Below are 144,179 nucleotides of genomic sequence, written 5' to 3' on the forward strand. Positions count from 1 at the left end.
AGAATCCATCGAGAAGGTTCATAACACCCCTTTGTCTGAAGGTTTACTACCCCAGACTGTCCACAGATGTGTCCTGATCCCATGGTTACTTATTCTTAGTCTATTAAGGAAGCATCCTTTTGGACTCAACACGTTCCCCATGTTCGTCCTGTACGAAGATAGTGCATGAGTGCGGCTTGGGTATATCTTCCCCCTCCACAGCCCTGAGAGATGCACTTTTCCAAGGCCTCAAGGTTGGAATCACCTCCTTTAGCCACCGCGCACTTATGTCATCCGCACAGTTAAGTTCCAGGAAACCGGCCTGTATGTACTTTTCAGGAAGCGAACCTGTGGTCCTGTTTCCGGAATTTTGTCATACGCACCCAAGATGGCTATTTCGACTGCCTTAAGCTTGTCTACATCCATCTTGGCTTCCGGGAATCCTGTTAGTACCGCTGCAACCTTAACAGAAGTGGCAGCTTCGCTGAAAGTCACGCCGTCGGTTCTTGACCTTTTCCCTTTGCGTTACCTTTTGGGTGGTGTGCTTCCGTCTGACCTTAGCCTTTTTGGGCCTTCGGTCTTCTGGGTTTGTATTACTTTTGTCATAGCCTCTAATGGCTTTGACGGCATCTTTTTTGCCCTTTCAGGTGCCTTGATGAAATTGGCCTTGATTACAGCCCTTGTGGCTTGAAATTAGTCTTGGTCTTATTTCACCAGCCTACTGATTTTGGCTTTAGAGACGCCAGATAGCTTTGCAGTCCTAATTTCTTCGTCTGTCATGAAATCAACGTCTTCCAACGGTGTTACTCTGACAGCCTCTTTGTTTCCTTGCCTATCAGCTTGGGAGATTTCTTTAGAAATTCCGGGCCTTTCGCCGTTCGGATTTTCTCCAGAAGCTCCCTGCCCTTCGGCTTTAGGAACTCTGATTTTGCTCTGGAGTTCCCTGGCTCTTCGGCATCGGGAACCCTTTGGCCCTGAGTTTTTACTATATCTTTTTTTTTGAGATTCCATATTGGTCCCACGAGTAGCTAGGGAAAGACAGTCAACCCCTCGCAGAGTCCCGCTTTCGAGAGTAAGGTCTAAATACTAAAGGGTGCGACCTGTGCTCCAAAGGAACCATTTGCGACACTGTCGCCCCAGTGCCTTACAGACTTCACCACTTCCCCACGCCAAGCAGTGAGACACCACGGTGTCTCACTGCTTGGCGTGGGGATTGTTGATCGACTATTTAGTCTAGATCCGCTGAGTGTAGTCTCAATAGGGCCACCACGTGAAGGGTGCAATCAAAGATTGATTACACACCTCCAATCATTGATGGGGGTACCCAGCGGTATTGGGATAGTTTAAGGAGGTGCAAAGTCCTAAGACTCTCCGTGCAAAACTCGTCCCCTGAGATTTATTCTTTTCCCGCTCAGCTTTTCCCGAAATCACACTAATGTTTTAATATCTCTTTTGATTATACAATTTGTGGTGACAGGAATAAATTAAATTATGTAAAAAAATTTAATAACGAATAAAAAAAATAATACATGTATATTAATGATTCTTCTGAGATTTCTCCAAAATCCAATAATATTATATAAGTTAGCTTAAACATCTTCAACTTCAGAAAGTTCAAAAATTTCTTCATTTAGCAATTCATCTTCAAAATTGTCTTCATTTTGATCTCTGTCTAGGTTAGAATGTTGCTGTAGATTAGAACAGTTGAATCTTTACAGCCACTTCATTTTATCCATAGGATAAAATAGTACCTAAACCTTCTCTTCCGTACATAAAAAGTTCTGTTACATATATCTGGTTTTAGTATGGAATTTATTATAGAAATTTTCTTCATGGACTGCTCAGTGGACTCTTTAAAAATGGCTTCATTGTATAATCAGAGTCTCCAAGTAATTATTTCTGCATCTCTCCATTTCTATTATCTCAATTTAAACTTCTTATCAAAAATACAGTATTATTTTTATACCTACGTGGTAGGTAGGTACCTACAAAAACATATCCAAGGAGTATCACGAAATTGTCAGAATTTAAAATCAGTATTCCATCTATTCTGTAGAAGATCTGTGCTACACTCTAGATATTTTGTATAATTACTCTTTTTTTTACAGTTTAATGTATTTTAATTTATTTAAATTTCTCAATTATTAAGAGAATCTGACAACCTAGGTACTATCTGAATATTTGTCATTTTCGAATCCTCTACTGCTATTATTTAATCAATAACACCAATATCTCTTTTGTAAAACGTTAAATAATCCATTTTTTTAGTTATCAAGATTATGAAAACATTGAATGCCTAAACTAAGTAAAGAAAAAGAGGTAGAATACCAACTTTTATAATCTTTTAATAACAACTATTTAAAATATATTCTCAGAATATAACTCACTGTCGGTTTACTTAATCATCATCATCATCATCATTCAATCTTCGCTTATCCACTGCTGGACATAGATCTCCCTCATAATTTTCCATCTATTTCGATCTTGTGCCTCTTGCATCCAATTCCTATGACAACGTTTTAGATCGTCAGTCCAACGTGTTGGTGGACGACCTCTGCTTCGGTATGCATCATCTCTTAGTCTCCATTCCAGTATCCGCTTTGTCCATCTATTATCTGTCATTCGAGCCACGTGACCTGCCCAGTTCCATTTCAGTGTTGCTACTCTCTCTACTGCATCAGCCACTCCTGTTCTTTGTCGTAGCTGGCGATTTGGGATCTGGTCTCGTAGTGAAACGCCCAACATAGCACGCTCCATCGCCCTTTGACACACACGGATCTTTTGAACTGTTCTCCTTGTCATGGTCAACGTTTCGGCACCGTAAGTTAACACTGGCAAAACACACTGATTAAACGTTTTTCTTTTAAGGCATATTGGTATATCAGACGATTTGAAAATATGGTTCAGCTTGCCGAAGGCTGCCCAAGTCAGTCTTATACGACGGAGAAGCTCAACGGTTTGGTTATCTTTTCCTATGCGAATCTCATGACCTAGGTATTTATAGGCCATTACCTGGTCTATGGATCTTGTTCCTACGCATATATCTTCGCTGACTTCAAGATTTGTCATCATCTGGGTTTTAGATATATTTATCTTCAATCCCCCTTCTAGCGAGGAAAGGTAGAGCTGATTTAAAAGTTCTTTGGCCTCATCTATCCTATCAGCTATTAGTACAATATCATCTGCAAACCTTAGATGGCTAAGCTTTTCTCCGTTTATGTTTATGCCCTTGTCGGTCAGTTTTGCCCTTTTACATATATATTCCAAAAGCGTAGTGAACAGTTTCGGCGATATGGTGTCCCCCTGGCGTACTCCACGTTGTATCGGGAATTTCTGGGTTTGACGATCACCCACTCTAACACTGGCTGTTGCGTTTTGGTATATATGTTTAATTATATTTATATACCGATAGTCAATTCGGCATTCTGTCAAGGCTTCCAACATTTTTTGTTGATTTACGGTGTCGAATGCCTTTTCATAGTCGACAAATATTAAAGCTAGTGGTTTATTATATTCAGTGCATTTTTCTATAAGATTTTTTATTACCAGTAGGTGATCGTTTGTCGTCGTGATCGTTTGTTCCATAGCCTGTAAACCATTAAGGTTTACTTAATGTAAGCCCCTAAAATGTCTTTATCATTACAAAAATTAAAATGGTCGATTCTGGCTCAAATATTATATTCCCGCACTAAGTGTATAATCATACTCTTCGGTTTCATTAAATCTTTTAATACCGGGTCCATGTCTCTCACCAACAATAAACAACAATATTTAGGTTATATTTTTGATTTCGTCATTTCGTGATAACCTACAATATAATAACAAACTACAATAAACACAATTTATCTTCCAGATAACTTTTTATTCGGTACTATATTTGGCAAATAAATATTTTACATTTGATTTGTCAGATAGTCTGTCAAGTTTATTCATGTCAGTTGGTAGTTCAAATTTCTTTTCTAGGTGTCGCTAGGTGATTAAATCTAAACTAATATAAAGCTTTAAATTATTTTGTTTGTTAAATGTTATCTTAAAATTACAGCAAACAATATTATGGCAATTTTGCGAAAAAATTAATCGTATTATTAATTATATTAATATTTAATTAATATTATTAGTATTATTAATTAAACGTATTGTATCAAGAACAAAATATGATTGAAATGTCAGTTAGTAATTCAGATTTCTTGCCTAGGTGGTGCTATGAGTTATCCTACCTTACAAACAGTGTGAGTTGTCGTCCTAGCATTTAATATAGATAGATGACAAGATTTGTTCAATTAGATTTTTTAATTTTGGAAAATCAAACTCGAAAATATCAGATTAAGTTCAATTATCACGCATATGGGAAATGGGAAATGTGGGAAAAAAGCAATATTTTTGACTACGATAGAAGAGCATTCAGAGTTATTGGATAAATCGGGGTGTAAATTATTTTGTGGTACGTGTTTTGTAGGGTGAAGAAAAATTTCTAAATCCACATGTCACAGAGGCTCACAAGTTGGGATTTAGTACGTTCAAAAGTTATTTGGTTAAAAATAAATAAAAACCATACTGAGAATACGCAATTTTGTTACAGGCTGTAGAAAAGCCACTTTTGACATTACAACAAAAGAAAAATAGAGTAAAATGGGCAAAATAACATAGGACTGAACTTTTAAGCAGAAGAATGGACTGATGACTTTATATTTGAAGAGTGTGTAGGTATGGTATGGTAGATATGTCTGACAAGAAAAATGAAATTTCGTATATCGGTGATGATTTCGGGTAGTATTTACCATTTGAAGATGTAGGAAAACTATATTATTGAAGGAATTTTAGATAAAAAACTAATATTTGGACATTGTAGACTTTTAACGTTTGTGTCGGTGGGCGATTTAGCTTTCTTTAAAGTCATATAAAAGCAGCTATCTTCTATTATCGATCTTAATAGTATACCGGTATACATAATAAGTTTTGCACAGAGTAATTACTGACCTATATCATTTTAAAATGTTTTTTGGACCCTTTCCAATACCTGTAGAACAACAAGTAGTGTTTCTCTTAGACACTAACAGAAATAGATTGGCACATGAATTCTGTGTCAATATAAATATTTCAAAATACATCTATATTAATGGCTTCACGTAGAAATCGAAATAGATTTGAGGAGGAATTATTCCTGGAAGTGGTAAGTTTAAATTATAAAACTGTCGTGTACATTAGAGAGATGTGTTGCTAAAATTATTCAATATTCTTGTCGTGTGTTATTAGTGAACATTTTTGTAAGAACGAAGTTTTGTAGGAAGCAGGAAGTAACATAGTTTAGCAATGTTTTCTAACAACTGTTAAATTTTAATTAATATTAATCATTCAATCATCATAATCATTCAATGTATTTAATCGGAAATTATTCGAAAATAAAGTTTTAGAAATGTGTGTTCAATTACTTGTTAAGATTTAGGACGTCAATGGAATAATTAAGTTAAATTAGATAAAACTGGAAAAACCATACAAAGGATCAAAATTATCATTGCGCCATTGATTTGATAATATATATATATATATATATATATATATATATATATATATATATATATATATATATATATATATATATATATATATATTGTTGTGATCTGCTTTATGATGTTTTATTATTAATTAACACTAATTTAATTAGTCCAATTATTTAATTAATTAATTCACTAATTTATGCAGTCATACAAATCAATTACTATTAAAAATTCTCAGGGTGCCTTCTTAATTTTACTTTAATCAGTTTACTTTATATATCTCTTCTAGTGGGTTCAGTATCTCCTAGTTGCTCATAATCGGGATAGAACAGGAAACGGAACTAACATTAAAACAACATAACGCACCCTTAGTATTAAAAGGGCACATCTCGAAAATCGTTACTTTTGGGAAAACGAGATTAAAGATTAAGCAACTTCATCGTTTTCATTTACTCACCTATAACATTTTAATTTGAAAAGATAGATAAATAAAAATCTAGGTATACAATTTACAGTATTTGTACTCTATAATGGATAATCGAAATATTACAAAAAAAAATAATTTAATTAAAAAAAAACGTTTCAAAAAATCTCTCCCAAGATAGGCCCCTCTCCCACTAAATTTCTTTAAATTTTGAAGGCATCTTACGAATTAAGCCTTTTAATGATTAAATATACACTATGTTTTTAAGTTACAAATCTAAATATGGCTGTGTAATAATAATGTTTAACTACTTTCAATGATAAAAGTGCCTCTTGTAAAGGAATTAATAAAACATTAAATCGTAAAAGATTAACAAAAAATAACTTTATTCTTAAAAACCTTAAAAAGTAATAGGCATTTAGCATACAAATCCAATAACAAAAACTATAACACTCTTTTTAGGGCAGTCATATAAAAAAAACCAGAATTGTCATAACGTTTATAATGTAACACAAAACTAAAATAGTTCTCACAAAAAATTACTGAATTTACTAGACAAAAAAATTAACAAATTTTCTCAACATAAAATCATTCTTCTTTTGTGCGAGCGCTTAAGATCTATCATAATCATTTTTTACAATCAGTCGTGTTTGAATAGAATAGAATAGCTAACGACTAGAATAGTAGCTAAAGAACTATGAAATATAAAATAGCCAGCAGGCTTAAGTTTTAAGTAATAGTCATAAAACATTTCAAAAATAAAACAAAGTATTAAAAATTTACAATTAGAAAACAGTTACATTAACATATTATTATAGTAACAGGCATGATAAGGGTCAATAAGTCTCTTAGAAATTAATTCTTTGAGATCCTGTTTCTTATTTAAACTCAACTCAAATGGCGCACTATAAACTGTTTTGATGGATATTTCTTCATTATCCAACATTTTCTTTCTTTTGTTTCTAACATTTATTTGTTTAAACGCGTCTTTGTATGATGTTTTATATTGAAAAGAGAATGGGTTCCCTTTCGTAAATTTCATAACTTTGATGTGATTCCATACGATGGTATTCTTCTCTTCGTCAACGTTGAAATTATATCCCCACTTGACTTGTAAATCTTTCAAGTCGTAAAAGAAATCATGATTCAAAGTATGAACGATAAAAGGTTTCCCCGTTTTCCTAGCTCTCTGAATTGCGGTGGTGTATTGAAGTGGTGTAAAGATTGGACCAGCTTTTAAATCTCTTGATATTTGTTTCTGTATCAGCATGTGTACATTGTCGGCTTCATTTTGCGTATGACCTTTTATAAGGAATTTGTGAGTTATGCCCTTTAAGTTTTTTATAGTAGTGACTGCAAACATGTATAAAGAAGCTATGTATTTATTTTTGTTTTGGCCACAACAATTATCTGTTACAAATGTTACGTTAACTTCATGTTCACCTGCATCCTCACAAACCTTCTTTAAAAAGTCTAAAACGCAACTTCCAATCTCCACTGCACCTCTTTTTCCTTGGGTCTCATCCCAGAAATAGCAATGCACGTCACCATAGCTTTTAAAATCGTTTTTATTCTCTGGTAATTTATTTAACACAGTCAAAGTAAAGTTGTAGCTATTCAATTTGGATTTATAATAAAACGATGATGTTTCTCCATTGGGACTTTGCATTATCGCTTGAACATCGTAGCAAACGCATAAATTATATTTGTCAAGAGTCATTCTATCATTCTTTTTTTCTGCTCGGCTTAATTCCTTTTCTTCTAGGTGAGTATCATATTTGACTTTGAGAGCAAGCCTTTGATCAGCAGAAGAGTTTTTATACTGTAAACAAAGATCGCATTGATCTTTCTTGGGTTGAAAAAAACCCAAATTAAAATGGGTAGTAAAAATCTCATAAAACAAATGAAACTTTCCAGGATCTCGGGAATTATTCTTCTGTTTTTCTTGAAAGTCTCTAAACAAGTCAGTAATACTTTTCGATCCACTTATGAACTCTCTTGAGGTCGACGCTCTTAAATAATGCGATTCAATTCGTGGTATTAGATTGATAAATCTAATGATATCTTCTTTCAGATTGTCATCCACGCGTCTATGACTATTATGTTTGCCTCTTCTATCTTCTTCAACAGAATTGCAATTGTTAGTCTTATATCTTACTGTGCGAATCATTTTACTTGTTATTCCCAACGTATTGATAAAAAATGTTTTGCAGACTCTGATTTTGGCGTTATCATCGTACAAGTAGAAAGCAGCATTTGGTGCTCTGGGATGTTGAGCGTTTGAATACTTATATTTAGGTTCAACTATAGCCATTCTTGCTTTTATAAACATACGCTGTAACTGCAAATCTCCTAGTGCCCAAAAACATTTAAAATGTTGAAGTCTTTTAGCCTCATCAAAATTTTCGCTGCACTTCAGTCTGCATTTCTGATTGCATGGACTCTTCATTTGACGCGCAGGAACAACGTTTTTAGTCTTAGTAGAAATGTATTGTTCTCCTGCATTTCGTTTTATCTTTTGGTCATTTTGCTTCCATTTAGTAGGATCAGCTTTACGTTTCTTCGATCTCCTGGGCGATGTTGCAACTACTTCAGAAGTACCATCATCAGAGGAACTTGAAGATGAGCTTGGCGAACATTTTCTACCTTGATGTTCATTATAAGTGGGATCATTGTCACTAATATCAGCATCACTCTCTTCTGAATTCATTGGCGATATACGGTAAGGTACAGCTGGAGTTCGTGGTGTTAAAATTACGGATTCTAGTATTGAAGGTGAAGTAGTTCTAGATGATAAAGACTGAGGCTGGGCTTCAATTTCTTTACCTTTTAGGATATGGGAAACAAATCGTCCTTGTTCCAGTGAACAACATCGAGAGGAATAGCTGCTGCTAGAAGATGACGAACTGCTACTGTTGACGCTAGAAGATGAACTGGAACTACTAGATGACAACCTCGACGAACGTTTTGATGTTGTTGCAGTAACAGTGTTAGTCTCAACCAAAGAATTATTTTGTAATGGCAGAGTATTATCGGCTATTTCTTGTTGCTTTAAAAAGTTTTCTGATGAACTTAAAGGGATGTTCTCTTTTTCTTCATTGCTGACCTAAAAATGCAAAATAATATGTAAGTAGTTTATATATGTTAGTAAATTATAAACTTACGTTTGGGTCCTTATCGCAACTGTTTTCCCATTCATCAGGTAGATGTGAAACATTAAGAAGGTTTATAATTCTTCGCGATCGTGATGACATATTTCTTCAATTTTTTTGCAATGTATCTGTAAGAGGTTAAGATATAGTTACCCTCTTATTTAATACTTGTTAGTACATAAAATAATAACAATAATTAAGGCCTTAATACCGAAAAACTTTGTAGTTTATGGACACAACTAAGAAACTCGTTGAAATATTTTAGTATTACAAGGATTTAACTTTCAATGATATTCTAATCAAACAGATATTTTTGTAATAACAAGAATCCTTTAGATATAGTTCCAAAAATCATACAATAATTTTAGTAATATAAAGAACTTTTTTTAAATAAACCCATAAATTTTCGGAAGTTTTAGTAATATACAGCATTTAATCTTAATGTGCCTTTATAAAACAAAAAATATAAAACAACACGTACCTCAAGTTTTGTAATAGAAGGGCTCAACTCGTAATGAGAGCGCTCACTAACACACCTACTACAACAGACATCGGCACCTTACTGAATGGGTCTATCTCGCGGGAAGATGTGTTGGCGGAGAGGGGAGTACGAAAGGGTCACATTATATCAGGACTTGCTTTATATTCTCCGTTTTCAATTTCTGTCGAGGCCAAGTTGTAGTACTAGTAGTTTTATGCCCATTTATGCCAAAAACTCAGAAACCCTAATTTTCGAGATGTGCCCTTTTAATACTAAGGGTGCGATAAATATGCACACAAATTATAATTATTTTCAATAAGCAATACGATGAATATTAATAAATAACTTTTGTGGGCAATTATCTTACCCAACAAACTTCTATACTCTAAATTTAATTTTAATTACAAACTATCTATTGATATGTTTTATAATAATATCTACAAAAAAAAATGACCATATAAAAATATAATTTATTCACAAAAAATTAACTCTTTGAAACTTGGAATCTTAGTTCGCATGCTTATATTTGATTTTATCTTTAGAATATCTTAACGTTTTCTTTTATTCAAATTATTTGACTGACCTTTCTTTTTTTTACACCAATGATGTCTCCTCTCGATCAAACCACAGTTCCTTCCTTGATTGATTATGTCCGGCTACCATCAAATCTTTCCCGTTCTCAGCATCGATCCAAACCGCATACCAGCAAACTACTCCTCCGAAAACACAAGCCCAAGCCTCTTTTGACCGGTACTCTTTATTCACAAATTCTCCTTTCTTTCTCAATTATATCTCGTGGACTATGCAGACTAAAAAGAGGTATTAATCTTCTCGATTTTGATCTGCTCTCAGCTTCCACCTTTTTCACTAACAAACGAAAACACTGGTACTCAGATTGACTACACGAAAACACGTCTTCTCTTCTGGTCTGCCCAGATCTCTCAGATAAATCTTTTCAATCTCCCCAGATAACCTTCTCAACTCTCTCATTCCCCATCATTCCTTTTTAACCAATCATAAGCATTCATCTTTCCCCCTTATTTTTGATTTAGAAAATTTCCAACATAATATTTAAAACAAATAAACTACTTTCACTCAAATTACTTTTCAGAAACCATTAAGAATTTTGCCTTTTTCAACAGAAATAAGTTTCCAAATTCTTGTTATCTCATATCTAAATCTAATTCTTATCTTATAAGAAAGTAATATCTCTAATATTACTTTCGAAAAATGCCCACCGCAAAATACAATTACAAGTTTATTCGTAAATCTATAAAATTATACGGGTTCCATTGTCCTTTCCCTATTCACTCAGTCTTTCAAGGAAAAACTGTTCCGTCACGGAACAATGTCTTCTCTTATTCTAACTATTACAAATAAGTACAGGGTTGTATTTTAACTTATATGCCCGCGGTATATTAAAATAATAAAAAAACCCATTATTCTATTTCTGATTGATAAACTGATCCATAACAATATATATATATATATATATATATATATATATATATATATATATATATATATATATACACCTATATATATACCTATATATAATATATATACATATATATATATATATATATATATATATATATTGATATGATTGGTGTTTAAAGAAAATAATTTATAAGTTATATACTAGATAATTTTAGATATAACAAGTATTTGGTTATTTTAAGAAGTTATATACTAGAGAATTTAATAAAAATATATTTATGTGAGGGCATTTTTAAGAAATTAGCATATAAAAAGTATTTTTTTAGTAATTATGATGTTGTAGATATATTTAAGTGAGCCATGTGACTAGGCAACCAGATATACATACTCTGAAGTGACGTTTAAGAATAATTACAAATTTAAAGTGGGGTTATAATGATAATATGTTGTTTAAAATGTGTAATTTATTAAATTAAAATGTTTAATTTATATAAGTTACTGATTTAAATGTATACTCTGATCTGAAAAGCCTAAATGCCAACAAAATTCTCGATAGATAAGTAAGGAATTCTCTAGATCGCCGGAGATGGCTTTGTTTGCGAAATGGTTTGTTCCAGAAAATTCAGACATGTATTTAATAGAACAAATGGAACATGATTTCTTACCAGATGGTTCTGGAACATCCAAAAAGATATAAATACCCGGTGATTTGGATTCAAAGTCAGTCAGAAAGTTTAAGTCAAGCAGTCAGAAAGTTTAAGTCAAGCAGTCAGAAAGTTTAAGTCAAGCAGTCAGAAAGTTTAGTAAGAAAGTCGATTCAGTTAGTTATGAGTTTTTTAGTATGAAAATTAGTTAGAGGCAGTCAATCAGTTACAATTGTTCAATATAGTGAGTTAAATAAATATTAAGAAACAGTATAAAGAAAATAATATTGAAGATTAAAAATTATGTTATGTATAAATGATGATAATGGAAGAAGTATTAATTGAATATTAAAATTAAATAATATTTTGGTGATTGGATATTGATATATTGAAAAGAAGAATAAAAATAAATGCTGTTGCTGGTTTGCTTGGTGGTTTATAAATGCTGTGAAGAAAAATATCTTAAATTGGTGGAAGCTGATAATTGGAAAAAGTAATTTCACAAAAACAGGGATAACCGAAGCTGAGAAGAAGACATTTGAGTGGTGATTATAATCTATATAGTGGAAAACAGTTCATTTAGGCATTCAGTGACAGAAAGGTACAAAATTTTGTTAATATAATTTAGTTAGTGTCATAACAATTTCAATTTTGAAGATATTTTGTTTAAATTTTACATTGTCTATAGAATTTAATTAGTTTCATAAGAATTTCAATTTAAAGATAGTTTATTTTAAATTTACATTGGCTAGGTTAGATATATATGTGTGTTTCATAATAGATATAATAAAGATAATTTAAAAAAGTACTTACAAACTAATTCTTTGAGAACCGCGATAAAAACCCTATATTATTAAAAAATACTCATTGCTCATCATTCAAACAAACAATACATAATAACAATATATATATATATATATATATATATATATATATATATATATATATATATATATATATATATATATATATATATATATACATTAAAACATTTATACATTCATTTTGATTCTTTCATCTGCTAGTGCATTCGATGAGCATATTATATTGTGGCGATCTTTAGTTTTAATAGTCAAAATTAAGCTATTGCACTCATTTCATACTGCCGAATACTAATATTTTTCTTGACTTATTTTTCATATTTTTCATTGCTTATCTATTGCTTGTTATTCATTTTTGTTGTTGGGTAAATTGCCCGCTTTATCTTCATACATCCGCCCCTTCTATCGTTATATAAGTTATGGTTTCATTGCTTTACGTGACAAGGCACGCTTCGATAGCCTACTGATTCACAATTTATTTAACTACGTTTACAAATTTTACATTTGTTTGTAGCAAGTCAATTATATGTATAAGTAAAAAAGATAATATATAACATACACAAAATACAATAGGAGATGAAAATACATTAATGCACATAACATAAAATAAAACATAAAATATACAAAATAAGACATATACCAACATGGTGAGTACATCCATATTCATGTTACTGCCTTAAAGTGATCAAAGTATTTACTAACAGAGTAAAAAGCAAATCTCAAAAGGTATCTTTTCAGACTTACTTTAAATTTGTAGTCAATTGAGTTTTTTTTTTGTGATTTACTCAAACGATACTTAACTGTTCTGATGTTATTTGCACCTCGTGTGTAAGTCAGAGTGTTTAATTAAAGTATCAGAGTTTTTATCTATTTCTACATTAACGCTGTATAGCCATACTGTTGGCAAGGGCATTATCTTATATTCAATAAACAATGGTTTGCAAGATTCCAAATAGCTAACTTTTGCAATTATTCTTATTGATTTTTTTTGCAATTTAAATATTGTTAGGGCATTGCAAGAGTTTCCCCACAGAATAACACCATAGCTTAAAAATGAATGAAAAAGAGAAAAGTACGTTATTTTCAAGGTATTAACACTTACAACAAATTTTAATTGTCTGAGTAAAAATAAGGTACTAGAAAATTTACCTTTGAGATGGTCAATATGGTTATACCAAGTCAATGTGTTGTCAACTGTTATGCCCAACAATTTGATATTATTTTGAACACTCACATAGAAGGTGGACGAAAAAATTAAATTTTGAGTTTTGTTATTTAGTTTAAGTTTATTTGCTAAGAACCATGATTGTGCATTGGAATTTACATACTCAGACGTGGTTTCTAAAACTGAACGATTTTTATCAGAAAAAACAAAAGTAGTGCCATCTGCAAATAAAACTGTTTTAAATGGAGCCATGAAATTGGGCAAGTCATTAACATAGATTATAAACAATAGAGGACCCAGTACTGATCCTTGTGAAACTCCATGTTTTATCTGCTTAAATACAGAGAGACAATTTCCGTACTTGACTGCTTGGTATCTATCCTTTAGATACGATGAAATTAGTTCCAAAGGAGTACCTCTTATACCGTAAAAATGCTGTTTTTTAGCAAAATATCATGAGAAACAATATGAGAAATAAAGATACTGGTAATTTATCTCGTATGATTCTGACCAATCTTTTCTTTCTTTCTTTTTATACTCATTTATTCTTGTTGTTAATCTTACTGGTTTTTTAGGATCTTATGTCTTTCTTTGTGTATGAGTGGTTTTTTAGCTATTCTACGAAGTACCTTTATTTCTGTTGTTTCCGGTAGTCATTTAGTTTTTGGCGTTTCTGGTCTAATTTTTTCATTATAAGTCATAATCCAGTGAGGTTGACGATAAAAAGGCCTAACTTTGAGTGGCTGGCTGCCCCAAATTTTATTGTTTTAACCTTTAGGGAGTCAATAGGAGTATTAATATTTAAAATCGAGACTGAATCCAACAGTTGCGTTAGCCGCCATCTTGAAAAAAAAAAGAACCGTGTTTGCTCAATAACTCCGCCATTTTCAACTCCTCGACAAAAATGGTAATGACTAAAATTGTTGCAAATAGGATTTCCTACAATTTCTTTTTTCAACTCTGCCTGCAGTTTTGTTGGGTGGTTTGAGTATCTCGACAGAACTTGTGCCGGTCCCAAGCCCGGATAAAGGAGAAGGGGGTCTACAGCCAGGTTAGCATCCTACTGATACACTTTAAAACCATACAGCTTATAGAAACAGGATTATGCCTCGGAACAGGAAATATCATTACTACGACTAATTCGAGAAAGAGGACAACGAATTTATGGAAAACGAGACATAACAAAACTGAACATGTAAATAAAATTTATGTCAATACAATTTTGTGCTCAATTTTTACTATTGAAAAAACTCATTTTTTTTTAAATTTTTATGTCGGTAATAATCGGTGCGTCGAAGAATTCAGGTTTGTATGACCATAACTGCTACTTGTGAACAAGAATCGGCTACACTGTACGGCATCTTGTGGTTACGTCTGCTATAGAGAAGCACAAATAAATGTACTAATTAAACATTCTATGATTTCTAATGAGAAAACGCAAATTAAACATGTAGTTTTCGGGGGCCGCTGATTACATTTAAATTTAAGGACATTCGGCGTTTAAACGATGAAATCACTCTTCCAAATAGTAAAATTTTAATATACATATTTGGTTTTTGTTAAATTTAATAGTCATTCTCCGACTACCGATTACATTGGGAAATATTTCGCTCACTATGTGCAGAGTTTCTTGTCTATCACCGTTCCCCTACTAAAACTAAAACTACGTGGTTTAATTAGATATTCTGAATATTGCGTATGGTACTTTATATGGTCCATATTTTTTAATAAATTAATCAGTTTAATATGATTATGAGTTATTGAGTTATGAGTATAATTTCACACTTTCCAATAGCTTTTTTTTTTAATATTTCAGGACAGACACTATTTTAATTATGATATAGGCACAAATGAAGATCCATTACTAGCGTACGGCGTTTTAAGAGCACTTATAGAAGAAGACTATGATAAAGTCAAATCTTTAGTCAGAAGGGGAAAATCAGTGAATATAAATGATAGTTCTGGAAATACACCCTTACATATAGCTGTTTTAAAAGATAAGTAAGTATAAATTTAAATCTAGGGAATCTTTAATCAACATACAGAGTTAACTTTAAAAATATTTTACCTAGTTTCATCCATAGTGTTCATTGAAGATATATTTGTTTATAAGAGGTACTATATTCTATAAATTATTTAAATGAGCCCCAAGTGTTGACTTTTTAGAGACGTTTTACAAAAGATGCACAAGAAAAAATGTTTCAACAATGTTTTAACAATAAATCTTCAGCAAAGGTTTTCGATTACTTGTCCTCCAGATTTGAACCATATTGCATTCGTTTTAATATCGCTGAACGGATAGATACGGTTAAAATATTCTAAATATTTCTAATATTTTCTGCGTGGTATTCGCAGCTGTCCCCAATGGTTGATGACCAATATGGTTCCCAGCGAAGAGATACAGATCAATAACAACAAGGTAGAATTAATCGATAAATACACATACTTGGGTCATGAAATTAGAATAACCAGAGATAACCAAACCTGCGAGCTAAATAGACGAATCACGTTGGGATGGGCGGCATATGGAAGGATGAGAGACATTTTTAAAACAAATACCCCAATTCACCTGAAAAGGAAGGCATTTAACCAATGCATCTTACCAGTCTTGACCTACGGAGCAGAGACCCTAACTTTAACGAAAGCTACTGCCGAAAAACTGAGGGTAACACAAAGGCGAATGGAGAGATCAATGTTGGGCCTGACCTTGAAAGATCGCGTGAGAAATGAGGAGATACGCCGACGAACTGGCGTAGACGATATTATACTGCGAATCGATAAACAAAAGTGGAGGTGGGCTGGACATGTTGCTAGAATGGAAGACGGAAGATGGACGAAGAGATTATTGGAGTGGAGACCAAGAACCGACAAGCGAAGTCGAGGCAGACCACCCACCCAATGGACCGACGACCTAAGGAGAATAGAAACAAACTGGATTACAGCAGCTAGAGATAGAGAGAACTGGAGACGTTTGGAGGAGGCCAATATCCAACAATGGATGTGAAAATGAGGCTGGATGATGATGATAATGATGATTCGCAGCTTTCAAAAATTCTCGTTCATTTAACACAAAATAATCGGTCTTTTTCCTTACTCGATCTGTTGACCACTTGTAGGTTGAATGGTCAAGTATATTATTTTGTGTACAACAGAATAATACAAGTTTTCAGTTACATGCAATTCTTATTACCATGCATCTCCTGAATGATCCTGAAGATACCATGGACAAACAAAGTCACCAATGAAGGAGTACTACGGAGGATGAACACAATCGCGGATTTGGTTAACATCGTGAAGTGACGTAAGCTGCAGTACTTGGGACATATAAAGTTAAATCAAGGCAGATATGAGCTACTCCAATGCATTTTGAAAGGTAAAGGGCCTCAGGACGAAGAAGAATATCCTGGCTTGCGAGGACTATAGCAAGCAACAAAGTCATCATAGCCAGAATGATCGCCACCGTTCGGAACGGACAGGCACCCTAAGAAGAATGCATCTCATTACCATGCAATTGAAAAGAATTGCCATTAATTCTATCATCCATCCAGCCATTTCTATTTCTGAATCCGACAAAGAGAAAATTAGAGAGAACTTTCCTGTCTTCAAGAAGGTGTTACCGAAATGTTATTTTTCAGTTTCATATGTTCCAAAAAATGTTTTCGGTTTTTGATTTAAAAATCATCTAAATCCTTTTATGCAGTCTTGTGCATATAACGGGTATCCTACTCCTCCTTCACCTGTCCCGTTTCTTTATCTGTTGTATATTTGACCAATCACAGACAGAATAAGCAAGATTATAAATTAAATCAAGAGCACAATTTTTATTGTTTTATAAAATATTTCTATTTATATATTTGACGAATCAGCGTCGAACCAAATAAATCTTTAAACATTATAGATTATAAAAATAAAATGTAGATCGTAAAAAAATTCCAATAGATAATTTTTCAAGGCAAATATTAATAATTGATTTACCAGCAGTCGTATTGTTATAAGATAGCGATATAATTACTATAGCTCCGTTTTAAAAAATGTTTCACGTAGAGGTGACGTTTAGAAATCATATGTGTTGACATTGATTCATCAGTGTTGTAATGACGCAATCGACGATTTTTTTAAATACAAACCGAGGTCACGGGACACCTCTTTTAAAAGGTCTCAAATCTTGCAAAATAAAATGCATTTTTAAATGGCGATGGTGTTGGATATTTTGGAGGAGTGACAAAATAGGTTTTAGCAGAATTTATGAGAGATTAATTTTTCAGAAATCATGAACTATTTTGCGGCATGTAGCTTTGACAGATCGGAATATAGCAACATCAAGCGGCTGCATGATATGTATGTAATTTGGAACAAGTGCTACCAAAACAATTCCATTTGCACGACAAAATTCATCCAATGCCAGAGATATATGGCTAACATGTTCATCCAAAAATAACAGGACAGATCGCTTAATGTTTTTTTCGTCCAACCATTTATTAAAACAGTTTGCGACATACTCATAAAACATTTCTGTATTCATCATCTACTTTCATTATATCCGATATTACAACCTATTGGCATAGTTGGAACTAAATTTTTTGGTAGTCTTGTATAGGGAAACAAAACCATTGGTGGTGGGATACCTCCACTAGAGGATATGGTTGTTAATACCGTCAGACATTCTTTTTCGTTGTTAGCAGTTCTATTATATACAGTTTTAGACCCCCTTTAAACTAACACTTGTTTATAATGTCGAACAATGAAAAAGGCTGTCTTGTTGCAGTTAAATGTATATTCAGGTTGGATCTTTAAACACATCTTTGATGCGGTTTGAACTAAAATAATCATATACTTTTTTAAACCAATTTCTTATCCTTTCCTCTGTAACGAAGGAACGGCTAGCTGCCATATTTAGCGATACACGAGGTCTTACTTCCGGATGCTGGGTTAGGAAATGTTAGTAGCATCTATTTCCAGAAATTCCATTCTTAAATAGATTGGCTCACTTTAGATTTTTAATAAGCACTGCTACGGTGTTAATAAGCTGATTGCGTGTCACGGAACAATCCCCAACAGCCAAAAACAATATCTATTTTACTATTAGTTTTTCCTCATCACTAGTTAAATCTGGTTGTCTTCCAATATTTTCGAGCACGTATTTCTGCATTCTTTTATCTCTCAATCTACTTTTTGGTATATATCTTGATGCTTTATAGGCAGACATGCCAGTGTTCATGTCATTCAAGGTCCGATCCAGTAGATCTTATGAATATTTTTTTCTTTGCATTGGCTTAGGCTTTAGTTCTGACCATGATTCTAGAAAAAATATTTAAATGTGAATAATTGAGTCTTTTTTGTAGATACCATGTCACGCTAAATTTGGTTTAGGCCGAAATTAGAGCACATGCGAAATATAATAAAATCTAATACCACACAGAATAAAATAAAATTATTTTAATGTTTTTTTTTGTAAATGATTAATTGTCAGACTATATAGTTTAACTTGAATAAGTTACAACAAAAATTTTTTTGGGAACACATTTGAGATTTTTTAAATTTTTTTCCAGTAGAAATAACCACCTGACTTTCATAGTTATAAACTTCCTTTTTTACTTTTATAGAAAAAAAAGTATGGAACGGAATTTGATTGTACGTTTTTGTTAATATTTTTTCAAAAGAATACTTACTTACTTACTTACTTAATCAGTAGACCCATTTGTACCTTTCGGTGTTGGGCCGTTTAAAATACAATTCATTACATTACACTATTTGACGGTCTTCTGAGGTGTCCTAGCTCTTAACGAACTTTCTCCATTCCTTCCTATTGGATGCCATCTGTGTTGCTTCCTGCCAAGTCTTACCCTTACTCTGTAGTATCTGCGAGATGTCACTGTTCCATTCTTTAATGGGTCTTCCTCTTCTGTTCTTCCCTATTGGTTTGGCGTCCCACACTCTTTTAACTTGTCTATTATTGTCCATCCGGGTTAGATGTCCGAACCATGCCAATTTTTTCTCTTTGATTGTCTCGAGTATCGGTTTGATTTTGAGTCTTTCTCTTATTTCTTCATTTCTGATTCTATCAGTTCTTTTTACTCCTATCGTTCTTCTGAGGTATTTCATCTCTGCTGCCTGAATTCTGCTCTGATGTCTTTTGTTTAATATCCAATTTTCTGCTCCATATGTCACTGTAGGTCTATATATTGTTTTGTATATTGTCATCTTGGTCTTTGTTGATATTTCTTTGTTATTAAGGAATCCTCTATTTAGTGCTTGGAATAGTTTTCCTGTGTTTTCCATTCTGTTGTTAAGGTCATCCTCGATGTCTCCTTTGTTGTTGATTACTGTTCCTAAGTATTTGTATGAATTTGTCTGTATTATTTTTTGTTGGTCTATCATTACTTCTATTTGATCTTCCGTCCCTTGTTTCCTTGATATTTTCATTATTTGAGTCTTCTCTTTGTTTACGTTTAGGTTGTATTTGCTTGCTTCTAGGTTCCATTTCTCTAAGTTGTATTTCAGTTTTTCTGCAGTTTCCGCAATTAATACTATGTCGTCTGCAAATATATACATCTCAGCATTTATCATTTGCATTCTGTTCCAACCGATGCAGTATTTCTTGAATGTTTTCTTACATTCTTTCACTATCTCATCTATAACATTTATGAATAGTAGTGGGCTGAGACTTCCCCCTTGTCTAACTCCTTGGGTTGTTTCGAATGGTTCTGACTGTATATTTAACATTCTTACTGTATTTGTTGTTTTCATGTATATACTCTTTGTTGCTTCTATCAGTTCTTCACTTACTTGTTTCTTCTTTAGACTTTCCCATATATCTTTTCTTTTGACTGAGTCGAATGCTTTTTCCATGTCTATAAAACTCAGATGTATTTCTTTATTTTTCTTTAAGGCTTTTTCTATTACTTGTTGCATGGTGAATATATGGTCTTGTGTGTTGTGTCCTTTCCTGAATCCACTTTGTACATCCTCTAATTTATGTTCTATTTCTTTTCTAATTTTCCTTTCTATTATGGTTTCGTATACTTTTGCTGCTACACATAGTAGTGATATACCTCTATAGTTCCTACAGTCTCTTGTGTTTCCTTTCTTGTATATAGGTATAATTACTGCATTTGTCCATTCTCTGGGTATTACTTTTCTCTTCCATATTAGGTTATATATGTATAACAATTTTTCTTTTGCTTTTACTCCTATATATTTCATCATTTCTGGTGCTACTTCATCGCTTCCTGGTGCTTTTCCAATCTTTATCTTTCTTATTGCTTTTTCCAGTTCTTCTTTTTCTATAGTTTCTGTATTTTCCGTGTTTTTCATGGATACTCTCCTGTTGTGGCTTTCCTTCTCCATTGTATTCGCTTGATTTCCATTCAGTATCAGCTGAAAATGTTCCCTCCATCTTTCCATTATTGTCTTATCGTCGTTTATTATTGTTCCTTCCTTGTTCATTATTTGTTTCAGTTTCGTTTCTTTGTTGCTTCTTAGGTTTTTCAGTGTTCTGTAAAATAATTTTACGTTTTCTGTGCTGTTTTCTTCCATTTTTCCCCGAATTTTTCCCAACTTTTCTTTTTCTCTTTCTTAACTATCTCTTTAACTTTTGTTCTTTGTCTCTTATAATTTTCATATTTTTGTTGTGTTTTGTCTTGGATGTATTCTTTCCATAATTTCTTCTTTTCTTTTATTTCTCTTTTCACTTCATCGTTCCACCAAGATGTTCGTTTTCCTCTGTTGTTATTTCTTGTGGTTCCACATATTGATTTAGCTGTTTTTATCATCGCATTTTTAAATTTTCCCCATTCTTCTTCTATTGTTTCTGTTATTTCATGTTCATTATCCATCTCTTTCTCTAGTCCTTCTGAGTATCTTATTCTCGTTGTTTCTTCCCTTACTTTATAAATTTTTATTATTTCTTTGTGTTTTCTGTTTATGTTCTCATTTCTTTTTATTTCTTTTCTTTTGCTACTAAAATTGTGCCCTAATACCGACTTAATTTATTTTTGTAAATCCTACTTTGTTTTGGCCCAAAAACTAAAGTGTTTTATAAAAAATACAACTATTAACCATTTCTAATGAACAAACTACTGCATGTAGGTAAAAAAATAGTTTCTTTAATAATTTGCAAGCAAATATTGTAACCAATGAATTTCTCAATACAACTTACCTGAAACATTAAGAATTGACGACAGCTCTCGAACTGAGTGCGTCGCTTGATTAAATCAAACGGACTAAAACAAAAGCTAGAACATGTCACCCCACCATTTATACATAAAAAAATAGCCTAATAAATTTATCGCTAGGATACACACGCGCCGTAGTATTAAGTTTAGACAACTTAAACGTATTTACAAAATAATTTCAATTTTCTGAATAGGCTGGATTCACATCACGAATTTGTATAGACCGTTAATAGATAGTTTTATCTTATGTACTTAGTTAAGTAAAATGGAATTACAATAAATAAACTAAATTATGTTACGAAAGAATTTACTGCTCGTCTTTCTCATTGTACTATTGCTGAAGGTCGTCAATTTCAATATTTCTTAATAATTTTATTGTATATCACTAAAAATTTCTTATAAGTTAATTGCATTAATAAACCAACAGTTCTGGTTAACCTGGTAGAAATAAATATTCAAATAGTTGCATCGTTGCAAAAGCTATTAGGAGATATTTTAAGTGAGGTATCCCGTGACATCGGTTTGTATTTAAAAAAAATCGTCTATTGCGTCATTACGCCAACACTGATGACGTAATGTCCAATATAGCAATTGATGGGCTTTCAAAAATTAAACTTTACGTGTTTTAAGATTTTTTTGTCATGTTTAAGTCGTGTGTTTCTGAAATAATGAATTTATTCCATATTTTTGCATCACACTTAACTAATAGGAGAGCTCTGTGTACCTTGGGACACCTTGTACCTAGGGACAGAGATACATTTATAGGATTTTTAATATAAAAATGATTGCACGTCATTCAATATTTACGACGTCAGAGCCCCACAGCTTTGCCAAAACATCAGAATAAGTAGTAAAAGAGGAATTTTTAAAATGTCAACTATTTGTCAAACTGTTATTTTAACAGTAAATACACTCAGTTTTAAGACTACTGCAACACACTAAAATACATAAGAAAACATTTTAATACAAAATTATATATTCTAAATTTTAAAGTTACGTCTTTTAGAGCATTCATAGTAAAAACGTCCCGCCATTATTTCTTGTTCAAAATAATCTATCTTATATCAAAGTTTATCAGCTTTCTACAGACTATTTAGTTGTTTTGGCATAGCACAATCACAAGACACAACAATAATTAGTTTTTAAAGCTATTAACCTAAATTTAATACGTATTTATAAATACAGTTTATTAATATATATTATATTATTATGATCAAATTGTGTAAGTAATCAAAACATAAACAAAATTCTTACTCTAAAAAAGCGGCAACACTTTAAACAATTTTGCCACACGCTGAACTGTCATTAAAATTTAAAGTATTCCCGTATCAGTTGCGTATAATTATTGTCTAATATATTTAATTAAAATTATAATTTTGTGGAATATTAGACTTAAAAAGTTATTTCATAAAATTTATAGTATTAATAATAACGTTTTTGGTTATTTAATCAATAAAATTCTAAAATTATCAATATAATGATAATTACATTTTTCTGATTATTATACCATGTTGAAGCCTATGAAAGATCGAGTAGTTCTGTATGGGTTTCGTATTATTAGCTGTATTAAGAAAATTTTAACTCTAAGGTTGACGTTCTGGAAATTTTAAATATAAGTGACGTCACTTTATATAAATTATGACGTGCAACGTTTTTAATTTAAAAAATGGTATACTTTAAATTTTTCGCGATAAGTGCCACAAGAGAACCTCGCGGTCTTTTGTGTTAAACATCTCGATCGTACCCAAAAAGTCGGCATTTTTTAATGTTCACATCAGTATGTAATTGTGCGTTGGCAAATTTTCTTTCTTTTTATCTTTTCATCGGTAATTCAGTGCAATATTTCGAGGTAAGATGTTTTATATTATGCATACCTACTTATCAGTTAATGTGTATTTACTTATTTTGCTGTTTTTGATAGATTACTCAGTTTACATGACTTCACTTTTTTATTAAAACGAAATAATTTTGTACCTTGAGACACTCATATTTTTGTATGAGCTGTCCCAATTTACTGAGCACTTGGGGCTATCCCAATTTACAAGTTATTATATCGTTTTAAAGTTGACATTAATGCGACTATTATTTTTGTTTTTTTAGATGCCACGAAGTAAGAACAAAGTAACTAAACTTAAGTCCAATGTGGATAGCGTCAAAGAAGATATAAAGAGTATTATAGAACAACGATAGTCAATTCGAAAGGCAACTGAAGAATTTAATGTTTCAAAATTTTTGATAGGCCGATGTGTTAAGAAACCCAAATAGTAATGCTGTTAAAAAGGTGTTTACTTATGAGGAAGAAGAGCAGTTTTTTTAATATTGTTTGAAAGCATCCAAATTTTACTAAAGCCAAGTTCTTGAGATACAAATAAACTAGCTGAAAGGCGTTTTATGACTGTTTTATCAAACGACACCAAAATCTAAGATTGAGAAAACCAAAAGCCATAAGCTTGGCTCGTGCTACAGCTTTTAGCCCACAGGCTAACGAGTTTTTCTTAATACAGGAACTTGCTGCTTAAACACAATTTCATTTATGTAAACATATACAATGTAGACGAGTCTGAGTCTGGGCTGTCTACTGTATACACTCCTCTGAATGTTTTAGCCGCAAAAGGGGCAAACCAAGTGAGCAACGTTACTATTATTGCTTGTGTCAATGCTCTAGGAGATTCGGTGCCTCCTTGTGTGATATTTCTAAGAGTGCATTTTAAGCTCCACTTGATTATAGGCGCATCCCCAGAAACATTGAGTCTTGCTACTCCTAATGGGTACTCATAGAAAATATCCGACCCAATGCAGAAAACAAGGTGCTCCTACTCATGGACAATCACGAGAGTCACTTTTCTATTAAAGTTATAAATTTGGCTAAAGAAAACGGTGTAGTCATGTTTACATTCCATCCTCATACAAGCTACAAGCTACAGCCCTTACACTGCTTGGTTTTTGGCCCACTATAGAAATATTACAGCAAAGCTTGGCTTTTGCATTATCCAGGAACGCCACTGACTATTAATAACGTCGCAGAGTATTTTGCAACAGCTTTTCTTATGGCGTTTACACCTTCCAACATACAAAATGGTTTTAAAGTGACGCGAATATTGCCTTCTTCTTCGCGTGCCGTATCAGAATTATCCGACGTTGGCGATCACCATTGCGAAGGCTTCTCAATCTTCTGCAATATGGAATAATTGTCCTGCATTTGATATCTGAGTCATTAGATATCCGATCATTAGATCCGAATATTGCCATTTAATTAAAATATTTTTAGTGAAGATCGAGTTTACGAGCTCTTTTGTCACCGATAGACCTCTGTTGGATAAGAAAACTGTTTCAGATGCGCCAAATATGATGTCAAACACCACTGATTCTCAAGAAAATGCAGCTTTACCTGACCCATTGAATCCGCTCAATGTTCAACAGCCCATGGAAGGTAATCCAGTCATCACGGAAACTTCAGTACCATCTACATACGCAGGTGCAAAAGATTGTACTAAAAGAGATACGCCATTGTCACCAGAAGTCGTTCCACCTTACCTAAAAGCCCCGCCAAGAATAACAAAGTCTTGAAACAGGAAGGATAAGATTAGGGTGTAGATCGATACACCTGAAAAACTGGAATTAGAAGAGTTTTAGAATTTACTTCTTATTAGAGTAGAGGCAAAAAAGGAAAACCGAAGCAAATAAAAAAATTTAAGACTGTTAAGAAGTGATTTTTTACGAAAAAAAAATTACGAGGCTAGTTCTGAGGAACACATTAATCCAACGTTAGAGACCGCTATCGATCCATGTGCCGATATAAAAGAAGAATATAATTGTGTAGGATATGAAGAAAATTATTACACTACAATAAGGAAACAAGACTGGATTCAAGTCCAAAACCGACTAAAACTAAAAATGTGTTCCTAAGATTATCGAATGTTCCTAAAACTATAATATTACTATCTGCGAGAGGATTCTGTTATCAGTATTATCACAAATAAAAAATATCTAAAAAATATATATATTTATCAAACATGTTTTTAATTTTGTAATTGTCACTAATTTAAACTAAACAAAAGTAAAGAAATAAATTTCTTATATAAACATATTTCATCCTAAGGTACAAATGTTACTCTCCCAAAGTACAAGACGTAATTGTACCTTGGGGCAAAATCCAACTAAGGCGGGGTCTTCCTCTTTTTTTTTTCTACCGTGAGGGGTCCACATTAAGATTTGTTTTGGGAGACGTTCTTCAGACATTCTCTGTACATGACCGTACCATCTGAGTTGTTGGGTACCGATATCGTCTACTATTGTATGTTTTACTTTCTTAATTTCTTTTATTCTGTTGTTCGTTACTCTTTCTAGTCTAGATTTTCCAGCTAAACGTCTCCAGAAATCCATTTCCGTTGCCTCAAGTTTTCTCTTGTATCTTTCCTTTATTTACCATACTTCACTACTGTAGGTAATTATACTTTTAATGATTGTATTATATATCTTGTGCTTGTTATTATTAGAAATTGATTGATCCCAAAGGATACTATTCAGAAGAGAAATTGCTTTTCTTGCTTGGTTGTTTTTCTCCTCGATTGTGTCGTCTACGTTGCCTTCTTTTGTGATGATCATACCTAAATATTTATATGTGTTGCAATGTTTGATAACTTCTCCATCTTCCAATATGAGGTCCTGTTGTTTCCTGCCGCCGATACACATATACTCGGTTTTTGGGTATTGATGTCAAGTCCCCATTCTTTATACTCCTCGATTAATTTTCGAGTCATATACTCAATATCTTTATAATCTTGTGCTATCGCTAGGTGATCATCTGCAAATGACAAAGTGTATATGCTATTGTTGTTAATCGGCATTCCCATATTTCTACATTTGCGCTTCCACAGTTTTAGAGCCTGTTCTAGATAAATTTTAAATAATGTCGGGGAGAGACAGCAGCTTAAGGCCTTTATGTATTTGGAATCTACTTGACAGATTATTTCCAAGCTTTACCTTTAAGTTAGCATTAGCGTACAGTTCCTTCGTCGCATTTATTAAATTCATGCTTATGTTTGTTTTTTCTAACGCTTCCCATAATTTGTCTTTTATTGTCTTAATTGACGTTAACAAAGTGAGATCGAAAGTAGTCTGCCCATGTTTTCTTTTAAACGTGTTCGGTTTTTATTAGTTCGTTCATACCTTTTCTTTGTCTTCTGAAAATTCTCCATATTTCTCTTTGTATTCCCAAGAAGTCGTGTTCTGTCTGTTTTGAGAAGCTCTAACAGTGTTCCCATTTTGTTTATCTGACTAAAGTATTCGTTTTATTTCAGTCAGTTTGTTGTTTTCTGTATTGCAAAAAGGTTTCTTCTTTTCTTTACATTTTGTCTCCGCTTCCTCTCTAAACCATGGTGTTTTCTTTTTAGATATGTAAGTGTTCGTTACTTTCCTCTCTCCAAATGCTTCTGTTGCTTAATTTTGATATTCTTGACTTCTTTCCAGCTTTTCTAGATATTATCGTTTTCTAATATTGCATTCTTAACAATATTCTCTGATATTGTGTTTCTGCATAAGTATTCCGTATTTATTTCTTTGACTCTGATTTTGTTGTTGTTGGTGCTGCTCTCTTGGGTGTGATGTACCTATTTTTTGATACTTTTTTTACATAATACCAAGCTCACTACGTGCATTTGCTGAGTTAAGATATCTCAAGTCGATTATTTTTAATGGATGTATATATGTCTGTTAGTTATTACATAATCTACCATAGATCTTTGTCCACAGGTATAATTTGTGGTCAAAAAATGTGTTGTTTATTCTATGTGTAAGTTCGTTATTCATTATTGTTAGTTATTGTGCAAAAACAAAAAGAGAAATCAAACGATTTCTACTTAGCGAAACCGAAATCAAATCTTAACCACTGTGTTTCCTAAAATTTGCGAAACAAACAGCTGGATGAATTACTCGGCAAGGGAATCTAAAATTGCATTCCACAAGCCGTTCATCCTAGTCAAAATTCGTAGTGAATTCAGTTTCTCGTACTTCCAACGAAGTAAATAACAAAACAGAATGACGGTATTAGATTTTTGTTTTGATACAGTGCAGCAACAACCGTTGATACGTATTTCGACCTCCTTAAGTCTCTTCAGAACGGTATAGTCACTGCTCTGAACCAAAACAAAAATCTTTCCCGTCCTAGACAATAGTTATTAAAATAACTATATACGGACGTAACTACGCCATCTAAAAACAAAAAGAGAAATCAAACGATTTTAGGAAACACAGTGGTTAAGATTTGAATTCGGTTTCGCTAAGTAGAAATCGTTTGATTTCTCTTTTTGTTTTTAGATGGCGTAGTTACGTCCGTATATAGTTATTTTAATAAGTATTGTCTAGGACGGGAAAGATTTTTGTTTAGGTTCAGAGCAGTGACTATACCGTTCTGAAGAGACTTAAGGAGGTCGAAATACGTATCAACGGTTGTTGCTGCACTGTATCAAAACAAAAATCTAATACCGTCATTCTGTATTGTGCAAAAGTTTATCATCAGTTCTCCATGTTTGTTATCAACATTCTCGTTATGTTTTTGCCTAATTCCGGATTCTACTTGGTTGCCTATTCGAGCTTTAAAGTTCCCCAGTAATTCGCCATAAAATGATTCTATTGTTTTTTAAGGCTTGTTATTGTCTGGAAAGTATTTTGATTGTCCTTTTCCTTTATTTTTTGTTTTTTATAGAGCACATACGTCTATTTATTCTTCCTTCAGCACTTGGGTTATTTCTTGAAATCTTGCGATGAGCGATCTAATGTTCCATGTATTAACTCTCATGGTTTTGAATATTTTTCTCTTATCGTTATTTTTTGCCGTGATCGTCTTCATGTATCAATACGGTTCTTAGGCTTCACATTATTTCTTTGAGCAGTATTCGTTTTTACGATTAGTAGGTTATTAACCTTGCCAATCACCCTTCGTATTTTCTACGGGCTTTGTATAGACTGTGGTAACCGCAGAACTACACAATCCACCCCGCAGTTACCCCAGGCAGCATTGTGTGACATTGTGTGAGAGTGTGAAAATGTCAACGTCAAAAGTAAATGACGTGGAATCAACGTAAAGAAAATAATGCATAGAATCTTATATTCATTCTTTGCATTTCCTATGCAAGGTTGTGCGATTTTTCTGGCCCACAATCTGGATACAGTCTTGTAATGTTTCATGATGTAAGTTACGTTTCGTATGTTTCAGATATAGGAATAGAATTCATTTAGTTTGAATTAAGTGATTTTATAATTTTATTTAATCGTATTTAATTCTGTAGAGTAGAATTGAATGTCACTTATGTCTACGAACGCTGTGCTTCAATTTTCAAACTGTGCAACTGCCAATGTCTAAATATTTCCGCCCAGAATATTTTTCATTAATCTGTACGTAATCTCCCCGACATACTATACACCTGCTTTAAATATGTTGTACACAGTGGTCTGATAATATCAGCCTATTAAACTACATTCAATGTGAATAAAATTAACGATATCTACTATATCTTTTAGCGTTCCTGGAATTTTTGTAAAACGCAATTTAATTTTAGAGTTAGAATGTTAAGTAGTCATATGATTATGCATTAAAGTATACCTTTAACATATTTCAATGAACCACTCTAATTTATTTTTATTTTTTAAGTATATAGCAAATAATATTTATTTATCAGTATCATATAAAACACAATCGGCGCCAAGGCCGCAAAAATAACAAACGATAGTCCTTTGATAAAAACAAAAATAAAATACTTCAAATAACACGCAATTGTTTTACTGATATTCGATTTATTCATTGAGATCAGATATATAGTAGCTTAACCAAAATTTAATATAAGTAAAATGTAATGCCATGTCTCGCAAAACAGAAAACCAAAAAAGGTATATCGATGAATGGCAACCGTATATACGTATTTTTGACTATTGGTCGTCTTCACTACGGTGCAGCCACGTTAAAAAAGAAGCATGTAAACGATCAATTTGTGGCATTAGAGTTAGAAGACCCTGACGGTTTCCAGGGCAACAACAACACTAACCACGGAGGAAGCTAGTTCTCCCCTTCTGTTTCTCTGACCTATACCAAACTTTTCCAGTAGATTCTTAAGGTCATTCTGTGTAGTATTGCCCACCTTTGCGTTAAAGTCACCGCATATTAAAGTTATGTTTTTTCGTAGAATTTCTTGACTATTATGTCGTCTGCTGTACTAGTTGGTGCATTAACTTGTATGATATTGAGTTTATGGGGTTTGTCTTACAGTTTAAGGAGAAGTGTACTATCACTCACAGCTTTAAATTCGACGATGAGGATCTGTTAATCAGAAAATCATTTGGGTTCCTATTAGTTCAATGACTTTGCAACACATATCTTGAAAAAGAATGGCGAAATACAGCATTCTTGACGTAGACCTTCATTCACAAGGAAACTATGTGGTAATCTATTTTCATTTTTAATTGGCGACGTGATTACTTCATATAAATTTCGTAACGCTTTGATTAGGGAGAAGCGAATATTGGTTTCTAGTAATACAGTAATAAGTCAACAAAACTTGTTCTTCGTACTCATTCTTAATGAGGTCTCTAATTAATCGTCTTTATAGACGGCTAAATGTACCATCACTTGGAATTTATCTTTTTTTTATGAATAGACGATATACAAGCATTTTTTCATTTATGAATTAAGTAAGAGCTTCTAAAATTTTTGGTGTTCCACATTTTATCCTATTCCTAGATGTAACAGTATACAGACAAGCAGAATGTGCAAGTAACCACCGATTAGTACTAGGCAAATTCATATACACGAGAAGACAAAAAAAAGGCAATATCCAGATTGATGCGGAGATGCAAAAAATCGCAAATACGAGGCATAAAGTAGAACTTCTACAACAATTTAGTATTCGCACACTATGTCAGAATAGGCTACAGAATATGCTACTGATAAACGAATAATGGGCCCCAACACAAATGTATCAACACCTAAAGGAACATACAAACAAAGCGACAAACGAAGTGCTAGGTATTGAACAACACAGCGACAGAACCTCAGTAACACGAGAAGCATATGTTACCCTCAAACAACAAGTGAAGCAAAGAAAAAGGCTGGACCATTATGGCCAAGAACAAACCGGATTCAGAAAAGCCAGATCGTGTCATCATGAGAGAGGTGATAGAAAAAATCAAAGAGAAAAATATTGGAAACACATATAACCTTAATAGACTTATAGATAGCATAATATGCTATCTCCTAATATGCACGAAAAATGCACGTTAGTAAAGAATGGGTAAATACAACACAAAGACTATATAAAAAATATAAAAAATAGAGGTGCAAATAAAGTTAGGCAATGAAATAGGTAACAAAAAAAATCACCTCAACTAAACGTCTCAAACAGAGAGATGGTATAGAAAATTCGGAATAATGTGCATACTCGTACAAGATAATATATTACATTCAGGATTTAGGATCAATGAGAAGCCAAGATAGTACTTGTATGAATGATATGGAAATCAAAATAGCACGAAGAAAACAAGCCACGAAAGCACTTCATAGAGTGATAGGAACAACACTCTAACCAAAGAAAAAAAAAAAAAAAAGATTTCTCAGAACCTAGTGATGAATATTGCCCTATATGGAGCGGAAGTATGGCCAATAACCGAAATAAAATACGAAGAGTTGAACTGTAGAAGATGTTTACAAATTACCAGAGCAGATAGAATAAGAACATAGGAAATATGAAACAGAATGGAAGTATAAAGCTCAATAACAAAATATTTTGAAAACAGAGTTCTGCAGTGCTACGGGCATGCACAAAGAATGCCAGAGCATAGGTGGCCGAAAAGAATATTGGACTGGGACCTGCCGGGAAAAAGACGGAGAGGAAGACCTGCTACAAGATGAAAAACATACATAGGAAATGTTATGATAGCTAGAGACCTGAGAGAAGATGACTGGGAAAATAGAGTGCTGTAGGGGACGAAAACGGCAAACACATAATGGGAAAAGCCGAAGAAGAAAAAGAAGAAGTACGATTACCTCCTAGTCCAGGAGATCTACCCTATTCATTATTTTTATAGCTTTTTGTTATTATTTAACTTATGCTGTTATTTCTTCACCCTCGATATATACTTCTCTTGGTGACAGGGTAAAAAATTCATTCTTGTTTACTGTTAGTAATTTCCCGTAGAACTTTTTCAGTTTTTGTGTTCATATTATTTAAATATTTGTGCTTTTTCTGTCATTAGTTCTTATTTTAATAAGAAACTTCCATATCTCCGCATATTTTTTGCTGCTGCTATTGTTCTTCTTGTTATTCTTTTGAGCTTCAGGTATTTATCTTTATCTGTCTGTTGTTTACTACCTAGCCATTTGATATATGCTTTCTTTTTTCTTTCAGGAGGTTTTCTGTCTCTTCGTTCCATCATAACTTATTATTTTGTCTTTGAGACATGAAACCGGAGTGCTTCTTGTGCGGTTTCTTTGATTCTATCCACTACGTTTTTATATATCTCCTCTCCGTTGATGGTAAGTTCTATTAATTAATTTTTCATCTAATCAGTGTTGATATATTGTCTCTATGTGAACTCTTCTGAGTCAAACTATTTAAGTTGTAATTTATTTTCTAAAAAATTTCTTCTTGAAATGATATTCGTACATATATTTAATTCTTGGGCGTTGTTTTAATTAACTAATAATGCTAGTAATTCTACCGTAATAAGCTAATATAATAATTAAAAATTTATTAAAATCTAATTGAAAAAGAGAAGCTTAATGGATCAGTTTTTCCTTGTTAGTAAATACACTGTTCACAACATAAAATTAGATATATATATATATATATATATATATATATATATATATATATAATTAGTAGATTATATTGTTTATTTGTCAATACTATTTATAGATTTTCATTTTGTTCTAGCATAGAAGTTTTGGTGTTTTTATTGGACCAGCCATCAATAGAAATTAATAATCGAAACTTCAGTGGAGAAACGCCTTTATTTCTAGCCGTTAAATTCGAAAAAGTAAAAATTGCTGAAAAATTAATTCACTGCGGTGCTAATGTTAACATACCTAATTACGAACAAGTAACACCATTACATCTGTCAGTGATCCATCCTCGATTAGCACATCTACTTATCAAGAACGGAGCATTTTTGGATGCAACAGATTACAGTGGTGATACTCCTTTACATGATGCAGTGGCAGAGGAAATCTTGGAGACTGTGTGCATGCTACTTTACTACAATGCTGATGCTAATGTTCGCGGAGTGAACAGTCTGACACCGTTTATGAAAGCGATAATTACCAAGAACGTGGAAATACAGGCGGTCTTAATTGATTATGTAGATAATTTTAACATAGAAACATATGATAATGTTACTACATTAGCATTAGCGATAACGAACAGGACTCCTTTTGTGGAAGAAATTATTCTTGGAGGGGCCGATGTTAATTACGCGTATGGATATGATATAATTGATCCATTTTCTCTATGTTTGCAATTTCCAAATGTAAAAACTTTTAAACTAGTGTGGGATAGAATAAAGTACGACGGGGACGATATGTCTCTTGGTAGTGTTCTATGGAGGATTAGTGGTACATTACGTAAAGAAATGTTCAAACAGTATGTAGATGTTATTATTGAAAGTGATAATTTGTATCAAGTTGTTGAGTCTTTAAATAATGCCGAGGACTTTTATATGGTCATTGTGAGGTTCTGCGATTTCTTTCATCAACTCTCTATAAACCAGTTAAGCCAACTAAGTTGTAGATTGTTAACATATGGATACATTGTAACTAGTTTCGATATGAGCAAAGTGTTTCTACATTATGGATATTGTGAATTGTTTAAAATAATGTTGCACATGGATATCAAGTTTATTGGTAGAAGACCACCGGATACTTCTCGAATTATATACGATTTAAATTACAAAATGAACGATTTACTTGATCAACTAGTAAATGTTATAAATATAGAATACTTACATAATACAATTTATCAAATTTTAGACTATTGTATTTATCCAAAATTGTTGTTGGGGTATTTGAATTTAGATAGAGACGATTACGTGACATTTAAAATGCTTCATCTTCCTAAAATTCCTTCTTTATTAGAGTTAGCAAGAAATAAATCAAGAGAATATATCATCAATAGATTTTCTATAAAATCGTCCAGACATTTCTATACTATAATAAATCATATGGAGATTAATAAGGTCTATAAAACTATTTTAACTTTTGAAAAGAAGTTATATTTTCCAAGTTATGTATATTCACCTAAAAAATATAATAAATGTAAATAAATTATACTTAATAAATATATATTGTATTAACGGGGGTTTCATTTCAAACATAAACTCATGGACAAAAATATCGAATATTTGGTAATTTTTCAATTATTTTTTTGTAGTCACTATTATTTCAAAATAATTTTGGATTATTGATTTTACTCATATAGTAGACTGATGTACTCAATTGATTTAAAATATTTTGACGTTTATTCAGCGTTTAGTGCTGTTCGTGCATTTTATCATAAAAAACCTTCTTCACGTAATGGAAAAACCATAATAATTCGGCTATTTTTAGTTTAATCTATTAAGTGTTATTGAATATTGTTTTGATTAAACTAAGTTTAAAACAAATATGCCACCAATTCGGCACTGCGATGAAGCCCAAGCAGCACATATTGTAATTTTGTACGAGGAAGGATGGATATACACACAAAAAAATATCGTAGGGCCTCCCAGGAGAAGTCAATCTTCTTCTTCTTCTTTGGGTGCCGTGTCCGTATTCAGACGTTGGCCGTTATCATGTTTACAATTTCCTGAAACCTTTCTCTGTCGGCTGCTGCGCGAAATAATTCTTCTACTGTGGAACCACACCATTGTCTAATATTACGCAGCTATAACCGTTTCTTTCGACCAATCCATCTCTTTCCTTCCACTTGAAGTAGATGGTATTTAGGTCCTCTAATTATATGGCCGAAGTATTCTGTTTTTCTCCTCTTTATGGTGTTTATGAGTAGAGAATTGATCATTTGAAGAACATCTTCATTGGAAGTGTGCGAAACCCACGTTATCTTTAGGATTCGTCTATAGCACCACAATTCGAATGCTTTTAACTTGTTTAGCATTGTGGTTTTTAATGTCCATGTCTCACAACCATACAATAGGATGGACCACATATAACATTTCAGGATCTTCTTACGAATATTCATCGACAGGTTTCTGTCGCATAAAACTGGTTTCCAGGTCATAAAAGCCTTACATGATCCTGGTTATTATTTCTTCATCAGAGTCACAAGTTACATTTAATCAGCTGCCAAGGTATTTGAAATGATTTACCCTTTCAATCTCTTCTCCATTAAGAGAAATCAGACCTTGACCTATAATGATCTTTCCAACTGCCATCCACTTTGTCTTTGAAATGTTGATTTTTAGGCCTCTCCGATAACTTGCTTCACTGACTAGATTTAGTAATGTTTGGAGATCTTGTAAATTTTCTGCAAGAATGGCTGTATCGTCAGCTTATCTAATATTTTTGATTACTTCTCCACCTAGTCTTACTCCTTCTTATCTGTTATCCAAAGCCTCCCTAAAGATTTCTTCAGAGTACAGATTAAAAAGAGTGGGTGACAAAACACAACCCTGCCGTACTCCACGTTTGATGGATATTTTTTCAGTCGGACTGTCTTCAGTTTGGATAGAGGCTACTTGATTGTAATATAAGTATTTCAGCAGTCTTATATCATAGTGGTCGAGTCCTGCTGCCCGTAGGCAATCGAAAAGTGTATCGTGTTGTACTCTGTCGAACGCCTTCTCAAAGTCGATGAAACAAATATAAACATTCTTTCGAAATTCACAACTTTTTTGTAATAGAACGCGCATAGAGAATAGTATCTCTCTAGTTCATAGACCGTTTCTAAATCCAAATTGCTTATTACCCATCCTACTTTCGCATAGAAGGAATACTCGGTTTTGTATAATTCGTAAGAGTATCTTCAGTGTGTGACTCATCAAACTGATTAGTCTAAAATCGCTGCATTTGGTGAACCTGCTTTTCTTTGGTAGTGTTATAAACAGTGACTCTAACCAATCATCTGGTATTTTTCCTTCGTTGTACATTTTGTTGAAGAAAGTGGTTATGCTTTCCTCATCCAAAAGTTTAAGTAGCTCAGCAGGGATTTGATCTGGTCCTGGTGCTTTATTGTTTTTGGCTTGCTGTATTGCCTTTTTGACTTCCGAATTCAGTATACTAGGACCTCTGTCTAACTGGTTGTCACAGGCAGTATTTGGAGCATTTTCTCTAGAAGCATCGTCAAAAAGGTCAGTGATGTATCTCTCCCATTCTTTGCACTATTGTTCGTGATCACAAAATTTTCCGTCCGCACTTTTAAGTATGTGAGAATTTTTCAAGGATTCTTTGGCTTGCTTAATTTTTCTTTTTATGCGTTTATTGATTTCACGGTATTCGATAATATTTCTATTTTTGTGTTGCCGTCGAACTTCCATCAGGTCTAGAATTTCTTGTGTCATCCACTCATTTTTTGCCAACATGGTAGGTGTTTTGAAAGACTCTTGTACGTTCTCTAAAATCGAGTTTTGAATATCATACCAGCATTCGTTAATGGTTCTGTTTTCGTTTGGTATATTTGATATTCTGTGTATTTTACTATTTATCTGCTGTGATATGTGTTCGCGCGTTTGAGGGTTTTTCAGGGGGTCGAGATATATCTTACAAGGCTTAGTTGGCTTTGTTAATTTCTTTAATTTAATTTGTATTTTGGAGCAGAGTAAATTGTGATTTGAGTTTATGTTAGCGACGGGGTATTTACATCTTTAATATTGTTTCGAAATCGGTGGTTTATTAGGATGTAGTCTATATGGTTCCGTACTATTCTGCCTTGATGTCCATCTTGAGGGGATTTTCACGTGTAGAAACGCATTTCTGGAAGTTGAAACCAGGTACTTGTAATGGCGAAGTCATTTTCTTGGCAAAATTCTATTAGACGTTCACCTCTTTGATTTCTCTCTCCCAAGCCAAACTTTCCCGTGATGCCCTGCGTCATCTTCTGTCCAACTTTAGCGTTAAAGTCACCCATAGTTATTATTGCTTCGTGTTTCTTTGTTATTTTTAGCACTTCTTCTATTTGATGGTAGAATTCTTTAATATTCTGCTCATCTGCGTCAACAGTGGGAGCATAAACTTGGATGATATTTATATTTACAGGTTTAGCATTCAGCTGTATTAAAATTACTCTGTCTGATATTGGGATGAAGTTAGTGACATACTTATTAATATGCTGTTTGATAATTATTGCTACTCCATTTCGAAGTCAATCTACAGTTTCGAATACTTTAAAAAGATACCATGAGACAGGCAATTTTGTACGAATGCCTGGTCAAGGACACCCAAGGTGCACAACCGCAATTGATGACCATTTTTGATTCTTAATTCTACAAGAAAACGCTCATTGACATTGATGCACCTCAAAAATGAGCTACTAAATGTTAGAAAAGTTAATGTAAGTTCAAAAACAGTTAGACGAAGATTAAAAGAAGCAAACCTAAAGCCTAGATGCCCTGCCAAAGTTCTACGTCTTCTCAAAAATCATAAAGCTCGTCGTTTAGAATTTACAACTTCAGATATTCAGTGGAATATCGACAACTGGAAAAATGTTCTTTTTACTGATAAGACCATAATCCTATTATATAAGCTAGATAGTCGAAACCACGTCTACAGAAGAGTTGGAGAACGATTCGCCACCTGCAATCTTGCACAGACCGTTAGTTTTGGAGGTGGTGCCATAATGCTTTGGGTAGGTATTAGTTGGGAGGGACGCACCGCACTTGTTGAAGTGATTGGACGGATGACTGGGGACATTTACGTTAAAAATATTATGCAACATCATGTTTTGCCATATTTTGGTTACATTGGACATGACCGATTTATGTTAATGCACGATAATGTTCGACCACATACTGCTGCCATTGGCCACCATTTTGTCAGGATTTAAATCCAATAGAGCACATGTGGAATCAGCTAAAACGCCGCATACGACAAAGAAATTCCTTTTCAAATACAATAAAAGCAGCTTCCACTTACTACACAGGATAAATGAAATGCAATTTCCCAAGGATATGTCCAAAATTTACTTGCAAGCATACCGAGACAGATGCGAGCAATATTAAGAGCTAGAAGGGGAATACTCGTTACTGATCATGCACTTGTTTTAATTAAAATGACTTGTTTAAGCAATTTAAATTAGTGTTTAAGTTTAGAGTAAAAAAACCTTTACCTAACCTTCAGCACTATTTTTTTCTTCTCATAAAAACTTAAAATTGTTAATTAAACATTGTTAAAATAAACTCTTTTTCACAATAAACGACTTGATTGACCAGAACTTATTTTCAAAAAAAAAGAAAAATTAGAAAATTCCAAAATATTTGATATTTTTGTCCATGAGTGTATTTATTTGTAATTATGATTTTAGTTTTGAGAGACAGATTTTGAGAGATTGAAATTGGAAGTAACAAGATCAATCACGATTATACTACATATAGATGATCAATTACGTAGGAGAGACCGGGGCTGGTTATTGCCCCGGGTTGGTTGACTCACTGAGATTTACTTACAACTAAAAGACTTGACACTGACAACCTAATAATCAGCGGTGTCCGAAACATACCGACGACCACCACGTCCACCATTCATAAACGGTAGTGTTAATTTGAGATCAGTACTGATAATATTATATTTCACATATACAATATTAAAAAGATATTAATAGATAAATTTTAATATTTCACATTTTTGGTTGTACAGATTTTATTTCTAAAGATAATCTAATATTCTCTTGTACAATGAAGGCAAAATCTTCGCTTATACAATGTATTCGTTAGATTTAATAGGTATTATACAAATGCCATATTTTATGTATAGTTCTAGTAAATACAAAATGGCATCACGTGGGGTTGGTTGACGCACCCTTAAGGGGCTGGTTGGTATATGCGTCAACCAACCCCAACCCAAAATTACCATTTTCTTAATTTATTTTACTTCAGCAATATACGTGTAGGTATATAAAAGAAAGGCCGAGAAAGGTGAAACTCCACCAGCTATTATGCTAAGGGGATTCAGAGAAGTGAAATTGAACAAAAAATCTAATCTCAAAAAAGCATTTGATATCCCCGAAGCAAATTTAATACGATTTTGCAAAAAAATTATGGATGGAGAGATTAACAACGAAGTTGTTCATTTATCAACTACCGTGGGATATTTTGGAAATCGCCAGGTAATATTCTATTTAACTTAAAAAATGTTTTTAAGAAGCACATATCGTCGGACGTGTACGAACTCATCACTATATAGCCCCCCATAAAATTATTAGACCCTCGGAGATATAGTAAACTGATCACCGGCATCCTTTGGAGATTGGTAAATTCATCACCGCAGATAGGTAAACTCATCACCGGGATTTTTGCCTGGTTTATAATGCGAAAATTGCCTCTTACCTGTTAAACTATTCGTTTATGTAATAATTTAATAAAATCAGAAATTATTTTAAGCAAGTTGCTTTAAAATTTAACTGAGATATTAATATGTCACACGGTGTGGCCTATTAGACGTATCTGCCAATCTAAATGGTTTTGAGATCTAAAAATTTAGTTACGTAGGATTTCGATAGTGAACTTTAAAATGAAAATATTTGTCAACATGTGCTATTTTTGTTTATATCGGAAGTAGTCCCAACTTCGTTATTTGATTTTCATTGCATTTTTATATTCCTCATTGAATTCTCGAAATAATTTGTTAAGCATATATTCGGTCTAAGCCTTATTGTTTTGGCGTTATTTGACTATCTTGAAAATAATAGACCATTTTGGAGAGGAAGTAAATATAAAATGTCTAAAAAATAGGAAAAGCTAAAAACTTGAGTGTGCTATTAGTGCATTGAAGTCGAAGGAAATTTTGACTTGTACAAAGATCCCACAATTGTGCTTTTAAAAGCAATTTTTTTACATTTTTTGGTTAGTTTTCGCCATTATTTGTAGGAGTCAGATGAGTTGTTCATTTCATTTTATAAACATCATGACAATTAACCTCAATTAGTGTAAGATACAAAATAATTTTTATTCTGATTTGCGAAAGCTTGGTAGACTAAACAGAGTACTTCTTTGTCCTATCTTCAGCTGCACACCCAAATAGTTATGTTTTGAAGTCTAACTGATCAGCGTTGACTACAAGCATTTATCGCTTTTTCATATACATATATATATATATATATATATATATATATATATATATATATATATATATATATATATATATATATATATGAGTCCAATTAAGTCGGTACCATATGGAAATTTTTTTTATTTTTAGCTTTATGAAAAAAAATTAATTTGATCTAGAACTTCAATCATCAGAATCAGATATTAGTATTCTTCAGTCATTTACGCGGTTCGTTAAACAACATGAATTTTATTAAGACTTTTTTTTAACAAACCGCGTATACCACTAGAAAAATTTAATATCTGATCATTGTATTCTAGGTTTTAGATCATTCAAAACTTTTTGTGTAACATAAATATTTTATATAACAAAATTCATAAAACTAAAAATAAAAAGGTTTCACATATGGTGCCGACTTAATTGGATACCCTGTATATAATATATATATATATATATATATATATATATATATATTTATATATATATATTTATATATATATATATATATATATATATATATATATATAAATATATGTATATATATAACAATGTGTGACTTTAACAATTTATTTAGAAATCTCAAAATGTAATATCAGAAAAGGTAATCTACAGCAAGAAAGTGATATTATGCCTTGCCTTCAAGGAACATCGTATACAGTTAACTTAAAGAACTTAATTACGCTGATTTTTTTTTGTTTGATCAGGATGATTCGCGAAAACCAGTGCGAAACAACTAAACAAAAACGGTATAAAATTTCTACTCACCAGTTGTATGACATTTAGCCTTACACCCTTTCGTCGCACAAGTCCACAAAAGGCAATTCGATTTTTTTAGAGTCTTTCGCAATTGAAATTTGATATTATTGATAATCATTATTTTTTGTTCGCGTTGGCTCAAGACGTAATCAATTAGCAGTTCACTATCCATGTTGAAGAAACAAGGGCAAACGAAGAGAAATTTTTCTTTTCGCATGATTTTAGGTAGCTATCAATAGAATTTTGTGGAATTCCCAAATAAAAACCAATAAATTGCAGTTGTATTTAAGACATCTGGATTTGGATTATACTGTGAAATTACCAAAAACTAGCCGTTTGCTGGGATTTTATGGTCTATACCTGATCCGGGGTGCAGGTAGTCCAATGATCAGTTTACCAATCTCTTAGGGTCTATTTTGAAAACCCCACTTTTATGGCGGTGATGAGTTTGTACTATGTACGAGGGTATTTATGGTAATTGGTGATGAGTTTACGTGTACTCATATCGTCAACTGTTTCAAAAATTTGGATCCTTAATGTTTATGTAATTTTACACTATTATATATTCTCCAAGGTCAAAACCGTTTCGTTTTTAGGTGTCCATTGCAGAGCAAGAAAATCTCCTTGAGGAATATCTAAAAAAATGATATATATTTTGGCTTATCAGTTAAAGAATTGCCAAAATTTGGATACGAGTATGCCCAACCTTTAAAATTCAAATTTGCTGAATCTTGGAATCAAAACCAAATAGCTCTTGCAGATTGGTTTACGGCTTACTTAAAACAAACAGCCAACATGGACAAAATTTAAAACCAGGAGCAAATTTAAGTATTAATCACACAACTAAAAAAGGATCCAACCAATCTGTTAGAAAACAAAATGTATAAAACATTACACAAATTTAAGGAATACCTGACAGACTGCCAAAGAAGAATAATAACACCTCACTACAACAGGATACCACACTTATATGAAGTCCTACAAATACACAAAAAATATACCCCACAGATCAATTTGCGGCAACAGGGGTTCTTCTTGTAACATGTTCCTCTTAGACATAATACAACATTCAGCTCATAATACAACAACGTTTATAAAACACTCACAACACTTCTTACAAAACCTAGCAGAATTAGATTATAATCCCAAAATGCTAGTCAGTTTCAATATTAATAGCCTTTTCACTAGTATACCTTTGAAGAAAATTTTAAAAATCATAAGAGTCAAACTAGAGACATAAACAATATATAAAAATATATTGAAAACAAAAACCAAACTGCATACACAATACCTACTTATCAACAAAAAGATAATAATTAAAAATAAAATAGGCAGTTAAGGTTTGATTTCGTTACAGCGTACCACCATTCGCTGATATGCATATTTCTTTCTCTTGGCGTCTTCAGAACGAACTCATGGTAAGCTCCTATGAAATAAAACCTTTTCTATCCATAAAAGTATATGTTTAAAATATTTACCAGCAGACGCTACAGCGAAATCTACTAACGAGAATATAAATCGGAAATGGAATTCAGGATTCTGTGTTTTCTAACGTTGCAAAACCAACAGACGACGAATGCACCGAAATGCACTGGCATGGGGAATTATAATTTGTATTTACGTTATCTGGGCAGAGATTCTTCCTGAAACCGATTTTCTAATACTTCATACTAAAGTAAAATGTAAAATAAAAATAAAATAGACAGTTAAGGTTTAATTTCGTACCATTCGCTGATGTGCATATTTCTGCATCTGCAAATAAAATCTTTTTCTTCCATAAAAAAGATAGTAATTAAAAATTAAATAGACGGTTTAGGTTTGATTTCGTTACAGCAGCGTACCACCATTCGCTGATATGTATATGTATTTCAGCCCCGTAGCTTCTTCAGAGCGAACTGATGGCAAGTTCTGGGCTTGTGCTCACAGTTCTTGATTAAACAAACATTTTTCTTTTTTTGATTCATCTTGATCTTAAATTTTTTGAAGAGATGTATGAATCGACTGCTGAACGGTTCCTAATGCAATCTTTTTTAGCTTCAACTTATATTTCGCAGTTTTTAAATGTTGGTCGACTTGAAACTTCTTCTCACAGAAAATCTGTAGAAAAAAAATTCAAGCAGCAAAAACAAATTAATTTTCTTATGAGAAGCTAAAGAATCTTTCTATTTTAAGGCTTCTCTCTATGCCCGTCTTTATATAAGTGAAAACGAATTTGTCCAATAAAATACTCTTTACTGCCGGAAACTGACAAAATAATTTGGCCCTTAAAAGCAGGTAAATACGTAATTACTACGCTAATAATTTATTTTTTGTTAAACCCATAATTATTAATGTCAGGTAGTAATGGAAAAGTCCAGATAGACAATGAGCGATAGATAATGGGCGCGTTCATATCCAAGTTATAAAATTCCAACTAATAGAGGTAACTTTTAAACTTTTATATAATTTATTTTTAAAATATGCAAAATAAATCATGTTTAGCTTAAATATGCAATGTTGTTTAAAATGAGCAAAAATAAGCAATATATGCATCTATAAGCACTTGCACATGTTCCGCTCTTTACTCATAACAAGCAGACCATCATATGTTTCCATTTAAACTTTTCAGGACTTTGCAAAATAATCGGATAAATTTTCTACGGAAAATAATAATAATAGCATAATAGGATAAGTTCTACCTATGATTAATTTAATTTCAATTAAAACTTTACCTCTAAACAACAAAAGATTATAGTAAAGCTCCTTTTTTCTGACTCCTATGTATTCACTTGAGTTAATTTTAATTCCACCAAAACTAAGAGCTTAATAGGTTATTTAATAAGTAATTACTTCTCAAGTGACAGACACTTAAAATACATTTTTTAAACTACTAATTACATTATTCGTTATTACTTCCCTATTTATTCTTACTTTTTCACCCTCATATGTAGGGTACACGTAAACTCATCACCAATTACCATAAATACCCTCATACATAGTGAAAACTCATCACCGCCATAAAAGTAAGGATTTTCAAATAGACCCCGAGAGATTGGTAAACTCATCACTGGTCTACCTGCACCCCGTGGCAGGTATAGACTATAAACCCTAGACTACAAACCGCTAAGATTTGGTAATTCGACAGAATAAATCTAAAATAGATAGATTAAATGCAAATGTAATTTATTGGTTTTTATTTAAGAATTCCGCAAAGTTCTATTGATAGCTACCTAAAACTATACGCCTAGAAATATTTCTCTTCATTTGCCCTTGTTCCCTTAACATGGATAGTGAGCTGTTTATTACGTTTTGATCGAACGCAGACGAAAAATGATAGATATCAATAATTTCTTGCTTTTATTGATATCAAGAATTGCTTTTCTGGACAATGGCAATAAGCATAAGAAAATTAATATTTACAAAACTGTTAGATACAAACCAAAGTATGTATATAAAATATGTATGCTACTTATGCATTATCCATTTCATGCATATTTAGATCTATGCATCAAAATCTAAATACAAATGTATGTCAATATTGTTCTTTAAAGTTTGTTAAGAAATACTCTACATTTTTCTTGCTAGATATTTTTAATAAAAATTTAAAGTGCCAGGATTGGAAAATCATTTAGTATAAATAACTAATTTCTGAGTAGAATTGCAATTGTACTCTTATAATAAGTTTTGCAATACCAGCCGAAGATCCAAATATTTTTTTGATTTAACCATAAATGGATCATTTTTTTATAATTCAATCAAGTAATTTGTCACATGAAACGTAAAAATATACAAAGAACTTATTAAAATTTTAAAACTAAAGAAGACTTTATTTTATGTAATAAAGTCCAGTTTTCTGAAAATGACCAGTATTTGTTTATATTTCTATAATTATTTTAGTTGCGGAAAATATTCTGCACTGCGTCTTAGGACACAATCACGTAAGCAACCAAACTAAGCCGTCAAGTCATCAGCAACTTCTGAAAGATGAAAGCTCAAGAGACGCCATCAAAAATCTCAATAAAAGATTGCAACTTCTTCTTTCAAAGAACACATGACAACAATGTACCAACGGCATGAAGCAATCTAACAGATGAATCTAAAGACGGACCGCGATAAATGTTTTGTGTTGGATAACGATTTGCAACAAAATAATATTATTTTTGGCATTCTTGAGAATTTATGATACTTGCTAAAGCAGGGGCATATTACTTGGATGGTACACTTCAGTACGTTTCAAAATTTTTCTTGTAATTATTTACCATCCATAGCTTATTATATTGGCAATACTCAATTAATTCGTTGCTTCGAAGAAGTTGGTGTCATTTTAAGTCCATTAAGACTTGTGGCTAATTTCGTAATTGCCGTTCGACTATCTGGGAACCGAATTATGCGTTTATTTCACTTATTACGTTTGGTAACCACTTACAAGAGGGGAGATTTCAACAGCCAGTGACTGCACCCGTTATTTGGCTGGCCATTTTTGGACCCAGAATGAGTTAGCGATTGTTTTGTCAACGATTTCATGAGGATATCCCTAACCTGCCTTTATTTATGAAAATGGCCGATTATATGGTAGAGAACTACGTAAGTAATGAGTCTCTTTTCCCTCTAACTCCATGGTTTACCACAAATTTCACCACAAATCCATGCGAATGTTTTCATTCCCCTTTTTCCAACCATTTTTACCATTCTCATCTCAATATCCTCACTTTTGTATTTACGCTTCTACAGTACTAAACAATGGTAGGTATACATAAAACTGCAGAGTTTACATGTACCTGTCCTGTTTTTATAGGATAATGTTTCTTAGGCTATTAAGCATTTTGATTCATTCTGTCATAATATATTTCTAATTAGTTAATAAGTTGAGGACTATTTCCGATATAAACAGAAACAGCACATGTTCATAAATATTTTCATTGTAAAGTTACTATCAAAAACTTATGCAACTGAATTTTCAGATCTCAAAACCGCTTAGATTGGCAGATACGTCGAATAGGCCACACCTTAAAATTGATATTAATATCTATTTTAAATCAATTTGCTTAAAATAATTTCTGAACTTAATAAATTACCACAAAAACGAGAAGTGTAACATTTAACTGACAATTTTCCGCATTAGAAACCAGCGCCTTGGGGCAAAAATACTGGTGATGAATTTACCTATCTGCGGTGATGAGTTTACCTATCTCCAAAGGGTGCCGGTGATCAGTTTACTATATCTCGGAAGGTCTAATAATTTTATGGGGGGCTATATAGTGATGAGTTCGTACACGTCCCATATGTAGGCATTGGTTGCGAAGGTTTTGCGGCCATACCTTAACGTTTTTAGCGCATAATGACACTAAAAATATTATGTGATTGGTATCGACGCATCCGACAGCATTGGATTTGGAATTGCGATACTATTTGCGTTTATTCCGGGTATTATAATATAAACACTAAATAAACACATACAAGCAAACAGGAAAAAAGGACTAAAAGGTATTAATTAACTTGTTACTAAATACTTATTTTGGAATCAAAGTTCATGTAGTTTGGCTGTATAACATATAACAAAAAATTTTATTAAAAATCATTTATAAAAGGTATATAATTTAAAATACCCAATCGGGCTATATCACAAAACGTTTTCGGAATTTATGTTCCATCATCAGTGCACTAGGTATACATGTATTGAGCCACTAAATATGTGGGTAAAAACCCATTAAAATTTGTTTTTTAAATTTAGATTACATTATATTGTGATAAATTCTAAGATGTTAAAGTTACCAGTGGATTTGGTAACATGGCGACGTATGACGTATGAAGTTATTCAGCTCATTACTGTAGACTTGAATATTAACAGTTATAGCTCTTCGTCTGAAAAATTAGATATATAAGAAGTAAATAAGTTAAAATAACTATACACTTAATATATTTTATACATAAGTCATATTATTTAGTTTGTCTATGATTGTCTCTATTATTTATTGTCAAAGTCTTATAAGGTAGCTCTTATTTCAGGGGGCATTTTAAAATTATATTACTCCCAATAATGTACATGATTTTACATTTTAAACAGGCCATTCATGTTCCGATTTTTAGTGTGACTAGTGGTCCAACTTAAGCAGTTGGATCTGAAATCGGACCGTAAGTGGGCTGGTTGGATTAGTTGAACTAATGGACTGAACTAAGTAATACGAGTCGGAACATCTAGAGGGACGACATGAAGGTGCGAATGGCGACGAAGTGGGAGCGTGAATGGTGAAGTTGGAAGTAGGATCACAGGTCGGATCGAAAATTTCCTTAGTCAGTTGACCTTCGGCACTTATTACGTATGAGATTTCTATGCATTACCTTACGCAAAGATCCCTAGTTCGCAAATATTTAATAGAAAATAAACTTTCAATTGCACAAAAATTACCCCTATTAAAATACACGATTCTTTATCATCATCTACTTTTTGTTAGGTCAAATCATTTTTCTTTCTGTAGATCTATTTCGGTACACTCCCACACAGGTACAATTCCCAACACTCCGGGTTGGTTACAGAAGAATTATCAACAAACAACGAAAATTAAATCATAGTTGTACTAAAATTAGAAGTAACTGTTTCTTTATATTGTTCTGAAGTTATTTTCTTATGGCATCTTATGCAAATTTACTATTTTAATTGGAAATAAGCCTGAATATTAGTTATAAATTAAATTAATTTGACGTTTCGACTTCAACTTCGGAATATTTTGATAACGATTTTCGAAGTGGAAGTTCAAACGTCAAATACATTAAATTTCTAACTCATATTGTGGCTCATTCCCAATTAAAATAGTAAATTTACTACAAGATCACTTTGTAACTGATATTCCCTTCCTGCATACAATTTGCTTACAACGTCAGATCCAAACAAAATCTCAATTGGTGCTGTCTGTCCGACATCGCAGAGCAAAGATCCCTAGTTCGCACATAAATAATAGAAAATAACTTTCAATTGCACGAAAACTTATTATAGCCCTGTAAGTTTCTGGTATCACCTATCCCAATAGTTGTGGAGATATTTTACAGCTGAACTTCAGATCCACAAATGACCTTCCAGTGGTCAGAAAGCGTAACGTAGCTACAAGGCGTTGTTCAGTACTGACACATTCACGCATGACGGTATCTTTTTTGGAAATGAGTAGACCAACTTTTTTCCAGCAACAGCAAAAAAGTGAAGTTGTCCATTCTGAGGTAGTTTTTGTAATGATCCTCATCAATGACATTGAGCAATTTCGTGTCACAATAGTTCACATGATCAACAAATAATTTCTTCATTCAACATTGTTTCTTCTTTTTTTCAAATGATAAGGATAACAAGCCCAATGCTGCAATTTTCCTCCTCCTAATTATATTTTTCGTAGTGTTTACTCGATACAATTTTTGGTTAAGCGATGTACACTGTCGTGAAAACAAACTAGAACTGAAGTTTTACCGCTAGTTGGATAACAAGTCGGAGCGTGAGTGGAGACGAATATCCAACTAAACTCTAATTTCACTATTTGGGAGAGTGAGTCATCGTTTGAAGGCGTAGAAGTGGGGAAAGACGTATGAAAATCCAGTGGTGTACACTCACTTTTATTTCAACGTTAATTATATGATATTGTTTAAATATTATTATTCAAAATAGGCCACAATATATTTATCTGCAGGTTTTTACTGAAGTTTCCATCTCTATATCCAAAGACCGTTTTCAAAGATATAAATTATAGTTATATTTATTTTATTTGTTTATTGCTATATATTTATATATTCTTATATTATTTTCTTTTTTTTTTTCTTAACTTTAAAAGCAGTCTCTGTAATAGAGATCGAAACGTCAGTAAAATAAACATGTAAATAGATGTATTGTGGCTTATTTCCAACATTCTCCTAAAAATACGGAATGCCACAAGCAAAAAGCCACAGAAAAATAAATATTGCTATCATTTGTATATTTAAAAACAATCTCTTTTTATAGAGATCGAAACGTCAGTAAATTAACATTTAAATTAAATATATTGTTACTTATTCCCAACATCATTTCTAAATATACTGTTACGAAAGATTTATCCCACATAGGAAAAGTCCATTGACGAAAAAGATAGTGAAGTTTAAAACGTCAAAAAATTATTATATAGTTGTCAGTTAGTTATATGATATTGTCATATTGTTGGGGTTGAATAAAGTTAATTTTCAAGAAGTGTAACACTGGTGACAGCGGTGGAATAAAGAAATATTTAGCAGTTGTTAAGGATAAATACAAGATCCACTGAGTTTGACAAAGAAATAGATACGTCCGGACCCCCTGCATGATTTTTAAAAATGAAAGAAGATGAAGAAAGGGGTAGACAAGAAGAGAGAGCGGAAAATGAGAAGCGTAGGCAAGAAGAGGAAGAGGAGAAGGAGAGGCGTAAAAAAATAGAGGTAGAAATCATAGATAGTTTATCCAAAATTCACGAAAATTTTCAGTTAGAGATAAGTCAAATCACTAGTAGAATAGATAAGTTAGAAGAAAAACAAAACAATTTTGAAAATAAAATAGAACAACAACAAAATAATTTGAAATCTAATTTACAAATACAAATAGTTGAGTTAGAAAAAAAAATTAATACACAAGCTTCTTTATCTAATGTTTCAGTAACTAACGTCGAATCTAAACAAACAGCTTCATCACTTTCCATAATTGAACCAGGTACAATTAGAACTAGTAAATTTTCAAAACCACCCACATTCGATGGTCAGACAGCATGGGAAACTTATCGTTTTCAATTTGAAGCTGCAGCTAGAGCAAATGGCTGGAATGAAAAAGAAATGGCAGCTTCTTTGGTGGTGTCGCTTCGAGGACAGGCAGCAACCGTTTTGCAATTCCTTCTCCAAGATGCACCCAGTTATACCTCTCTCGTTGAAGCTTTAGAGATAAGATATGGCCAACAGCATCTAAAGCAGGTTTTCCAAAGTCAGCTAAAAATTCGATATCAAAAACATAACGAAAGCCTGCAAGAATTTGAAGCCGACATTAAAAGACTATTGCACTTGGCATACCCTCAGGCACCTAAAGATTTTCTGGAACAAATTGGAATACAGGCATTCATAGATGAACTACAGAATGTTGAAATGTAACAAGCTCTCCGATTACAACATCACAAATCGCTAAATGGAGCACTAGTCTCAGCGCAGGAGTATGAAGCGGCAAAAAGCATTTCCAAATCTCGCCCAAAATTAAGAGAAATAAGATTTCAAAAAAATGAAGAAATCATAACCGCAGATAACCAACAACCTATTTTATCCCAAATTTTAAACATACTGCAAAATCTTAAACAAAAGCCTCGAAATGAAAACAGAAGATGTTTTAATTGCGGGAGAATAGGACATTTTCAAAACAATTGCAGAAGCCGATCCCAAACAAGGCGAGAACATCCAAAGAATGAGGCTAGAAGGTCGCCTAGATCGACATCCAGAAGCCCATCACATAGTCCTATTAGAAATACTAGTAGAGATAGGTCTCTAAGAAATCGATCTCCCACAACTGACCACAGATACGCAAACAATAGCCAGGGAAACGAATAAAAGTCGACACTAAGGGGCGGGCGTCGGCCCCCAAAGCCCCAAAAGCCCCCAAATTCCCACTTATACTTTACATAAAAATGAACAGAATTTATTACTTAAGGGCTACGTTGAGAATCAAAAATGCACATTTATTATTGATACCGGTGCAACCAGATCCTTTATTCGAACCGGATTTCTGAATAAGAAACTACAACCCACTAAAACAAACTTAGTTCTTGAAACAGCTTCAGGCCACACTATTCCAATGCATGGAGAGATAACGGTAATCATACAGATTGGTAACACCTTGATAAAACACATTTTCCTTGTAGCCGATATTAAAGATGAATGCGTTCTTGGGATGGATATTATGCAGAACAAATTTATTATAGATCTTCAAAATAAAATTTTGTTAATTGAAAATGAAGAAATTGTCCTAAATTTGGAAGAATCGGTACCTCAAGTAAGAGTTATAGTGAGCGAGGATACCGAAATTCCTCAAAATTCTGAAAGTATCATCCTGGCGAGACTGAGTCAAAAACCTGAAGGTCTACATTTCGGCGTTGTGGAAAGCGATGAACTAGTTAGTGATGGAATTTTGATAGCCAGATGCCTTATTAATGTAGATGCGATGATTCCAGTAAGGGTTGCTAATTTGTCTAAAAAGCCTTTTAAATTGAAGAAAGAACAACAAATAGCATTATGTACAACAATAGAAAAAATAAGCAAGTGCGAAAAATATTTAAAAAAGAATACAGCTAGAAATAAACCCAATGTAGTTCATATCGAGAGACTATCTCCATACCATGGAACTGATCCACCTCGTTGGCTTCAATCGATTCCCGATAGTCCAGTTATTCGAGGCGAATAACCATAAAAGAGGAAGCAGTGTTACGAAAGATTTATCCCACATAGGAAAAGTCCATTGACGAAAAATATAGTGAAGTTTAAAACGTCAAAAAATTATTATATAGTTGTCAGTTAGTTATATGATATTGTCATATTGTTGGGGTTGAATAAAGTTAATTTTCAAGAAGTGTAACAATACAGAACGGCAAGCAAAAAGCCATAGAAAAATAAATATTACTATCACTTGTATATTTGAAAACGATGTCTTTATATAGAGATCGAAAAATCAGTAAATTAAACCTATAAATAAATACTTTGTGGCTTATTCCATACAGTCTCATAAAACTACAGAATGCCACAAACAAAAAGCTATAAAAAACAAGTAATTTTGCAGAAAGCTTACTGATGCCACCAGGCTGTCGCGGAAGTTACGCTAAATCGTCTTTTGACGTGACCCGTCCTTAAAGAATTACACAATGAAATTTTTTTAAAACAAATTTTAAGACAGTTTCCACACCACCCGAGAGGTATGTCTTGTGGCGCGTCACTTTTTTTTTAAATGGGAGTTCGCCTATTAGTCCTACTAAGTGGGATCGCAAGTCGAAACGTGAATGTCCCATTATATTACTAGAGCATCAAATTAATTTCTGTTAAAATAATACGTTCATGGGTTGCTCTGAATTTGTATCTTAACACTATTCTAATTTAATATTATAATATTAATAAAATTTAAATGTAGTATTTTATTGATTAGGTCTGTTCATTAGGTCTATTTAAACTGTAATTAATATAAGAATTTATCAATACTCTTAGGGAAAATTAAATGACGAAATAAGTTTAAATATAGAAAAAAAAAGTGATACTATTACAAACAGATTTTTATCTTTTGCATCAATAAGTTTTAATCTTGATTTAGACTAAGAAAACTACTTTGTAGTCAAATCAGTAGATAAAAAAATTAGTTTTAAAACTAATAGCAAACGTATCAATAGTTAATTTATAAGATCTGTTAGTTCCAGTCGTTTGTTCAAACTATGAAGGGTTTTATAGTATTTTTATTCTTTGTTGCCATTTCGGCAGCTCAGGTACAAAGGGAAACAAAAAATACTGAAATTTATGAGAAATTTGTAAAAATAGCAGTAGAAAAGTTAATCAAAAGTTTGGAGTAAGTATTTTTTGTATATACTTAGTTTTGTTTACGCTTCAGTGTAACATTTAAGGCTATACTTATATTACAATTATATCTGAATAAATCTGTTTATACATGGATTAAATAATTTTTACTATAAATCTTTCAAATACGAATACACTATGTGAATTTTTGATTTTCATGGCCAATTTTTTGTAAAACTGGGTTTCTTTTTTACTAACGGAATGTATTTTTCATGAAAGTCGCCTTTTTACATTAATTATCTCTTTTCACTCTATATTGAGATGCCATTTTTCTTGCTCAGTTGGCATTCTCCTTTTAATTTAAAATAAACGTTTTTCCTTCTAAGAGCAGCTTTGTTCTTACAGATACGGGCAGATGCTGTTTTGTATATAAGAAACGAAACATTTCCGCTAATATATAACTAGTTAACGTCTTAGCTCGTTTTTCTTTTCTCCTCTTATCTGACTAAGTTTTTACTGCTTCTTATTGATTTTGACAATCGTTGCTCCTTATGGATATGTATATGGCAATTTTTCAAGTACCGTATACGTTATGCCGTATGTGGAACAAAGATAATACTTAACTTTTTGAATAGAAGTGAGAAGCAGTCACCATCTCGAAGGAGTAGGTATGACTTTTAAACAGTGTTGCTATATTTCTGTTACATCTTTCCTTCTAAAATTTTATTCCGATACATGAGTGTAAAATAATATTTACATCCATTACAGTTTATTGTAGAATGAAAATTAATATTGTCCCAAAAAACTTGAATAAAGTTACCCTGTAAATGATATTTTATAATTGATTCTTCTGATCAATTACTTAATTAGTTAACAAAGAACATTGATTTAAGGAATTGATGTATAGCAACATCGCATTATTCCACTGAAGAGTTGTAAAATTTTAAGCAACGGCTTCCTTCACAGTGCGGGGCGCCAAGATACATCCGGCTATCCGGTATTATTCAGTAATTGTCAGAAACTGACGAGGAGTGTGTAGTTCTTTGCATAAAATTATTTCGTCGCCAACTTTCCGTCGGTAAACCTTAAGACAAACTCGAACACTTATATTCGAGTTTTAAATCCAATTCTTGTAGATTTTTAGCTGTGGAAGCTTGAAAATAAAACAATAACTAACTTAACATTCGTCTTCTTAAAGTGCCTATTCGTTCCGGATGTTGGCGATCATCACGGCTATCTTTACTTTGTTTGTAACTTAACATTAACAAAATATAAATATTATTTTTATAAGAAAAAAACCAACTAAATAAATTATTCTAAATAATTAAATTTAAATTAAAGCATTTGTAAAAAAAATCTCTAACCAATTAAATGTTCGAACAAACCACCATTTTGCGCTAAACAAAATCCGAATCTATCAACTGAAGCAAGTCTCATTGCGTTCAGCTGATTTGGCTGTACCCGACTAAAGAGTTGGGCAGAATTTGGTGGCTTGTTCGAATTCACGCCAATATAATTTTGATTTTAGCATTCACCAGAAATAAAACTAAATAAAATTCACAAAATTCTATACGTTTAAAATGATCGTCTGGAAAAAGTTCTTGGGTACTTTGCACTTTATAGCAATTGTATCGATTTCTTTTTAAAATATTCATTACAGTTCTCTCCTTTAGGTCAACTTCGACCGCAATTTGACCTCGAGCAAGGCGTTTCTTCAGCAGTTAGCAGTTAAACAAACTTACATTTCGCGAGCTTCGCGTTCAACAGAGATTTGTTTCGATCGTGGTTGGTCCGTTGGACTACAGATGTATTTCATACAGATATTTATGCAACCGAAATTTTAAAAGTTTTAATAATTGATCGTACTGTTTTCTCTGTCGAAATTGGACGATTTTCAAAAGCAGCAATAAATAACTGTATTATTTCTACAAAGGAATGGTTCCCATTATACCATTTCACCATTTAAAACTTTTCTTCTTGAAAATATACCCTTGGCATGTAAATTATTTGTTTTCAAGCTTTTACCAACACGGCTAAAAATCAAATATATAGACCATAAACCTGCTGTACAGATAAGCACCACTATTCTTTTGAGGAGTAATCATACACTCATAGTGGGGGTAGACACCGTTTATATTATCTGTCTGTCTACTGAAATACGTTATTTATTTAGCTCAAGTGCTCTTTGTTAATTAATCAAGTAATGATAGAATCGTTTAAAAAATAACAGTTACATGATTATTTCATGTAAGTTTTGTTGAGGCAATATTAATTTTCATTCTACAATAAACTGTAGTGGATTTAAATATTATGTTACTCTCATGTATTCGACTAATATTTTAGAAGGAATAATAAGAAATTTTGCAACACTATTTAAAAGCTAGACTCGCGACTCCAGCATCCGTGGATGCTGTCTCACTTGTATTCAAAGCATTAGGCGTTATTTTTGTTCCACATACTGAATAACATATACGGTAGTTGAAAAATTGCCATATTTGTATAAATATGTGGTAATAATCAATTGCCGTTGCTAATATTTATGAGTAAATTTTGCTAACTACAAATGCACTTGGAAATATTTTATTTAACATGAATGTGTTAATTTCAATATAAATACAGATTTCTCTTATATTTCTTTGCCTTCAGAATTTTTTTCTATTTTAAATTAAAGTGTCTTGGCAACTATGGACCATTGACACGGGTACAAATTTTATTACAATATGTTTATATTTACATACATATACAATCTGTTTATATACAAGTTAGGATACAGTAACAACATCTTAATATGATTACACTAAGTAGTAAAGGTAACAGTCTTTTAGGAAACGAATTATGGCACTGTACATGTTTGTAGAACCGAGTAGATCACTTAAATTATTTTGAAAGTTGAAGTAGTCTCTTTGAGGTTTGTAGTGGACACATTCTAGTAATAGGTGCTGGACTGTTAAAAACTCATTACAATGTTCACGGCGAGGATGGTTTTCAGAAGACATCAGATATCCATGAGTAAGACGAGTGGGACCTATTCTGAGCCTTCTGATAATAATATTGTCTTTTCTGCTCATTTGAGGCATGGTGATGGTGGTAACAGTTGGTTGAATTGTGCATAGTTTTGTATTTTGCACGTTCCAGTGTGTTTGCCAAGTGAAGTAAATACTGGCCTTTAGGTCTTGGTGAAGTTGTATGTTTTCCATATTTTCTAAGTAGCAGGCCACTTTTGCTGCATAATCAGCGTTCTCATTTCCATTGATACCAACATGGGATGGTATCCAGATGATAGTTACTGAAACATCATTTTTTGAGTGCTGTTGGCAGATACTGTGGATGCACTGTACAATGGGATGTATGGAGTATATATTTCTAATTAAGTCAATTGCGGAGAGAGAATTGGTGCATATTCATAATGATTTCTTATTAGAAATGGGCGAGTCTAATGCCCCAAGTATTCCGTACAGTTCGGCAGTGTGTATACTGCATGTGTGAGAAAGCCGATATGATGCTACTATTGTATTTGAGGTACTGACGGCACAGCCGACGACCTGTTTTTCTTTGGAGGCATCTGTGTAGAGCATTTTGTCATAACGCTGTGTCTGTATAAGTTCCTTAAATGCTTTTACCAAGAGAGTTCTGGGCGTTTCGTTTTTTTTATACTTTACTTTACTTACTACTAATTTTTTTGGTATATTATTTTTCTTCTCACTTTCAAAATTTTTGCGGTCTTATTACAGTATATTTTTCTCTTAACTGAGATTTTCCCTTCGTATTTACCGACCTGTAAATTTTTGTAAAAATTTTAAAAGGTAAAGTTTTGTCGATCTGGTTTCTTTAGGAACGTCGAAGAAGTACACCAATTGGCGACCCCATTTTAAAAGAAAAAGGTTTTGCCATCCATTAGAAGATTAAAAATAGAGGCGAATTTGTGACAAGGGATTATTGACTTAGTCGATGAAAGAAAAGCGACACGGAATTTATTTCACATATGTAAATTGAGAAAAAAATGTCTGCTGATAGTTTTGGTGCAACAGGATTCAAGACTATGGTGAAATGGTTAAAACAATGTGATTATATCTGAACAAGTTTAAAATGTAGACGATATGGAGTTTAATGTTAAAATGTTACCAGAACAACTTTTCTAGATAGTTATAAACAGACTGTATTCGGTTTTAAAAAGAACAAAGCAGGTGTTACAGTAGTTGTTTTTTCGAATGCAGCAGGGACTCATAAAATAATTCTTTTTATTATGGGTAAGTCTGATAGACTAGGAACATTTATTTGAATCTGACCCCCCTTTCGACTATAAGTCATAAAACTCTTCTTCTTCAACCTGTTCACATTCACTCCTGGACAAAGGCCATTTAAGCAATTCTTCTAATTCCATCTTCCATCTTTATACTGCTTCTCACATTCTCGAGCTGTTGATTTCGTATATGTTCACTCAGAGAAACTCCTTACATAGCTCGTTCGACGGCCCTCTATGTTGTTCTTAATCTGATGACTGATAATTCTGTAAGTGTCACGTTTTTCATTCCATAGGTTATAACTGGTAGAATTCAACTGTTTAATATTCTATTCTTTAAATTTATGGTATCTTTTTGTTTTAAACATAATACTGAGTCTTCCTACTGTTGCCCAAGTCATTCGGATTCTTTTAGTTATCTTTACCGTGTGATTTTGTTTGCCTAGTTTGATCGCAGGATATACTTTTCGACATTTCGATCTCACTTCCATTTAGGTCTATTCTGATGTTTTGATTGAACATCAGTTTTGTTTTGTTTAAATTCATTTTTCAAACAAATTTTTGTAGATTCGTGTTTAAGCTCGTTTGGGATGTAGAACAGTTCCTCTGTATTGTTGTTTATGAGTATTATTCCCTCGGCAAATCTTAGATGATGAAATCTGCCATCGATTTTAATTCCAAGTTGTTCCCAATTTAACTTCTTGAACACATCTTCTATTGCAAGAGTAAATAATTATGGAGTATCTTCCTGTCTAACTTAGACCTTGTGCTACGTAGTAGCATTTTAGTAGTATTTTATATCTGAAATTAATCTTTTAATACGGCCCAGAGTTCTATGAAATCGAATGCCTTATTATAAACCACAAATGCCAAATAAATTGGTTCACTGTATTCCTTTCTTTTTTTCGATAGCCGTCCGCATTGTCACAAAAATTCGCGTGGATGAATTCAGACTTATTTCAAAAGTGGTTTAATGCAGAGTTTGTTCCAAAAGATAAAAAATATTTAAAAAGGGTAAACTTGACGATAAAATCAAGTTTAATGTTAGATAACATCCTCGTGATTGCGATGTAGATGACATAAAATTAGTTTTCCTTTCTCCTAATGTGATGAGATTAAGGGTACGGACATACCGACGATACATGGATGTGTGCGATCGAGGTCCCAGTCGCGGTCGATACATCGATGTCAAAATAAACCTTAATTTTCTTATGAGATCGCACATGCCAAGGATGTTTCACCAGTTCTCCCTCGCGACCTATCATCGCGGTTTACAGCCAGAACAAAATAGTTTGTTTTACATCGTGATCAAGCTGTTGATCGCGTGGTAAATTATAAGTTTATTGGTGGTTTTCAGAACACGTGACATTCGCTGGAGATACGGATGGTATGATAAATATACTGAAATATATGAGTATCAAGACTCATTCTCATATAAGCATAAAATCTGTCGGAGTGGTGATTCTTAGGTTTTTTAAATAGGTGATAAGATTCTCGAAGATACTGCCTTTTTTGATTTATAGGATGAGCCGAGAGCTGGCGATTTAAAGAATTACAAATGATCCACTACTTTTCACTTGAAGACATTCATTCACTGTCGTTACTACTGTTGCCCATGTACATAATTTTATAATGTAAAAAAACTAACTTTCCCGAAACACACTTCAACCACCTCAGAATCCGTAAAGAATTACCGCAGAAGCCTGCGGTAGCCCTAAGACAACCGATAGACTGAGTGATTAAAAGCTTAAAATATCGAATATTGCAGGGACTGAAGAATAACAACAAATCAATTCTACAAGATCTTCAAATATATCGGGTAAGAAAACATTACAGCCAGAAAATGTGGACGATAAGCTTGAACATGATTTCCTGAACAAGAAATCCTAGATTTACCAACCAAAGAACCAGAAAAAATAACGAGAGTATAAGTGATAAGGAGAAAATGGTTTCTTATGAAAAAGCGAAAAATACAATGGAAATTACATTAAAATACATGTGTCACTCAAATATTGAGCAACAACATGAGTCAGGAACATTAGATGTAGGAGAAGATCACAGACTTTTTTAAAAAATAATTAACTTTATATTAGTGATGTGGTACTAGATTGATATATTCAATATGAAATGCACATAAAAATGTATAAAATACTTCTCAATTGTTTTATACATAAACAAATATAGAGTGTGTAATACTCTCTACAATAATATATAATCAACATAAGAAATATTTTTCTATCCTTAATAAATACATGTATATGTATATATTATCATATTGAACATGTTATTAGGTTATACATATTGGACACATCGGATTAACCGGCCGAAACGTCAACAGGCCAGGTATGCAGTATCGAAATGACCGATTAAGTGACCGTTGTTGAGAGAAATAATATTTGAAAATGATATTTAATTTTTTATCTATAATCTATAATATAATTACTGATAATAGTTGTCCTTATCACATTTTTTTTACTTAATAACATGTTCATGTAACATAATTGTTAACATAATTGTTAATTACATGTAACATAATTGTTAATTATTAAATATCCATTAATTAACCAACCAACTAAGGCATAAGGTTTCCTTCTTAGAGCTGGTACGTTCACTTCAAAAAAGTAATCCTTTATTATTGACCTAGTGACTTAATTATAAAGTTAGTTATTTAAATTATGTAATTTAATGGCCATCTGACCTCATCATGTGGCTAGTTCCAACTACTATATAGACGTTGTTCACTAATGATGATCTGATAGGATCGAAAACGTTTTGAACATTTATAAATCCTTTTTGGATTTTAAAAAAAATTAGTATTAAAATTTTAAATCATTTTACAAAAAGAAGTTTTTACTTCATTGTAAGTTTTTTTTATTTACTTGTCGAGTAAATATTTATATTGACAATAAAAAGGAAGTATGTTTAGAATCCAGTAAAACAAGTTATGAAATGAGAGCGTGCATTGGATTGTTATATTTAGCAGGACTTTACAAGCAAATAGGTTGAGCTTGGAAAATCTTTGGGCAACTGAGGTGGAGATTTTTCATTTGATTCTGACTCTCCAAAGATTCAGATTTCTTGGATTTTTGAATTGTTTGTCAAGAATTATAAAAACAATTATACTCCATCTGAGTTTGTGACTTTGGAAGAAATGCTACCCGCTTTCCGAAGAAGATGCTCATTTAGGCAATATATACCTAAAAGTCTTTAAATTATGGAATAAAGATTTTTACATTAGTTTATTCCAAAACATTTTTTGCAATAAATATGGAGGTATATACTGGGAAGCAACCTGATGGGACTTTCTCTCTCAGCAATTTACCATATGATGTGGTGAAACGGTTAATTGCTTCAATCAAAAATACAAATCGTAATGTGACCCTAAATACCTGGTTTACTAGTTACCGTTTGAATAATTTACTTATTAAAAGATTGTAGCGCAATAATGGTTGGAACGATTTGGAAGGATAAAAAATATTTGTCAAAAGTTATTTAAGGTGAAAAGAAGAAGACAACAAAAAATTAGCCGGATCGTTACAACAAGAAAATTGATGTGGCTTTTTATATGTTAAAAACTGTCGATTAAAATAAAAATTATCACTGTGGTTATAATTTTTTTCTGGCATGAAATCCATGAGTTTTTGATAGCTTAAGGGACAAATGCTCCATTATCACACTTCGCTCAAAAATTGTTCGAATCCACCCAAATAACAGACTAAGTTTCGATAGTATGGTTATAAAAAAAATCTTTTAGCTATGAGTCAAACTACCATAAAGTTAATTCTAAAATTACCTCTAGACAGTCTGTTTATAAAACCATACTGAGGAATATTACCTATATTCTCCTTATCTGTGGTAAATCCGATTAAAAGTTTGTGTAAAAATATTTTTAGCATACTTCATTAGAGGTACTGTTCGGTGGTATTTGTATTTCTTTGTTTTGTACTTTTTTAAAGAGCAAAATGTGTATATAGATGTAAACCAGTCGTGTGGTAAAGTTTCATAACATACATGTTTCATAACATAAACAGGTGTTAAAATATTCATTAAGTGTTATAAGGTTTTCATTGTGTGCTTTGTTGTTCTTTGTATATTTAATGGCTTGCATAAATTCTTCTATAAGTATAATTAGTGTATGATCTATCTATTACTGTATGTTATTGTTCTCCCTGATTAGCAAAGAGACTTTCCGAATATAGTGCCCATTTTTATTGTGTAATTTTTTTGCGTCTGATTCAATTTTACTGTTTTTGTTGACTATAAATAAACTACCTCTACCATTTACATCTATCTCTAAATCTTCTAACCCTTTAAATTTTTTTTATCCATTCTTTTTTCACAGAAATTATTTGTTTTAAAATTTCCTTATTGGGTCCTTTGTATCACGACACGTTTTCATTTTTTTTATGAGTTTTATAGTAGTATTTTGTTTGTTTTTCAGAGTTTCTGTTTGTTACGATTCTCTTTATCTATCTTTTGATCCGTAGCCTCTAACACGATTTTTTAAACTATATTTGATATTTTCCATGTTATCTTAACCTTGTTTCATGTGAAAACCATTTAACAGGCTTTAATATTTTTACCTACAAATGTACATATTCTGTTTTTCTTAAACTCCACTTTAATGTGCTGTTCAACCAGATATTCCTTTGCTATATGCGTCCTCGGCATATTAATTTTTTTCTGTGGTATGTAAACAATTAAAATGACAGAATAGAATTTTAACAAACAAAGGTTAATTTTCAATACAAAAAAAAAATATATTTTTTTATATAATTACATTATAATTACATTTTCGATAAAAAATGTCGATAGAAATATTTCAATATAATAAAATAGCGCAAAATTTATCCTTTCTATACATACTTTAATAATTAGAAACGCTAATAATTTCCCTTTTAGGGCAAACGGCAATGATCAAGGCATAACTGCGCAATTAAATGAGTATGCAGAGAAACTTCTAAGTTATATAGCTAAATACGCTGTAAATCATGATTTGGAACCAATTGCTATTACCGATATAGCCCAAGACGTAAGTACTGATTTATAACTAGAAAAAGCGAATTGTAACCAGTACCACTAAAATTTTGGCAAGAAAGTTTAAGAATATTTGTTTTCTTAAGTGTAGAGATCGTTTTCTAAATATAACTTGTATGCTACTAATTTAACTAGCTCCAAGTGCTTAAGGCTGTAAATAAATGTTACTAAATTTTTATTTAAATTAGTTTTGATTGCAGCATTGTAACATCTGCAACCATAATCTAATTTACTTCTAATGAGTGATTTGTGTAGGTTAAATAATACTTTCAACTCTGTATCCCACAGCCTTAATATTGATTGTCAAGAATGTAGTAGTTAATACGCCATTTCTAAATTAATAAAATTTAAACCTATAAAGTTTTCTTCTTCTTATTGTTTTAGTAATAAGTTATTTAATATTAAGTTAGCTGTTCCCATTTATATTCTATTTGAATATAATATATATAGATTGGTTTAAAACGTTCTCCTACGTCTTCCGATACCCAGTTGCCACTCGATTTATCCATAAGTCTTCTTCTATGTCTCTGTTTTTCATTTCTCTATTGATGCCTTCTCTCCAACTAAGGCGGGGTCTTCCTTCCTTTTTTCTACCGTGAGGGGTCCACATTAAGACTTATTTTGGGAGACGTTCTTTAGACATTCTCTGTACATGACCGTACCATCTGAGTTGTTGGGTATCAATATCGTCTACTATTGTATGTTTTACTTTCATAATTTCTCTTATTCTGTTTTCAAGTTCTTATCAAGTTTTCTCTTGTATCTTTCCTTTATTTACCATACTTCACTACTGTAGGTAATTTTACTTTTAATGATTGTATTATAAATATCGTGCTTTAGAGATTTATTGATCCCAAAGGATACTATTGAGAACGGAAATTGCTTTTCTTGCTTGATTGTTTTTCTTCTCAATTGTGTCATCTACGTTGCCTTCTTTTGTGATGATCATACCTAAATGTTTATATGTGTTGTAATGTTTGATAACTTCTCCATCTTCTAATATGAGGTAAGAATTTGTTCAACGCCGATACAAATATACTCGGTTTTTTGAATATTGATTTTAAGTCTCCATTTTTTATACTACTCGATTAATTTTGAGTCATATACTCAATATCTTTATAATCTTGTGCTATCACTAGTTGATCATCTGCAAATGACAAAGGGTATATGCTGTTGTTGTTAATCGGAATTTCCATATTTCTACATTTGCGCTTTCACAGTTTTAGAGCTTGTTCTAGATAAATTTTAAATAATGTCGGGGAGAGACACCTGCTTAAGGCCTTTATTCATTTGGAATCCACTTGACAGGTTATTTCCAACCTTTACTTTTGAGTTAGCATTAGCGTACAGTTCCTTCGTCGCATTTATTAAATTCATGCTTATTCTTGTTTTCTCTAACGCTTCCCATAATGTATAATGTGGTACGCTATCATAAGCCTTTCGTAAGTCTACATACAATAAATGTACTTCTTGATTATAGGCTATTTTCTTTTCAATAATCTGTGTAATGCAAAACAAATGGTCAACTGTTGCTTAGCCTCTAAGTCTTTATATTCGCTTTCTATTGTGTTTTTAATTATTTTTCCGTATATTCTACTGATCTAGTTTGTCACGGCAATGCCTCTCTAATTGTCACATTCATCCATGCTACCTTTTTTGTATATAGTGGATATAAGTGATGGGGTTGTCATTCCATTAATGCAGTTTTGGAACAGTCTGGCTAAACTTGTATATAGTTTGGTTGTACCGTTTTTAATTAACTGTGCAGGGATGTTACCTGGACCCGGTGCTTTGTTATTTTTTAGAGATCTACATATATCTTCCACTTATTTCGTTGTATTCGTATGGGCGAAGTTAAAATATTTATATTTTGTGTTTCGTTACTGTCTTCAAATTGTAGTCTATCTTCCCTTAGGAGTTTCTCAAAATATTGGTCCCAGTCATCCATTATTATTGTTGACACTATGTCTCTCTTCTTATCTTGTCGTAGATATTTTAAGACTGTCCAACTTTCTGTGCTTCTTCGTCCTCCTATATGTGAATTTATCATGTTACACTTTTGTTGCCAAGCTTTGTTTACCATTTTTTTTCCGACATATCATTTTTCATACTTTAACTTGAGACTCCTTGTAGATTATTTTATCCGTTATATTCTTTGTATTTAAAATTTTTCGATATTGGTCTCTTTTCTTCTCTATTTCTTGTTCCATTTCTTCGTCAAACCAATATGGAAGTTTTCTTTGATTCTGGATTTGGTATCCAACGGCTTCTGTTGCTCCCTCCTGGAGACATCTTTTTATGTGAGTGTAATGTTCTTCATTTTTATTAAATTGTTTATTTTCCAACTTTTGATTTAATCTATTTCTGTATAATTCTCTCACGCTTTCTTGTTTTAATCTGATTAGGTTATACCTAATTTTCATTGAGAATAAGGCACAATAGAAGTTTAAAATAACACTGGTGAGCTTTTGCATGCCGCACAAGACAACCTTCTGGCCTTAAGATAGTTCGCCAACACACTATAGATGCACGGCACTATAAGAAGAAGAATTATTAAGAAATAGAATATTAATAACACTGGTTATATGATCCCATTTAAGCAATGTTTAAAACTATATAAATGGCCAGTTTAATAAAGATATTACCTGCGAATTTTATTATTAAGTGATTAAAATTATTAATTTATTATTAACTTATTAAAAACAAAAAATTATTATTTCTTGTCTTTGAAAAATACACCATAATTATTATTTTTTAGTTTCTTCTTGCCAACTTCAAATTAACAAAAGGTGAACTTCGTGGTATTTCTACCATTGAGAGGTACGACGACGTATTTGTTTCGTATAAACATAATACAAAGGTTCTAAGTCTTATAATTCCAATTGAATTTATCGACCTTAGCGTAAGTAAATATTTATTATTATATTTTTAAAGTCACTAAACGTATGCTATGTATATATATGTTCCGAAAGATTTCCGCGGCTAGTACAATTAAACCTATAGCTAAGATTAATACTATTACAAAACTTAATATTAAACTCAACAGGCTTCCGGGTTGAACCGCGTCAATTATCACTGATGCAGGAAGTATCATCACTGTGCAGCAGTAGTGTATTGATTAGTGATCAGAGTAGTAGTCAATCGGGAATCGGGATACTCAGACCTCGGAAGTCCTGAAAAAGACATCAGAGAGAATGTCGAAACCTAGGCGTAGTGATATTCGACCCGGTTCAATCCGGAAGCCTCTTGAGTTTAATAAATCTTAGCTTTAGGTTTAATATATATATATATCTATATATACAGTGTGTTCATAAAGTGTGGAAACGGTCTATTATCTCATGACTTAATCATTTTCAGAGTTAAAGCTCTGACAGGTCGATTTTTATTTTTATTTTTTAGAATAGAATAGAATATAAAGGACATATTTTTATCTCTCATATTTTTCTGAGTGCAACCGTACTAAACTTATCACATTCAAACTTTAGTATAGAGAGTGTAAAGGAAACCAGTGCTCGGATTCTGAAAATTTAATTCAAAATTTATTTTACAAAGAAAATTATTAAAGAAGTCATCTCATATTAAAGTCAAACATATTACATAATTACAACAAATGCTCGAATGGTGTGTCCTATTGTTGTACGATACAGAAGATAGATTGTTCCAATCTATCTTCCAATTCCATTCAAATAATAATGCTTTATAATAGGCTGTAGATCAACAATACAATAAAATAAAGTGGTAACGACTATACACATGTCAGATTCCTTAGCACCCAGACCGTAAGTTCGTAGTTACCATTGGATATGTCAATATTAAATTGATTTGTTGTGTCACAATGAGTTAGAAGTCTGCACTAGTATTTTTTTGAGAAATATTACTCTAATAGAAATTATTTGAAATTACAATGGTGTAACGGTTATTTTGCCTACCACATTGGTATTATTATAGGAGGTTGAAAATTGCGGACAGAAATTACTGAGGTAGAGATAGGGTAAGCAAAACAAACCGGAACGTTTGCGAGCGGCTACTCTGGGTTTGTTTGGAAAGCTGGGTCGTAGATAAGTGAATAACAAGGAGACTTCTTCTTGTGCCACTCCTATCGGAGATTGGAAATCATCAAGGCTATCCTGACCTTGTTTACAGTTGACCTAAAGAGTTCAGTAGTGGTACAGCCAAACCACTCTCTCAAATTACGCAGCCATGACATTCTTCTACGGCCTGGATTCCGTTTTTCTTCTATTTTTTCTTGCATTAATTTTGAAGTAATGCGTATTTATGTCCTCTCATCAGGTGACTCATATATTCAAGTTTTCTTCGTTTGATCGTTGACAAAATTTCTGGGTCTTTTTCTATCCTTCGCATTACTTCAAAGTTTGTGACCATTTCAACCCAACTTATCTTTAGCATTCGACGGTAGCACCACTTCTCGAAACTTTCAATAGTTTTTATGTTGTTCTATTTGAGAGTCCAGGACTCTACACCGTATAATAGCGTGTTAAATACGTAGCTCCTTAGCATTCTTAATCGTAGAGGAATGCTTATATCTCTGTTGCAGAAGAATTTCCTCATCTTTATGAAGGTGGCCCTGGCAATTTCGATACGTCTTTTTATTTCATTGTTTTGGTCTCCAGTTTCGTTTACTAAAGTCCCCAAGTATTTGTAGCTTAATACTTTTTCAATTTGAATGCCGTTTATACTAATATGTGCTGGTTGTGTCATGTTCTTACTGAAGACTATATAATTGGTTTTTTTGATATTGATACTTATGCCATAATTGTTGCAGGCAATATTTATATTTGTAAGTAATCGTTGTAATTCTTCTACTGTTCTTGCAACTAGTACAGTGTCGTCTGCGTATCGAATATTTACTACAAATTATTATTTACAACCTCTCCATTGATTACGATTCCTTTGTTTGAATACAAGGCGACTGGAATGGGGTAACTACAAAAAGTGAATCAAAAGGGGTACATAGATCTCCTGGGAAAAACAACACAAGAAGGTTCCTAAGCTATTTAAAATGGACGCCGCTTACAAGAAATAATAACTTGGTTTAGGGAAAAAAATTACATATTTATTGTTATCTCACCACAAACAGTTACAAATATAAATAATAATATTAAAATACAAAAACGACTTACAATGTTGCTATCGGTTTATAAATCTAGACGTTGGGGACACTATAAGAAATTTAAATTATTATTGGCGCATTTTGTAGCGGAAATAAATTATTATAAATTAAAAATATCTTTTTAAATGGAACTATGCATATAGGTTAACCTTTTTAAAAACAAAACAAAACGAATTTTAAATTTATGGTTAGGTATGTACCAAATGCCAAAGAAATAAAGCTAGCTGTCATATGTCAATATTAAATTTTAAAACTTTGTAAGAATAATTAATATGAAAGTTAGCCACTCCCTAATATTTATAATTTTACTTATTACAATTTCTTAACTTGTCATGAAAGCAGTTATTGATAGAAAATGTTTATTTTCACTTTAAAAAATCTAACAAAAAACAGTACATGATTTTCACTAAATGTTATATCTCCTTTAAAAGTTCTGGGGTTGGAACTGGACTCAAAACTCACTGCAAAACAACACAAATCCGTGTCACAAGCTGCAAAAATAGTCTGGAATGACAACAGGGACAAACAAAATGAGGATGGAAGCTGGGCACTGGATTATCTTGACGCAATCTTTGAAATTAGGCTTTTTAAAAACTCAAGCTTTTGCTTGGAACCATGTGGGTATCTTTTAAACTTGTTTGAAACGCCGTCTTACAAATCCCTTAGATGAGACACAGCACAAAAACAAAACAGTGATTACTCTGACAAAAATTGACACATTACATGCGAGTATAATTCACATTTTTACAAACAAATTTGACGGTTTCTTCAGGCCACCCACGCCGCGTCTTCTCTCTCTAAAATCTCAAACCCAATTTGAATTTGACCTCGCCTCAGTCTCTGTGTACCCGCTTCCTCTGTTGCGTCTCACCCCTCGTATCAATCAAAGGGATTAGCCAATCGGAATTCTTTTCAAAGACGCGCTCAGGGTAATTCGACCTTGATCATTCTTAAGATTTGAAAATTGCAGAACTAAAACGTAGAATATGATCATATTTTTATTACGCAGTTGAAATTGCAGTGGGATTTTTCTTCGACGTGTCCAGACGCTTACGTCACAATATAAACAGAAACTCAACGAAATTTTATACATGCTCAGGGGTGTACCAAATAAATTTTATACATTGAATATTCGATGGTTATAAGGAATTTATACATGCTACAATGGTGCTGTCAGAAAAACAGCGAATAGAAGTTTTGATAATCTTAGGTTATGGCGATCGTAAAAGAAGTATGGCGGAAGTATGCGCTATCTTTAATAAAAAATATAAAATATAAAATATTTTTAAAATGAGATTATCTCGAAAACTGTTGAGTTTTGAAGTTATTAACTAGTATACCTTTTATTTGTCAAAATAATGTATCTTTAATATTTTTTATCCGAAATACAGGTAACTTAAAAAGTAAAAAAAGTTACGTGCAAATTTATACCACATATGTGGCATAAATGGCGCCCTCTATCAGTTACATCAAAGTGTGCATCAAATTATAATTTCTCATATTTAAAAGTACCTAGTTGTAAAGTTTTATACATAAATGTTTACAAACATAAAAGTAATAGGGGAAAATAAAATTTTAATTTTGCACTTTAACACCCTGTATCTTTCTTAATATCAACATTTTATTAAAGCAATCTGGCTTAAATCGTAATATTTTAAACTGTAGAATCTACTGTTTTTTTTTTGTACAATTACTTAAGGACCACCCTGTATACAAAAAACAAAAAAAATTATAAAAAAAATACAAAAGTAAAAATTCATTACGTAATTTTCAAGTTGAGAAACAAAAACAAAAACAGTATCACTTAGAGAGGAAAGTAACAAACCCTAACATATAAAAAAACCCCATTGTATAAAGAGAAAAAATATGAAGGATAAAAGAAAGTCTTTTGCAATACAGAACACAACAAACACAACAGGCATACAAGCACTATAAACGAGTCAGAAATGAAACGAATAGGTACTTTAGTTAAACAAATAAAAAATGAACACTGACAGAGCTTCCCAAAACAGATAGAACACGATTACGGAACACAGAAAGAAATATGGAGAATGATCAGAGGACAAAGAAAAGAGATAAATGAACTGATAAAAACAAAACATATTCAGAAAAAAAACATGGGCAGACTACTTTCGATCTCTATTTTCTAAAGGTGACGATATTGAACTACCAACACCAGAGATGACGGCAAACGAAGAAATAAATATTGAGGAGGAAGAGGTAAAGGAAGCAATAAATAAATTAAACAACAGAAAATCACCAGGAGAAATTTACCATGAAAATAATATTAATAAAATAAAAATATTGTTTCCTGATACAACTGTCAAATTGTCTGACATTGACAGATACAAAATTTAATTGTTGTTTGTTGTGTAGGTATATAAGTAGACATTTGAACTTTCTTGAGATATTTACAAGTTTTAATTTATAATTTAACATGCCTAACGAGGCTCAAGACAAATCTGAAGAGAATGGAAAAATAATAATAATATTACTAAATATTAAATATATTTACAAAAGGAACATTTTTATTCTCGAGACAGAAAATATATCTTCTGTCTCTCTCTTACCTATATCTTACATATATTATGTAAGATATAGAATTATAAAACTCCATTTTTTGTACTATTTTCTCAATTATTGCTATATTTTAAACAATAAACATTAAATGTTCAATTTAAAGCTAGTAAAATAATATAAAATAAATTGAAAATCGAAACTTTTAACTAGTATATTTTTTTTTTGTAGGAGCAACATGTTTCGAGTTATAGACAAAAATATAAGCGCAAAAATCGGAAATTTTTCAGATTTTGTTAAATAAAAAATTAAGCATAAGATTTGCAACTACCGCATGTTGTGATTATTGATACAAGGTATATCGTGAAGTGATTCCAGCAAAAAAGACTCATATGGAAAATGTCTAATTTAAAACAGATCCATCTATTATAGAGTAATAGTCAATTAATAATTTTAAATTAAATATTCTATCCTGTATTTTATGTCTTTATGAATCGTATGTGGACTTGTGGAGGTTACTGTAATACTATACTCACCACTCATTTATCCAGTTTACTTTCTTTAAATTTCTTTACAGCTATGAAATGATTTATTTTATAGCGTTAAGAGGTACATTTATTATTTTAATTGTATTTTATCTAATATTAATGGGAGTTATTTCTACCTTTTAGTTTATGTATGACTATGAAATACATGTACTTGGTATGGGCCCGATAGGAGAACTGACAGGAGATATTAAACAATTTAAATTTTATCTTAGCTTTGATTTTGATATACCCAACTTAACGGCCAGTATTAACAAATTGGAAGTAACAGATTGTGGGTAAGTAGAAAGTACAAATTTTACATCGGATTATAGTTTCCCGAATTTATATGCGGTCTTTTCGAAATCTTCCTATATTTACTTTAACTTTGTGCTCGGTCTTTAAGATTAACTCTGCTTTATTAAATCTTAGGTCCTATTTAATAATGTATTTAATCTGTATTGTATTTCTTATTCAATGATTTTATAAATTTTTTTTACATTAACATTTTTAACATTAACTTTAATTTTCCCTATTAGGACATATTATATACTACATGTAATATGCTAATCAATGTAGAAAAGATAGAACAATATATATATCTAGAACATGCAATTAAAAACGAAAAGGAAAATCAAACCCTAGAAATTAAAAGAAGGACACAATTATCATGGGCTGCTTTTGGGAAGTTGAGCTTCATTTTAAAAGACAGAAAAATCCCAATACACTTAAAACGAAAAACCTATGACACTTGTATACTACCAGTTGCAACTTATGGATTGGAAACTATGGCAATAACAAGAAAAATGGCAGAACAATTAAGAGTAACTCAACGGGCCATGGAGAGGGCCATGTTAAATATAAGCCTCAGAGACAAAATTCCTAACACCGAAATACGTCGAAGAACTAAAGTAACCGACATCATGGAAAAAATAGCGACATTGAGATGGTAATGGGTAGCACATGTAGCAAGACAAGACACCAACAGATGGTCTCATAAAGTGACATTCTGGAGACCTCGAGAAACAAAAAGAAGCGTGGGAAGACCCAAAAAGAGATGGATAGACGATATAACAGCTGTAGCTGGAAAGCAATGGATGAGAATTGCAAGAGATAGGGAAGCGTGGAAACAATTGGAGGAGGCCCATGTCCAACAATGGATGAATGAAGGCTGAAGAAGAAGAAGAAGAAGATGTAATATGCTTATTTTAGAAATATACTATAAGTCATACTGGTTCATTATTGTATTTTGATTTATACCAACTACATAATAGCATATAATAGTGTACTTTATGCCCGTGCAGGTTTTGATAACTTATTAATAACATTTACTAATAAAGTTACAAAACATGAAATTAAATTATTTTAACTATATAACATTATTTAGTAGAATCAACGTAAAACTGTTAATTTTAGAACGATCCGGTGCTAGCTAGATTGCCAGCAGCAAATGTTGATTCATGTTTCATTGTCTGTGTATCAAGTATATGTTAGGAAAAGCCAGGTCACGAAGGTATGACCGTCAGCATCCCTACCAATTATAATGACTGTTTTTAATTTTGAACTTGCTACTCTAAACAAATCAAGCAATCTGCATTGATACCAATCACGTAGATTTTTCAACCAAGAATTCTGCCTTCGACCAATAGATTTTCTTACTTGAATCTTTCCCTGTATAATGAGTATCAAAATTATATATTTTGGCCCCCTCATCCTGGCACCTAGATATTCCAGTTTTCTTGTTTATATAGTGGTTATTAGTTCTATTTCATTATCAAGCCTCTCCAGTACCCCATTTAGCCATACGGCTCACACTCCCTCTAAGGGGAAAATTCACTCATCCCAGATACCTATGGTATCAAAAGGATTGAGCTCTAATGGGACTCTTTCCGTGTTATCGAGCCCTAGGTGACTTGGTATGCTGGAGTATCTCCCAAAAATTTTCGTACACATCTGGACGTTGAGAGTAGTACAGCTTTCTGCATGGTCTTGTAGAGATGTTCATTCAGACCTAGCTTTTTTATGTTTTCTAGAAGGTTCTTTGGAATGACTCCAGTAGTAGAGAAAATAATAGGTATTGTCTGGGTACTTTCCATTCTCCACTGTCTTCGTGTTTTTTCGTTCTGTTTAACACGAAGATTATTGTTGTTGGGTATTGCCACATCAATTAATGTTGTTTGTCTCTTCAGTTTGTTAATTAATATGAGATCTGTTCTATTATGTGCCACTGTTTGGTCTTTGAGCACAGTGCGGTCCCAGTATAGCTTGTAGTTGTCATTCTCAAGTATACTCTCAGGAACGTATTGATAATTTGGAAGATGGTTTGTTTAAAGATATCCCAGTTTGATACATATCTCTTGATGAAAGTCGTGCCGTTCCTTATATTCAATTGCAGCAAATGCCTGACAGCCCCCGGTAAGATGTTGGATGGTTTCCTGAGCTTAACATCCATATCGGCATTTGTCATTTTGGACCTGAGGGTCCTTGACGATATATTTCAGGTAATTTTTGGTTGGTATAACCTGATCCTGAAGGGCCAGTAGTGAACCTTCTGTTTCAGGGAACATCTTTCCTGATGTCAGCCAATAGTTCGACGCTATATTGTCGACATGGTCTTGACTGACCTCATTGGGATGTCGCCCGTGCAGAGTTTTACCCATCCAGGTGCGCATTTTTTCGTCCTTAGTAAGATGGTTTATGCGCATTTCTGGTTCCCTCAGTTTCATCGGTGTTGTATCATCTACTGCACAAATCGCACGATGTAGAGTAGATGTCTCAGCCTGCACCTGGAAATAAGTTCTTAAATAAGTAATTTGTTTTTCTAGTTGCTCACTTATATCCATAAGACCTCGTCCTCCTAAATACCGTGGTAATGTCGTTCTTTCTACTGCACTTCGGGGATGGTGTTTTTGTGCCTTTGTGAGGTGTGTTCGTACTTTTTGCTGAAGATTTTCTAAATTCGTTTTTGTCCACTTAACAATACCAAATGAATAGCTAAGCGGAACATGCGTAGGTGTTTAGTGCCTTAAACAAATTTTTACTGTTAAGGTGTGAACGAAGCAGCTGTTTTACCCTTCGTATAAACTCAGTAGTTATCTAAGTTTTCATTTGCTTATGGTCAATCTTCCGCGCTTGCTTTATTCCTAGTTAATTATACATATCGTTTTCACCCATGGCCTCGATGTGTTGGCCGTTTTGTATATCGAATTCACCGGTCTGAACCTTTCCTTTGATTATATTTAAGACACGGCACTTGTCAAGACCGAAGTACATACTAATATCATTAGAGAAATTTTCTACTGTTTTTAGCATCTGTTTCAGATGGCATCGAGTGGAAGCTAATAGTTTTAAATCATCCATATACAATAGATGATTAAGCTTTGCAACAACAGTAGTGTTATTTTTGATGCTAAATCCTGTATCAGTTGAGTTCAGTATCAGGGATAGGGGGTTCATCGCTAGACAAAACCCCAGTGGGCTCAACGAATCTCCTTGAAATAGGCCCCGATTGATTGCAATATTTTTAGTTTCGATATTGTTTTCACCAGATATTTTGAGGTAAATTTTTGTCTTCCAATCTGACATTATATGTTTTAAAAAGGTCACTATCTTATCATCTGAATGATTCTGTCTCCGGCTTCTTCAAGTAATGTAGCCTTCCTTAAATTATTTTAAAGTGTTTGTCTGTCCATTTGTAGTGTAGTGTAATGTACATTTATATGTTTATGACATCTTGTTCTTGCCGGATAGGCCACAATTGACGAAATGCCCCTGAAGATGATCTAGCGATCGAAAGTACTTGGGCAAGATTTAATTAAACTGTGCTCGATATATGCCTTTTATCTGATCAAAAAACATTATTTTATTTTGTTTTTATAGAATTTTATTTTGTTTTATAGGATTTTATTTTGTTTTTTCTTATACTGTTTAAGTGTTTTGTTCATTTTATTTAATAAGACAATATGGCTCTTGGCGAACATCCATTTAAAAAAAGTAACGCGCCACAAGACATACCCCTGGGGTGGTGTGGAAACTGTCTTAAAATTTGTTTTAAAAAAATTTCATTGTGTAACTCTTTAAGGACGGGTTACGTCAAAAGAGGTTTTAGCGTAACTTCCGAGACAGCCGGTTGGCATTAGTAAACTTTCTGCAAAATTACTTGTTTTTTATAGCTTTTTGTTTGTGGCATTCTGTATTTTTAGGGGAATGTAGGGAGTGAGCCACAAAATATTTATTCATATGTTTATTTATTGACGTTTCGATCTCTATATCCTGAGACCGTTTTCAATTATACAAATGTTAGTAATATTTATTTTCTATGGCTTTTCGCTTGTCGTTCTGTATTTTTAGAAATAATGTTGGGAATAAGCCACAATATATTTATTCAAATGTTTAATTAGTAGGGACGTTTCAATTTCTATAAAGAGACCGTTTTCAAACATACAAATGACAGATATATTTATTTTTCTATAGCTTCTTGTTTGTGGCATTCTGTATTTTTAGGGAGAAGGTTGGAAATAAGCCACAATATATCTATTTACATGTTTAATACACTGACGTTTCGATCTCTATTCCGTTTAAAGAAAAAAAAAAGAAAATAAACAATATAAGATTATAAAAATATATAATAATAAACAAATAAAATAGATATAACTATCATTTATATCTTTGAAAGCGGTCTTTGGATATAGAGATCGAAACGTCAGTAAAAACTTGTAAATAAATATATTGTGGCCTATTTCGAACATTAATATTTGAAAAATAAAATATAATTAACGTTAAAATAAAAGTGAGTGTACGTCACTGGATTTTCATACGTCTTTTCGCATTTCTGCGCCTTTAAACGATGAATCACTCTCTCAAATAGTGAAATTATACCATAGCATATAACATCTTAAAATCTGCTCATGAGGTATACCAGAAAAACTCTGTAGATAATCATTACATAGGTGGTGTCGTTCTTGATAAAAAAGAGCTCCCTACTAAGTAACAAAATTTTGTGGAGTGTCAAACCGAGTATTCTCATCGCTTTGAAGAGCAGCTTACAGATAATACACAGACATGCATCGATCTGAAACTCAACAGATGAGGAATTGTCACAGGAGATTTTAATACAAAAATCGGAATAAAAGAAGAGGGCGACACACAATATACACAATATATCGGTCGTTTTGGGCTGGACAACAGGAAAAAAAGGGGAGAGATGTTGTACAACCATTTCAACAACAAAAATTTACTTTGCCTCAATGATTTTTAAAAAAATTCTAAATAATGTAAATAGAAATGGCTCAGAGCAGATAAAAAAACTAAAAACCAAATAGACTACAGACTCTCCAATAACAACAAGATATGCACCGATGTGATAGTACTAAACAAATTTTATACCAAAAGTGATGAAAAAAACTTGTCAAATAAGAACGATACTCAACTATCGATGTGCTAATCGAAAAACAAACCGAATATTAAAAAGAGCTAAGCACAAGACTAAGATCAATAAAGACACTAAAACAAGTGGATATAAACGGAATAGCCAAAAAATAAAAAATAAATTTGAACAATATCAATTAAGAAAATATGCTCGAACACGAAAGCAGCCAAAACATCTAAACTCCAATCCAATACAATTAAACTATTAACAATCTAAAAAAGATATGACACAAGATAACTGCAATATCAAAGTACTGAAAGCAAAAAACTCAAGCGGCGAAACAAAAATAATTGACATAAAAATCCATAAAAACGTCACCGTCCGAAACAGAAAGAAAATAAGCCAAATCATAGAAAAATTTTACATCAAATTATACTCAGCAAAACACAACCATAAGAACAACATACTGAACGATTTATAAATTATGCTGACTCTGAAATAAGAATGGGAGACTAAGTCAACTAAAAACTGATAAATTTTCGGGAGAGGTTAAAATTATGGTTGAAATATTGAAAATTGGTGGCAGAAAAATGGAACAGGTGTTAAATATATTTTATTTATTAAAATAATTGATAAAGGAAAGGTTCTTCAAGGATGATACAATTCCGAAGTTATTCTATATACTATTCAAGAAATTAGACAAAGCGAACATCGATAATTACCCTACTACTCCCTACTACCACATCTTTATAAATTGCTAACACAAATCATAACCAACTAAGTAACAAATAAGCTTGACTTCTACCAACCTATCCAGTAAGCTTGATTCAGAAAACATTTTAGTACCATAGACCACTCGCATACCGTAAAAACACTAATAGAAAAATGTAGCGAGATGTAACGTTCGAATTCATATGGTGTTTGTGGATTTTTAAAAAGCACTCGATTCCATCGAATTATGGGCTATGCTTGAATCTCTAGAAACCGCACGTATAGATTTAAGATATACTAATGTAATTAAAAGCATATATGAAAATGCCACCATGCAAATTAAGTTTTACGAAAGCACAAAAATGAATCCCATAAATCTACAACGGGGAGTGAGACAAGGAGATACCATTTCTCCCAAACTGTTCACTCTTGTGCTAGAAGACATTAGAATGAAACAACTACAATAGGAAAGTAAAATTAAAAAAACAAGGGTACAAACATCAACGGATCATACTTAAACCACTTGAAATTAGCAGATGACATAGTTTTAATAGCGGATAAAATCCAAGAACTAAATGAAATGTTACAACAATTAAATGAAGTTTTTGAAGCTTAAAAATTACAGTAAAACAAAAATAATGAGCCAGGACCAGACAAATATAATAATATAAAACTAGGTATACCATAGAAAATGTTACCATCATGTATATCTGTGCCATGGTATCAAACTGGAAGAACTAAATCAAGATGCTGAAATTAAACGAAGAACACAATTGGCATGGGACGTTTTCGGTAAACCAGTATATACCTTTAAAAACACCTCCATTCTTATAAACTTAAAGAAAAGGGTGTACAACAGTTGCATACTACCAGTTTGTACATATTGCAGACCGCAACCCTTACCAGAAAATCTGCTAAAAAACTAAACGTAAAGGGCAATGGAGCGAATTTGGCATGGAATATCACTGGGAGACATAATTAGAAATACCGAGATAAGATGTAAAACGCAAATCAGGACTATCGCGGAAGAAATTAAAAAAAAAAATGAAATGGCGCTGGGCCGGTCACAGATATGCCGATAATTATTAATTTGACATTGCAAAAACGTAGTTTTATTTTAGAAAATTTTACTGATAACTAGCAGTCATTTTAAAAACCACATAATATGTGTCTATTGTTCAAAAATCCATTGACTTCTATGTTGCTTTTTTGAAAGTTTTGTGTCAAAACCTATAAAATATGATAGAAGGCATTATGTATATTATGTACGAAAGTAACAAGCCAGAATAATAAATAAATTCCTTCAAACAATATTGCGTTTAGTTTTTTAGTTCTCGTTTTTATCAAAAGTATTTCAGTAGGTACAATATGTGATGTAATATATGTGATTTTTAAAATGACCGATTCCTAAGCATTACAGTGACATTTAATTAATACTGCATTTTCCAATTAAATGTTTAAATCAAAAAAACAAGTAATTTTAATAACTTCTCCAAGAATGTTAAATGAGTAATTTATTATATTATTAATAATTTAAAATGCCCTATTAAATAATATTTTGCAATATAAATCACACATATTTTAAAGTAAAGAAAGAATTAACAAAAATATGCAATATTTTTGTCTGCGGGTATATATTTATTTTGAATTTATTTTTTTCTTTTTTTTTTAGGCAAATATCCGTTACCGTAAGTGGCAATCCAGGAGATTTTATTTTTAACTTAATTTCTGAATTCGTTACAACAATTTTACATCCATTAATTCAAGGAATTATTGAAGGAATTATCAAAAATGTCGCTACCCAAGTGGTAAAGGACGTTAATGAATTACTGTACAATATGACACATCCTACCAATTCAACTACTAATCAGATCAGTTCACAATTTTCTCAGTATGTTTTAGATTATACGGTATAATCATAAGGCAATTTTTGCATTTAGTGTATGTTGTAAAATACTTGTGTATTTAATTTATTATTTTCGTTGTTATAAAAAATAATAAATAAAATTAAAAGTGTAAATTTTAAATGAATATTAAACATATTATCTTGTAACCTAATCCATATTTCTGATTTTCTTGAATTTCTTAGGTTTATGATTCTACAAAGAATACCATCGTAAATTGTTAAGAGATTCAATATTATTTATGAGGTTTAACTACATTGACAAGCATAAATATTACGACAAGACCGCCGATTCGTATTTAATGTGCTTCTACATATTTTTATATTTATTTTATATTCGGATGTAGAAAAAGTAATTAGAACCTTGGGCCAATTAAGTTAGATTTTTACTCGACACAACAGTATATACAGGTTTGACAGTTGAAATGTGTAGTATGAGATATTAAAAAAATACTCTCCTCTAGGGACTCATAATTTTTTTAATGGAAATATATTTAAATAAACATTCAAAACGCCAAACTCATTATTTTTCTCATAACTTAAAACTTGTCTATTTAGAGATTTGACGTCAACAGACAACTTTTTCAGAAAAAAAAAAGATACACAAAATGAGATATTATGCTAAATTAAAATCGCACAAACAAAAAAGTTTTTGAGTTCATTGAACAACAAAATAGCTCTTTTTGAATATTTGTTTAAATGTACCTTAAGTTAAGGTTCTTATCGTGTTTGAATTATGTGCAAAAAATGGGCCAGATCGGTTGAATCGTTTTTGCGAAATTTAATTTGTTTATAAGATTTTTTGAAAAATGAGCTAAATTTTAAGGCCGGTCGAGGTATATTGACTGAATGTATCTAAATAATCCGGGGCTTTTTTTTGTTAAGACGTATATTAATAACCTATTCAAAAAAAGTTACATTTATGTACAAAGAATAATATGAATAGCACTTTTTAAGATAATTAGAATAGCAATAACTTGTAACGTAGAATATAGTTCAAATTAAATCACAAGAAATATTCGTAAAGCTGGTTATAACACAACTTTTAGAGAAAAAAGCGGTCCTACAACCTTTAGGAGCCAAGACAGCTCCTTTTTTTTTAAATCACTGTTACGTTGATTAACAACCTTAAGGGCTGAAATTAACCAATCTTTTATAAGAAATGTGAAAGTTGTTAACAAAACTTTTAGCAAACAAAATTCTCCCGCTCTTCAAAAAATCCTACAGTTTCAAGATACAACGCTCGGAAAAAATAATGATATGTCGAGTACTACTGGACTAAATTTACTCTTTCTATTTGTAAACTGGGGTAAAACGTTAAAAGAATAACATTTATCGTATTTTTATTGCAAAATTATCCAAAACAAAGTGGCTAATAACTACCGGATGTACAAACCTTTTTCTTAAGTCGCTTTTAATTGTTATTCATTTAAAATATAATTGAGGAGGTAAAATGCAAACAAGCTTATGCGATTAAAATACTCATTTCAGTTAGGGTAGCTAAAAAATAGTTTAAAAAATTTATTTTATTTCGGCAATAAGACCTTTTGCACGAACTCAGTGGAAATAAGTCATTTTGCATGTAAAATGTAGTGCACATAGCCTGATTTACATGTAAATAAAGTAATAAAGCAATAAATGAAAGGTTTAAATAGTTTTCTGAAGAAACTTTTTATAAAATAATAATATAGTCCTTACTAAGTAACAAACATTGTCATAATAAGTAATTAATGCAACAAACAGTTTTTTAAATATGCAAGTCATACCGCTCATCGTCGAGGCAGTCACACGTTTCTTCCTGCTCCTCATCAGTTGCTGCTGTAGTGGGTTTATCAAAAATTTAACTCTTGTCCACGGCGTGGATCAGAAGTAGACCAATTCTCTCCAACATTTTTTCTAAAAGTTTATCAACGTCTTTGGTCTTTTCTTTGGTTAACACAATATGATGAAGTAGTTTTTCCAGTCTCACTTGTCTTAGATTCTTTTATCCTTTCTTTCTCAAAGATACAAAAGACTCTTCTCCTTCATACCTGTAGTTTCTCAAGCCTCTTACCAACACAATATTTTTGTAATACTTTCCTTTACCTTTTTTTCGAAAGTGTTCAATTTCTTCTTGTGTTCGGTAGCGTATTTCAATTCTCTTCAGTTCACTAATTGATTGGATGTCCTTATAGTATTCATTTAGCTTCTTAGTATCAAGTAGTGGCCAATCTTCTCCTAGTGCTTTTATTTTGTCTATACCACTGTAGATCTTATGGTATTCCTGTTTAATTAAAATTATGGGTTTTTTTCGTAACTGCTTTTCTACTATTCAAAAACACGGTCGGCGGGTAAAAAACTATGTCCGCGTACAGGGAAATACAATAAAATCTTTTGGATAGATGATTTGTGTGTTTCCAAAAAATAAATAAGTGTTTTAAGGACAATATTTATTTTATTTTGAGAAACACAACCATCGCTAAACAACCTTAGTACACAACAGCACTGAAAATCAGCTTCTGTCAAATAGTTAAAGAGAGTCAATGATATTTCCACACTGCCTTTTCCTGCTTGCTTCTCTGTCCAAATATAGAACATGGAGTTTTGAGTTTTTAGATCAGTAATACAAAAGTTATAAAACCCAATTTGTCTTAAGTAATAAGCTTCTTATATTGGACCTTCGGTAGTGGCTGAATTTGTTAAAGATCAAAAGCAAAGGCTAACAGAATGAGGAATATCCATTTTCATATACTCATAAAACGCCTTTGTTCTTTTTGAATTAATCCGCTTTTCAACGACTAGCTGCGCCTTTGTAGCAGACGGTGCTGGTGCACTTTTAATTTGTTCTTTTAGAAGGCAGCACGTACTGCAAGTATCGGAGGCAGATGACTTAAAACCTATGTTAAATTCGATTATAAAAATCCTTCTAAACATACTGCATTTCACTTTTGCCTCCTCTTCACACCGATCGTTATACATTTTACTTAATTTACTAATACCTAACTCACTACTTAGATACCATATTTTGGATTTCTTTCTATTGTAATGTGATTCAGTTCCTCTAAGCGTTTTTGTGTACTCTTTAACACTTTCCTTCTTCAGATAGTTCTTATTTTTGGTAGTGTCACCTCCTCTTTTCTCTTCAACAGCAAACCCAAAATGCACTTATTAAAAAAATTTAAATATACAGAAGTTTTAATATCAGAGACAGTTGGAAAAAAGTATTGTATTGAATACTTTTGCTCAGGTCCAGGTTTTTTCTTTTTGTTTTTTTTTACCGGCCTAGGTCTATGTCTTTTGATTTGTGTTGTATGAATCAGACTGGCAATTATATTGTCTTGTCTTCTCTTGTCTGGAACTTTATAAAACTCTTCTTTAAAAGCTTTGATGTAATTAGCCTTATTTTTACGTACATGAAACGTTCATTGTTGTTTTTACACGGTACAAAAACTAGGGCTCTATTAGGAGCTGCATACCTGGTAATTTGTTCACTTTTCCTTTTTCCTCCTATAACTCTACTCTTTCTAGTCCCATCATTTCGTTAACTAACATTTACACTTCGATCTGCACCATCCATTCTCCCTTAAATAATAACGTAATTACTAATTGTTTTTAAATACGTTGACAATCTAAATAGTAGTCACAAAAACTTTCAATCAATACAAAACTCTTAACCTCAAATTTGCAAGACTCACAAATAAGCTGGTTTGCATGGACCAGTACAGTGTATAGTGGAAATAAGTTGTTTTGCATGTAAAGGTGGTTTTTAACATGCTGTTACCGTTGGAAATAATTTTTTGTATCAATCAGATAGAATACTTTGGCTACAACAGAACAATGCATTGGCACATCTAACTCAACTTTGATTTTTGTGTGACTTAAGGCTATTTGAATATTGCCTCCTTAATTATAATAAATAAATATTATTTATAAACAGTATTAAATTGTTATTTATAACTAATTATTCCTAAAGACTCTTATTAAATTTGAACAAATCAGTTTTTTAGTATTAAGAGTTTAGTTTACTTTACTGAAAAAAACTGAGAGTGGCCATCTTCGCGTATATCGCTTTCGATTTAGTCTCATTATAAAAAAGTTTGATATTTGGTGTATTTTTGGTGCATCAGAATGCTGGTTTGATAGAAAGAGAAGTATCTTTGTAGGTTTCTGACGTATTACATAAGAAAGAAGAGTAACTGGTGGGTTTTCAGACGTTGGATCTAAAAATAGAAACGTATTTGAATACAATTGCCTTCCTTCTGGTTTCTTAAGTAGTTCCGGTATATGCCTGCGATTTTGTTGGAGTGTGCCAACTAAAGTCAGACCAAAGTCTTTGTGGAGATCTTCTGCAAACTCCACAGAAGTCTAATATCTGTCCGTCTTTAAGTTACGTCCAGAGTTTCGAATCGGAGATAGCAATATTTTTACTATTCTCTGTGGATCCCTAGATGCTGGTTTGCTGCCTTCCTATTTTCCTGTAAACCTCCATATACAAAACGTAACGAGTTAAACGATCTGCAAGTATTCGTATAAGAACAGCTTTATACCAGGCTTTTCTTTCATGAATACTTTGATCGAGCGTCTAACTCGAAATCAAGATAACATTTCGTTTATTGCGACGTTCATATGGGGTGTAAAATATCTTAAAAATGTATTGTTTAGCAAATAAAATATTTTAAGTAAAGGTGCAAACTTGTCTGCCTATTTCCTCTCAACTAGGGTGGTTTTATTGTCAAATCTTAAAATTTTTGTCGATGATCTGCCAAATTTTTTAGACCACAAATCGTTATAATTTAATTTGATGTCATCATTAGCTCCCATCAAAATGAAAATACCAAGTAAAGCTAAAATCTCGGTATCATCTTCTTTTGGCACGGTTGTACGCTCAGCTTCTTCATTGGTAGGCCGTACAAGATTTTGCAGTATTTCCGGAGTAAAGAATTTTTGTAACGACTGCAATATATTTTCTACTTTATCTTCGTGTCGAAGTTCTGATTGATCACGTATACACACACCTACATACACACATATAAACATATCTATATATACGTACATAATATATAATGATAAGTTAGTAATTTTGAATGGAGGTGGATTGTCCGAGATCACTCTTATCCTGTCTCAGTTTCGTTCTCTATCATGAACTTTCTCTTCATAATTTTTGTTACTTTTTCTATAAGAAATTCAAAGTTCTCTCTGCTTTTCATAGTGCTCCTCTGTGCCCTACATTCTACTTGCCATTCTGTCTAATGGCAGCTCTGGCCTAAGGTAGGTGGCCGTCTCGAGAGTTATAGAGAGTCTTCCGTTCTTTCGCTAGGAGGTAAATGGAAAGAGTGCCCGCTATCACCTGTAGGTCTGTTGTTGTAATCCGGTACGCACTTGTCACTTTTAATAGGGGCTTTCGTTGGGCTCTGGTTATCATGTCTCTGTACTTTTTGTAATTTAGTACATCTGCCCAAATGGGGGTTCCATATTATAGAGTCGACTGTACCACTTACAGGTACATTCTTTGTTTGTGGCTGCTTGGGCCTCCTATACTCGGCATGATCCTTTGTGTTGCTGCCATTCTTTCTTCCGCCCTCTGGACAACATTTATCCGGTGTTTCGTGAACCTTAGACTTGTGTTGATATATATGCCTACTTATTTTGCACAGTTTGTAGGCATTATATTAGTATCAATTTGAAAAGTCAACTCGTGTCTTCATCGTGGTCCTCTTAGTATGACCACTTCCGTTTTGCTTCCTACCAGTTCGAGATCATTTCTAGCCATCCAGCTGTTGACTTTTTTGCATGTGTTGACTTTATCTTTGATTTCTTAGTTCATGTCAGTCGTGACTAATATCGCCAGGGCATCTGCGTATGCGATAACTAGAGCATCTCTACCATAGTCGATTTCTAGTACCCCGTTATGTAATATATTCTAAAGTGTTGGACTTAATACGGAACCTTGCGGTACGCCGGCTGTTAACTTCTATTCTGTAAATTTTGCCACTGTAACGTATTTATTAGTAAGATACCTTTTAATGATATTAATGAGATATCCTGACACTCCTGCTGATTCCAGTTATGTTATGATATGTGCTCAGTTGGCAGAGTTGACGGCATTCTTCACATCAAACATAACCAGTAAGGAACAAATATATTTAGAAAATCATATGTAATGCAGTGTTGTGGATACTTTTTAACCCACCCTTGGGCTCTCTAGGGTTATTAATGAACATAGAGTTTCTGAAGGTTTTTTGATTTAAAACTGGTATTACAGTGGAAGTTAAAAAGTCTCTAAAAATCAGTTTGGTTAAGATATACTGCTATAACAGTGCTTTGTTCCATTTTTCCAGGAAATGGAAAAGACTATTTTTTGTATTCACTAATATAAAGTATGTATTTTTCCTTAAAAACAAAGCTTTTTCCTCAGGTGATATTATAATAGTGTGTCAAAATATTATATGATATAATATATGATATAAATAATATGTGCTTGTTTCTCTATGTTATGCGTAATTAAAAGAAATATACCAATAAGAGATTCACATATGAAAAGCTACCATTATATGAAAATTATCCAACGGTAATATATTGAGCATAGAGAGAAGAAAAAGGAAATGACAAATTCACATGAATATAAAAAATATTGATAGGGAAGAAAATATTCCCCAAAAGTTTTTTATACTTAATTTATAAAAAAATCTGTATTTATCGTTAAAAATTACCATATTTTATCTTCAAGTGCGTCCATGAATATTATTGATTCATGCGAGTGTATCTATTAAGTAGAGCAAAATTTATTATTTTTAATCATAAGTATAGATTAAGCATTCATACTGCGAACAATATGAATACCAAAAGTGTATTTACGATATTTTTGCTGGGGGTCATTTCTTTGACCCATGGATTCGACACAGAATTTGTTACTTCCAATGGAAAGTTGCAGTTGGCTAAGCTAGTAAAATATGAACCTGAAAATTTTGAGTAAGTAAAATATTAATTTAAGAAAGGTAACAATGTGTAGTCTAAGCACAAATAGTATGTCACGGTACTAAGATTATACTTCTTTATTAAGTATTATTTCCCCATTTGTTCCCTGGTGATCAATTGTTTAAAGCGGTTCTGAACAGTTTTAATGCTATTTTGCCTCTTTACTTCCTGCTTTCTTTTAATTTACTTTGTATTATATCGTAAACAACGTGATAATCATTGCATGACCAAAATATGACATCTTTTTTATAGATTTTTATGCATAGTCATGCAGAAGTTTTTATCTTGATCTATTCTTTGCTATCATCATCTTTTGACTTTACAACCCTGTGTGGGTCCTAGCCTCCCCAAGAATTTCTTTCCAGTCGTCCCTATCCATCGCCTTCCTCTGCCAAGCACGTATTTCCATATTTCTCATATCTCATAACTATGTTATCTAGGAATCTTGTTCTGGGTCTTTCTCTTCTTCTTTCACCAATAGGTCTATCTAGGAGCGCATTACATGGCCTACCCACCTCAGACGTCCTATCCTAATGTGTTTCTCTATTCTTTGCTGCATATTTATATTCTTATCTCGATATATCCATAATATAGCATTATTCTGCATTCACACCATAATTTGAACGCTGTCATTTTGTTACTACTTGTTTCTGTTAGGCCCCATTTTATATTGCGAAGTTAAAAATATGTAACACTTAAGTACTCGAATACAACCTATAAGACGAATATTGCAAATCGTGGTTTTTATTAAATAAAACATATTTTTGTCTTTAAAAATTTTTTCTCTAGATGATTCACAGTTATCATTCAAGTTTTATCATAAATAAGTGTAATTAAGCAATCATACACACAAAGCCCCTCTAGGTGCTATTATCAAATATTTGTCTCAAACTTTTTTCCAAGTATTTTTGATCTTATTTTATATTTTGGTATTCTAGAAACGCTATATTTAGTTTGTCAGAGTATTTTGGTAGCTTTTTCGTGAGGAGTGGTTTTTTTTTTAGTTTGTAATCTGATGCAATATTTGGCAATATCTTCAGCTCATCATAAGGTCAAGATAGTCAGAAATTTATTTGACTACATCATCATTAATAGAAAGTTTAGAATTATTAACAGAAGAAATCTAATAATAGATTCCTAAGAAACCCCTTAATATCAAATGATTTTAAAAACCAGATAAATTGTAAGATTTTAAAATAACTAGAAAGATCTGAATAAACAAATATAAATGAAAAAGTGGATATTAGGGATTTTACATGGTCATAATAGATAACAAAGTTGTAAAACGCGAAAAAATAAAATAAGGATTGGGTAACAAATGAGTAGACCTTTAGAATCGAAAAAACTCTTACTTCCTAAAAAACTAAAAAAGGAAACATAATCCTTGACTTAGATGAGAAAATAAAAGAATGGACTAAATATACAAACCTTTTCTTGACATACCACAAAATATATAAATACTGGTCCACGGAGAAAAGCAGGAGTAGAAAAAACACAAAACAAAGTAAAAATGGGGGAGCCACAGGCCACCAGGAGAATATCTCGGCAACAAACTTCCCAGGTAATTAAAACTATTACTTTTCACAGTAATTTTACCGTCCAAAGTTTCTATTTTATTTCTAGTGGCAAATAAACTTTCTAAGAACATTGCAAATACCCTGTTTTATCCTACTAAGTTTTAAACCTTTCCTCTTAAGAGATTATCTCCACTATTCCAGTTTTTGTTCTAAATCGTTCTGAGTATCTCCTATTAACACGACATCATCAGCATATATTAAGCGCTAGGAAATGTTTTCCTGGCTGGTAGTTTCGCTGTTATCTGATAGAATACTATTGAGAATAAATAAGGACAAAGTACTAAGCTCTGATGCAATTCTACTTTCACATATTTATCCTACACATAGTTTTAATACTAATTGTTAATTCCTCACACATCTCTCTCAAAATCTTCACATACTTATCGGGTACTCCTTTCTTATTGAGCGCCCACCACAGAACCTCCTGAGGAACTCTATCATATGTTTTCTAAATAAGTACCATTTGAGCATTTGTTTCTTTATTAATGTTTTTTATCAACTGCCTTATAATAAAAATTGCATCTATTGTTGATCTGCCGTGCATAAATCCAAACTAATTTTTGGATATTTCAGTTTCTTCAAGTTTCCATCTATCAGTTACTCTCTCCCATATTTTCATGGTGTGACTAAGTAGTTCTGTAGCCCTGTAGTTGGTAAATTGTTGTATACCTTCATTTTTTGTAAACCGGTACTACTATACTGCTTCTCCACACATCTGGCATTTCCACAATTCTATTTAACAAACCCTCTAGCCAATTTGTTCTTGTCGTTCCTAAAGCTATCAATACTCCTAAAAAGATATCATTTGGCCCAAAAAGTGCTTGAGCAATTTCTTCGTTTGGTGCCCATTTCTGTTACTATCTTCGTTAAGTCAACTGGTTTTTTGTCAAATTCTTAATTTAACAAATTGTCAAATAATTTTTTCCATTATTTTTTACATCCTTTTTGTGAACTATTAACTATTATTTTTAACTCGGATACATCTAATCTATTTAAAACCTTTTGCTTTCTTTGCTTTGTGTTTGGCTATGTTACATAATATATTTGCTTCACCCTTCCTGGTATTAAGCTAATCCTGTAAATTTGTATATGCTTCTGCTTTAGCTTATAATTTTGAAGATCTATGTCCGACTTATTTTCTTGCCAATTTTCTCTTCTTTATTTTTTCTTGAGCTACGTTTGACCACCACCAGTTTTGTGTATTCTGAAACGTTTTTCCTGAGGTTTTTCCAAGTATTTTGATAGTAGTGTCCCTAATTATACTCACCGTATTCCAGGGCGTTTAATAAAACGTCCTAGTTAGCGACGTGATCAATATAGGATATCTTCAGGTTTCGACGATAAAGCCACATTTCGAAAGCCTCAATTTTCTTGGAGGTAGCGTCAATATAGGAAAGATTTAACATCGTAGTAACCTAATTTTTATGGGTACTAATAAATCATGGCATTTGAATAGCTTAACCATTTTTTTGAAATACAGATCTTACTTTCTTTATCCTACATTGATGTTCGTAACAAGGTATGTGTATGTTTTTACTCTTTTTATTGGTTGCACATTTACACTGATTCTTCCAATTTGCTGTTTCTTCTTAGAGATTATCATACATTTTGTTTTGTTAATGTTCAGTGGAGGTCCATATTTCTGACTCACTTCTGTGATTCTATTCGTTAACTCCTGGAACGCTTCATAACTGTCAGCGAACACCACCGCATCATTCGTATATCTGATGCTATTGATACATTCTCCGTTATTTCGAATTTCGGCTTTAACATCCTCTACTGCTACTTGTAAGATTTCCTTTGAGTATATGTTGAACATATATATATATATATATATATATATATATATATATATATATATATATATATATATATATAATTATTTTATTGCCTTACGTCGTTATATCATGTGGCAATAAACAAATTTTTTCTCAGGTTGCGACTTAAGTCTTTCCTGCCGTATGATATTCTAACAAACTCCTATTATGATGTACCAGTAAACAAGCGGTTTTGTAATATAGATATCCAAAGGTCGTATGGTATTTGGCTCCGTACAGCTGTTTAAGTTAATTTATTCACCTTTTGTAAAGCATTCTTGGTCATAAATAGATTATATAAGGATTTATTTTAATTAAATGTCTGATATTATTCGTAAGATTTCAATTAATTTCAATAGAGTTTTTACAGTCTTCTTGCTTTTTATTTGTCTTCGTCATATACTTACATAGCCAAGGCGAAAGGGAGCCACTAGCGGATTCTAGATTGAACGTAGACATTCTACTTCTTTTCTGGTGGAATTATATATTATATAGAGGTCATCGTATATGCAGAAAGCATAGACCTAGTATCTTAAATGCAGCCAATTTGTACTTTCCTTAATTTAAGCGATTCTACCAATTCCATACTCATACTTATAGCACTTCAAAGATTCCAAGACCCTATCCTGACTTTTCTAAAGTTTAATGGTGTTTCTCCTGAAATAGTCCTTACCCAGAAACCCGAACGAAGGCTAAGTTTGCTTTCGGAACATTTTAGCTTAGGTAACGCCATTATCAAGTGCAGCATCTGTTTAAATTTTTATGCACAGGCCAGGATTTCTTTTGTTAGTACAGCCCGTATATGAAATAAATGGCTGCATATAAGATATATGAGATACAAGGCATACAAATCAATATTATAATACCAATTTAATGTTCATAATTTTTAAAGCTATTACTTGCTAATTTTTGATATAAGGTTTTTCCAGAGGTACGTCTAAGGAAGCCTTGTCTTGTCATTTTCTTCCTCTGCTAGGTCTTGGTCTCACGGTCATCAACTCTGGTTAATGACCATGAGAACAAGACTTAGGTGACTGGTATGATTAGTGGTAATGTGTTTTATCATTTTTAATATGTACTAGAGGTACTCTAAGATTCTTTTCTTAGGTTCTTCTGCAACAGTATAAGAATGCAGGTTCTCCTATATTCCCCTGCATTCTTCTAAATTCTTATAGCTTTGACAATTTGCTAATTCTTTTGTCTTCTAAGCCTAATCTTGTTACTAGGATCTTGTTACTAGGCAGATACCTCGGGTGATTGGTAAAGATTAGTTAATAGATTTAACTCATTTTCCGTCTTAAATTTTTTTATTTTAACCGTTTTTAGATACTTCTGATGACAATTTATGTCATTCCAGCTATAAAATGTTAAATAAAGTTTAAAAATCGTTGTGTAGGAAGCTAGATAATACAGAATTGTGTTCTCTAGCTAATATTTTTTAAGATTTAAACCTAATAGCAAGGTACTCCTTATCTTCCTTTATAGGATATTTTATGACATGTTAGTATAACAATTACATTAACATTTTTTATATAATTGTAGAAATTATGAAGATTCTGGAATTACAGCAAACTTAAATGAATATGCAGAAAAAATTTTCTACAATGTTGGAAGGTATGCTTTAACCCATGGACTTGACCCTATCGATATTGCAAATATAACTGAAGATGTAAGTGTATTTGTTAACCTTTAAAAATCTTTAATAGTCTAAAATTACCAAACATCCTTATAGTTTCAACTGGCAATGATAAAGCTTACACATGGTAGACTTCAAGGAATATCCACACTTAAAAGATATCAGGACGTTTTAGCTAATTACCAACATAGTACCAAGACGTTAACTGTCACTTTACCTATAGAATTTGCTGATCTTAAGGTAGGTTTTTTTTTTAAACTTCATTTTTTTTATTTTTATCCAAAATTTCAAATTTTAATTAGATATAACAAATACAGTTATCAATATTAATTTTTATTATTTTTAAATCTAGAATGTATTATTTTTCTTTTCGTAATAAACATGCACCAATTTATGCTATATGGTTATAGAGGGTGTTTTAAAAATGTTTGTCATAAATTAAATCACGTATTCAGAGGACAAAAATAAATTGATTGAATCCAACTTACCTTTGTACAAAAGTGTACACAAAAAAAGTTACAGCCCTTTGAAGTTACAAAATAAAAATTGTTTTTTTGCATTATCCTCTAAACTACTTGATATTTTGTAATAAAAATGGATGCGCTACTTTCTTGTTCTGAAAGCATTTTTGATAAAAAAGAAACAACAAAATCTAAGCGTACAGAAAAATTTTAAGGGGGGTGTGCAGCCCTAAATCCCCCCAAACTCTTGAGTACGTTCAAATCAAATGAATTTTATGGCATCATTAATTTAACACATTATTTTTAAAAATTTTTTGCGTCATCACTTTTTTCAAAAAACAGTTTTTATTGAGTTACGGCACTTTTCATTAACCTTTAAAAAATTACGTGCAACTAAATAAATGGTTTAAACGAAGTACAAAAAATGTCTATAACCTCTATAAATATGATATTAAAATAAATGTTCAAAATGACCCCCATTTTCTTTAATACACATTCGGTATCGTTTTAATAAGGAAAACCAAATGCGCTTAAAAATCATATTTTTCTGACAAAATTGATTTGCAGCTTTAATTATTCTAACCCTCAATTGTTGTTCGTCCTCTATTGTTACAGAATACACTTTATTTTTTATAAACCCCCAAAAGCAAAAGTTTATGAGGTTAAGACCTGGACTTCTGGGTGGCCAAGAAATAGGTGCTTCACGACCCCTTCCAATCCACCGACCAGGATACTGCCTGCAAAGGTATTCCCGGACTTCATTACTGTAATGCGGTGGAGCGCCATCTTGTAGAAACCACATATTTTGCCTTATTGCAATATTCATTTCTTTCAAATACTCTTGTAAATCGTTTGCCAAAAACTGCAAATAATTATTACCTTTTAAATTGTTGAGAAGAAATACTGGGCCTATTAGAGTGTTATCTACAATTCCTGCCCAAAAATTAACTTTGAAAGTCGTTTGGTGATGAGTCGTTTTTTTGGCGTGAGGATTTTCGTCGGCCCAAATGTGCTCGTTATGATAGTTTGTTATTCCATTTCTACTGAAGGTAGCCTCGTCGATAAACAAAATATTTCCAATAAAATTAACATTTCGAGTGTTTTCCATTAACAACCAATCGCAAAATCCAATCCTTTTAGGATAATCTTCAACCAATAACTCTTGAACCGTTGTTAAGGTTAAGTGGTTTTTGGACGACCACTATTGCCAGCAACTTGCGGTTGGAATGTACCCGTTTCCCGTAAACGGCGATTAAGGGTCAGAAATAATCATCTATCGGGTGCATTTCGATTGGGGTGTTTTACTGCATAACGCCTTGCGGCTGCTGCACTATTTCCTTGACATTTACCTACGAAATTCTTGATAGTTTATTGAAATCATCATTTAATCTGATCCAACTTACCCAAAATGAAATGCATATCTACCATTTCCTGAAATGTAATATCAAAATTTTTAATTTTAATCTTATTCACACAATAAATGATAGCTTCAAGTTATTGACTATTATTGATGGAGCTGTTTGTAATTATTGTATCCGTAGAAACTAATTGTAATTTTATGGCCAACTAGGAAAAACCTAGTTTTTCGAAAAAGTGATAGGAGGCAAAAAGGTTTTAAAAATAATGTGTTAAACTAATGAAATTCATTTGATTTAAACATACTCAAAAGTTTTTGGGGGATTTAGGGCTCTACACCTCCCTTAAAATTTTTCTGTTCGCTTAGATTTTGTTGTTTCCTTTATATGAAAAATGCTTTCAGAACAAGAAATTAACGTGTCCATTTCTATTACAAAATGTCAAGTAGTTTAGGAGATAATGCAAAAAAAAACAATTAATTTTGTTGGTCTGTTGTAATAAAAGATCCTCCTTATACTGTAAAATCTTTACCAATCTGTTCTAGGATTATGCTTCTTTGTAACAAAATGTGTCTTTCGTTTTATAGTTCTGCTCTGTTATTTATATAAATACGTTCTATGTATTTCATAATCATATCATTTTCTTACTTTTCATTCCTTTCCTATAATTTTCATGTCTTTCAAGTCAACTGTCTTTCAAGTTATACTTATTTTCATATCTTTTTCCAATATCAAGTTATAATACCTATTTTTATTTTTTAAACAGTATACATTTTTATTACTTGTACTTTTGTACATAATCTTTGTCTTATAAACAGACTTTTTTCACATATTCTTCTCTATTTATTTTTTTTATTCTTTTGGTCTCGAGTTGGCTATGATACTATTTAGTTTTAAAAAAGCCTTCAAAAATTACATTGATATGTATACACCACGATATTTGTAGTACCATGAAATCTCCTTTTAGTGAACTAAAAGGAGATTTAGTTCTCTCTCCTTATTGAATTTTATACAACCATTTGCAAATAAACATGACACATTTATAAAAAATACACAACATTTTTAAAATTAATTATGAAATATTAAATTTAATTTAATAATTCAATATTAAAATAACATTGAGTTATATTTAAAATAGATCTAATAAATAATCAAATCAAATGTAATAAGTCTGCATTCGATATTTTCTGCAATCAGCTTATCGGATATTACAAATGGGATGACCATTAATCTTTCTCTTTAATTTTTCTCACACTTTTTTAATTTCTTCCTTTGAGTAGACATTGAAAAAGGTTGCACACACCCACACTACTCTTAAACACCTCTTTTGATATAGAAAGGACAGTTTATTTTTACCTCTTTTGATATTTATTTTATCTGATACAGAGCTATTTATTGTACTGTATCAAATGCTTTGTTATTGTCTACAAAACACACAAATTTGTCTTATTTTACGTATCTTGTATCTCTGTCTTAGCATAGTTCTGCTAAGGCATATAAATAATGCTTCTCTGGTTCTTAGTTTGTTTTTAAAGTCAAAATGTGTTCTTATTTATTGTATATTCTCCGATAAATAATTTTTAAAAATTCTTTTTAACACATGAATCTGATGATCGGGTGTTTCGAGCATTGTTTCTTGTTTGGCTATTTTGGTATGGTTATTATTGTTATTAATAGCCATTTTTTTGGCTACACAATGTACACTATGCAGACCTATACCACGACTAAATCAGCAGAGAGCCACACCACAACTGACTTATCATAGGGTGATAATTAACGATTAGAAATTACACTATTTTTGATCCTTACATTTTTGTCCTTATATTTCATCAATTTATTGTATGGATTTTAGTTTACCTACGATTACGATGTAAGAATACTTGGACTTGGTCCAAGCGGCAGCATGGATGGCGAAATCCAGGAATTTAAGTTTTACATTCAAATTTGTTTAGACCTCGAAAAATTCATTGTATCGATTAAACAACTAAAGACAACTGACAGTGGGTAAGTAAAATGTTAATGAAATATTACATTCTTCCATTAATTTAAATATATTTGATTCAAATTTATTCATTTTTCGGTGATCTTCCAATTTTACCACAATGTTTCTCTGAGCTTTTTTTGATATAAAAGTGATTTTTTTCTATATATAATATAATAAATAAACTTATCATAGCTTATCGACATGATCAACCCAAGTAAATATAGTGTCAAGGTCTAATAACTTTGATGGCTTGAATTTATTTGATCATTGCTTAAAATTAAATAAAATATTTCGTGTTTTATTCATATTAAACTTGATTTATTGCAAATCAATAATGCCTCAGCTTTATTAAAAAACTTCTCCTTCTGAGCATCACCTTTACTAAGGTGGTGTCGTCAGATAACATTACCGCTAAAGAAAAATCTTTTATTGGAATATACCAGGTGGTGAATTGTCAAACTGGGCATAGGAAACTCAATGGAAAATTATAAACTGTTAAATTCCTGTTTCCCCAATTATTTTACATCAAAAGTCATGAAAAACTATTTGTTGATGACTGCAATCTGTATTGAAAACAAATGTTATAATTTTCTAAAATTTTGCAAATAAAAATACATTTGTGCACTTTACGTTTGGTCAGAATAAGTTAGATATTAATACTTGATAATATTTGAATATTCAATATTTTTTATTTGTTATTTATTGTTTAAAAAACAATAAAGTTGATTAAATGAGGAGAAAGACTGTCAGTTCTTTATTTAGCGTAAAATATCCCAATGGACCAATAATTGCAAGTCATTCAACAATTCAAAGGATTTTAAAAAAATTTGATAATACTGGCACCGTGATTCCTAATTATACCTGTACAAACAATACTGCTAAAGTACCAATAATTCATATGACATATTGAACTAAACAGCAATCTAACTGGACAAAAAATTTAGCTGTTTGTTAATTAGAAGATTGTAAATGGACTTACACAACCGGTGTTTAAAAATACTAAAACACGTATGTTATCCGTCCATGTTTTATCTAAAAATAAAGGACTTAAATTATTAGGTAATTTAATTGTCTAGTATTCTATATCAGACGTTCATTATTTAAAAATACTAGGTTTTACATTTTATTACCCAATGGAGGTTTGCTGTCACCCAACAGCAACAACTTTGTGATTATGCCGCTCAATTTGTATTTAAAGTGGCTACTTCCGTAAACAACACATTTTTTAGGACTTTAATATTATTCAAATGTTTCTCTTTGACAACAATAATATAAATGTTCTGCTTTGTTGTATTTCAGCAACGAGTAAACACATTTTAGTTTAAAATTTCTGCAGAGGCCCTTATTAAATCTTCTTGATGTACCTCTCCGTGACGAATGTTGGCGATCATCATAGCAAACTTTATTTTGTCTGCAGCAGCACGGTAAAGCTACATAGATGTTGTGTTGAACCAGGTTCGGAGGTTTTTTTACCAGGATATTCTTTTTCTTCCTGGATCTTACTTTCCAAATATTTTTTTTAGCAGGATGGCTTGTAGGGGGCATATCTGGATTCATTTCGCATAATGTGTCAGAAGCATTGTAACTTGTAAGTTCTAATTGCCAATTAGGTAAACAATATTGGACATTTTTCAAATTATAATTAATTGTTATCTTACGAATTGGAGGTTAATCTTACTTCGTTATTATTGAATATATTTTTATGACATCTTAGTTACTGGTACTCTTCGTTAAAACAAGCCTCATCCAAATTGGTTACCGCGAAAATCATCAATAGGAGTATCCACAGGCATTAATTTCCCACTTAATCCCAATCCAAAGAATTAGATCCACATCATACGAAAGCTTTTCTTCCTTAGATTAAAGGTGTCACTGACACAATTGAGAAAATTCTCAAATCAAGGGGAATAAAGACAATATTTAACAAGGTCTAGGTCAACATAATTTTTATAAAGGTCACAAAATTGATTTTAAAAATTTCATAATTATGTATAGCGCTTATTCATTTTTATAAACCAATTGTCCCAATAAAAAAGATGACGACACCCCGTTGGGTTTCAAAACTTTCAAAACTTTAATAGAAGTTCTTTATAATTTCTCTTAGTACTCTTGGTAGCTTTGTAGATATAGCTTTTCTCCCTTTTTATTCTCCTTTATTTAATGTTTTTAGTATTGTGTATAGTATTAAGTATGTAAACTTGTTAATGACAATGGAGAGATAATCGTGGACAAAGAGAGTATCAATGATACCTGGAAAAATTACATAAGAAATTTATTTTTTGATGAGAGAGAGAACCAGCCCCCAATACCTACGGAAACAGGACCGCCTATACTAGTGGCAGAAATAAGAGCAGCTATAATATCACTAAAAGAAGGTAGAGCTCCAGGACCAGACGGAGTACAATCTGAATTTCTTAAACTTCTTGATGATGAATCTTTAAGAGTACTATGTAAAATCTTCAATAATATCTATGACACAGGCAATATCCCAAAAGATTGGCTACTTTCAGAATTTATTACCTTACCAAAGAAACAGGGAGCAAAAAAGTGCGGAGAATATAGGCTAATAAGTCTAATAAGCCATACATTAAAACTTTTTCTTAAAATTATACATCGTAGAATATACAAGCTATGCGAAGAGAGAATACAAGACACACAGTTTGGATTCATGAAAGGCGTAGGTACAAGAGATGCACTGTTTAGTCTACAAGTATTATTTCAAAGATGCAGAGATATGACTTGCGATATTTACACCTGCTTTGTGGACTACCAAAAAGCATTTGATACAGTTCAACACCAAAAAATGATGGATATTCTAACAAAAGTCAAAATGGATGATAAAGATCGGCGTATAATACAAAATTTATACTGGAACCAATCAGCCACAATAAGAACGAATTTTGGAGGTGAACCAACGCAAATGATCCAGATTCTACGAGGCGTTAGACAAGGTTGTATACTTTCACCTATATTATTTAATCTATATTCAGAGGAAATATTTAGTGAAGCCTTGGAAAAATGCGAACATGGAATACTTCTAAATGGAGAACGCCTAAACAACATCCGTTATGCAGACGACACCGTTATTTTTGCAGACAGTTTGAACAGTTTACAGCAACTAATAAACAAAGTAAATGAAGTAAGTGAAAGATTTGGACTTCAAGTAAATATAACAAAAACTAAATTTATGATCATCAGCAAAAATAAAGTTAGAGACGCTCAACTACTTATCAATAATACACCAGTGGACCGAGTAAAACAGTATAACTATCTTGGAACAACAGTAAATGAACAATGGGATCACTCACAGGAAATAAAATGTAGAATAGAGAAGGCTAGGAGTGCATTCAATAACATGGCCAAACTCTTTAAAAGCCACAATCTTAATCTGGAGATAAAAGTAAGGCTCCTACGATGTTATATCTTCTCAATATTGTATTACGGAGTTGAATCCTGGACACTAACTGAAGCAATGGAGAAAAAACTTGAAGCCTTCGAGATGTGGCTGTACAGGCGAATTCTAAGGATATCATGGACAGACAAGATAACCAACGAGACCGTATTACGAAGAGTGGGCAAAGAAAGAGAGGTGATGTATACCATTAAAAGAAGAAAGTTGGAATATCTCGGACATATAATGAGAAACAGCACTAAATACAGATTACTGAAGGTAATCCTACAGGGTAAAGTATTCGGAAAGCGAGGAATTGGGAGAAGGAGAATATCATGGTTGAAGAACCTGAGGAAATGGTTCTCCACAACAACAACGAATCTATTTAAAGCATCAGTCAATAAAATAATTATAGCCAGAATGATTGCCAATATTCGGAACGAATAGGCACTGAAAGAAGAAGAAGAAGTATTGTGTATATAGACCCCATCAATGTCTAGGTTTTAGACGGGCGCCTATGTGTAACCATTGAAAGACCCATTAGGAACGGTGTAAGGTGTCAGAACGAAAGTAAATCTGACAAATGAGTTTGTCAAAAAATTGATGAACTAGAAATGTAATTACTCACCCCAAAGAAGATTAAACCATATTAATAAATTTTGAATCGCGAAGTGCCTAATTATAAATGAACAGCAACTTCCCCTTGTATTTTGACGTTCAACTGATTTGAATAAAAACAAAAGTTATCATTCTACTTTGTCACTATTTAGAAAAATTGTATCCCGAATATATCGCATTTTAAGTTTAGTGTAGGTTAGGTATTTGTCTATTCTTTTCTGCCGCTTGACTTCCAATATTTCCTGAATAGTCAATTTCGTGTTACCTTGCAAAGTGAACGATCACACCGGAGAAGCAGTTGCAGTTTCAGAAAACCGGTGCTTAAGAGAAGACTAAGCAACGGTCCAAAAAACGGAAACAGGCCGCGTAACGGCATACACGATTCCTCCAGACATCTGCCAGCAGAGACCATTTTACCGTTTTATCAAAGACAACAACCTAATCCCAGAGTTAGACTCGACTAAAGTCTTCTCAGCTCAAAGGCAGCCTCTCTCTATGAGCTACCAATTATCCAGACCTTAAAAACCTCACGGCAAGACTACGTCAAATTATATGAGACAACAATACCTCGATAAATCTAGGGTTCAAATCCAAATCTAAAGAACCAACTAACTCATAACCCACTCTAAATCATCGGCACATTTTCCACCTAGTCATTGGCGGCGTCGACAAAAATCTTCCACTAAAATACATCGAGGATAACTTATCCGAAAACAAATTACCAGTCACCAAAATAGTTCGTATAATTGCCCGCTCTACAAACCAACCCACCTCTTTCGTTTTTACACACTCTCTAAACACTCGAAACTAAATTCGCTAATACACTTACGAATGGTATTGTCGATGAAGGGGAACGACTGAATTGTGAGATCCAAAGGTCAAACAATTCCGTTCCAGTTCAGCTAGAATACTGTTCGAGATGCTACAAAAGCGAAAACCTCAGCAACTAATTCCTTGCAAAATCTATTATATGTCCATATTACTGACAACAACACAGGTCTACTGCATGCCCCGCGACAGATGTTTCCAAATGTCCGAATTGTATGGAAACTACCCGGCATTTTTACAAAAATGCTCACACAGAAAAATTCCAACCAAAAAACACAAAAAAAGCACAACCCGTACATACTCCCAAGCAAATTTCCTCATACGACCTATCCTCGGGCATGAAATCCTTAATCCACTTTACATCCATGATTCTTTCAATGTCTTCCCTGAAAAGAGGGTAATACTATCCGCCACTTAAACTGAATGTCCAATTCAATGTATGGGTATGTCATATCTACCTCCTGCTATAATAATTCCCTAAACCAAACCTTCACACAACTCCGCAAATAAATACACAAACACTCTACACTCATCATTCATACATACACATATTATTTACCCACACACACACACACACACACACACACACTTTACCAACCACACAAGCTCACAAATCAACAAACATACAAACACCAAAACAAAAAAATAAACCGAGAATACAAACCAATAACTATACACACACTGACACCCACACGCACCAAACACAAAACAGTGAGCACCCCGCACACTTCTTAAGGGTCGCTATTCTAATCACAAGGACAGGGGGAGATTGGTTTTCTGTGGTTTCCCAATCTCGTTGCACAACGATGCCTGATCCTAGGTGAGGAGACAGCCACAGCTACCTCCACGCGTTTATACCGAACAAACAAAAGACCAACAATCTGAAAAGGACCGTTTTCCATAAAACTTGTACTTAGTAGCAGACTTGGTTCAACCGGTATTCACAATAGTAAGAAATCCTTCTGACATTACTGCTTTCTAGCCACCACGTAGCCCGAGGAGAGCGGCAACATGTACAGATTGACGTTTCTCTTAACAAACCCCATCTTTGAAGAGGCAACAGAGCCTAAACGAGGTAAAAACGTGATCATCAATCCTAAACAGTTTCTTCTTTGAAATACTATTGTACGTGTGTTTATTAAGAGATATTTTCTTTTTTTGTTTCTTTATACTGGAATCACACATTTTTCAAGATTCTATATTGCCATGCTAAAGAACATTCTCATTACTTCTTGTTTCACAGTTTTATAAGGTATTAGAGTCTAGTTACTGTAGGTGTTGATAAAAAACATGTACTTTACGTCTTTGTTTTAAAGACTCGCTAGTTGGAATTTGTGGTCCGCATGGAAAAATTTTAGGAAATTCAAGAGACCCACTTTTAATTTCTTTAACTAAACTATAAATTGGAATTTGTCAACACATATAATTGTCTCGTTAATTTGTACCCTCTTGATGATCGATTGAAGGTTACACAAAGAACGATACTAGGCTCGGGCTTCAGTCTGGTAGAGGTATCTTGGTCGGGGTTCTTGTTACAGCTCAAATATCACGGATCAATTAAAGAAGTACTTACGACACAAAGACAAGAAGTTAGAAGAGAAGATAAGAGATAAGAGAAGAAAAGTTATTTGGGCACCACCCTATTTTTAGAGGAACAGGGAAACCTTAAGGCACATAAAAAAGGACGACGAGAAAGGTAAGGTACAGCTAGAGAACTCACGCGAGGAGAAAGTAAACCGTGAAAGAGAAAAGTATCGGAATTATGCGGTACACTCCTAATATTTCGACACATATACTTAAAATATACGATCAAACAAATAAATATAATAATATAATTCAATAAAAAATGCCTGGAAGAGAAACACAAAAATATAAATCCAAATTGTATAAAAAAAATATAAAAGAAATAAAAAGCAAATAGTTCTTTAACAAAACTATATTTAGGTATATTTGTTAAAGTAAATGTACCATATTAAATTTTATTAAACAGTTGATTAAATAGCATGATTATTGCGTAACTGATTATTAATTACAAACAAAAAAATATCTCAAAAAAATAGTTATAAATAATTTAGTATCCTCAAGAATTAGAAAAAAAAGGCAAGGAACATTATAATTATATCTACATATATAAAGTAAATGGTCCGTTAATTATACGTATATATTATCCTGTATTTTTACTATATTACTCAGTCAAACCAAACCTCCATAAATAAGAAGGTACACTGAACTGGAGTCATAAATCAACTGCTAAAGATTTCGTTACCACAGTTTAGTCAATAAAACTTATACTCACAGGTGTATTCAAATAATGGTATGACGCCCTCAATAAGGCACTTGACTTCGGTCCACCACAACAGGTAGTTGGGACGACACGACCACAATAAATTGCAGTCTTCCTAACGTAATCCCTTAGATTTAGGCCGACGAAAAGAGGCAGCTACCGGTACCGGGGTACTACAGGTGGTTGAGGTAACATAAAGATGACTGATGATCAGGTGAACTAACTTTGCGGTGAATGCTTGAAAATTGTACACGGATGGACGGTGTATAATAGGAATCGGTATACAATCTGAATTGGTGTAAAATAGGAACGGCAAACAGAAGTGACTTCAGTTGGAAGACGTCTGTTTGACAAAAGAGAAAATAATCAATATAAGACACACTGTGCAAAGATAAATAAGGGTGAATTGAAAATCCACTTACCGCCGATTGTCGAAGATAAGACCGCTTGCCACAGGAACCAACTTGGAAATGAAAATCGGATTGTGAATTTAGAAGGGCTTAGACAAGCGAAGGTTGAAAATAGGGAGGGGATATTGGCTGAAGGATGCCACGCGAAATTGACATTAAATATCCGGGCTACTGGGGTTCATTTTCGTAGCGTTTACCAATAGAAAGTAAAGTTTCTACGAAAAACAACTCTTCTGATTTTCTGAGAAGGTAGCTCGGAGATTTCACAATAGGTCCTTTTTCCTTTGTTATTAGGAAAGGTTTTTATGTACCAAAACAAGATAAAAAGAAGAAGAAACATTTGGCGAAGTTATTTCTTTGTTAAAAAAAGGCGTAACAAAACGAAGGTATGCAGGCATGGGCGGCGTGAAAATAGTTTATTAAAGGGAATAATTTAAAGAAATTATGAACATGCTTCACAGCCCTTTCCACGATGTAAACTGGGTGTACTGAGTTTGCATCGGAACTGTGAAACAAGGAAGCATGGGAGAACTATCGTAAAGACAAGTTGAGAAAAACAAGGAAAGTTTACGTTACTACGATAACACATACGTACAATATGACCAAGTAACATTATAACATAACATAAACGATACACTAAATATTATCTATCTAACACAATAGACAAAACATAAAAGTAATTCTACAAGTTTTACAAAAGTTATAAAGGTATATGCTTAATAATTATAATTTTTACAAAAGGTATGAAAGTACAAGCGTAATGAATTTATTTAACCTATATAATATTTTTATACAACTATGTTAATATATACACTTATGTGTCAAAAGGTATAAGAGGGTATCCGCTCGATATTGTTACAGCAAAATAGGACACGTAAGGCAAACAAGGCAATATGGAGATCGTTAAACAATGAGCGAGAGAGTGAGTTCGTCGCGAGATTGTTAACGTAAGGCACCTTGGTTTAAATAACACTGTATCAATAGATAGTCCGAGTATTTTGCTTAGATATCATCACTAGAAAGATAGACTTAACCTAGTTTCAGTGGTGTAAGAAGATAGCTAAAAATCCATATAACGGTACTTATTGAAATATAAGCGGTAATAATAGACGATTAGTATGCCAACGTTTTTCGTAACCCGGCATAAAGGTAATAAGACTAATGTTAAGTTTGGTTAGGTAGGTAGGGAGTTTGTAACTAACAAGGAGAATTGTAATGAGGATTTGCGTACTTAGTATCTCTTAATGATTATCAAAAGTCTATGCAGTATTAACAAGAGATTGAGATTTAATAGAGTTAAAAATTATATTTCAGTAATGTGGTTGCAAAAACCCGAGGTTTAGGAGCAGGGGGTACATATGGTACATAATTTTTCAGGTGCACATAGGGTATTTATTCTGGTATTGATGGGACTAACCTCTTAGGCACCAAAATTAACACTAAGAGAGTCATTTAATTGGCCTCATTCCGGTTGAAGAACGACTGAATTCTTACCACAGATGGTCAATAGAAACTAGGATCCAGATACTATTTTCGGCGAGTCAACTGGCGAACGTCCGCTAACATCAGTCCTAGCCTTCCTCAGTGCCTAGTATCTCTGGCAGATGCTGATCTCTATGACGAAAAGGGGTAGAGAAGATGTTATTTCTATGTTGGGTCTCATATCAAAAGTTAAACCAAGTAGGAAAGAGAGTACTACACGATTTGGGAATTCTAAACACGACAGAGATGTCACAGCCGGACGGTGTGTTTAGGGATTTAGGGGAAGTCTTGTTAGAAACACTGTATCAGTAAAGATAAGGTATAAGGCAATTGTACTTTTTAAAAGGTAAAGGCAAGAAAATCTTAGGTTTTCTTAAATAAGGTAGTCCTTAATTATTCCATTTGGAAAAAGGTAGTTTTATTCAAGATACGATATGTTTCCAATTTTCTTTGGAAGGTAAGGTGTGTTTCTAACAGATAAGGTACCCTTCAATTTTCATTTGAAGGTAAGGTAAATCTTTTCCAATTTTTGTTGGAAGATAAGGTATATTTTCAACAGATAAGGTACCCTTCAATTTTCATTTGAAGGTAAGGTAAATTTTTCGTTGGAAGGTAAGGTATATTTCCAACAGGTAAGATATCCTTCCATTTTTATTTGAAGATAAGGTAAAAATTTTTAAATAAAGGTAACACACGATAAGATTTCTTCGCTTGTAAGGACTACAGCACAGCCTATATAACGATTATTTTATCAACGCAATGAGGTAAGGTGTGTTATAAGATAGGACGAAAAATTTAAGGTAAATCGCATGACGTCGAAAGTAAAAATAAAGACATAGATAGGTAGAAATCAAAGCAATTAAGACTAACCATGAATTATAGGGGTCTCAACAAACATCAATTTACATGGTCAGGTAAGATACATCGGTAGAAAGATATGAGAGGTGTTTTCACGAATCTTGTTACAACAATGTATGTATGAGTGTCAGATAAGAAATAGTAGGAAATAGTAAAATAACCGTTTTTACTACAGACGTATTATAACATATATAGATATTTGAGGTAAAAGTTCCTAGTCAATAAAGTTAGATGTGGGCGTTAGACGACAGTTACAAAAGGTATAATATATATATTTCTAGCATGGTAAATAGTTATTCTTGCTCATTTTCTGAGACTTCGGAATCAAAAGAGTCATTATAACACGGCTTTAAATCTTTTATATGCCAGCGTCCAGCATTAGTACCATCTTCGTTTTTTATTTGATACACCAGACGAGAGAATTTTTTAGATATTGTACCCTTGACATACTTGGGAGCAAGCTTAGACATGAAACGTTTTGGAGCACTACTAAGAACAATATTTTTGTGCCACACGGTATCACCAACAGAAAATTGAACATCTCGTTTGCGGAGATTATAGTATTTGGCATTTCTTTCATAGGCTTTAGATAGGTGGGTTTGGACTTCCTTGAAGACAGTTGACAATCCAGTTATTTCAGAGGCATATTCGTCTCTGTTACCGGGAGAGAATTCGATATTTTGGAGCTGGTCATAGGGACGATTATAATAATCTCCTAATAAGGGAACGTTGCGGGCAAAATTCAGAAAAGCTGGGGAGTGTTGAGTAACTTCATGGCGGGCGGTATTATTAGCTTGTTGAATTTTAAAAATTTCTCTATCCCATTCGGAATGTTCGGTAATATAGCTGCGAATAGCGGTACAAATGGTACGATTACTTCTTTCTACGAAGTTGCATTGGGGGGAATAAACGGCAGTGAACCAGATTTTTTGAACTCTGTATTCATGACAAAGATTCTTAAGAATTTTGCTATTAAAATTAGAGGCATTGTCGCATATGATGTGTTGGGGAACACCGAAAGTTAAGAAAACATTATTTTCTAGGAAGTTAGCGACATTCTGGGCGGTAGCTTTACATAGGGGTTGTATTAACGTATATTTAGAGAACCAGTCAGTCACGACGAGTAACCAAGAGAAACCTTTTTTACTGCGGATGAGGGGACCGATAAAATCAATAGCAATTATTTGCCACGGGAACTCGGCTTTCTTCTGATTTCCGATTAAACCCATTTGAGGAACATTTGGAGCTTTCTGTGCTCCACAGACTTGGCAAGAACGAACGTATTTGAGGACGTCTCTTCTCATCTTCGGCCAGTAAAATCTCTCTTTGACCCGGGATAAAGTTTTAAAATAGCCTAAATGGCTACAAGTAGGAGGTTCATGACAGGATTTGAGAACGTCGTGTTTCTGGGGAGAAGGTACTAAAATTTTCCATTCTATTTCGTTAGATTTAAAAGGTAGACAGGTAGGTACATAAACATAATCATTTTCTACTTTCCATTGGGGGAAGTTATCTGGATTAGCGATAATTTTTGACCGTAAGTTATCGTACCAGGGCTCGATTCTATTTAGATCAACATCGAGAGAAGCTAATTCGGGACTTACAGGAGTTTCGTCCAGAGGGACTTGTTCGTGCATTCTACTGAGTGCATCCGGTACTTTATGGCAGGATCCCTTTCGGTGAACAAGAGTAAAGTTATGTTGTTTGAGGCGCATGGCCCAACGACAAAGACGACCAGAGGGATTTTTGAGGGTAGTCAACCAGAGAAGGGAATAGTGGTCAGTGATGACGGTGAACTTGGTTCCTTCAACGTACGGACGAAATTTTTCAATGGCGAAAAGGACGGCAAGGCACTCACGTTCTGTGACAGAGAAATTTCGCTCGGCTTTAGTCAGAGATCGACTAGCGTAACATATAACTTGTTCGCTATCATCTAATTTTTGCGTCAAAACAGCTCCAACTCCAGTATCACTGGCGTCGGCTTGAACGACGAAGGGTTTCGAAAAATCTGGTTGAACCAGTACGGGGGCAGATACTAAGGCTTGCTTGATTAAGATAAAAGACTTTTCAGCTTCAGGATTCCAAGTAATGGTTTGTTTCTTTTCTTTTCCTTTACCCTTTAGGAGATCGTTTATTGGAGAGACAAGGGTAGAGAAATTTTTAATAAAACGGCGGTACCAAGAGCAAAGTCCAATGAAGCGTTTAATTTCGGTAGTGTTTGTAGGTCTGGGATAGGTTATCATAGCAGATATTTTTTCGGGGTCCGACCGAAGAGAATTATCACCAACGATATAACCGAGAAACTTAAGGGAAGTTTTGAAGAACTCGCATTTATCTACGGTAATGGTAAGATTTGCGTCCTTTAGCTTTTCTTTAACTTTAGAAAGAAGAGAGATATGTTCTTCAAAGGTAGGGGAACATACTATTATATCGTCAAGATAACAAAAAATAAAGGGTTCGAATTCAGGTCCGAAAATTGCATCTACTAGACGTTGTTGTGTTTGTGCTGAATTACACAAACCGAAAGGCATAACGGTAAATTGGAATAACCCTCGACCTACTACGGCGAAAGCAGTTTTTTCACGAGATGATTTTTCCAAGGGGATTTGCCAGAAAGCTTTCTTAAGATCAATAGACGAGATAAATTTTGCACCTCGTAAAAGAGAGAGGATCCTATCGATATTTGGAAGCGGGTAGGTGTCATGTTTAGTGACATCGTTTAAAGTACGACCATCAAAACAAAAACGAAATTCGTCATTTTTCTTCCTAACCAACAAAACGGGTGAACACCAAGAACTACAACTGGGTTCTATCACACCTAGCTGGAGCATTGAATCTAGTTCTTTATTTAAGATATTCGACATATATGGAGACATAGGGAAAGGACGTCGCTTGAATGGTTTTGAGTCGCCTGTATCTATTGTCATTTGAATTTTATTTGTGCGGCCTATACCTTCAGCGCTACTAACTTCGTTAAAGTTATTAATAATTTTGTTCGCTAAGGTACGGTCGGCTGGACTAAGAGATTCTAACGAACAAAGATGCGGGAAGATAGCTTCTGGATTGGCCTTATAAAAAGGATGATTTGGTTTGTCGGACTTAGTATTCCATTGGTTGGTATTAAAATCAATAGAGAGACAAAATTGTTCAGCAAAATTACTTCCAAGGATAAAAGAACACGGTAAAGAAGGCACTACAAGGCATTGAATTACTCTAAAGACATTATCGGCAAGAATAGGTAAATCTATGAGACCAGTTACTTTTTTATTGGAACCGTCTGCTAGAGAAACTGTCGAGTTAACGGATTTATTTATTGGAATTTTATTTTGATTAAGAAAATCGAGACCTTGTTGTCCGGCACACGTAATGGAACAACCGGTATCCAATAGTACAGTGAAATCTTGATTGTAGATATTTACAGATATGTAGGGTCTTTTATCAGTCTTTTTAGAGATCACAAGGGGACAGACTTTATTATGAGAAGGAAGACGATAGAAGTTTCTAACTTCCGTAAGGTAATTTTTCCACTCATTTTCGGTCAAGCGGTAGGAGTTTCTATGCGAAAAGTCTCGGTTCTTATTCCATTGTTTTCGCTGACGGGAGTTAAAGGTACTTCGGTGAGATGTAGGAGAACGGTAATCTCGAGGTAAATTATTCTGAATTCTATTTGAAGAATAACTGGAGGATCGGGAGATATCGGACTTTTTGGGATGTCTGGGAATAGAATAGCCGATAGTATTTATTCCGTACGTTAGTTTTTTGGAGGATTACAATTTGTACATTGTGGGAAGGTAACTTGAGATTTTCCACATCGATAACAAAATATTTTCCTCGGACGACGACATTCACGGTGACTGTGTCCTTTGCCTTGGCAATTCCAACACGCAGTGGAAGAGTTTGGCTTAGAAGTTAAGGAAGGTACGTAATTCTTGCCTGAAGAACGGTTCGTGGGAAAGGTATTACTAGAAAAATTGTTTCTAGACTGAAAATGTCTCGGAGGGTTTCTCTGGGCATCCCTTTGGTTTTCTACGCTAGAAATAGAAGGAGAGTCACGTTTGAAAACTGAGGCAGCATTTATTTCGACGGTATTAATGAGAGAAGATAATTGGTCTACGGTATCCACCGTACTAGTGGCTATCATAGTAGAATATTCCGGTAGGAGATTTGAACGAATATAAGAGATTATGGTTTTTTCGGAGGGCTGTCTCGGTAATCTCTTTATTAAATTAAGTATGTCTGCTTGATACAGAACGAAAGGTTCATTTTTTCTTTGCTTACGGCTTTTGATCTGATCCCACAGTTCGTCTTCATAGCCATGCGGAAGGAATGTGAATTTAAGTAATTCGACCAGTTGTGGCCAAGAGGTAAGTTTAGATTTAACGCTGCTAAACCATTTAGCTGCGTTACCTGAGAAAAATTCCACGGCAGATCGGAAAAGTATCGCATCGGGAATATCACGCGATTCAGCAAGATTTTGAATTTTTTCCAAGACACTAAATAGATGCTTAGGATCACCGGAAAATTTAATATTCCAATCACCTACATTGACAGGAGTATTAACATGGACGATAGGGTTAATGGCTGGCATAGGAGCTTGTGAAGTTAAAGGTATATATGCGGGATTCGAGTCGGTAGTGATTATTTTATCGTCTAGGTTTGCTTCTAACAGAAGGCAGGTAGAGATAGCTTCGTCTTTAAAATTCGATTCCACAGGTTTCTGTGGATCTGGGGTTAGACGTTGTAGTCTTAGGGAAAGATGCAATAAATGGGCCTTTGTTCTTTTGTAGACAGAATCACTAGGGTTTCCTTCAAATTCAGAAATAAGATTTTCGACTTCGGAAAAGATAGTTTCGATCTGGCTTGATTCATCTTCGAAGATAAGGGGATTTTCCGTTAGATCAATAATCGGAGTGGCTTTCTGAAGGGCTTTCTTAAGGATAGATTTTTTTTCGGAAAGAGTTCTATTTGACTTAATACCTCTGATTTTCAGTTCGTAATCGATCTGATTTACCTTGAGATAAGAGATAACAGAAGAATCCATTTTTAAACTCGTTTAGATAAAAAATTGTCGAGAGAAGAGAAGATACTTATATTTGAAGACTGCGTTGCGGTGCTATTTTTTACCATTTAGCTACCACATTGGACGATATTTTCTTGCTGTTAGCTACCACATTGGGCGCCATTCTTTTCTGTGTACCCTCTTGATGATCGATTGAAGGTTACACAAAGAACGATACTAGGCTCGGGCTTCAGTCTGGTAGAGGTATCTTGGTCGGGGTTCTTGTTACAGCTCAAATATCACGGATCAATTAAAGAAGTACTTACGACACAAAGACAAGAAGTTAGAAGAGAAGATAAGAGATAAGAGAAGAAAAGTTATTTGGGCACCACCCTATTTTTAGAGGAACAGGGAAACCTTAAGGCACATAAAAAAGGACGACGAGAAAGGTAAGGTACAGCTAGAGAACTCACGCGAGGAGAAAGTAAACCGTGAAAGAGAAAAGTATCGGAATTATGCGGTACACTCCTAATATTTCGACACATATACTTAAAAGATACGATCAAACAAATAAATATAATAATATAATTCAATAAAAAATGCCTGGAAGAGAAACACAAAAATATAAATCCAAATTGTATAAAAAAAATATAAAAGAAATAAAAAGCAAATAGTTCTTTAACAAAACTATATTTAGGTATATTTGTTAAAGTAAATGTACCATATTAAATTTTATTAAACAGTTGATTAAATAACATGATTATTGCGTAACTGATTATTAATTACAAACAAAAAAATATCTCAAAAAAATAGTTATAAATAATTTAGTATCCCCAAGAATTAGAAAAAAAAGGCAAGGAACATTATAATTATATCTACATATATAAAGTAAATGGTCCGTTAATTATACGTATATATTATCCTGTATTTTTACTATATTACTCAGTCAAACCAAACCTCCATAAATAAGAAGGTACACTGAACTGGAGTCATAAATCAACTGCTAAAGATTTCGTTACCACAGTTTAGTCAATAAAACTTATACTCACAGGTGTATTCAAATAATGGTATGACGCCCTCAATAAGGCACTTGACTTCGGTCCACCACAACAGGTAGTTGGGACGACACGACCACAATAAATTGCAGTCTTCCTAACGTAATCCCTTAGATTTAGGCCGACGAAAAGAGGCAGCTACCGGTACCGGGGTACTACAGGTGGTTGAGGTAACATAAAGATGACTGTTGATCAGGTGAACTAACTTTGCGGTGAATGCTTGAAAATTGTACACGGATGGACGGTGTATAATAGGAATCGGTATACAATCTGAATTGGTGTAAAATAGGAACGGCAAACAGAAGTGACTTCAGTTGGAAGACGTCTGTTTGACAAAAGAGAAAATAATCAATATAAGACACACTGTGCAAAGATAAATAAGGGTGAATTGAAAATCCACTTACCGCCGATTGTCGAAGATAAGACCGCTTGCCACAGGAACCAACTTGGAAATGAAAATCGGATTGTGAATTTAGAAGGGCTTAGACAAGCGAAGGTTGAAAATAGGGAGGGGATATTGGCTGAAGGATGCCACGCGAAATTGACATTAAATATCCGGGCTACTGGGGTTCATTTTCGTAGCGTTTACCAATAGAAAGTAAAGTTTCTACGAAAAACAACTCTTCTGATTTTCTGAGAAGGTAGCTCGGAGATTTCACAATAGGTCCTTTTTCCTTTGTTATTAGGAAACATTTTTATGTACCAAAACAAGATAAAAAGAAGAAGAAACATTTGGCGAAGTTATTTCTTTGTTAAAAAAAGGCGTAACAAAACGAAGGTATGCAGGCATGGGCGGCGTGAAAATAGTTTATTAAAGGGAATAATTTAAAGAAATTATGAACATGCTTCAAATTTTAGATTGTAAAGCATTTACACCTGGTGTCTTTTATAGTGATACATAACTATTTGTTAGGAACCAGAGTTTTAACCTCGTTTAAGCTTTTCTCTTCTTCAAGGAAGGGGTACTCCTCTTTTTTTTCCGGAGTAGTGGTGGTGTGACAAAACGTAATGAATGATGTTTTATGTGGAGGAGTAGTGGACTACTAAGAAGATGGCTTGTTTGTGTGGACGATGTGTTAAGAAGCGCACAAGAGAAATTTGGGTGAGCTGTGCCAAACATGTCGAAGGAGGTACTCGAGGGGTTACCAGCCATACAATAGGAATGGCTCTTAATCAGCATTTTTGACGTGCAGTTGTTAGCTGCGATATTTGATGGGGGTTGTTTCTAAGATTTCAAAATACTATTCAGGAAGTTCATGTCCAGTGTCATGTAGAAGTTTAGTTGGAGGGAACGGAACTTTTCTTTGTGGAAACCTGGTGAGTATTTACCCTCGGAGATTGCAAGGTGTCTTTAATACTTGTTTGGCTCGATTGTTGGAGCCTGCGATGGTACGAAGTAAATACCTCCCACTGAAGAATAGGATTGTGTCCTTTATAGGTGTTATGTTTGCCAATATGTATACGTATGCTGATGGATAGTGACTGCTCATCCTTATGCAAGATCTAAGGATTCTTCTTTCAGTAGCTATGATGGCTTTGATTTCATATGGTTTAAGGGAGGCGTAGAGGCATGCCTTGTATTTGATGATAGGTCTAATGAATATCTTATAGGTGTGCAATAGTGTATTAGGTGCCGTCCTGCCCCATTTGCTGGATGGCACTATTTTTGTTAGGGAAGTTTTTGTATTTAAAGATGATACACCTTTTGTGCAACTACTCTTATAAAATGAATATATTAATGTACACCACAAATAATTAACTACATATTCACTTTACTCACAAATAAACCCAGTACTACTGAAAAAATATATAATAAAATAATATTTCCTATAGAAGTTCTACGCAAAATGGGTTGGTTGAAAATACCTGAAAAATTCAAAGAAAGACCAAATTATATTTATGCGATTCTGTTTTTTAAATTACTAAAAATGTCGTCTACACGAACTGATCACAATCTTTTGTAGGGCAATAAAATTACTAAATGTCATAATTATTCCTTTACAAACTTTATATTAATATACTGTTTCTCTTTTAGACACATCTCTGTTCAATTCCATGGAAATATTACGGACATTATAGCCAATTTGTTATCTGAATTTATAACTACAATTCTGCATCCATTGCTACAAGGTATAATTGAGGCAATAATAAAATTAATAGCGAATAACATAGTAGACGAAATTAACAAACTTCTACAAAAGATAATCAATCAAGATACAACTGAGTTTATTATTGAGGAAGTACTGATCCAGCTTAACAAAACTCTTGTAAATTAATTACTTATTACTGCCATATTTAGTGTTTAAATATAATGAAACAGATTCTATAATTTTAAATAAAATTTATTTTTTCATAATAAACTGAATATAATCAACTTTATTTATTTATTTTTAAAACTCTGGAATCTATGTAGGTCTAAAGCTAGAGTACCTAGTATTAATATATTACAATATTACCTATTAATTATAATTATATTAATACAAAACAATAGCCATTGTATAGCTTGATATATCGAAGTGTACTGTCGTTTGCGATAATTAAAGTAAAACTGTTAAACGGCAATTAAGTGAATTGTTAAAAGACATGTTTTTGTACTGTTCTATATCGGAAATCAGAATGGTAAATCAACAACATATTTATTTTGTACGTAACAAATAAAATCTGATTTTAAATTGCTGAAATGGATTATAATAATTTCGTTCCAATGGCTAACGCGTCGCAGCCAATTCGTATGTATCCAAATTTAATACCATCCACACCTATGATGCAGTCCGGGTTTCTTGAAAACCCGTCAGTGGCGTGCCCCTCTCAAATTCAGATATACAATGAATATTCACAACAATCTCAAATAATCACATCTTATGCCTAATCGTAACCCCCATTTGTTTACCAATCGTCTAATCCACAGATACCAAAATAAATGCCATATTCTACCTCATTTCAGTCACTAACTTCATCTAACCTTAATAACCAATGGCATGTTGTTACCGGTAGGAAACACCCGAGAAATCCAGAGGAAGAAAATAGAAAATCGACAAGATAAACCAAATTCAATGAATAGTGGCCAGGCAATAGATTTAGTAGCCTCAGTGAAGAGTCAGAGAAGAAACTATGGAAATACCAGATGAAGGCACCAAGAAAGAACACAAACCACCACCACTATTGTAACATAAACAGCTTAGTGTGAACCAACCTTAACATGAGTTAGTTCACCTGTCGGTGTTACGTCCGTCACTTGTCACTAGAGAACAGACATTGTAAAAGATATGTAGAAGTCTAAATAATAAAGATTAAACTAACAATAGTTGTCTCAATAAAACATTATATGGTGTCAGGTGTCTGAACCCGTAGTTAAATACAATGGATTCTAATTTTAAACCGCCTAACGGGATCCGTTTTGATCAAAATGCAAGTCAAAACTTTGAGAAGTTTCTAGATAGCTTTAAAATATACATGGAAGCAGCGGATTGGGCCAGCAAACAAGAGAGCAGAAAGATTGCAATATTTTTAAATCTAGCAGGGGAAGAAGCCTAAGACATATTTAAAACATTTAAGCTCAGTGATGAGGAGAGGAAACAGTATAATGTTGTAATAAATGCGTTTAAAACATACTGCTCACCACTGAAAAATGAATTTTATGATAGGTTCCTCTTCTTCACTAGGGTACAGGAAGAAGACGAAGAGTTTGATAACTTTATGAAGGATGTAAAATTGCTGGCAAAAAATTGCAATTTTGATTCTCTTGAAGACTCCCTAATAAGAGATAGACTAGTTACTGGGATTCGAGACCAAGCTTTGCAAAAAAGACTTTTAAGAATTCCAGACCTAACTGCTGCAGAAGCCGAAAATCAATGCAGAATAGCAGAAGTGAGTACCTTCCAAGTCAAAAGCCTCAGAAAAAATGCAGTTGATGAAATTAGATGCAATAGACCCTCCAGGAGCAAAACTCTAGAACGACCTGCAGAAGCTGTCTGTAACAACCAATATAACTGTTTTAAATGTGGCACAAAGCACGCCCAAGAAGTTGTCCAGCCTTTGGGAAAATTTTTAACAATTGCAGAAAACCTAATCATTTTTCTTCAAGTTGTAAACAAAAAAATAAAAGGCATGACAGGAAGTTAGACTATTCGAAAAAGAGGTCAAGTACTGTTTATAACATTAGCACTGAAACATTAATTTCAGAGAGTGATGGTGAACCCTACATAGATGAATTAACATTGGATAATGTAAAAAACAATAATAAAGGTAATATTTGGACTATTGACATTGCTATTGATATATTAATAAATAATGAGTTTGTAAATTTTAAGCTGGATTCAGGGGCTAATTGTAACTGCCTACCGTTAAAGTTTGAAAAAACTTAAAAGTTGTAGATAAAATTGTAGAAAATAACCTTGAACTTAACACTTATGGAAACAATAGAGTGATAGCCATAGGTAACATTATTTTAAGTTGTATCAAATGTAAAAGTTATAATATTAAATTTATGGTAATAGACTGCAACAACAGTATGCCCAGCGGCGGCTGGCCAGGTGAAGCAGGTGAAGGTGAGGTTCACCAAAAAAATATAATTAAATTGAGACAAATAAATAAAAAATGAAAACAACATTATTATGTCTAAATTCTGAAATCAATTATTTATTCTCTTTTAATTAATCAAAAAATTAAAAAAGACAACTAGCTTTATTAGCGGTACGTACTTGACGGTCAAGTCCTGACCTGTGTCACTAACCGTGTATAATAGGATTCAGGAAGAGGTGAATATAATTTTTGAAATGCAAAATCCATCTGCATCAGCGTTCACGGTTGCTATGGCAACGTGACGTCAGCCTATCCTTAGTGATAGCTGAGAAAACTGGTACGTGCAGTTCCGCTTAAAAATATATTATTCGTCTTCACCCACTGTTGGATGTGTATTTGGTATTCCTATTTTTCGGAAATTTCTCTAAGCGACAATATTTTGAAATTTAGTCCATTATATAGATATTTTTATATAGTATAGTGTATAGTATATTAGTTTAGTTTAGTCACAATATTAATTTTATTTGTTTAGTGCACTTTATTAATACATTTCTTTGTCGTTTGTTTCGGATTTCGGATATAAAGTGTTCTCGTGGATTTCGTTTGGACAAAATAATTTTAGAGAGACATGAATCCAATTAATGACTTCTTCTTCTTCTTCTTCTTCCTATGCCGTCTCCAACAACGGAGGTTGGCGACCACATTTCTAAAAATTTCTCTGTCTTTTGCAACGTGGAATAAATCGTCTGCAGTCATGTTTGTCCAGTCTCAAATATTTCGCAGCCATGATTTCCTCTTTCTACCTATTCCCTTTTTGCCATCGACTCTACCCTGCATGATGACCTGCAGTAGACTATATTAAATGGTGGCTAAATTAATGACTTGGTGTGTAATATATTAGAGACTCCATTTAGGCATTGGAAAAATGAAGATAAAAGGATGTTCTTTTACATTGTCGACCAACCAGTATTTTAAACATCTGCGTTTGATCCAGAGGGGTCGGCTGCAATCAGCATCTGACTTAGAGTGGGTGGCTGAATCGAAACTCACCAACCCCAGGCGTGGTGTTTTAATCGCCAAAAAACCCTCAATGAAATGTTGAGGTTCAGAACTAAAATACCCCAGGCAAGCAGAACTGAACAAGAAAAACTATTTTCAAGTTATTAGGGCCATAAACTCTAAACATTTTTTTTAACGAATTTTTTATGAGATTTGGGCGCGAAGTATGTACCAAAACTCCTTTTGCTCCGGCAAGCTTTCCTCATCTTCACTACTTTTTTAGGCCACGAGCCGCCGCTGAGTATGCCCATCTTAGGTTTAAACACTTGTACAAAAATTGGTCTAATAAAAAAAGTAGATACAGTAAGTACTTACTCTAAAGGAAAAAGTGAACTGTTAACAAAACATTCTAATGTTTTTCAAGGCACTGGCAAAATTCCCTATCAGTATAAGATTGTGTTGCATAAAAAAGCCGAGCCTGTAACTAATAGTTGTCGAAGGGTACCTGATGCTTTAAAACCACGTCTTAAAGAGGCTTTTAAAGATCTTGAGAAAAGAGGAATAATTTCTAAAGTTAATGAGCCAACAGAAGGGGTCAACAATATAGTTATAGTGGAGAAACCATCAGGGGCCCTACGTATATGCTTTGATCCAGTTCATTTAAATAAGTGGATATGTTTAGACCAGTTTCCTATTCCTACAATTGATGAGTTATCAATTAAGCTAAAAGACAAAAAAATATTTACTGTGCTTAATTTAAAAGAAGGGTTTTACCAGGTTCCTCTTGATTCTAAAAGTCGTAAACTATGTAGGTACATTTATAACACCATTTGGAAAATTTTGCTTTAATCTATTGCCTTTCGGTTTAAATGTTAGTCCTGAGGTATTTTAGCGCATGAATGAGAAAATATTTGAGGATTTGCCGATTGGGATCTACTTTGATGACTTCATCATAAGTGCTTCAACAGAAGAAGAACATGATGAAATCATTAAAGATGTAATTAAGAGAGCAGGGAGGTCTGGTATAAGATTTAATAAAAATAAAATTCAATACAAAGTCTCTAAAGTTAGTTATCTTGGTCAGGTTTTTTTCTCTGAAGGTGTTAAACCTGACACTGAATATATAAAAGTTGTTCTGATGCTTAAAGAACCTAAAAATAAAAAAAAATTGTTAAGAATATTAGGTATGTTTAATTACTTGTCTAAATACTTACCGAATCTCTCTGAATTGTTGGCACCGTTAAAAAATTTGATTAAAAATAATGTAGAATATAAGTGGACAGAAGATCATTTGGCAGTCTTCCAAAAAATTAAAAATATAGTCTCTAAAATATCTATATTAAAAATATTTGATCCTATGTTGCCCATAGAAATACAAACTGATGCAAGCCAGCATGGTATTGGCTGCTGTTTGCTACAGGAAGGTAGGCCAGTAGCATTTGCTTCTAGAGGCCTGACTGATACAGAAACTAGATGGGCTCAGATTGAAAAGGAGTATCTGGCAATTTGCTATAGTTTAAATAAGTTCCATCAGTTTGTGTATGGTAGAAAAATAATAATAAAATCTGATCACAAACCATTGGTGGCAATTAAAAAAAAAGACATTTGTAAAATAAGTTCTCGTTTACAAAGATTAAAATTAAAAATGCTTAAATATGCTTTTGAAGTACAATACTTGCCTGGAAAACATATGTACATAGCAGATCTCCTATCAAGATCATTTATAAAGATCCCAGTTAAAGATGATAAAGAGATGAGAGAAATTGTTCACTCAGTTGAGTTTGATCTACCCATATCTGTGGAGAGAATTGAAGAAATCAGAGCTGCAACCAACAATGATCAGATTTTGTCACAGATAAAAAAGTTTTGTCAAATAGAATGGGCAAATAGAAAATCGATTTTAGAACGTGATATCAAAGCATTTTACAATATTAAGGACGACATACATATTAACAATGATTCAATTTTTCATAACTTTAAATTGGTCATTCCTAAATTGTTAAGACAGCAAGTGTTAAATAAATTACATGTATGGCATTTTGGAATAGAAAAGTCCAAAGCTAGAGCCAGGAAAATATTTTATTGGCCTGGTATATCACAAGATATACAGAATTTTGTATCGAAATGTAAAACATGCTTAAAATACAGTCGGAAAATTCCTAGAGAACCACTCATTCAGCATGAAAGATCAAATATTCCCTTTGAAAAAGTGGGGGCTGATATTTTAACTTATGCAGGTCAAGATTATTTGACTTTGGTTGATTACTTTAGTAATTATATAGAACTTATTCTTTTAAAAAATAAAACTGCAGAGGAAGTAATTGACAAGCTTAAAGTTGTTTTCTCTACTCATGGCATACCAACTAAACTGATACCCAACTAGTCTGATAACCAACCATTTAACAGTAAGAAATTTAAAGACTTTGCTAAAAGTTGGGAAATAAATTTGATAATCTCCAGTCCAAAATACCCAAAATCAAATGAACTAAGTGAAAAAGCTGTTAGTATTTGTAAAAATATCCTTAAAAAATGTTATGTTTCAGGTAATGAGATTCATAAAGCCTTATTAGAATATAGCACATCCCCCCTCTCTGGTCTAAATATTTCCCCATCAGAGCTATTGAACAAACGATTGCTTCGAACCAATTTACCTGTTACTAGGATATTATTAACAGCAACAGCTGATTTTGACTATGAAAAAATTAAAGAAAAGAGGATTAAAACGAAAACTTTATATGACAAGCAAGCTCACGAAAGACCTTCATTTGTAGAAGGACAGAGTGTAATGATAAAGAAAGACAATCATTTGGTACCAGGTGAAGTGGTTCAAGAACATAGTACTCCTAGATAATATTTGGTGAGGGAGGATAGGGATAAGGTTCTAAGACGGAATTCATCGTTCTTGAGACCAAATCCAAATCCGGTGTCTCTGGAATCCTATAATGAGGATTTATTACCTATATGCAAAACTGATGTCTCTTAATCAAAATTTGAGATTCAAACAGAAACATCTATTAGTAATAAGAAATCAGATAAAACTCAAAGTTAAACAATTATACCAGTAACAGGCCCTAACAAAACCCGCTCTGGTTGTTGCATACCAGCTAGATATAGAGATTAATCATATTTTAAATATTGTATTTTTTAGTTTAGTGTTTTCAGTTCTTTTTAAGTTTTGTAAAAGAGGTAGATGTAATATAAACAGCTTGGTGTAAACCAACCTTAACATGAGTTGGTTCACCTATCGGTGTTACGTCTGTCACTTGTCACTAGAGGACAGACCTTGTAAAAGATATGTAGAAGTCTAAATAATAAAGATTAAACTAACAATAGTTGTCTCAATAAAACATTACAACTATTTACCACTGTAGTAGAAAATATAAATCCCCTTATGGCGCTGCTAGATGAAGAAATTACAGGTAAATACAGTATTAAAGCCAGTACGGAGGAGGTACAAATACAGGTTAAAGATGGACAAACTTACACCAAAATCATAAAAGCCGTAAATGAGAAAAATACGCAATAGCTTACGTATAAAACTAAAGAAATGAAAACATTAGAGTAGTACTAAAAAACATCCACTCATCAACAAACATTAAAGACCTAGAAAAAAGCTTAAAAGATTTAGGCCACGATTTCACAAACATCTGGAATATAAAATAAAGATCCATTAAAAAATCACTACCTATGTTCTATATAAATCTAAAACAAAATGAATGAATTTTATTTAATTCTATATAATTTTATTTTATTTCATTTAGTTTTATTTAATTTTATTTAATTATATTTAATTATATTTAATTTTATTTTCAAAGCTGTATACAAAGTACTATGAGCCTGGCTTGTGTGTTTCTAACTCTGTATTAATATGTGCATCATAAATGGCTTTGCACTGTATAAATATATGAAGCGGTGGTAGATCCAGCAGGATTTCCAACGCCGCTGTAAGATTTTTGGCTCCCGCAATACACAGGCATGCTAGTCTTTGGGACAACCATAACCTCATTTTTAGGGTTCAGCCCCAAATTATTACTGCACATTATTCTACATCTGCCCAAGGGCACGAGGATATAGATCTGTGTGGTTTTCAATGTGTAAGTATTAAAGTTGATGATTTGTGTTATTTGAGCATTGACAATCAATCTGTCTTTTTTACATCAGCTATCAACTATATTTAGGGCTGCTTGCATTCTCCCAGACACGACCTAGGCAAATTTATCCCTGATGACGATTGCAATATCGTCAGCGTATCCTAGAGAGTAAAAGACTTTTGTGGACATATTTCTGAAAAGATCATCTACCTTCTTCTTCTTCTTCTTCAAGTGCCATCTCCGCGGCGGGGGTCGGCAATCATCACAGCTATTCGGACTTTTGAGACGGCTGCTCTGAAAAGTTCATTTGATATACATCCGTACCACTCTCTCAGGTTGCGCAGCCATGCCGTTCATACCAAGGTTGCCCAAACTAGAAGTGACAAGACTACTCCTACAGCCTCTATATGCTTTAGCTTTAATGCTTGCTTTATCCAGAGTGGATAATACTATCCTATTCTCTAGGGATACCGTTATACATCTGAATATTTTCGCAGGTGTGCCTCGTCTACTCACTTGCTTTATCCAGAGTGGATAATACTATCCTATTCTCTAGGGATACCGTTATACATACATCTGAATATTATCGCAGGTATGCCTCGTCTATTCACTGCCTTTATTAAAGAGTTGGTAGTAACAATATTAAATGCCCCTTAAATATTGAAAAAAGCGGTCATTGCTATCTATTTTTTCTACCATTTACTTTAAGATAAGTCTATTTAGATCATCCAATGCTGAGCCCATAGATTTACCAGGTTGGTATGCATATTGACATTTGCTTAGAGGATGAAAAGTGGATTTTCTGCTTACCTGCATAAATTCCGCAATTAGATACCCATAATTCTAGTTTGTAAAATATAATATTTAAAGATATACGAGGTAAAAGCTGCGTGTTTTTTTTAAATCAAAGGTCAGAGTTTTAACAAACGTTCGTTTGTTTTCTTCCAATTATGGTTGTTCCAAATGCAGTTACTATTGTTTAACAATATCCTCTTTTTCATCACCTTTAGTACTATGTATCTTTATTTTAAAGGCATCAGATTTACTGCATATGCCTTTTTTTGGTTTTTTTAGTTTTGAAGTTAAAATCATTAAAAAAAATCTTTTAATTTGTTGGTTTGTAAAGATCATACATAAGTAACTGCCACATGTTACAGCTATCTACAACAAGGAACCAAAATTACTAGGTTCAAAATTGAAAACCTCTAAGACCGAATTTATTAAACTGCAATATGATTCTATCTTTTAAGAGATAGTGCTGAGATACCAAAATATGTCCGTTATTACAGAATGTGAATCAAATTATTTATAGTCTATACGAACCAATAGCACCATTTCCGAAAAAAATGTTAGTTGGTTCCTTGTTGCATAACGGGGTCCAATTTAGAATAAAAATAACTATTTTTATCGTATCAGAACTTAAAAAATACACCTAAAAATTAAGCTTCAGTATTATATCGTTAAGTTTGACTTTATCAAATGCTTTTGTTAGATCCACGAGGCATACATATGTTGGTTTGTTTTATTATATCGACGTTTCTTTCATTTGTTTCATTATGATTATTGCATCCATCGTTGACCTATTCTTTCTGAAATATTGTTGTTCTTTTAGCTTCCAGCTATTAAAATGCAAATTTTGATTGACAATTACTTATAACTCAAAATAACTTGAACTTTTTACGCGGCGTAAGTACTGGCAGCTTTTATTTATTTTAATAAACTTCAGTGGTTTCTGGTTATTCAATTTTGTAATTTCACGAACGGCTAATAACGTATTTATCTATAAAATACCGGTGATTGTCTATTGTCTAAGTAGGTACATTGTTTGACATATAAACTATGTCTAACGTATAAACATGACAGACAATGACAAATATTACTTTGTCAAAATATCTACGAGTCTCTTTTAATAAAATGGAAAAAATTCTAAACGGTTAAATACCCGAATACATAAAAAAATATTTAACATAAAGAACACGTGTAAAGCTGAAGATATTAAAAATTTTATGGTAGAAATAAGAGAAATTAAAGAAGAACAAAGAGAGTACAGAAGTGATATGTTAATAAGTTGGTACAGCAATAAAATGAAATGTTAACACTTCATTCTAATCTGTATATCTTGGCAGATGTGTGGTAATTGTAACTATAAATGTTGCGGTTCTTTCAGAGATCGTATTGCTCTTTTTACGCTGTATCTGCACTTATTTCAATTTTCCTTGGCCGGCTAGTCTCCCCATATTACCGACACGTGTTGTAAGTCTAAAGAATGTTAATCCTTTTGGAAATATAAAACTGGGGAAAGGTTGTGGATTATTAATCTCCGCGAGAAAGTATTTGTTCTTCTGGTTATTCAAAATATTGAAAACATTAGTCTCCACCAGCACATCTCAAATAAAGCGATTCTTTTTCTATCTGATCTTTAGACAGTCTATTTCAGAGGCATAGCTAATTATTGGGCAAACCAATATTCGTACCGGATTGATCGTACTGTTTTTGTTATTGTTGTTCCACTTCATATTCAACCACTTCATATGCAATGCTGTGAATTTCCGTTCTGTTGATGTTGGTGTTGTCAAAAATAATTACTTTGCCTTATTTTTATTAATTAGTAGCCCGTATTAACACGAAGTGTTGTTCTGTACGATTGTACTGTTCTTTACTTTGGACTATAACCAATGTGTCATTAGCAAAGCGAAGATTGGATACTTTGACTTTACTAACTGAAATACTACCTTTACTTTACCTACTTTTCATTCTCCTAGAACAGCTTCTCTTGTGTGTGTTTGCTAGATAGGTTACATAATGTTAGGGGTAATACGCCACCCTGTGTTGTGCCTTTTCTAATTTTGCACCGCGAAAATGTGTTTTTCAATCTCACAATTCCTTTATTTTTTTCATACAAACTTTTTAGTAGTTTAACTAATAGGTTTGGGGTGTGAACATCAATAAGGATTAGTCAAAGTAAATGACATTGTACGTTATAAAAGGATTTCTCAGAAGCTACGAAACAGAGGTGCATGGTGTAAATACTCTTGATATTCCGAAAGTTTTGTATTATTTGTAGGATTTTGCTTGCATGTGTTATTATTGAAATTAGTGTGTAGTGTTTGCATTCTGTGAAGAAACCTTTTTTATGCAAAACGACAATTATGAAGATTATCCAGTCAGCAGGTTCATGTAGTACCAAATACTACTACGATTGCTACGTATGTAAATGATACCGTCATAATGGCCACTCATGTGAATCTAAGATTAGCATCCAGAAATTTGCAAAGTCATTTAAACCAATTTGAAAATTGGTTAAAACTATGGTGTGTCAAAGCAAATAATACTAAATGGTCTCACATCACTTTCACGTTAAAAAGTGAGATGCCTCTGTATGTGGAGTATCCAAACGACTACAACTGGGCATGTTTTACAAGAAAATGTATTGGTTTATGAATCGGAACTCAGGTTTAAGATCCAAAACAAACTTCACCTCTACAATGGATGTACGGGATTCAAATATGGGGAATTGTCATTAATACAAATATGAAAAGACAAAAGATGTTACTTATTATCACCTGAATGTTAAATTGTTAAAGAAGCAACCGTAATTCGTAGTGTAAAAACTACTTTAAGGGACTGTCGTCTCATCCAAATTCACTTGCCAACGACCTCCTGACAGCACCGCTGCTTAGAAGATTTAAAAAGTCCTCTAGATCTCTCCACCGCTAGAAACTAGATAGAAGTTACTCATTTGTATAAAAGTCAAAAATTTGGTAATGTAAACTAAATATAGGTAAAGGGTGCTCACAACTGGGTGTAGCACCCACTGTGTCACTTTTTATATACCTTTAAAACATATTGTTTATTGTTGTATTGATAATATATTGCAATAAATAAAGAAGTTAAAACAAATATAGTGAAGACTGTTAAATCAGTATTTTCCATATATTTTAACACTTTAGATGGAATTGCATCTACACTGGACAACTTATTCTCTTCTCTTCTACTTTTTCTTTTTCTTCTTCTTTTTGTGAAGATATAGCTTTGTCTGTTTTTTAATGTGTCTCCAGTAAGCTGTCATTCCATCGTTTTCGTGGTCTTCCTACTGATCGTCTTTTTATAGGGATTCATTCCTCGCCATCTTTACTACTTTATTTGTTGTCATTCGGCTTATATGGGCGTTCCATTCTACTCTTTTATTTCTTATCCAGTCCTTGATGTTCTTCACTTTACATATACGTTGTATATATCTGTACTTCTAGCTCTCTTCCATAGTATTTTACCATCAATTTTTCTAATAGTTTTTTTGTCTTTTTTTTGGTGAAATTTTCTGGCGGTTAAATTAAATTGGTGCAGCATTCGTAAATCGTCTTCACTTTGGTAGAGTAGAGGCTATTGATCATGTTTAAAAAAATAGGGTTAAAAGGAACTAAAACGTTCAAGGCATTTTATTATTTCATATGGTCATTGGACCCCCAAGTGTGAAAAAACCTTTGAGTGTTACCATTTAAAGCGGTGTGTTTTTGAGAATTGGATGAATTTGTTGCTATGCAATAGGGTTCGTTTGTGTGACTTCTATGCAGTTTTCGTACTGTAACGTTTCATCAATAAAACGTGCGGTTTTAATTTATGTAAATATATTTATTTATAAGCTTACAGTACGATATCTTATCAACTAACTTAACTCATAACAGCGCTGCATATATGTATATATAAGTTATTATGTACTTGAATAATCTGGAATAGTCCACTTTGTGTGTGTGTGTGTGTGTGTGTGTGTGTGTGTGTGTGTGTGTGTGTGTGTGTGTGTGTGTGTGTGTGTGTGTGTGTGTTTTATTGGCACTGGTTTTGACAACCAACTGGCCAGTCAATTTGTTTTAAGTTCTCTCTTTACACAAGATATTGTTAGTATTTAAATTTAAAACTATTGTATTGACAGTTAAGACATGGAATGTTAGAAACTTACTTACTAGTTTACTCTGTTTTTGCTGTTTTATTTTTTGTATCTTTTTTTTATTTTTTTTTATTTTTTTTTTTACTTTTTTTTTACTTTTTTTTTTATTTTGTTTTATTTTTTTTTATTACTACGCTAAGACCTAAACCCGATTCGACACCTCGGAGGTTTAGATCTTCTTAGTAACTTTTTTTTTATTTTTTTTTTATTTTGTTCTCCATTTTTTTTATTCTTTATTATTTTTTTTATTGTTTTTTTTGTCAGAGCTTTAATTTTAAACAATTAATATGACCATATAAAATTTTATATACATCTAGATTTTTTGACTCTAAAAGATGTGTTAGATTAAAAGGTAATTGAACATTAACTTGAACAAGCTTGGTAAAAAAAAATTGATATTTCAATAAAATGTAAAGGACATTCTAACAATATATGTTGTAGATCAGCTAGCTCTCCACATATACATTCATTATTATTTGTCAGTCCTATTTTTCTTTTGTATACTGGAGTCATACAATGATTGCTTCTTATTCTACAAATAGTTTTAATGAAGCCTCTGTTGGAAACTTGTTTAAACCATGTCTTGACGGAAATTTTCGGTTGGATTCTTTTATAAAATTTGCCTTTGTCTGAATTGTTGTAGTGTCCCTGCCATTTTGTGCGTTTAAGAGATCTGATTACAGATATTAAATCACCCATAGGAAGTTGATAGGTTTGCAGAGTGGATTCTTTCATTGTTGCTTTTTTAGCCAGATCATCTACTATTTCGTTGTTTTTTATACCAATATGTGCTTTTATCCAGCACAATATGATATTTTTGCCCGATTTCAAAGCTTCACTATTCAGTGCTATGATGTCACTGATGATATAATTTTCTTCAAAATTATGTAAATTATATTTCAGTTTATGTACAATGCTTTGGCAGTCTGTAAATATAACATAGTTTAGTTCTTTTTGATTCATACATATTTTGTAGGCTTCTTTGACTGCTACGAGTTCAGCTGTGAAAGTTGTCATTTTGTCAGGTAATCTGTTGTTTATCTTTATACTTTTTTGGGGGTAGAATATAGCATATCCAACTTTGCCGTCCATTTTTGAACCATCTGTATATAATTTTTGATAACTCCCCCAATGATGTTGTACATACTGAAGGTGATCTATTTTAGTAAGAAAATCTGTGGCAAGAATATTACTTAAATGACAGTTAAATGGAGATAAATAATCTTCATAGTTTAATTTTCGACATGAGGTTTGTTCCATTTGGTGTATGTCATCAATGTAACTAGAAACGTTGAGAAAGCTTTCCACAACTAAAAGCTGCTTCTTTTTTCCCAGTAATGATGAGTTAGGTATGTAGTGGTTAGTTGTACAATTTTATTCAACAACAGTTTATTGTTAACTGCCACTTTAACTATAAATTTCTCACTTAAGAATTCTCTGCGTAATGAAAGTGGAGGTTCATTAAGCTCACATTCCATGACCAATATGGGAGTACTACGAAGATAACCAGTGCTTAATCTAAGTGCTTTATTTTTTATACTTTCGATTTTTTGGAGTACAGCGTTTGATGCTGAGCCATAGAATATAGATCCATAATCTAGGATCGATCTCATTAAATTTCTGTATAGTAATATTGAGATGTTTGGGTCAGCTCCCCAGTTACTGACACTTACAGTCTTGATGATATTCATTGCGTTTTCCGTTCTTCGCAATATATAATTTGTGTGTTCTTTCCAATTTAATTTTGAGTCTAAGAATACGCCAAGAAATTTTATTGAAGTTTTATAATGAATTTTATAATTATCAAATTGTAGGTGGTTTGGAGGAGAATATCGTTTTCTGGTAAAAGTAACAATGGTTGATTTACTCTCCGAGATTGTTAAATTTTTATCCGTCGCCCATTTTTTTATAATATTCAATCCCGATTTAAGGTACTCATTACATTTATCTATTGACTTATTTTCTACATAAATTGCAACATCATCAGCATACTGTAAAATTTTTATATACTGAGGAAGTTTATTTTCTAAATCAGCAGTATACAGAATATATAATAGAGGACTCAAGATGCTACCTTGTGGTAGTCCCAAAGATGTATACCGTGTGTTAGACTTATCTCCATTTAATCTAACGTGTACTGATCGATTAACATACAAATTAATGATATTCCATGTTACAGTTTCAGGTATTCCTATTTCCAATATTTTCGCATATAGAATGTGGAGATTAACATTGTCATAAGCCCCTTTTATATCTAAAAACAAAGCACTAACTGCTTTCTTATCAGTAAAGGAACCATAAATGTCTATCAATAAGTGACTCAGGCTTTCTTGTGTGGATTTACCTTTTCTAAAACCAAACTGAGTTTTTGGCAATAGGTCGTTCTTTTCTAACCAAAATTCCAAACGGTTTTTAATTAGTCTCTCATATGTTTTAAGTATACATGAAGCCAGTCCTATTGGACGGTAAGAATCACAATTATTTAACGATTTTCCGGGTTTTAAGATCGGGAGAATAGTATAAACGTGCCAATCGTCAGGAATCTTTATGCGGCGTGACCAAATTTCATTGTATATATTTAGAAGTACAGTCTTGCCAATTTTTGAAAGATTTGATAGCATCGAGTAATGGATTTCATCAGCACCTGGTGCTGAATTTGAATTTTTCTTTAACGAAAAGTAAAGCTCAGTGCCAGAAAATGGTTTGATTAAGAAGCGGATTTGTTCTGGATAGTCGTATTGCGCATTCACTTGTAGGTCAGGAATTACTAATTCTGCAGACAGTGGAGTGATATTTTGGTGGAACTCTTCTATCCATGAAGCTTCCGATAGTATTATAGGAACTTTGTTCTTAGTTTTTCTATTTTTTAGTCTATTAACTTTTGACCATACATCTTTAATAGGGACCGACCTATTTAAGGACCTGACTAATCTCTCCAGCTATTTCTTTTAGCTTGTTTATTGATCTTCTTCACGTGGGCATCATCTTTTTTATACTTAAGTAAGTTTTCTTGGTTTGGATGATCTTTGAATATACAAAAACTTTCCCGTCTTCTTGTGACTGCTTCCTCACATTCTAAATCCCACCCGTATTTTCCTCTGGAAGTTGGTTTTTTTATTTTAAATTTGGGGATGCAGTAGGATGCAGTTGTATTTATATCGTGCAAAAAGTTTTCATATGAATTTATATCTTCAGATCGAGAGAAGATATCTTCCGAAAATTGTTCATATAATTTCCAGTCGGCTTTCTTTAAATTCCACTTTTGTGAATACGGATTATATATATGAGTTGGTTGATCCTCTAATTCGATCCTTATAGGTGCATGGTCTGAACCGAATAGGTCTTGAAGTGTTTTCCAAGTGATCAGATGACTTAAGTCAGGAGTACAAATGGTCAGATCTATTGCCGATTTCGAAAAGTTCCTAAAGAAAGTAGGAGAGCCATCATTTTTGTATATCAAATTATTATCATCTATACAGTCCATTAAGATTTTGCCTTTTATATCTGTATGATTGTCCAAGCCCCAGGCAATGTGATGAGCATTAAAGTCGCCTCCTATTATGAACGGTCTTTCTATAGATGTTATGAAATTGTTCCACTGTTGTAACGATAACTTTTCTCCTGGGGGAACATACATCGATATAAATGTGACAGTAAATGATTTAAATTTAATTTTAATTGCTACTTTATTGCCGTCGTCTCTGACAATATTATATCTATGAAAGTTAATATACTTTTCTGGTTTAAATCTAGTTTCTGATAATAATGCGATATCAACTTTCTGGTCTTCTAGTAGGTGGAGAAGATTTTCTCTATTAGAGTTAGCCGATCTACAATTCCATTGACAAATTACCAAACTATTCATTATTATATGAGAGAGAACTTAAAACTGTTTGAATTAAATTTATTAAAACTGATTTTTCTGGGATTTCAAAATTTTTGTGATTCATATTAGAAATAATACTTATAACTATATTTGATATTAGTTCTGTTAATTCTTTAGGAGATTCATGTATTTTGGATCCTTGTTCTGTATTAAATGTAGATTGATAAGAAGATGAATTGAAAATGCCGCCAGGTCTGGTGGACATGGGGTTTAACTTTATTATTTTTTGATGTTCTATTGCTAATGGGTCTTGCGAGGAAGGAAGGGGCCGTTTGGATTTTGGAGGTTTTATTATTGTATATCTGTTTGAAACTGTAGGGAGGGCGAGCTGATTGGGGGGTGAGGGGGGTGTGGACAATTGAGTAGAGGAATATGAAAAGGATGGAGAGTTCATAATTGGAATTTGATGTGAATTTATTGAGTAATTATTAGCTGTTATCGATGCATAGGTTACTTTAGGAAATAATTTAAGCGTTTCTTTGAAAGACAAGCTGTTTTCAGACATGTAATGTTTTATTTTTTTTTGACGGTCGAATTCTTCTCCCATTCATTAGTGAAGTGTTTACCTTCACAGGAGAGACATTTTTTATTAAAGGATGATAAAGAACAAGAATCGGAAGGGTGAGACTCATGACATTTAAGACATCTAGGGTTGCTTTTACACTGCTTACTCATGTGTCCATACCTATAACAGTTGTAGCAAATAATTACTTTTTGTTGGTATTTTTCTACATTGTGTAAAACATGGTTAATTACGATATATTTTGGTATACTTTGACATTTGAATGATACAATTACCGATTTTGTAGGTTTAAAAACTACTTTATCATCTGTTATTATTTTTCTCTTTATTCTTTTTACATAATCCACCGAGAATTTACAATGGTGATCAAATTCTTTTATTTTATCTTTGAGATATTATTCTTCTGATATATCTGATTCTATATCGCTAACTACACCTAATTTAAATAATTGAAATTTCGGAATATATGCAATTAGACTTTTTTGAATAAGCAATTTAGAAGTAATTAAGGTATTTGCACTAGCATAGTTTTTAAATGTTATCCTAATCCGATTGCGTCCAATTGAATCAATTTTTTTAATATAATTATCAATTTCTGGGTAAACGGTAAATAATATTTCACCTATCTTAACTGCATTTAATTTGCCTGTAAAATTTTTATCATTGTTTTCAATAAAAATGTGAAATGGCCCTAAATCAGTTTTATCATATAAATATACAGGTCTGCTTTTTTCTGGCTTATTAGAAGTTAATGAGTTAATTTGTTTATCGGTTTTTAAATGATTAATATTATTAAGACTACTTATCGAGTTTTCTAGCTGATGGGATAAAAATCCATGGGAACCATAACTGCAATCATCCATCGCATCCTGATCCCTTGGCAATTTATCGGGGGGCTCGCCCCCGTCAGAAGACTCCATAAATGGAGCCTTCGACGATCGCTTCGACGACTAAATTAGTACTAATATATATGTATTAAACTACAGTTATAGAATGTTACTGTGTTTAGGACTTCCTAAATCGCAGAGAACTTTAAAATGTGTAATTTAACTTTAGTTTATACGTAAAACTATCTGAAATTAAACTTTAAAATGCAGAGAACTTTTAAGTTCGTATTTACACTTTGACGTTTATTTGACAGATGATAGTCCACTTTTATTTTCGCTTGTATGAGCGCCTCGATGTATTCACCGGTCGATAGATCATGAACATTTTCGAACACCGGTCATCGTCTCGAGATGCAACCGTTGTACGTCGAAATAAGCATGTTCGTTACAGTAAATTTACAGAAAGAATTTTTTTTGACAAAAATGTATTCAAAAGACGATACAAAAAACGGGAACACACGCGATTTTATTTTTTACTTCATAACTTTTTTCCACGAGGGTATAAAAGGCATTGCTGTACAAAAAAACCTCTTATCTTTCCTATACAAAATGACGTTTAGTGAACGTATTTAGGTTTTATAGTATCCCAGATACGATGTTTTAAATTTCGCGACTGACACCATTTTTTGGCCTTCCCTATTTTTCGTCAATATTGTTCTATAACTTTCTTTTTTTTTGTTTTATAAATTTGTATCAACTCGACACTTAAATAGCTTTTGATAAGAGTGTCCTATCGCGAAAAATGAAAATGGCTTTTGAAGATGAAGCTTTCGTACGCATTTTTTGCATTTTGCCAATGCAAAAGTAAATGGTCCTCGTAAATGGCAAAAATCGTTGAACGTAGAAAACTTTGAAGAACCGTATCTTGTTTAAAATTAGTTCTAGAGAAGTCTACATTTTAAAGGTAATTATTTTTTCTTCTAATTTAATGTAGCATTGAATATACCTAAAACTGCGTGGAAAAAAGTTATAGATCAATTTTTACAAAAAAATAGGGAAAATGGCTCAAAAATATTGTGAGTGGCAAACTTTGAAAAATCGTATCTCGGATTCTGAAAATCCTGAAAACTTCTACTAAATGTGAAGATGAAGGATAATAGTTATATTTTTGTAAAGCAATGCCTATACCTGTACCCTCGTGGAAAAAGGTATGAGGCATAAAAGAAAAATAGCGTGTGTTTCTGTTGTTTTTTGTTTCGCTTTTTGAATATATTTTTGTCAGAAAAAATTGTTTTTAACATGCCTAATGTATAGGCACAAATCACCCCTTTCGCAATAACGCACCCCTTTTAAATGGTAACACTCTGCAGTTTAGTTAGCATATTTGGGGTTTTATTGATCATATGAAAAAATAAAACCCCTTTGTAGTTCCTCTCTAAAGTACAAAATCCATAGTATTGCTTAGTCTACATAACAGATAATTTTTAGTTGATTTTCTACCATTTCTTACCCTTTTTTAGTTTCTACTCTTTTATTATTTTATTAGTGATCAGGTTAAACAATCGAGGACTCAGAAAATCTTCCTGCCTTATTCCATTGCCAGCTTCAATTAGGTCAGCTAGCTATTCATCTGATTTTACTTTTATTGTGTTGTTTTAATTTCACTCTGTAAAATGTCTTCTTCAGCTCCATGAAAGATAGATATGCCGGATTGTTGCATTTAAAGGTATTATCATGTTGTTAGTTCGTCTTGTCTTTGTTTTACTGTTCGTTTGCTCTTTCTTTCTGAGTCCTCTTATGGCCACTTTTGCTGCTTCTTTCATTTGGATTGTTGCATTTACGTGTGGTAAACCATAGAACTTTATTCATTGTAACTTCTGAGTACTTTGCTTCGATATTTGATTCCTGCGACTTATAAAAGTAATTCTTATCTTAAAGCGTTGGAATTTTTAAAGTACACCGATTAATTACAGATTGCTTACTATTTTTTAAAAATTTTAATTTGTTGTCTAACTAATATAAGTATATGTAACGCGTATTTTCTTTTACTGACATTTTTTCTTAATTTTTTTAATATATCTAATCAACAATTGTGTAACTATTTCCGTTAATGATAAATGCCTTTTGTTGTTATCGATATTTTTGATGTAAATAGCAGCTTCTAATTGAAACTTTTATTACAGAGTTGTATTATAATGTATATTTCTAACATCCAGTAATAAAAAAATACCATATTAGATATTCATGGTTTTCAAATTTTCTAAAAGCACTAATAAATTCATATGTGTTTTTTAGTGGGTGTGAATTATGTGTAAAAAATATATAATATAAGAAACATAATATATCTTTCCTCCAGATTGTTTTAAAAATACTAGTTATTGAAAAAAAAAAACATGTCTGTCTTTTCAATATTATTCCGTACACAAATAGCATAGTGTTATATTACCTACCCCTGCTAGTCTGTAAATAAGTATATTAAATTGGCTATATGGAAAATATACTTTTAGAAGGATAAGAAGCTGATGCTTTTACTTTTAAAACTTCTGACCATATTTTAATGTACTTTTGACTAACATTAATAATATATACCAATTCAGAAAAAAATTTAGTGTATAAGTACCAGTTCTGCAGCAGTGTTAATGCAATGTGTGGATGAGTATTTTCTACTACCTATATAATTTAGTGTTAAAATATTTTTAATGGCAAGTAGCCATTCTTCTGTCATTAGCATAATATGAAATTTATTTGAACATAAAGTTGATAATCTCTGATATCATCTGCCCAAGTAACAAATTTTGGTAATATTTTATAAAAGGTTAGTTTAAAGATTTGCGGTTTTTTATTAGTCCGTAGGTATCGACCAGCTGCCATATTGTATGGCACAAAATTTTTGATAACAGCAGACAACAACTTTTTGATAAAATAATATTGTTAGTGGTTAGCTTGAATACTTCGGTAGTGATGAAGTAATTCGTATATTCGAATCGGTAGCCGCTTGGAGCGCCGCTTTTTTTGAGATATAGTAAACGAATCCTTGTTAAGACAATGCTCTGACTTAAAAAGTATCACGATATTTATTCAACACATACTATTATTCTTATTGTTACGATAAATGTGAGTCATATTTACCCTGTAAACATTTTGTTATTCTCACTTTTGTTCTAATATATTCTCCGACCCGCTAGAAATCGGTCTGGCGTTCCCTTTCATCCGAGACAATTCAAGGGTCAACACAGGTCAACATCCGTGGGCTTCGAAGGGATTCCCGAACAACGGCTGTTTGATATATATCGCGGAATATAGCGGAACTTTCATTGTGTGGGGCAGTCTGAATAATAATATCGAGTTTTGAAATGTAACGCGCGTATTGTCGGGAGTATAAATTGTAATAAATGTTGTAAATAAATTATATAATTACAGTATGAAATAAATTAGTGATTAGTATAATATTGTACAAATAAAGCCTCTACTCTTTCTTGCATGATGACGTGCAGAACAGAGTATCTATCGTTTCGAAGTATGTGGCCCAGATACGATGTTTACTTATTTAAATTGTGTTCATAAGATTTCTACCATGTCCAATTCGTCTTAACACTTCTTTTGAATTGGAATTTTTAGAATACACCTATATAGCCACATTTTGAATGCCTCTAATTTGTTTACGGATTCAGCTTTTAGAGTCCATGCTTCTACTTCATATAGCAGTTGTGACCATACATCTAACTATGAGTTTATAATTGCTCCGAGGTATGTATACCTGTCGACCCTCTCTAATGGTTTATCCTCCAATGTCAGATGTATGTTGTCAACAGGGGTTTTCGAGATCACCATGTATTTGGTTTTATCTATATTCATTGTTAGTCTCATCTTTTTACTTTTTTTGTTTATGATTTCTATAAGAATTTGTAAATCTTCTATATTTTCTGCCATGATGGCGGTATCGTCTGCAAATCTTATGTTATTAATGATGCTCCCTCCAATCCGTATACCTTTAGTGTTTCCCATAGTGCCTCCTGAAATATTAGTTGGAAGTACACATTAAAAATAATTGTGGCAACAGCACACATCCGTCTGACTCCTCTTTGAATTTCTATTTGGTTTATCTCACTATCTTCCACTATTACGACCGCTGTTTGATTGTAGTATAGATTTTTGATTAAATTAATATCCTTCCTATCTAAGTGTATGTGTTTCAATGCAGGTATGAGTTTACCACGTTGAACTCTGTCAAATGCTTTTGAAAATCTATATAACATATAAATACGTTTTTATTATATTCCCTGAATTTTTGTAATAGTACCGCCATTGCACAAAATGCCTCTATTGTTCCCATTCCACCTCTAAATCTAAACTGTGTTGTCTATTTGTTCTTCACATTTTTTATATACTCGTATACTCTGTTGAATAACTTTGAGTAGTATTGTGTGGCTCATAAGGCTAATTAATTGGTATTCATCGCAAGATTTGGGATTATTTTTCTTGGGTAAGGGTAAAAGGATAGATTTTAACCATTCTTCAGGAATTTGACCGTGCTTCTTCTCGTGCTACTCTTAGCGGAGATTGGAAATCATCATGGCCACTGCGACTATGTTAGCAGCGCGCCTAAAAAGTTCAATCGAACTACACCCGAACCATTCACGTAGATTTCGAAGCCACAATATTTTTCTTCTTCCCACACTTCTTTTGCCCTTAATTTTGCCCTGCATGATATTTCTTAAAAGTTCGTACTTTTCACCTCTCACAACCGTAGTTGTAGATTTTATTAAATAAGTAAGACACTCAATATTTTCGTCATTCAGGATTTTTAGTATATCTACTGGAATTTCATCAGGACCTGGCGCTTGACCACTTTTTGAGTTTTTAATTACCTGTTTCACCTCTGATATTAGAATTTGATTATTTTCATCAGTTAGTAATGTTTCATTTATTTCTTCCCTATGATCTGTTAATAAGTTCTTGATGTATTCCTCCTAAGTTTGTTGTTATTTATCTTCCGATAATTGGAGATATTTATTGGAGTTTCTTATGACAGATACTATATAAACTCAAAAGGTTGCGCATAAAAATCGCAATATTTCGTGGGACCGAGAACCTTTTATCTTTAAGATCCTCCACTACAATGTAACAAAGGTATTGGTTCCACTTAAAATCTTTTAATAACAATTAAATATTGATTGATCGTTTTAAAGTAGGATAAGGTTAAAATAATATCAAATATGCTTTATAATTACTTTAATTTTTCAAAACCATTAAAAAATTTGTTGTATAAAAATCCCAATTTTTCTGAAGCTACACTTACTACAGGGGAATATACTCTTCATATTAACGACTGTGTTACAAGTAAAATGCGATTTTACATGGTCTAGCTAGAGGTACAGACATCTACACAAGTCTAATTGCTAGTAAAAAATATACCAGGTGTAATTATAACACCAAGACAAAAAGGTGTAAGTGCCATTCTAAGAGACACCCTCGGATCGGATACCATTAAAAGTAATCCAATAAACCTTCATGAATATTATATACATTTATACACATTATCCAACGGAAATAAATAATTTATGAAAAGACTGAGTGAAAAGTTTTTGTACACACTTGACAAACCAAAGAATAAAAAGCAAAGGATTTTTAAAGTTTGTAAAATTTATTTCCTAGCTGAGCACTTTCGTCTTACAAAGTCATCCTCAGAGCTATGGTTAAGTTTTAAAAACTCCATTTCTTAAGAAAGACCTCATTTTGGTTTAAAAATCCACAATTTTTCTTTATAAAGGATAAGTTACTTCTTTGAAAAAATAACACAGACAGAACATTGGACTTCACAAAAGACTTAAGTTGCCGCATGTGATACCCAAATATGTATATATAAAAATACTTTAGTTGCTTGTACCTAAACGTACTGTAATTTCTTAGTTATTCGTAAAGAAACTCTTCCTTCGGAGATGGTTGTATAATTTTTTTGCCGAATATAATATATATTTCTTTACTAACTCAGTGTCAAGCAGTCAAAGAAGTACCTCGAATTCCGTAGATTTTTTTTACCAAAATGTCATGATTTACACAATCAAAAGCTTTGGCATAGTCACAAAAAACAGTGACAGTGTAAAGAATATTGTTTAGTGCCTAATAGACGTCATGTAGTAGAGAAATCATAGCATCGCGGGTACATTTATTAGATAAAAAGCCGAACTGACTTCTGACAGTTGTGATAAACTGTTGTTTTCAACAAGAAAGAACATAAGTCGGGCTCTTATAAGTCTATAAATAATTTTGGATAGGACCGGTAGTAAGGCAATAGGTCCATAGTTGCAGACATTAAAATGTTCACTACCCTTATGAAGAGGAATAATAATGGCTGTCTTTAGGCAGTCTGGAAATACACCTTTTTCAAAGGAATCGTTAATTAGTGTGACCAGGACTTCCAACACATTTTTGAGAGGATTAAGAAAATTTTTATGGATAGTCCATCAATACTACTGGAAGATTTGATATTACTGATTGTTTGGATTAGTTCAAATTTATCAACTGGTCTTATAAAGAATGATTTGGATACCTTTTTTTTAATTGGGGAAATAGGAAATAGGATCTTGTTGTGGCAAAATAGTTGATGTTATATTTTTACTCACATTAATAAAGAATTCATTTAGATTTTCATGGTTTGAAAGAGAAAATGTTTGAGCTGTGTTAGTTTTATTTCGAAGATAGTTTATTATAGACCAAGTTTCTCGTGCAACATTTTTAGAGCTTCCCAGACGATTCTGATAGTACATTTTTTATAGCTGTTTTGAGGTAGGGTCCTGTGTACTTGGAGATATATTAAATTAAAATTTTTTTTAAGGTACGAGTGTAAGAATCCGTTCAGTTGATTGAAGTTGAGGTGGCAAACAAACAGACGGCTGTTTGGTCAACAGGTATCAATATTATATAAGCCAGATTGGATTGAGTAACGATAAGATAAGAACTAGTTAGTTAGAGCGAAAGCCAAATTATAGAGTAGTATGTATATTTATGTTAAAATTGTATTTCGTCAACGGTTTTCCATCTAAAATTAAAGACTTTAATAATAAAGCGTTTATTTCATATTCTTATCTTCAGTCGTTAATTTGAGTAATTAAACTACAATTTAAAGTGTTAAGATCTATTATTGTAGTTTTAAACGGTCCGAACCTGTCATACAACGTCATAAATTATTTACTAACGAACAACGTTTTTATTTTGAAAAATATAATTAGGCACATTGTAATTATATTTTTAAACTATATATAGAGGCGGCAGTATTACTTGTTACTGCACATTAGAACGAAACTTATTATCTCTGCTATTTAGAAATGAATTGGTTATTTTGGTATGTTGCTGTTGTTACATTGACTGCTGTCAATTTAAAACCCTTACAACTGGTGAGTTGGTTACATTCTTTTTTACTTAACATCCATTAATATTTATTATTTGGATGACTTTAGCTTATTAAGTTTCTCCCTCTATGTTTCAAGGTAAATAATTAATATTTGCATAATATACACATATTATTTATTATATTTTATAGGACTGGATGCTGAGGTCTTAGTCTAATTTTGACACCATCCAAGATATATTTGAATATTTAACTAATATCTAACATCTTTCTTTCTTTTGTCTTTTAGTACTATTTTCCCAAGTATAAATCTTAATGATACGGCGATTATTTTTCTCCATGTGACACATCAGAATTACACTTATGCAATAACCATAGCAAATGCTGCAAGATCTTCAGCCACATTTTTTTTGTATACCCCTCTTCAACATTTTACTTTTATGTGTAGAGATGAATGAATAGAGATTAAATCTCTAATAATGTATGACGTTACTAGTATATGTGTAGCAGTATTAAGTATGTATTTTTCATATTAAGAAAGATTATTGTTAAGAAAATACAACACTACTTGTATATCTTTATTCTGATAGCCTGGTGGCACATGTTTGCTTTATTATACACATAGTTTCAAAAGTTATGCATCACCAAAAATTTTCGCTGTTATTAACTATTCAGGAACTACTGTTACGAGTCAATTATAAAAAAAATAGCATAACGTTGACAGATTTTTTTTTAAATAGATACTCTTTTTTTTTAATAAAAAAGTAAAAACTAAAAAAATTATTTTTAATTAAAATGTGTAATGATTCTAATATTGTGTCGATCAATCATTTTCTGTGGCAGATTCTTCCATTCTTATCTACAGCCAATTGTAAGGTCATGATAGGTTCTAGGAGGATTCCTTTGGGCATGAACAGTTTTGAAGAGCACATCCCACACATGTTGAATGCAGTTTATGTCTGGAGACGTCGCAGGCTACCCCAAATGGCGAATATCTTCTGTGTCAATATAGTCATTACTCGCTTGAGTCCTATGTGGATAACGCCCACTATCATCCATAAAAACAAAATTTTTACCCACAGCTCCTCGCCAGAATCTCATAAGAGGTTCTAAAATCCGTGTGATGTACCTTTATCCTGTTCGAGTTCCGTCAATAACGACCAATTCCATGCGTCAACCTGCCATAATACCTGCCCAAAACTTACCTCTGCCACCAGCGAAACGCCGTATGAGACGGGCATGTGCTAGTTGTGCAGCTCTTATTGGCTCTCGCCAAACACGAATTCGCTGGCTATCGCTATTTAAACAGTATCTGATATCGTCTGAAACGAGCACAAAATTCCAAAACTGTTGAGTCCAAGACTATGTGATCTTGAGCCCACTGGAGGTGGTGCAAAACTTATCTAGGTTTTGAGAAACTCGACTACTTGGTTGACGACTCCTCAAACCTGACTCTAAAATTCTTCTTCTTATTGTAGCCAACTATACTCTAACTCCTGTAGCATGCCTGAAGTCTCTTTGGAGGGCTTATATGGACATAGAACAATTTCTCCGAATGGAAATTCTGATATATTTATTCTGTTATTGTTGTAACTGCTTATTGTTAATTCGGGGTTTAAGGTAATGGCCTTTTTCAACTGAAGCCTTTATTGTGGCTCGGTCCAACTCAGAAATTAAATTACGATTTATTATACGAGGTTTGATAAAAACACTCCCGAAATTTTCGTTTAAAAAAATATTTATTTATTCGTCTACATTAATGTTGTTTCCCTCAAAGTAGTCTCCATCAGACATTATGTAGTTGTGCCAACGCTTTTGGCAATCATTGAAACACTTCTTAAACTCGACCTTTGGAATAGCCTTTAGTTCTATCAGCGATGCACTTTTAATGCCATCATGCTGGTGAAACTACGACCCTTTAAATTTTTCTTTATTTTTGGAAATAGGTAAAAGTCACACGAAGCCATGTCTTGCGTATATGGAGGCTGGAGTATTTTTTTTATAAACTTTTTCCACCCCCCGAATTAAGGATGGTAATCACTCCCAGAGGCAGAGTACTTATTGTAATGGGGTAGATTTTGATCTTTAAGCTATTTTGTACCTACGTCTAAATTTCATGCAAACTGGTGCATATAAAAAAATTCAGAGGTTTTCTGAATTGAATCAAGCAAAGGTTGGCTTATTGCTAAAAACTTAATTAAGTGGATCTTAATTTTACCATTTTACTTAAATAGTTTTTTATTTAAATGATTTTGTTGGTGATGTTAAAAATTAAACATAGTTGCCTAAAATTGTCTAACTAATTAGTTCAATTTTAACCCTTTGTATATACCTATCATAAAATACTAACTTTAAGGCAATATTGATACAAACTACCGTTAATAGAATTTCATTGTCAAAATCAAATGGATGACATCATCACGATGCAATGGTAATATCTTTACAGTTGCTATTATCCCAAAAACAGTCGGTTTTTCTTTTGCCCAACTGGCATATTAAGTCCTCTTTCCTCATTTCCTCGTTCCTCAATTCATCTGGCATTTGCTCAAGTATAATTCAATGTTTTTATTAATTGGATGATATTTAAAATTTAAACATGCGTAGAATAAATATATGATGACTAGAAACAAATTGATCGAGAGAAGTGAAGAACCGCTGTCGTGTCGTGATGCTACCCGTGACGCGTTCTAGTAGCGCTAATTCCGTGACGCTCGCTTTCGCATGTTACCAAAGAGAAAAAAGTAATATAACGTCAGTATATAGAAGCTTCGCTTCAATAGAAACGAAAAAATAATGTTTTTGGGGAATGGCGTGGGGTGGCGCATAAAAAGTAAAAAAATAAAAAAATATTGAAGTTGTATCGATTTCAAAAAAATATGACTGACCCCACAAAAACTCGCAATAACCGTTAAAAACCTTAAAAAACATTGTTATTTGAGAGTTTAAATGTGTTAAGCCCAATTTGTAAATATCCTAAAAGACTAAGATTATTTATAACCTATAAAAAATCTTAATTTGATCTACTTTTAGGTCTATAACGTAGAGAAAACAGGAAAAAACAGTTTTTCCTGTATTTAAAGGTGGTGTCCTAACGAAAAGATCTGGAAACAATCAAAAATATAGTTTTTTAATCAATACACAAACTAGAAGAAAAATTAGACCTGCTGTCACCTTAAAAAAAAGTTTTTCGAAAAAAGGCATTTTTAGGTTATGTACCTACACTCCGCATACCGGTCTATAAAAAATAAATATGTTTTGTCTATAAAAAATAAATACGTTTTGTAAAAACTTCAGCTATGCATGAATTTTTTTAAATTATAATTTGGTGTACCCCACCGAATAAAAAACAAAAAAATACGTTTTTGGAGGTAGGGGTAGGGGGTGGCGGGCTAAAATTAGGTTTTATTTTTTATTCGCATAAAACGTAAAAAATAAAAAAAACTGATTAAGGTTATATTAATTACAAAAAAATATTAACCCCAAAAAAACTCATACAAACCGTTAAAATCCTGAAAAAATATGTTTTTTGGGGGTTTAAAGGTATTTCGTTCAATTTTTGAATGTCTTAAAGGACTTAAGTTACTTTAAATTATATATAACCTATAAAAGAACCATGATTTGATCTATTTTTGCAGTCTCTAAAATAGGGAAAATCCCCCAAAAAACCATAAAAAACAGTTTTTGGATTTTTGAAGGTGGCGCACATGACGGAAAAATCGAGAAATAATTATAAATATAGTTTTTAATTTAGTACACAAAACAAAAATAACCTGCATGACCAGCAGCCATCTACAAATAACGCATTATACGCTTTTTTTTTGAAAAAAAAAATGCATTTTTTAGCTATGTCCACTTAACCTATAAATCTATAAAATGTACACAAGGTTTGTAAAAGACTTAACTATACGTGTGAATTTTTTGAAATTTTTAAATTGCTTGCAACCCACCTAAAAACAATAAAAAACGAAAAAATTACGTTTTAGGGGTAGGGAATGGCGGGTTAAAATTGGACTTATTCTTATTTTTTAATCACATAAAACGTAAACAAATGAAAAAAATGTATTTTGGGAGTGAGAGCATTTTGACTATCTTAACGGGAAGTACCATTTGTTTAAACAATAAATCCCACACTAATTATACACACTAATTATAACGAAAAATTTATGATTTCTGAACTGATAATTAACTTATCAGTTTGATTTATTTCCACTTTTATTTACACTGTGTACAATTACATTCTATAAAATATAGTTTTTCAATTATCATAAAATTAAAAGTAAATTCTTTCTATAGACATAAAAAATCTATATCTCTATAAATATCTATTATCTATGGACTAGTCGAAAATTCGGGAAGGTATAAACATTTTGTAGTTTGTGTATAGGTCCGAAGTTATATTATAATACGGAGGATGCTTTTTAAAATAATACAGCTATATAAATAACTTTGTTTTATTATATCGTCTATGATAAGTAAATTCAATTATATTTTTAGGTCGAATTCAGTGATTCGTACCTGGAAGAAGTAGAGAAGATAATTAAAGAATGTCAAGCTAACCCAGCTACCCGTGCTTCTGAAGAATGGTTAAAAACAGAAGATCTTTCCACTGCAGATCAATATGGAGGCCACATTTTATGTCGACTAACAAAGGTGGGAAGCTTAAAACCAAATGGAGATGTTGATAAGGAAGGAATGAGACGAGATCTTTCGAAAGGTATAGATGATCCAAAGATAGTAGACCTCATTCTTGAAAAATGTGGAAATCGCGTACTTGGTGTATCAGCAGAACAGAGTGCCGTGGAAAACTTTAGATGTGTTATGTCAACAGTCCAAAGCCTTTAACGTTACTAAAATACTTAAAATCCGTAGATTGATTCTTGTTCACGAAAATATGTTGTGAATTTTTCGATAGATAAATAAAGATGTAAATATACAAATATTTGCAACCAAAGAATAGGATTGATATTACAGTACTGTGTATTAAGCCTTGTCCTACAACAAATATCCTGAACCTCAATCTTTTAAATGACAAAACTAGAATGGTAGGCGGTGGGCTCATCATTAAGCCCATCTAAATACTTTTCAATGCCATATACAATTTATGAATTTAATTAATTAATAAGTATTTAATTAATATGATTAAGTCATAAGTTCAACAATTATTGCAATCACATATTTTCTTCTTATTCTTCTTCTTCTTATTCTTATATTAAGCATCGGGCTTGTTATTGTCCGATCTTAAGGTTGTAGTTATACTTGTGATATTGACTGCCAGCTATCTTATATTTAAACGATTTTCCTAGTACAATAATCTGGTCTGGTGCCTGTTGGTCTATCGTGTATTTTACAGAGATCTGGTATTTATTCGTTTATTTCGTATTTTGCCTCTTTATATTTGTCCAGCAACTGATATCAAGACTCTTATATTAATAAAGTAGTATAAAAGACATATATTAAAAATACGAAGATAAGTACAGTAATCCAAAAATATTAGAAGTATCAAATATATTATATTGCAATAAATAATTGTTTTTTAATAGGGCAAAACTATGGCACACGTATTGGATAACATGCGTGGCTTTTTTCAAAACACTTTCGCTACACTTTAAGTTACTCTAGTTATCTATTGTGCAAATCTGTGGCTACTTGCCAAAAGTTGATATGTCAAAAATAACGGTTTTCAGCTTTGCAAATCATAACATGCGTTAATTAAAGATATATTTGTATACGCCAAAACTTGATTTAGCATATACAACTTAATGAAACAATTTAATTTTTGCCAAGTGTTGACATATCAAGTTTTGTCACCATCAGCTTTAAAATGTGAACGCATGTTTTATAGACGTATTAAGTTTTGGTTACCAGGTAACAGATAACATAACCTAATTTTATTGTTGTGCATTTTACTAAAATAAGGTGGTTCTTTGGTCCCTATAAGAAAACTATTAGTAAAATGTATGTCTCGTGAAAAGCTGTTAGTTGATATGATTATTAGCCAAGATAAACATTACAATTAAACAGTATTACACACTGAAAGTGCGGATTTTAAATAATCAGTGGTAAGTGCTATAAGAGGATTGAAAAGATATTAAATTGATGGCGAAATTAAAGAAATAAGTTTAACTTCTGGAACAACTGGTTATTCTGAAGAAGTAGTATATTTGGATAGTGATAATTCAGATGTAGATGGAAATTATATTCCTGTGGACACTTCATCCGTTACAAGTGACAATGAGAGGCCAGGTAAATATCAAGCAATTCAATCTAAAAAGTGTAAGATAACAGCTACTACCAGTAATAATATGTGTGACAAAGTAAGTAATGATAATTTTATAAATAAAAGTGATGATGCCAAAGGCCAAACCTAATGTTCAAACTAAAAAAACAACATATACTAGTGTAGAAATTAAAGAAAAGAAGATGTTAGAACAAGAACATAATACAAGAAAAGGTATAAAAAACGTGAAAAAGTATTTCAAGCACTTATTACATGATGTCGCAATAAATGTCACGAGAAACTCTCCCTAGATGAACAAAAAGAAATTTTGTACATTTTTAAAAAAAAAATGCAAGACAAAGACCAAGTAATTTTTGAGAGAATAAAGATCGAGTCAAAGAAGACAGAACGAAAAGATAAATGATAACGCAGAAATAATAAAAACAGACAAATTGTGGTTTCACAGTATATCACATATAACGACAAAACATTAAAAATTTGCAAAGAAATGTTCTAGAATCTACATATTATCACAAAAGAAAAAATTGATATTTTAATAAAAAAGAAACAACTATCACCCATAGGTTTTATAGAACCTAATGAATCTAGAAAATTCCAACCACATAACGCTCTACCAGATGAAAAAGCTAAAGTAGTAAAACATATAGAATCTTTCCCAAAACATGAGAGCCCTACTCTCGAAGACACACAAGTCGACTCTTTCTAACTCCCAATCTAAATATTGGACTTATGTATGATCTTTATACATCAAACAGAACAATGCCTGTATCATATTCATTTTATGCTGAGATTTTTAAGGAACTTAGATATAAATTTAAAAATCCTAGTATCGATAGATGTAAGGCTTGTGATTATCTAGAAAACAAGAAAAAATCCTCTAACATTGAAGACAAACGTGCAACCGTGAATGAAGAGAAAAATAAACACTTTCAGTTAGCAGAGATTTTCTATAATGAAGAAAAGAGCAGTCATAGAGTTCTCCAGAAATAATAGCGGGAAAATGATTGTTTTAGTATTCGACTTGCAATAGAATCAACCAACACCCAATTTAAGCACAAATGTCTTCTACTACAAAAGATTGCTCTGTGTAAGACTTGTGATTATCTAGAAAACAAGCAATAGTCCTCTAATATTGAAGACATACGTGCAACCGTGCATTAAGAGAAAAATAAACACTTTCAGTTAACAGAGACTTCCTATAATGAAAAAAAGAGCAGTCATAGAGTTCTCCAGAAATAGTAGCGGGAAAATTGTTGTAGTATTCGACTTACGTTCGCAATAGAACCAACCAACATCCAATTTAAGCACAAATGTCGTCTACTATAAAAGATTGCTCTGGACATATAACCTCACCATTTGAAATGCAATTTGATAATACTACTTCATGTTTCATGTGGCATGAGGGGTTTTC

The 144,179-nt window shown here is 32.6% G+C and overlaps 5 protein-coding genes across 6 annotated transcripts; 4 read left to right on the forward strand and 1 right to left on the reverse strand.

The window, feature by feature from the left end:
- Positions 1–5,010: 5,010 nt before the first annotated feature.
- On the forward strand, positions 5,011–34,092 carry LOC140433410 (uncharacterized). 2 transcript variants are annotated; one of them, XM_072521421.1, is made up of 3 exons: positions 5,011–5,149; positions 15,418–15,602; positions 32,680–34,092. In XM_072521421.1, the coding sequence occupies exons 1-3, from the start codon at positions 5,096–5,098 to the stop codon at positions 34,079–34,081; spliced, it is 1,641 nt and encodes a 546-aa protein (XP_072377522.1). In that variant the 5' UTR covers positions 5,011–5,095; the 3' UTR covers positions 34,082–34,092. The 2 variants fall into 2 exon arrangements, with proteins under 2 accessions (XP_072377522.1, XP_072377523.1); XM_072521422.1 differs by having other exon boundaries at positions 32,698–34,092.
- Positions 5,888–9,297, reverse strand: LOC140433409 (uncharacterized). The gene is made up of 2 exons (XM_072521420.1): positions 9,063–9,297; positions 5,888–9,004 (listed from the first exon to the last, which is right to left on the reverse strand). The coding sequence occupies exons 1-2, from the start codon at positions 9,150–9,152 to the stop codon at positions 6,695–6,697; spliced, it is 2,400 nt and encodes a 799-aa protein (XP_072377521.1). The 5' UTR covers positions 9,153–9,297; the 3' UTR covers positions 5,888–6,694.
- An 18,014-nt stretch (positions 34,093–52,106) lies between the features above and the next one.
- LOC140433411 (uncharacterized) lies at positions 52,107–77,808 on the forward strand. Its single transcript, XM_072521423.1, has 5 exons — positions 52,107–52,305; positions 61,396–61,525; positions 64,289–64,432; positions 69,850–70,001; positions 77,454–77,808. The coding sequence occupies exons 1-5, from the start codon at positions 52,175–52,177 to the stop codon at positions 77,695–77,697; spliced, it is 801 nt and encodes a 266-aa protein (XP_072377524.1). The 5' UTR covers positions 52,107–52,174; the 3' UTR covers positions 77,698–77,808.
- A 6,641-nt stretch (positions 77,809–84,449) lies between these two features.
- LOC140434789 (uncharacterized) lies at positions 84,450–111,767 on the forward strand. Its single transcript, XM_072523303.1, has 5 exons — positions 84,450–84,632; positions 89,575–89,701; positions 89,765–89,908; positions 93,337–93,488; positions 111,429–111,767. Exons 1-5 carry the CDS (start codon positions 84,496–84,498, stop codon positions 111,667–111,669), a joined length of 801 nt encoding a protein of 266 aa, XP_072379404.1. The 5' UTR covers positions 84,450–84,495; the 3' UTR covers positions 111,670–111,767.
- A 24,649-nt stretch (positions 111,768–136,416) lies between these two features.
- LOC140434790 (uncharacterized) lies at positions 136,417–141,467 on the forward strand. The gene is made up of 2 exons (XM_072523304.1): positions 136,417–136,576; positions 141,025–141,467. Exons 1-2 carry the CDS (start codon positions 136,508–136,510, stop codon positions 141,370–141,372), a joined length of 417 nt encoding a protein of 138 aa, XP_072379405.1. The 5' UTR covers positions 136,417–136,507; the 3' UTR covers positions 141,373–141,467.
- Positions 141,468–144,179: the final 2,712 nt, after the last annotated feature.

Source organism: Diabrotica undecimpunctata, chromosome 2 (assembly GCF_040954645.1).
Source record: "Diabrotica undecimpunctata isolate CICGRU chromosome 2, icDiaUnde3, whole genome shotgun sequence".
NCBI classification, from domain to species: domain Eukaryota; kingdom Metazoa; phylum Arthropoda; class Insecta; order Coleoptera; family Chrysomelidae; genus Diabrotica; species Diabrotica undecimpunctata.

What these genes read in the sequence shown, in the direction of transcription:
- LOC140433410 (XM_072521421.1), top strand. Translation starts at nt 5,096, where the DNA reads ATGGCTTCACGTAGAAATCGAAATAGATTTGAGGAGGAATTATTCCTG. An exon ending in AGGAATTATTCCTGGAAGTG is followed by an intron (nt 5,150 to 15,417) that starts GTAAGTTTAAAT and finishes TTAATATTTCAG; the next exon opens with GACAGACACTATTTTAATTA. An exon ending in ATAGCTGTTTTAAAAGATAA is followed by an intron (nt 15,603 to 32,679) that starts GTAAGTATAAAT and finishes TACTATTTATAG; the next exon opens with ATTTTCATTTTGTTCTAGCA.
- LOC140433409 (XM_072521420.1), bottom strand. Translation starts at nt 9,152, where the DNA reads ATGTCATCACGATCGCGAAGAATTATAAACCTTCTTAATGTTTCACAT. An exon ending in GTTGCGATAAGGACCCAAAC is followed by an intron (nt 9,005 to 9,062) that starts GTAAGTTTATAA and finishes TTGCATTTTTAG; the next exon opens with GTCAGCAATGAAGAAAAAGA.
- LOC140433411 (XM_072521423.1), top strand. Translation starts at nt 52,175, where the DNA reads ATGAAGGGTTTTATAGTATTTTTATTCTTTGTTGCCATTTCGGCAGCT. An exon ending in TTACCGATATAGCCCAAGAC is followed by an intron (nt 61,526 to 64,288) that starts GTAAGTACTGAT and finishes ATTATTTTTTAG; the next exon opens with TTTCTTCTTGCCAACTTCAA. An exon ending in TTGGAAGTAACAGATTGTGG is followed by an intron (nt 70,002 to 77,453) that starts GTAAGTAGAAAG and finishes TTTTTTTTTTAG; the next exon opens with GCAAATATCCGTTACCGTAA.
- LOC140434789 (XM_072523303.1), top strand. Translation starts at nt 84,496, where the DNA reads ATGAATACCAAAAGTGTATTTACGATATTTTTGCTGGGGGTCATTTCT. An exon ending in TAGAATTTGCTGATCTTAAG is followed by an intron (nt 89,909 to 93,336) that starts GTAGGTTTTTTT and finishes TATGGATTTTAG; the next exon opens with TTTACCTACGATTACGATGT. An exon ending in CTAAAGACAACTGACAGTGG is followed by an intron (nt 93,489 to 111,428) that starts GTAAGTAAAATG and finishes TTTCTCTTTTAG; the next exon opens with ACACATCTCTGTTCAATTCC.
- LOC140434790 (XM_072523304.1), top strand. Translation starts at nt 136,508, where the DNA reads ATGAATTGGTTATTTTGGTATGTTGCTGTTGTTACATTGACTGCTGTC. An exon ending in ATTTAAAACCCTTACAACTG is followed by an intron (nt 136,577 to 141,024) that starts GTGAGTTGGTTA and finishes TTATATTTTTAG; the next exon opens with GTCGAATTCAGTGATTCGTA.